Source organism: Natrix helvetica (assembly GCF_964273705.1).
Source record: "Natrix helvetica genome assembly, chromosome: 3".
Lineage (NCBI taxonomy): Eukaryota > Metazoa > Chordata > Lepidosauria > Squamata > Natricidae > Natrix > Natrix helvetica.
This window is the reverse complement of record NC_138549.1, coordinates 133,449,111-133,593,289: the sequence shown is the minus strand read 5'-3', so window position 1 is coordinate 133,593,289 and position 144,179 is coordinate 133,449,111. Positions and strand designations below refer to the sequence as shown.

Genomic DNA, 144,179 nt, shown 5'->3' with positions numbered 1-144,179 from the left:
CAACAGGGCAAGTATCCTTACTTTGCCATTGAGTTTCCTTGTGAGAAGCTTGTAGGAAGCATTGTATCCTTCCTTCCTCCCTCCCTCCCTTCCATTTTTTCCAGATTTACTTTTTAAAACCCCAATGGATTTAATGTTCCTTCCCTACAGCTGCCCCCTCACTGCCCCACTCCTCATTCTAGAGTGCTCTGTTGAGCACGTTTTCAGCTAATTGGATAATGCTGTTTTCAGCTGAGAGTTGATCTTTCTCCTTATGCAGATCTTCTAGAATTAGCCGGGGCTTTGCTCACGAGATACAGGTGTTATGTCTAACCACCTGTCTGATACAAATTACTCTGTCCTTGAACTTTCCCTGTCTTACTTCCAATGCTGTGCAAGTTATCTTTAATGTTAATGTTCACTTTTCAAGACAGAGAAAAGGAAATACGTTTTAAACATATACACTGACTAACCTTTGTGCCAAGTTGGAGGCCAAGATAAGAGATGTTGAAAAACACCTGTGAGTGGTCAGATTGGATAGTTCTTTTTTATTTATAAAATGTTCCCTGCAATGCTATCTAAGAACAAGGAAAAGCCACATAGACTTTTAAAGATTCCAATCTTTATGTTTGGATTAATTATTTGCACCAACTTGGGATTTGTCAAACATAAGCGGGGCAACAAACAATAAGCCATTCTATTTGTTTATATGTGTGATAATGTATCAGTCAAAAATTGTATATATTGCAACAACATAATTTAGTGTTTTATGTGTACACTATTAAAAATTCACTAGATAATCTGTGCCCTGTTTGATCATCATTTCCTTACCTAAAGAGAGACAGAGTGACTAAAGGCAGGCAAGGAGACAATGGAAGCAGGAGCGACTTTCAATTCTTTCCAGCTTCCCTATTGAGTTTCCTTGAGTATTACATATTTTCCTTCCCAGCATGCAGGTAAGTGACTGCTGAATGGGTGGCAGAGGGAGCAAAACAGTGGTGGGATACGACCGATACGCCCCTGTACGGGTGTACTGGTGCCTGCTGGGAGCACCAGGTACCATCTGGTACGGTGCTCCAGAGGGCCCACCCACCCGCCATCGTTACCTGTATTTGAGCCGATTGGGGCTTCCGCACACAGAGTGTATGGCACCTACGCAACACTCCGCCGAGCAGCTGGAGCCTCGCGGGCGGTAGGTACGCATGCGTGTGCTGCACGTGTGCTGCGTGCATGCATGTGGTGGATGCACAGCCTGTTGCACCGTACTGGTTGCAACAGGATCCAGAACCCATCACTGGAGCAAGGGATAGCAAAACTGGCTGAGAAACTGTAACTGAAAAAGACATTGAGACTCTAGAAAGTCAACAAATATAATTAGGAGACTGGAGACTAAAACATGTGAAGAACAGTTGCAGGAATTGGATATGTCTAATTTAAGGAAAATAAGGACTAAGGGTGAAATGATAGCAGTGTTACAATAACTAAAGGGCTGCCACAAAGAAGAGGGGGTCAATCTATTCTCCAGAAGGCAGGACAAGAAGCAATGGGATGGAAACTAATCAAGGATACCAACCTAGAAGTAAGAAGAAATTTTCTGACAGTTGGATTAATTAATCAAACAAATAACTTGCCTCCAGAAGTTGAGAGTGCTCCAACCCTGGGGGTGTTTAAGAAGACAAATCTATTTGTTTGAAATGTTATAGGGTTTCCTGCTTGAGTAGGGGGTTGGACTAGAAGACCTCCAAAGTCGTTTCCAACTCTGTTATTCTGTCATGGAACATAGAAAATGAAGATCACATGAAAGCAGCAGCAGTGGTCAATAGCACTCAAGTAACCACAATTTACCCAAATTTCATTTCCTTGGGAATATAGATTCTGGAATTTGAACACTTTCTGCAAGTTAGTTCATATGAGTTACCTTAGTTCAAAAATTGTTGCCATATGATGCATTTTTTCACTCATTTAAAGTTCATGACAGCTAGAGTTTTAATAGTATAGAAGATAGCAATTGGCTGATCCATTTTAATATAGGGTATGTCCTTAGGTGTTTGAAACCATAATAAGTATTAATCAGGTATGAATAGTGATTAATAGCGTCATATTACTAGATTAAAAGTATTATGCAACCATGTAATTTGGATTTTTTTCCCCATGAACCAACATATATGGATGTTATTAATGGCAATAGAAATGCCAAGGATTTTTATTTTTTAAATATTTGTATTCTAGAAATAAAGGATTCTCTGATTTAAATATTTCAGGAAATGCTCTTTATAGACATTATATAATAGTAAAATGCGATGTTATTTCTGTTTTTAAAATGAGTATGCCACTTTCTACATGTTTTGTCAAGGAATACTGCAATATATTTTCCATCATTCTTCCATATGCATTATTTTGGCCAGTTCTAAAAGTTAAAAACAAGCATAATATTTGGCTATATAGGCAAAAACAACTCTAAAATTAGAACCACAGGAATACAAATAATGTCTTTAAGAAATAATATACCTGACAAATTAATCCAGTTGGTGAAATCCTATGCCAGATGTCCATTATTATTCTTACTCATGCATTGTGAACCAAAATATTTTCTTTCAAAAAAGCTTCTTACAAATCTCCAATCCATACATAATGATGTAAAGTTAGAGGTCTAACTTTTGCAGGCACTTTTGGAATATTGAGAAAACAATATAATTCTGGTGCCATACATAGTGCCATAGTAGTCAGTCATAAAAATCCATTATTACAGAAACATGAAAGTAGAAATGGTAAAGTGAATGAAGTAAATTTCCTGAAAATTTAAAGGCAGAGCCAGAATTAAAAAAAATAAATCTTCTTTTGAACCATCAACCTTTTGCTCTAATCAAAATTTATTTTTTATTTTTATTTCTTGGATTTCTAGACCGCCCCCTCTCCCAGGAAGGGACTCGGGGCGGTGTACAGTCAGTGCAGATAAAAATACAATCATAAAACACTTAAATACATTTGGATGGAGGAGATAGGCTGTACAAGAAATAAATATATTCTAAAACCCTAAAAAACATCCCCAATTAAAAACCCAAACCCCATTAAAATAAATCCCCGGGAGATAAAACTAAGAGAGTGCCAGGCCAGCTGATTGAAATAGGTGAGTCTTTAACTTTTGACGGAAGGAACGGAGGTCGGTGGTAGTTCGAATGTCGGGGGGGAGGTCATTCCAGAGGGTTGGGCCCATCACAGAGAAGGACCTACTCCTAGGTGTCGCCCGCTGGCATTGCCTAGCGGACGGCACCAGGAGCAGTCCCTCCCTGTGTGAGCGGATAGGTCGCAGGGACGTGTGTGGTAGGATGCGATCCTGCAGATAACTAGGTCCTATGCCAATATAGTTCAGAGAAGGAACACTCTGTAATGAAGACAAATTACATACCCAGAGCTGTGTAGACATCCAAAACACAAACCTCTAGTTCTGTACCTTCAATTCTTTCTTATTCATACCAATTCTAAACCAATTCAACCTCATTGCACATCTCCAGCAAGACCTACTGTTAATCATTTCATTTTGACATTGACATGCAATCATTCCCCCAATTTACCCCTTACATCAACACAAACTTCCCTATTCCTGTTTCTGCTTTCAGGTTTGCCTATGGGCCTTCTTAATCCATCTCATTGTATTACCTTCTTTTTCCTACAGACCTTTCTAGTTTTATCTCTGCTCCTTCCTGTATTTCATTGTATTGTACTGCTACCTCATTCCAAGTCTGTTACCACTAATTATTTTCAAGATTATCTCTACCTCCCCTCCCAGTTATCCCTTGTTCAAAGCAGGCAATTTGTGTCAGTCCTCTTTTTTCTGGCAAGTATCCTGAGGAATAGTTGGAAGTGAAGTGCTTCACTCATTCTTCTTAAAAAAAAAAAAAACATCTGCTGCTCTCAAACCCTCAGAAGTATTCTTTATATCTGGTCAAATCTTTATTTTGAAAGGTTACTGGGTACCTGAGGAGAAAAAGAGAAGGTACTGGTCCTTATATACAGATGTGTGAAATTAATATACTTTTTCAGAGAAATGGTGGACAAGCTCTCTCTAAGAAAGTTCTTCTGTCCTTACTAAAACTCACTGGGGAACTCATGGTTTGACAGCCATGGAAGTGAAACTTTAACAAGAGTTCATACCATTTGTAAAATAGATTACTGGAAGTGATTCCCTTATACGTCGCTTAGTGAGTAATGCTCAGTTCTGGAATTTGTTCACTACAGAAAAAGCACATGGTTGTGAGGAAGTGAGAGCTTTTGCTATGTGTTCTTTTTGTTAGATAGGGTTTCGATGACTCATTCAGAATTTAGCAAGAATGGCAACAATTGCTTGAAATGATTTTCAATGGAAGACTGGTCTTCTCAAATTCCCAGTGTATAAGCATAAGATTAATTTGTGCAAAGTAACAGTGTTCTTTCTTCCCTATTCAAATAAATTTCTGTGAAATCCACAGAGAGAAGTAGACATATGCCTGTGTGTAAAGACCAATAATCTATAACTGCTTGCCATCTTTCTTCTGACAAAGGACATTCCATTTTGGTAATATATTTTAATTCAGAATTCAGTATCAGATGTATGTGAAGAATGAAAAACCATGGAAAGAGATTTGAAGAAAGAAAAATTATTGAAAAAATAAATGAAAAAGTTACAAAGTCAAGGAAAAAAGAATTAAAAAGTCTACAAAAATGACTTGATTTTCGTTGCATCAGTTAAAACATAATCATTACTGTTTCTACCCTCCCAAATTACATCTTATGGTTCCTTTCTTCCTATAATCAATAAATCCCAAAACCATCTATTCATTCTTGTCCATTTTCAGTAAAAAGGTCCACAAAATGTTTTCTGTCTTTTATAAAACTAATTATTTTCCTTCCCTAAGGAGGTAGATACTGTTTAATTAATTCAAAGCAGTGATGGGATTCAAATAATTTAAAAAACAGTTCTCTGTCCTAATGATTTCTTCCAACAAGTTCACCAAACTGCTCAGAAAGTTAACAACCAGTTCTCCCGAAGTGGTGCCAACTGGCTGAATCCCACCACTGATTCAAAGGAACTCAGAACAAAAGTAAAAAAACAACAACACATTGTTCCACTTATCTGTTTAAACACCTTTATTCTTAACCTCTTAATATGCTTTAAAATTATACATTTAAAAATCTTATAATTATTCCTTTTCCTTATCTGTTAATCATTCCACAGGCCATGGGAACATTCTCTTGGTGGTCCAGTTTAAATCTTGCTCTGAATATCTATTTTAGCTGTTAAAATAATTATAATCTGGAGTGATTTAGAAACTGGTTGCAGCTGGTACCTATTAACGGCTCCGTTGAGGCTGCAAATCTTATCTTCCTTCCTTGGTTGCTAGTGCTCTACTCCTGCGGTGTCTGCCAAGTCCTTCCAGGTCCCACAGGCTTCACTCGGAGCTACCAAGAGGCAACAGGAGATGGCTTGGTTGGCCACATGTAACACATTTATTGTGTGTTTTATAGGTGTGTATTGCAGCTACTTTTCAATACCAAAGTGGTTTGGATGGTTGAAGTCTCACAAAGAGACTTCCATTTCAGGTTTTGCTACAATATATTATGTTAACTCAGTAATTGTGGTTATAGTTTATCGGATTTTATAGAAACCAAGCTAGCTGAGATGTATTTTATTAACAATTTGCAAACCGTGTCAGAGAATAATAATGCTATTGGCTGTAAATTGATAGATGATATATGGTTGTAGCAGTGGTGGGTTCCTAGTGGTGTTACTACCAGTTCTCTGAGTATGTGCTTCATGTGCGCATTCACCCTTCATGCGCGCGCGCCAGAGACATATTGCGTGCATGTGCACAAATGAATGAAAATAACTCCGAAAAAAAGGAAAACAGCTGAGGAGTGGCAATTCAATCTTCCGCTCCAGTTGAATTGGACTTCAGAAGCAGAAATAAAGGTAAGGAGAACTGGTCCAAACTGGTAGGAACCCACCACTGGGTTGTACATATTTTTCCTGTTAACTCTTAGAAAGCTGTGGATTTATGTAAATGCAGAAAGAAAGAAAAATCCACCAAAGATTTGTAGTATCTGAGGACAACGTTCATTAGGAAAACATTGTTTTCAGTGCTGCATCACTGAGTTGTTGCAATTCTACCTTTCTTCATTTTAAAGTCAGTTGCATTGGTCATCCATAAGACTAAAATTCTCATTCTATGTACATTGACTTGAAGGTGAGTCCCACTGACGTCAGAACTTGCGTGTAAGTAAACATCATAGGATCATCCTGTTACTGAGGCTGTTATAGGACTATAAGTTTAGATAGCCAGTTCTTTAAGGTTTTAACATTACAATTCTGTATTCGCATCACATTGTATGAAGTAAGAACATTATGCCTTTCAGACACGCTGGGCTTCAGTCTGTAGAAACAAAAGACAGCAAGTTGGGAAAGTTTCACAAAGATTGTGAAGATCCACCTTCAAAAAAAAATCATGATGTATATTTGCATTTACCACTGCAAATATATTCTTCTGGAAAATAATAATGCTTCTTCATATTTCTAATTAATTTACATGTCCCTGTGAGCAATGACATACCAAGCAAAGCCAATTTTTTTGCAGTTTGGGGTACTCATGTATAATGTAATATACAGAACTTGTTCACATATCCCATAAGCTTCTATTCAACAGAAGGCCCTGCCTGGTTATTTACTATGACTGAAATCTCTGTCACCCATTGCTAAAAGCAAATTTCCAAAGAGCATTTACCTTTCCCCTACTCATGGATGAGGATAAATCACACATGTATTTATCAACTACCTTTGTAAAGAAAGACAGATTGTGGTGAAGAAAGTGTCCCCTACTTAATGTTTATAGCTGCAACAGGGTCTACAGCAACTCATGTCTGTAGGCACATCAGCGGAGAGCAACTACAATAGGTGATTGGAGATTTGCTGTTTCATTAAGGATTTCATGCTATAAAATTTTATGACCCAGCTGAGTTTCTTATTGATCTTTATTGTTTGTAAATATTCTGTGAACTGAAGCATAGTACTGGTGACTAATCCTGATTAAGTTGTCAGCAATCATAAAGGGACATCAGCAAGAGAACAAGACATATCACTTTTGTATCTGCACCTGTCATTGTAACATGCTACTCAGCTGTTATCCACAACATAGAATTCTTAGAGTGAAGTATTCAGGAAATAGCTAATGCCTAAGCCAACCTAAGTATTCAGAGAATAGCCAATGGCTAAGTCAATAACTTGAAATCCACACTTTTGAAGGGAATCCAATTTGGGGAAATCTAGCTTAGGCAGAGCTGCAGGGAAGGTGCAGGCAAACTGTATAGATGGAGGGATCAATTTTGGGAATTCTCAGTTTTTCCAGTCTTAAATTTGATGCTTTGGATTGCCAGCAGTTTGACTCATATTCTTAAATTGGCTAGAAATGAGGCTGGCTTAAGAAATCCCTTTCCAGATTTCAACTCTTTCCCCCACTTTTGTGACATGCTTATCATAGACCTTGATTAGTCAATCTGCCTGCTTCCTACCATCTCCACCAGGAAAGCAAGCACCTATCACTTTTTTTCCACAGTTCTGCAAGGTTTCCTGTCTAGCCCAAGTGGTAACCAGGGTACCTGGTTAAAAAAGGGAAGTTCACCTTTGTTGTAAAGGATTTTTTTTAAAGGTTCAGAGTAGATAGGTAGCACAGAAACTAAACTAAGTCAATGCAAACAGGTGAACTGGACAGCACCTCCTGATCAATACAAGGCTGAAAACACTATTTTTGATGTGTAGCAGGAAAAGATATGTAGAAGTACCGTACCTTTCCAGCTAACAAGTATGCTGGCAGGATGATACCATGATTTTTTTGCAAGAAAACAGTTGGTGGTCTATACTTACACTAGAAATATCTGGGCTGACATATCAGTCTTTAGCATGACCATTGTTTTTTAGGTTTAGGAAACATACTTTTGTATATTTCAAAAAAAATGCATTGGAAAAATATATTGGAATTGATTTTTAAAAAATGAAAATGACAAATATATCCGCAAATAATTAAAAGAAGACATCAAGGATGGGAGTGCAGAAGGATAGCAATAAATATATGGGATAATTTGTGAATGAAAACCTGTATAAAGTATAATGTTGGACTTTACTTAAGCATTTGGGTGGATAAGATGCTACTCCATCTAATGTCAGGACTATGCAAAGCTTTTGACAGAGGTGCTTCGCATTGTATGACAGTTTACAGAAAGCATTTGTTTTCAAGAGATTGAAATGGCAATATTTGCAAGCTTTGAATGGCTGTTTATCAAATGCTTCTGTGGTCTCTGGGGTGGCAGTGTATGTGCAATTACTTAGGAGCAATTTTTGAAGCAACCAGAACCTGAGGAAAAGTGGTCACTCTTTTACTGATTTAAAAAGATAAGTTTTGCATAGCCGCCATCACATTGCAAAGCAACTCTATTCAAGGACTTTATATTTTCATGATTGCTAAGATTTAGTGAGTGCAGGGGACAGGAGGAACAAAGTGAAAGGAGTATGTGTGTGTGAAAACATTTGGTGGTATGGCTAGGCAAATCTTGTCTGACCTGGAACACTAAAATGGCCTGTTTAGTTGGAGACCATATGTAGAGGTCCAGGCCAGAAGGTTAGACTGGGAATTCAAGAACATCCTGAGAGAAAGTAGTGGAAAATCAGTTTCCCATCATACCAAAAATAGGGCACAGCTATACTAATGTCACTAGGAGTCCGGTGATTTAACAATTGTCTGAGCAAGACAAAAATTGCTGTAGCATTTATCCATGTCGGACTTTCTTTGGGCCCAGAAGGCTAATAGATTTACACAAATACTATACATGGGAAAGATGCAATGTCAACATCTGACTGATCCCAACATTATTTCTAAACTTTCTAAGAGAATGATGTTTCAGTTATAATGGTTTTATATGGTGAAAATCCAGTTTTGTCTTCTGTCCTCAGTCTGTCAATCTGTTATCTTTTCTTATGGCATCATCTTAGTTAAATAACTCCTGTCTAAGAAAGGGTGAGAGGTGTGGGAAGAGGAGAATCTTTTGTTTATTTTATATTTCTTTGGCCATTTTTAAGGAGAACCATTAATAGCTGTAAATTAGCATTTTTCCTAACAAAGATTATTGAGATTGTCTTGGCAACGTTTCAGTGAGGTCTCACTCTCCATTTTCGGGCTGGTGTTTTGGGCTTAAAGCCTGAAGATGGTGAGTGAGACCTTGCTGAAACGTTGCCAAGACAATCTCAATCTTACATGGGAAAAGACCCGAATACAACAAGACCACCATACCTACAGCCGTGAAAATCTACGAAAACAAATATATATATTTACTTGCTAGATGTAAAATGCCACCAATATCAAGGTATACTGTAATACTACATATGGTCCTTTGCAATTCAAAGTTCTGGTCAAGGACAGTTCAAGCTATGAAAATGAACAGAAAATAGATTAAAGGAAATCTCAGGTATGGATCATTCTAAAAACTGTTCTCCTAGTTCATCATACTTAAAACCACCATGTTGGCCTTGTTGCTTCCTATTTTTTCATTTTTCATCTCATGGAATGCATATGAATTAGATTGCTTAAACTTGACCTTAATATAAAATTTCCCTTGCAGAAATTGGACTCCCTTGCAAATCTGAATGTATGTATAGGTTCAAGCGAAGAATTGTATCATCTGTTATATATCTGATCCATATATAGTTGTGCAGCTATTTCTTTGAAACCAAATGAATAAAATTGCTTTTAATTTAATTGGAAGTTGGCATGTATTTGAAATTTTAGAAAAAAACCAATTGCAATCTTTTCTGCTGCTAAGTTTCAAAATACTTCTATATTGGAGTTTCAAAAGTAATTGATGCTATTCTTCCCAATGTTACCAGAATTAGCATTAGCTATGCAGAAGAGCCTTGCTTTCTGCCAGACAGACAGCAATGCTTCCCAAATATTGCACAGTGTTATTTTTACCCTTGTACTGACAAGGCAGAAGAGACCATTGCCACATCGCCTGGTTCCACATGGTTTCAGTACGGGCAAAGGCCATCAGCATGCGGACTTTGGTTTTTAGAGGTAAATGGTCTGATGATTGTTGGCATGGATTTGAGATTACATAATAAAGGCAGCAGAATCCTGATCCAGTGCAATTGGGAGGAAATTGGGAAACAACAAGTTGTTATTATTATCATTATTATCATTATTATCATTATTATCATTATTATCATTATTATCATTATTATCATTATTATCATTATTATCATTATTATCATTATTATCATTATTATCATTATTATCATTATTATCATTATTATCATTATTAGATTGTATCACAGCGGCCAGTTGTTTCGCCGGATTTGGCATTAATTACTAGTCGGGCCCCACCCAGGGGCCTAGGACATTGTAACGTATTTTCGTAATATACATGCAGATCCAAGCAGTGCAGCTTTTTACATTTGACTGATGGTGATTTTGTCAAGTTTTAACTGTTTTAAATGTAATTCCAGTGCTTTTGGAATAGTACCCAGTGTGCCGATTACCACTGGAATTACCACTGCTGGTTTGTGCCATAATTGTTGAATTTCAATTTTTAAGTCCTGGTATTTCGTGACTTTTTTATGTTCCTTCTCCTCGACCCTGCTATCACCTGGTATTGCGATGTCTATGATTGTAACCTTATTTTTCTCAATCAGTGTGATATCTGGTGTGTTATGCGCTAGTATTTTGTCTGTTTGTATACGAAAATCCCACAGGATCTTGACCATCTGATTTTCGGTGACTTTTTCAGGCTTATGTTCCCACCAGTTTGTTGTTGTTTTAATATTATAATTTTTGCACAAATTCCAGTGGATCATTTGTACTACTGAATTGTGCTGCAATTTATAATCAGTCTGCATGATTTTTTTTTACAGCAGCTGAGTATGTGGTCAACAGTTTCATCAACTTCTTTGCAGAGTCTGCATTTGGCATCATCAGAGGATTTTTCGATTTTGGCCTTAATGGCATTTGTTCGGATAGCTTGTTCTTGCGCAGCCAGGATTAGTGACTCTGTTTCTTTCTTTAATGTACCTGTTGTTAACCATAACCAAGTTTTTTCACTGTCCACTTTATCTTTTATTTTTACCAGAAATTGACCATGTAATGCTTTGTTCTGCCAACTCTCCATTCTTGTTTTTATCACATCTTTTCTGTATTCTTGTTTCGTCTGTTGGGCCTTCAGTAGATTTTTGTTCTTTACTTCGATTAATAGATGTTCTTGACTTTCTTTTAAATAATCAGCCAGTGCATGTTTTTCTTCTTCAACTATTTGCTTCACTTGTAATAATCCTCTGCCACCTGATTTTCGGGGCAGGTATAGTCTATCAGTGTCACCGCGTGGATGTAAACTGTAGTGCATTGTCATTAGTTTCCTGGTTTTTCGGTCCAAAATGTCCAAATGTGTCCAGTTAACTATACCAGCTGTGTATCTTATAACTGGTATTGCCCAGGTATTTATGGCCTTGATTGTATTTCCACCATTCAATTTATATTTCAAAATTTTCCTAACTCTGTTGGTGTACTCTCTCCTGACAATACTTTTTAGTTCTCCATGTTTGATGTTATCCAACTGCAAAATGCCTAAGTATTTGTAGGCTTCATTTTCGTTGCATTTAATTAGTTGGCCATTGGGCATTTCAATTCCCTCACATGTAGTGATTTTGCCCCTTTTTATGGATACAGTGGCGCATTTTTCCATGCCAAACTGCATTGAAATATCGGTGCTGAATACTCGGACTGTCTTTGTGGATTTCTATTTCTGACTTTCCATAGAGTTTCAAATCATCCATATATAATAAATGTGAATTTTTTTCAGCTTCTTTGGCTGTTTGGTAGCCTAATTTCATTTTTTTAAAGATTACTGATAGTGGGATCATCGCGATGATGAAGAGAAGAGGTGAAAGTGAATCACCCTGGAAAATTCCTCGCTTGATATTGACCATTCCGTAGTTTTCATTCCCTATTGCCAACTCAGTTCTCCATTGTTTCATCGCCTTTTCAGTGAAGGATGTAATATTTTTATTAATGCTAGTTGTTTCTAAGCATTTTATGATCCAACTATGTGGCAATGAGTCAAATGCTTTTTTATAATCAATCCAGACCATATTCAAGTTCGTTTTTCTTTTCTTACAATTTTCTAATATCATTTTATCAATTAGGAACTGATCTTTTGTGCCCCTACTCCTTCTTTTGTTGCCTTTTTGCTCTACTGGCAAGATGTTGTTTGTTTCCAAATAATCCATAATGTTATCTGCAATAATGCCTGTGAGTAATTTAAAGGTTGTTGGCAAGCATGTTATTGGTCTGTAGTTTTCAGGTATTGTTCCTTTAGTTGCATCTTTCTGAATCAAGTATGTTTTTCCAGTTGTCAGCCATTAATCAGTTTGACCATTTTTGTAAAATTTCATTCAGTTGCCTGGCCAACATTGCAGGTAAACTGGTCAGATATTTGAGCCAGAAACCATGTAATTGGTCATTTCCAGGTGATGTCCAATTCTTTACTTTTTTTACTCGATTTTTGACCATCTCAGTTGTTATTTCTAATACTTGCATTTGTTTATTACCAATGCTTTCCTCAAAGTCATGTATCCACTTTGCTTCCTTATTGTAGTCCTTTGCATTTTTCCACAATTCTTTCCAGAATTCAGCTGTGGCCTGCTTTTCTGGTTTTTCACTTTTGGTGTCACCATTCAAATTAAGACTTTGATAAAAACGCCTGATCCAAAACGGTCTGATCGAAATTGTTGATTTTGTTTATATTGAATGATCCGTGCCTCATATCTCTCAATTTTTCTAGCTGTTGCTGTTATCTGCTGTTTTACAATCTCTACAGCTTCATTAATGTTTCTTGTATCCAATCTATATCTTCTGATTAGCTGATCTAGCGCAACAGTTCCCACGTCACTTGGAGGAAATTGATTATCTGGACCCGCGCCAGTCTGGCTTCCAGCCCGGTCATAGCCGGAGACTGCTTTGGTCGCGTTGGTGGATGATCTCTGGAGGGCCAGAGATGGGGGTTGTTCCTCCATCTTAGTCCTATTAGACCTCTCGGCGGCTTTTGATACCATCGACAATGGTATGCTATTGCATCGTCTGGAGGGTTGGGGGTGAGGGGCACCGTTTTGCGGTGGTTCTCCTCCTACCTCTCTGGCTGAGCGCAATGTGTGTTGACAGGGGGGCAGAGGTCAACCCTGAGGCCGCTCACCTGTGGGGTGCCGCAGGGGTCGGTCCTCTCGCCTCTCCTGTTCAACACATACATGAAGCCGCTGGGCGAGATCATTCGTGGGTTCGGGGTAGATTACCATCTGTACGCTGACGACACTCAGCTGTACATCTCTACCCCAAACCACCCCAACGATGCCGTCGAAGTGATGTCCCGGTGTCTGGAAGCTGTACAGATCTGGATGGGAAGTAACAGACTCAAGCTCAACCCGTCCAAGATGGAGTGGCTGTGGCTACCAGCACCCCGGTTCAACCAGTTGCTCCCATCACTGGCCATTGGGGGCGAACAGCTGGCCCCCGTGGATCAGGTATGCAATTTGGGCGTCCTCCTGGATGCCCGGCTGTCAATGGATGACCATGTGATGGCCGTGGCAAGGGGGGCGTTTCACCAGGTTCGCCTGGTGCGCCAATTGCGTCCCCTATTGGACCGGAACGCCCTCTGCACAGTCACCCATGCGCTTATGACGTCCCGACTGGACTACTGTAATGCTCTCTACATGGGGCTCCCCTTGAGATGCACCTGAAGGCTGCAGTTGGTTCAGAATGCGGCCGCGCGGACAATTGCGGGAGTCACTAGATATTCCCACGTAACACCTCTCCTGTGCGGGCTGCACTGGCTACCTGTGGCTTTTTGGGTGCGTTTCAAGGTGTTGGTTATCATCTTTAAAGCGCTCCATGGCACAGGACCTAGGTATGTGCGGGATCGTATCCTGCCCCATACATCCCTGCGGCCGATCCGCTCTCACAGAGAGGGACTCCTCCGGGTGCCGTTCACTAGGCAGTGCCAGCGGGCGACACCCAGGAGTAGGGCCTTCTCAGTGATGGGCCCGACCCTCTGGAATGACCTCCCCCCTGATATCAGAACCACCACCAATCTCCGCTCCTTCCGTAAGAAGCTTAAAACCCACCTGTTCAAGTTAGCTGGCCTGGCCTAATCCCAGTTTAGTCCCTCAAGTCTGCATTTTTAAATTTTTAGGGGTTAGTTTTAGGTTGATTTTTAACTTTTATTATCTTGTACAGCTGTTAGGTTTAATTCGATTTTAAGGGTATTTAAGGGTATTTATTTTTGTATCTGGTTTTTAATGAGATGCCTGTACACCGCCCCGAGTCCCTTCGGGGAGAGTGGGCGGTCTATAAATCTTGAAAATAAATAAAAATAAATAAATAAAATCTATGATTTTTCTGTTTTTAAGCCGTTGCTCATGCATGTTCTTTAAGTTGCTAGCATCTGCCCTTAATTTTTTGACTTTTTGTTCTAATCGGATTTTCCACTTTGGCTTTGATGCTTTTTCCATTATGTGATTAGGTGCTTTGATTTTAATGCCTAGTTCATTAGTGACTATTACTGCTGCACTGTACACTAACTGATTCGTTTCCAAGATGGATCCCGATCCAATTGTTGAAAGCACTGCATTAACCATTTTCATGATAGGACCCAAAATTTTCTTAGGGACAGTTTTTAATGATGGTAAACGTTGCCTTTCCTCCCTAGCCAGAAAATGCTCCATGATCTTGTCCTTCAGTTCATTTTGTTTTTGAGTTGCTTCATCAGTTGGTTCAATGGTAACTAGTTCTGGTGGTAGTGTTGTTATTTCCTCTTTGGCTGCTTCCTCTGGGAGTTCTCCTATGATTTCTTTAGTTGTGTCATGAGTATCAGTTATTTCCTCTTGTGATGTTGTTGTTGTTGTTTTTTTGCAATTTGCCTGAATTTCCTCAAGTTCAACTTCGTTAAACACTTTATTCCGTATAATAAATCGCCTTTGATCTGCTAGTCGTTGTTCACTAACATTTGAATCTGGATATTGTTGTTTCCATAAATCATAAATTTTCTTTAAATAGCTCCTTTTTTTTGGCTCTGAGTTGTAATAGCAGGCCATTATGGCACGATTTTCATCTGCACTATATTTCTGTCATTTTGTTGGCTGGTCCACTTGTAGCCCAACCTCAACATCCGCCGCGGCCCTTGTTAACCCGCGCGACAACCGATGCGCCATAGAATTTTTATTCATTTCTATCACCATATTGTATGGGTTGGCGAGTTTTTTTTATGGGGCCAGGTTGCCAACCTGACCCCAACCTTCCTCCTTTCTCATCCGGGCTTGGGACCAGCAACAGCGGAGTTATTACTATTATTACTATTATTACTATTATTACTATTATTACTATTATTACTATTATTACTATTATTACTATTATTACTATTATTACTATTATTACTATTATTACTATTATTACTATTATTACTATTATTACTATTATTACTATTATTACTATTTTACTATTATTACTATTATTACTATTATTACTATTATTACTATTATTACTATTATTACTATTATTACTATTATTACTATTATTACTATTATTACTATTATTACTATTATTACTATTATTACTATTACTATTATTATTATTATTATTATTATTATTATTATTATTTTAATATTTGGAGAGATTCCACAGCCTTTGGGGCTGGTTGGTAGCTCAACAGCTCAAGTCCTAACCAAGGACCTAGGAACTGTTAAGGTAACGTCGGAGGATATAAGTTGTTCCAAGTAGGGTGGTTTTTTGTAGAGTCAGAATGTTCAAGTCAGGTAAATTTAGAATTTCCAAATAGCGAGGTAGCCCTTTATGTATTGCTCCAAGGGCTCCAATTACAATTGGGACAACACTTGATTTCTTTTTCCACAGTCGCTGAACCTCAATTTGCAAGTCCTGGTATTTTGTGATTTTTTCTTGCTGCTTATCTTCAATTCGTGCATCACCAGGTATTGCAATGTCAATGAACCATACTGAGATTCACAGCCTTTGGGGCTGGTTGGTAGCTGAACCGCTCGAGTCCTAACCAAAGACCTTAAGGTAATGTCGGAGGATATAACCTGTTCCAAATAAGGTGGTTTTTTTGTAGAGTCAGAATGTTCAAGTCCGATAAATTTAGAATTTCGAAATAGCGATATAGCCCTTTAGGTATTGCTTCGAGGGCTCCATCATCATCATCATCATCATCATCATCATCATCATCATCATTCTGGAGCCATTTGGGTGATTGATGGAGGTTTACTTACTCTTATTCTTTCCTCATTTTTAAAATTAGTTTAAATAGCAAGTGTTGAATTTCTCTGAATCTGGTGGTGGTAAGAAATGTTTTAATGAGTGTAGTTTGAGAAATTTAATGAAAGATTTGACTGAGATGGAAATTATGCCATCCTCTTGATATTAGAAGCCATCACTGGATGACACCTTTTGGAGTTGGCTTGGATAGAAAGACAAAAGACTGGAAAAATAGTGGGAAACATTGTGAAAGGAAGGATATTAATTTCTTTCCCCCATCTCCTCCCTGACCCCGATTGCTACATTTATTCTTCAAAAATTCCTGGATATCTGACACCTTTAAAAAGAACCCACGGATGGAGAATGTGGAAAACATGGTTTCCCTTAATGTTTCCCATTTTCTTCTAGGCTTCATGTCTTTAGATAAGAGGCAATGTGGATAAAGATGATGGTGACCACTTCAAAACTTTATCAATATGTGGAGGTTGGTACACATGAGTCTACCCCATTCCCTGTGTGGGTTGACAACGAACCTAGAAGTGGCTAGAGAGAAAGTACTGGAAGGAGAGGAATCAAAACATACTGCAATTGAGTAGTTTTAAACAAACATAACCTTAGCATAGGACAGAACTGTAAATATCAAAAATGTACTTTGACATAATTCAATATTTATGTATTTGTTCCCCAAATTAGAAAATCCCCTTTATTCATTTTGTGCTGAAGCATCAGTGAGTTTTTCCCTCTCATCCTCTTACAGGTAACATTTCAGCAGAGAAGCAGGCAAGAGAGTGGGTAGATCAAACTTCCTCAAGCTGATGCCATGCAGGTATCTTTGAATTACAGCTTCATCCCATCAACCAGTGGTGAGTTCTGGGTCCCGTTGCAACTGGTACGGTGCAATGGGGCCCAACGTCCACCACATGAACGTGCACATCAAGCGCACATCGCGAGCATGCATACTTACCATCTGCAACGCTCTGCAACGCCTCTGCAATGCTCCAGCTGCTCGGCCAAAGCATCGCGCAGGTGCCGTATGCTCCGTGTGCATGCGCGGAAGCCCCAAAGAGCTCAAATACAGGTAAGGATGATGGGTAGGCAGGTGGGCCTCCGGAGCACCATACTGGAACGGTACCTGGTGCTCCCGGCAGGCACCGGTAAGTCCGTATTGGGGCGTATCGGTCATAACCCACCACTGCCATCAACCATCTCTAACTATGAGTGACAGCGATTGTAGGTTTTATATCTGGAATGCACCAATTCGAGAAGATCCTATTAGATGTTGGCTGCTTTTCCATTTCCATTGTTCCCTTTATAGTTCATAGCAGAAATGTAAGCAGAGGTTAATGAGGTTTAACTGTACAACCTGTCTGTTGAAGTTCAGCAGAGTTTGATTCTCAAAATATGTGAAACAACAAAGAAGGAAACCATTGGGCTCCTCTCAGCAGATTTTCGAGGGGAGCTTCAAGGATTAGGAAGAACAGTTTCTTTTTTGGTTTAAACCCAGTACTATTTCTTGCATTAACAGTTTGCCTTTCTTTTTTGGAAGCGGGCATCAACATCTCATGCAATACAGCAAAAAAGTATGCAGTCAAAAGATCTATGAGATACAAAAAAAGGAGATATCAGACTTTGTCCAACTCATATAATGCTCCTTTTTTATCAGGATTCTCTACTTTTAGGAGTTGTAGGACTCATAAGAACCCTTCTATTGTTCTTTCTGGCAAGGAAGAAGTGATAAGGTCATTATGTCAGTTTCTGAACTGATATGCCAAATGTGGAATTCATGGATGTGGAACTTTACTAGCACCAGAAAACTTGAAGGTAGGAGAATGAAGAAAATGTAGCTTGCTATCACTATGTAAGACAGTGCTTGATCCTGCTACTTGTCTGAGCAGAGATCATATAAGCCTTGACACTGTTTTGATCAATGGGTGCTATCTACATCAAACAATCAATTATTTTAACTTTAGCTGGGTGTCAGTTAGCATTTACCATTTCTGAGCCCCACAGGGCAAATTCTATGAAAAAAGATCTGATCTAGAACAGTTACTTCAATTTTCTAATGTTAAAAAATCCAGATATATCTGCAAATTAGGTAGGGTCAGGAAGAAACGTCTTTCCCTCTCCATTTTTCTTTCCTGCAAAATCTAGGGTCATATCTTACAATTGTAAATGATGGAAGGTATTCCTCTTATTGAAGACATAGCCTATCTTCTACTACAGACAGAGATAGTCAATGCTTACTGCTTATAGTTCAGTAGGCCTAAGTACATTACCTATCATGCAGACATTGTACTGTTTAACTTTAAAGTAATTGTCTACATTTTTTTTTAAAAAAAAAGCCTTATAGACTGAAACAGAGGGCCAGCTTTAGTGATTAAGGTGAGACTGTGAATTTTAGTTCCACTTTAGCACAAACCCAGCTGGGTGACTGGGCTAGTAACACACGCACACCCTCCCTCCCTCCCTCTCTCTCTCCATCCCCCTCCCTCTCTCTGCCTTAGAAAGTTAGCAATGACAAACCTTCAAAACCTCCAAAGAAAATTGTAGGCAACTGTGCAGGGAGTTTCCAGGAATCAGCACTAACGTGAAGGCACAACATAATAATAATGGACTTGAACATATAGTTCTGGAACATATAGTTTCTTTGCAGCTCTTGAACTCTATTTTGCATTATGAAAGAAACTGAAAATATATTTTCACACATTCTTTTCAGAGCTGTATTTCCTTTCTATTCTCCAACCTTGGATCATTTTTATATTTGGGCATTCTTTTTCATTAAAAGAAATGATGTCTAGGCAGAAGATGCTTGGATTCAAATAGCTACGTGCAGCTGTCAAATTGAATATTAGTCAATAATTCCAAACAGGAAACAGTTCTGTTTGCTAAGTTTGAAAAAAAAGCCACCACAGTGATGAGCTCAGAATGCTCCTCCCTTCTAGTCTGACTTAAGCAAGGGAGTAATAACCCTCATGAGTAGACTCATATTTCTACACCTTGGTCGGCTGACCTGCAATAGGCCAGACTGAGGTCAGCTGTCTGGGAAAGAGGATTATATTTTTTCAACACAGATAAGATACAACAGCAAGAATGATATTAGGAAGCTAAGAATGCACAGCAATGCTGCATGCTAGAAGTGCTAAGGGGCCTACAATGGATAATGTGACAGTGCAAAAGAGTAGATCAGAATTTATATTGCAATTTTTGTCCTGGAATTTGAATTGGAGCTAGCTTACGAGCAAAAATACTTTTAGAACAGAAGCATCCAATACAAACTGATAATTCACCAATGATGAAATATGTACTGTGAGGTGGCAATGGCTTTTTGTTTGTGTTCTGACATCAGATGCAAGCACATTTTAAAGGAAATTTACTATACAAAGAACTGATTGCTATTACAGTTTTTTTCCAATATGTTTCAAGTCAACACCCTTTCACAAATCAAGGAAGTTGTTGTAGATATTCTATGATTAAGTTTCAATTAAAGCCTGTAGACTTGTATGTATACTTTTCTCAACCTTGGAACTTTCATTCAGTTTCTAAATATCATGAGAACTCTTCTGGTATTATAATAAAAGCAGTTAAAAGAGATAAAGAGAGACAGAACACATATTTTGGTTCATATTTTGGGTGGAAGAGTGGCAGGAGCCAGAAAACCTTCTTTAGTTTGTCCTGAATTTCAAATTTTGTAGATATTTGAAGGCAAAAGGGTGCTGCCAAGGGCCCTCTCAGCTTTTCTTTATTCCACCATTAAACTTAACAAAAACAAACAAAACCCTTCTGTCCATTTGCCCAGTTCCCAATCAATTCAAGAACAGCAGAGCATGGAGATGGCTTGTGTATTCTTTTCAAGACCATCTTCACAGTAACTGTTTGAACTTCTTGGATATGAAATTAACAGCAGATTTGAAACTCTGCAAATAAAACAAAACAACCTGGGAACCAACAGTGATGAACCAAGTTGAAAGGATATTGGGAGTCCCCGTATAAATTAAATCAGAGCTCTGCTTTGGCATGGTCTTTCCAATTAGTCTTCAATTTATTTTCCATCATGCAGGAACAACAATGTTTTCCAGCTTTTCCATTTTTGGAGACCCAGAATGATCAATTCTTGTATTATTCCAAGAAGTCTACCTCCACTTTAGAAGCAGTTGGTGCAAACTCTTTCAAGCTCCATTCCAGAAGACTATAGGGCTTTATTATTATAGACTGGATTTGACATTTTAATCTACCCATCAAATCAAATCCTTGTCTTTACAAATTACATACATTTCCCCCATCATCTTTCTTGCCTTTTTGGTCCCAAGGATTACTTGGTTCTGCTCTTACTAGGACAAGTAAGAACTATGCTTCCCCTCCCCCTTATTCAAATAGAGCAAATATATATTTTGGAATTGTTAGCAGAGTAGACCTTTAAATGGTCTGCAATTTTACCAACAATAGACCAGAAGAACAACAAACACTTGATTGGAGCCAGAACAAATGTAATTTACAAATTTAATAATATTTAATTTAAGTCAAGTTTAATTTAATTAATTTGATATAATTTAAATTTAAACAAGGACCAGAGGGATTATATCCCAGAGTTCTGAAGGAACTGGCAGATGTGATCTCAGAATCATTGAACCATATATTTCAAAGATCCTGGAGTACTGGAGAACTACCAGAGGCCTGGAAAAGAACTGATGTGGTTCTAATCTTACAAAAAAAAAAAAGGGGGGGGGAGGCTCCAAGAAACTACAGACCAATCAGCCTGACATCAATTTCTGGGAAGATCCTGGAAAAGATAATCAAACAATAGATATGCGAATACCTAGAAGTTAGCAAAGTTATAACCAGCAACCAACTTAAGTTTGTCAAAAGCAGATGCCAAACAAATTTTATTTTATTCTTTATCAAAGTGACTCAATTAGTGGACCAACAAAATGCTGTGGACACAGTATACTTGGATTTCAATACCGAATTTGACAAAGTATATCACAATCTACTTAGTAAGTTGGAAAAATGTGTGATAGACAACATCACCATTAGATGGATTCATAATTGGATGACAAACCACACTTAATGTGTAATCCTTAATGGAACTACATCTACATGGAGGGAAGTAAGCAGTGGGATACCTCAAGCTTTTGTTTTAGGCCCAGTACATAAACAATTTAGATGAGGGTATAGAAGGGGAACTCATCAAATTTGCAGACCACACCAAGCTGGCAGGAATAACCACCATCCCAGATGATAGGCTCAAGATTCAGATGGATCTTGACCGACTTGACCACTGGACCCTACCTAACAAAATGAGATTCAATGGTGAGAAAAGTAAGGTTTTACATTTAGATAAGAAAAATTCACAGGTATAAAATAGGTGGAACTGTCTCAATAGCAGTAACTGCAAGATAGTTCTTGGAGTCCTAGTGGACAATCATCACACAGAGCCAGCAGTGTGCAGCCACCACAAAAAAAGCCAATGGCTAATGAATCCTAGGCTTCATTAACAGAGGAATATAATAATGGTGGGTTGCACTTACCGTCACTACCAGTTCGCTGATCGTGCACACGTGTGTTCCATTCATACCTGACTTGCGTTCTGCACATGTGTGCAGCCCACTGCTCCTGCGACAATCAGCTGATTGTTGGGGCTTATACAGGCGCGTGCACAATTTGTCCGTTTGCCATAAAAACAGGTTTAGAGCACGGGTATACTGGTTCACTCTCAACTGCAGTGGGCCACTACCGGTTTGGCTGAACCAGGCCAAACAGGCAGCAACCCACCTCTGGAATAGAATCAAGATCATGTTAACTGTTAGTACCATTTTATAATGCCTTGGTAAGACCTCACTTGGAATATTGCATCCAGTTTTTGCTGCCACAATTTAAAGAAGGGTGTTGAGACTCTGGAGAAAGTGCAAAGAAGAGCAACAAAACTGATTAGGGGGCTGAAGACTAAAACAGAAGAGTGGTTGCAGAAATTGGGTATTTCTAGTCTAGAAAAAAGAGACTAGGGGCTGATAGCAGTGTTCTAATATTTGAGGGTCTGTCACAAAGAAGAGAAGGATCAACCTATTTTGCTCAGAAGACAAGACAAGAGGCAATGGGTGGAAACTAATCAAGGAAAGAAGTCATCTAGAACAGCTTGCTTTCGGAAGTTGTGATGTTGCAACACTGGAAGTTTTAAAGAAGAGTTTGGACAGCCATTTCTCTGAAGCAGGGTCTCCTGCTTGATCAGGAGGTTGGATTAGAAGACCTCCAAGGTCCCTTTCAATGTCATTATTCTGTTATATTTTGTTATAAATAAAAATTATTAACTATGTACAGTTAATATTATAGGTATTCATACAAATAATCATCCTTCTAGTACATTAAAAATAATCATTTAATGGCAACCTAAGGCTTTTGTCTGTTGAATGTAAGCCTGAACCTCAGTGCTATTAGGTGGATTGTAGTATTACAATTCTCAGCAGTTCTTATTTGCTAACTGGACACTATAACACTTTAGCTCAAGTGGGCTCAAAGTAATAATAGACAATGATAGATAATGAGATGGTAGACTGAATGAGAGATGTTCAGTGATCAATCACAGGTATATTACCTGCATACTGCATGAGTCAAAAATAGGGCTGTGAAAATAACTACAGACCCCTGGACATAAAGTGTTTCAACTTCTATCCTCAAAATGATGCTATAGGGCACTGCACACCAGAACAACCAGACACAAGGATATGTTTTTCCTGAATGCCATCACTCTGCTAAACAACTAATTCCCACAACTCTGTCATATTACCTACTAAGACTGTATTACTATTATTCTTCTCTTCCTTCCTAGTACCTATCTCTTCCCACTTATGACTATAACCATATCTTTAAACGATTTATATTGTTTTATTTGTTTCCTAGTATAATTTGATTGCTTATGACGTTGTATCTTATGATTCTTGATGAATGTATTCTATTTTATTTTTCTTTATGTACACTGAGAGCATATGCACCAAAGACAAATTCTTTGTGTGTCCAATCACATTTGGCCAATAAAGATTTCTATTCTATTCTAAATAATCTGTCTGGTTGCTCTTTCCTTCCTATAGTTCTGTACGACAATTTAGAAAGAGGAAAGAAAATTTATTTGACTATACTATTTGGATTTATTCCTTTGTGGAATTATTTTTTAATGTAATGCTTTTTTGAGATGTCCTCATTATTTTGTATTTTGCTAGTTCTGTTAATCTTCTTTCGGCATGCTGAGAGCTGTTGCCTGCAAGGTGATTTGTTGAGTCAAGATTCCACAGAGAAAAAGTTGGCATCAAAGCATGAGTAATTGGAGTCTGAGCAAGCAGTACAAAAGCAGGCACACCCAAGATCTCTACCCATTTATCAAGCATTCTCGACACACCCAAGAATGGAGAAAATCCCCAGATAATCCTTCAGATTTTATATGCCTAAGGACACAAACTGATTTTTATGATTTCCCCCCAAGCAACTAAGGTATATATCTTCATTTTAAGAATTACAATCTTAATAAATGTGTAGCTGGTTCACCTGTACTAACCACTGTTTCTTTAACCAAGGATTCATGCAACATAATAAATCAAAAATCAAACAAATCATATTAGGACTCTTAGCATGTAGTGTGAATCCAATTGTCATAGCAATAGCATTTAGACATATACATACTGCTTCACAGTGCTTTACAGTCCTCTCTAAGAGGTTTTATAGAGTCAGCATATTGCCCCCAATTATCTGGGTCCAAATTATAGTTATCACTATAGCTAGTTATAGTTATAGTTCTATAGTCAGCAGCATAGTAGGAGATTCAAGGCAAGCAAAAAGGCGCTCACAGCATTGCCCTCTATGCCTCACTCCTGAGAATCCAAACTACATTTCCATCCCTTTGGACTCACCATTTCGAAACTAGTGCCCATTGCTGATGCTGTTTGAAATAGACATTAGCTGATTAGTTCTGCAACTCAATGCTGTTAAAAAATATTGAACTTCTACTTTGATTGCTGTTTAGACCAGTTCCCATAAAGGTCCATAGTGGTTAATGAACGTGGAAGTTAGTTCAAGTTCAGTTGGAAGACATCAATTTGATTAAAGCTTGTTATTTTTATTTTCTGTAAATAGTGTCTCTATCATCTCTCCAGTAATTTCTCTTATCAGTAGTGATATCTGTGAAAGCCATATATATGCAAACTTCAGTATGGGGGGTATTGTTTATGTCTATACTTATAGCTATTAGTGTATCTATAGCTATACCTAGTTCCTATCCTAAAGGATGTATGAGATTAAGCTATATAAATGTGCATGGAGTAGCAGTGTAATGGCTGCATTTTATTTTATTTGATCATATCTGTAGTTCTTTTGTTTGAAAACTGGTCATATGAATTAGAATTCTACTAATATATAAATGTATTGTATACACACACACACACACACACACACACACACAATACCCAGGAATAAAAACATATATATGTTTTTATTCCTGGGTATCTGAAAGGTGCCCAGGTTATGAATTGCTTTCTTTGAGTATATCCCTCTATGAAAAGATCACATTCTGTTTTTCCATTTCTTTCTGTTTCCTTTGCTTACCAATTTCACTCAGTGAAAAGATTTGTTTTGGTTATTGGCTTTCTTTGCTATATGCAATGAAACAATATCAAAACTGCTCTCACAGTGTTTGCAAAGTGATTGAAATGGGTTTTCTTGAATGTATAATCACAAAGATCTCTTCTTTCATATTGCAGTGAGCTATCACAAGTTCATTGTCTAGGCTCTATAATGAATTTTACAGCACATGGGTGTGTCTGTCTGAAAAGGTTCTTGAATCACTCCTTATATCATTATTACTACACCCACAGGAATTTACATCCCCAGGTAAGATGTGTTTAAAACGGAGAGTAAAAGACTACAGTTAAAGAAGACAGGCAACGGATTCGAGTTAACCCCTTCACAAAAGAGAAGGAAAAAGACAGGATAGAGCAGGTATGTTTTATATAGCACAATGTTGGTAACTGTAAGTAATTCTTTCTAGCAAGCATTGGGGGTAAAGTATCTCTGAATCTTAGCTGGAAGTTTGTTGATGAACATCTAGAAGGCTACTGATTCATGGTTATAAGGATTTGGCAACAACATTCATTGGTTTCATTGGTTTGGAATCTTTCATCTTAAAAGACTTTCAGCTTTTGAGAAAGATAAAGGAGATGCCATTACCCAGAGTGAAACAGATATTTTTTAAAAGAACTAAAAAGTATGAATTAAAGCACATGATCTGGGTAAAGTTTTAAAAAGCTTCCTGATTGCTTTAGAAAGTTACTTTTCAATGTGATCTGCTTGATCTTGTTCTTATACCAGGTGTTTCAAAGGTAGAAAAAAATATCTCTGAGTAATCACGTTTTTCAAAGTCTGATAGAAGTTTAGTACTGTTTGCTCCTTGGAAAGAATAGATTAAATCTTGATTACTGCTTAGTGCTTTGCAGTTGATTAATGCTTTGAAAATGGTGAATACTCTGAAGAAAGTGCTATGTTTGTAAGAATCCCCCCTCCATTTGAAATAAATGGGCAAAAGTTTAATGGAGAAAAAATGGTAAGAGGACACATATGAAAATAATGTTCTAGAATTGTTTTTTCCCCTCTTTGACTATGAAGACTGAAAGGCTATTTTTTTATGCCTTTGTGTCACTGTTGATTCCTGGCAACTTCATGGACTAGACTGTGTATATTTATGGGCTGGTTTTGTATGAGATGTACATAAAAATATCATCCAGGATAGCATGTGATTTTTCACTGGGCCATGAATTAGTCAACCATCAGTTTACATAAAAATGCAATGGATTATAGGACATTTATGCTTAGCTATATTCTTATCATTCTCTTGACATCTGTGCTGTTAGTAAAAAAAAAATCATTCCAGAATTTATCAAAGTTTTCAGAGTCACTGTTAAGCCAATGATACTTAAGTCTATTACTTTTGATGAAAATTCATGGCCAACCATAATAGAATGCCTCAGTATAGCCGTGTTTCATCTTCTATATGAACAAGAGAGAGCATATTGCGTCTCCACTGCTTATATTTCCCATTTAAATTATATATATATACATACATACATACATACATACATACATACATACATACATTCATACATACATACATACATACATACATACATACATACATACATACATACATACATACATATATATATATATATATATATATATATATATATATCCCCATATATCCCCATTTATTTCTAACAGGGCTCCCAGATTGTTGTTCTCGTTATACTCTTGGATTCCTCACCAATGATCAGCTGCCTGTTTATTGATGAATTAATGAATCATATTACTGTACATAGGATCTGGGGAGCAGGGTTGAAAGTGGTGACCATGGCTTTATTGTATATGCTTGGTTTTTTCCTTGTTTAGATTTGGTAGTTTATTTCTATTGCTCTGTTTGCCAAGTGCTCAACATGCAAGTCACCTGATCCCAGAGTGTGGGGGGTGGGGAAACATGACTGCCAGAATTTTGAATCCAGGTTGTACATCCCTTTTCTTGGATCTGTTGTAACTTTGGACAGTCACAAGTTAAGGTCTACTTATAATCCCTTTCGTCAATACTTTCTCTTCTTAGGACAGTTTGTAATTATATACAACAACAACATTACAAGCAATACTAAAGAAGGGCTGATAATTTGCCATATCCATGTTATCACTTTTGTCATTGAATATGTTTTATGTCCATTTAAGGTAACTCTTGAATGTTGTGAACGCCATCATGATGTGGATATTCCTTCTTCTAGGTAAGTGTTTTCTATGCATGCAAGTGAAAAATATTAGATGGATGATGAGGAAGATCCAGGCAATAGTTAATATCTCCTATTAATGCTGGTTGACCTCAAGAGACCTGCTTTGGATCTGTTTATACGAAATAATTAGCCTATATTCAACTTTTCTTTTGTGGAGAGCATAATGGGGTAATACAGAGAACCCCGGAAGAAGCAGATTATTTCAAGGTGTGATGGAATGTGCATCTGGAGAAGGAGTGTGTGTGTGTGTTTGTTTGTGTGTGTGTGTGTGTGTGTCCTGACCATGAGCACCATGGTTTCCCAGGGAAGAAATAGTACATTCCAAAGAGAAGCTCAAATTAAGAGACTTCACAGTCCTGAGTTGAATGGAGGGAAGGGAAGAAGAGATTCAGGATAGCCATACACATCCCAGAATCTCTCAGGGTATATCTAGTAGGTTGGAAGGGAAGTTTAGTTTGGCAAGATTTGTCCATTATGTGCAAGCAAAATTTTAAAGATATCAATATTGGATTTCATTGTGTTGTTTTTGGGCAGGGGCCTGACACAAGCTTTGTAGATGTGCACATGTTAAATAAAATAACTGGCTAACAACAACTGAAAAAATAAAAAAAATATTATTATTAAAATAATAATAAAAAGCTTTCAAGCTACCAAGAACAATCCCATCACGCCCCCCCCTTCCCTCCTGTGCAGCAACTGAGTCAGGACTTCAGGGCCTTCCAGACTGTAAGGAGCGTAGGGGTCCTCCCCATACCAGGAAGAAGCTGTTTTAGATGGTTGATCCAGCTACAGAAATGGTTGGCTTCCTAGGTCCCACTAGATGACAACATTTAAGAGTGGGGACCTGGAGTGAACCCACCTTATCCAATATAGTGGGCCCGGCATATTTCTTGACGGGAGTTGTGGTCACACAGATAACCTGTTTGCATGCCATATGTTTTTAGCAAATATGTATATTGCCACAATAAAGAACATTTTGTTAAATAATAGTTCTAGTTCACAGATTCAAATGATTTCTTTTATGCTTTCTAGATCTCTGTGTTTTTTGCACTATTTACTGAAAAGGGCATTTGGGAATTAACGAGATAACATTACATGTTGTTGGTATCTGTAATAGGAGAAAATGAAGTCATTTGTTGGATGGGTGAATAATATTTAGCAGATCTTTACTGCTTTTACAACTATTGCATTGTTTAGCATATATGGTTTCTCTAATCTTTATGACAGTGCTATAAGGTAAAGCCATAGAATTAGCCACACATTACAACTTAGCAAGTTGAGGCTAACAGTAGGAAGCTCCACAGGGTTCTTACTTCTAGGCTGATATACACAGAGGATTATGGTCTCAATGACTTTCTTATGGCCATTTAATAGCTAGTTTATTGGAGAAGTGAAATTACCAAAGTAGAAGTTCCTTAATTCTGTAGTCAGTCACTTAACTTGAAAGCTATTATTTTATTTTGCATTGCTTTTTTTAAGCTACTCAATATAGAAGCTTCACTTGTCACAAAAACGGGCAGTGTTTCACTCCTCTTTTCTCTTAATGAATGCTTTGTTAAAGTCAATTTCTGAATTTCTTTCTAGCTTCTTCACACCTCCTAGTTGCACAAAGAACCTGTCTACATGGGGCCTGCTACCCACCTATGCAGGATCTTCTTATAGGAAGAATCCATTATTTGAAGGCGTCCTCCACCTGTGGACTTACCCAACCTGAAACTTCCTGTACTCCATATGGAAAAGTATGTATGACCCAAATATTATTATTCATTCAGGAATGACTTTCATAACTTAGTGGCATTGGTTTTGTGGGACTAGGCGCTTGACTATATTTGATTCCTGGTGATTGCATAAATAGACTAGAATAGAATAGAATTCTTTATTGGCCAAGTGTGATTGGATACAAAAGGAATTTGTTTCTGGTGCATATGCTCTCAGTGTACATAAAAGAAAAGATATATTTGTCACAAATCATAAGGTACAACACTTAATGATAGTCATAGGGTACAAATCAGAGGTGGGTTGCAAATCCCAGCGCTACTGGTTTGCTCAGGCTCGTGTGCTCGCATGTGTGCCACTTCTGCACATGTGCAGAAGCTTCTGCGCATGTACAGAAGCATCCAGGCAGGTGGGTGGAGCTTCCCACCGAACTGGGCTGAACCGGGAGCAACCCACATCTGGTACAAATAAGCAATCAAATCATACTAGGAAACAATATAAATCGTAAGTATACAAGCAACAAAGTTACAGTCATACAATCATAAATGGGAGGAGATGGTGATAGGAATGATGAGAAGATTAATAGTAATAGTAATGCAGACTTAGTAAATAGTTATCTATTTGAATTTAAAGCCAGAATTTTAAAGTATGGTTATTATGTTCACTAACGAAACAAATTTGGGAGCCCACCTAACTTTAGTTAGAAATTTAATTCTATGTTTTGGGTGTTCTAACAGAAGTTATTTTGTCTGCCCTTAACACAGCCTGTATAAGAGTGACGTCTTTGGATAAGCAGTGATGTTTTACATATTTTCTTTTAAATAAACTCCCACAAGCCACAGTAACTAGAGAACAAATGAATTTCATGTCAACTATTTTCATAACTTTTTCATCTTGCGCTTGTTGATTGAAATCTAATTTCTTGTTTATTAATTTTTATTTTCATAGTTTTCCAAAAATCAAGAGTGTCTCGTAGCATGTTTTCAGACTAAGAAAAAGGTTAAAGCTTGTTTTTAAATAATTTTGGCTATTCTGAAAAGATGCTACCAGAGTCTTCTTGATTTTTGACCACCATAAATGAACATGGCCCTTCCACGAGGATGGCACATGTTTTAAGAAACAGAAGGAGGTCAAGCTATTCTTCCTCCCCTGCTATCCCATTTTAAAATCCCAAGTTAAGGCATTTCCCTTTAGCAAATTTCAGACTATATCTTCTTCATGCCAACATTCTGAATAAATGCTGGTGCAGCAGAAGCCTGTTGGGACTGTCACTGGCAGGTCACCCTACCTGGTGAAGGAGTAAAACTCTAATATCCAGAACAACTTTCATAAGCACATAATGTTTCACATAATGTGAAAGAAAGAAGCAGAAGCAGGCACAGAGAAGGATTCTTTAGAACGGGGGTAGAACTAGCAGTACTCTACCACCCACTGAAATATTGCTTCTCTCTGCATTGGTTATGTTGGCTGTAGTTGAAAAGAAGAACAGGATTAAAGCAGGCTAAGATTTGGATAGAAGGACCCCAGGAAGCAAGACTGAAAATACTGCAAAGAAGTCCCCTATTTTTGCCATATCCACTTGGGACTCAAGCTTGACCTACAGGAGGCTTTTATATTTTTAACTAATACTACTCTCAAGATAAAGGACATGGTGGCTCAGTGGCTAAGATGCTGAGTTTGTCGATCAGAAAGATAGGCAGTTCAGGAGTTCGAATCCCTAGCGCCGCATAATGGGGTGAGCTCCTGTTACTTGTCCCAGCTTCTGCCAACCTAGCAGTTCGAAAGCACATAAAAAATGCAAGTATAAAAATAGGAACCACCTTTGGTGGGAAGGTAACAATGCTCCATGCGCCTTTGGCATTTAATCATGCCAGTCACATGACCACGGAGAACGTTTTTGGACAACACTGACTCTTCGGCTTTGAAGCGGAAATGAACACCGCCTCCTAGAGTCAGAAATGATTAGCACATATGTGTGAAGGGAACCTTTACCTTTACTCTCAAGCTTTACATTTTTTTCTGCAAGAAATTTATTTTCTACTTTAAAATATTATTATCTTTCTGCAGGAAAAAAATGAAACTGTTGAATTTTCTCATATGAAGTATATTAAAAACACAGGAGCTGTGTTAGAAAAAAAACAAATAAAAATATCCCCTCCCCTCCAATTTTATAAATCTCTGTATAGCAGTTTAAAAGTGACACCCCCCCCCCCGAATGAATCCAAACTTTGGGTGTGTTCAAGTTTTAGTGTTTAAGTAGCCGTTCATTTTACAATAAATAGATGTTAAGTGGGTTGCACATATAGAGGAGGAATGCGACCAAGGAACATACTTTGAGATTGTATAAATTATCCCCTCTACTATGCACAGAACAATAAATGAGAATCTGTGTTTTCAGAAGTATTTGTGAGCCAAGATTACCTGTAGAATCTGTTCTAACATACATATACATTTTTATTATCATTGGATCACAGGAAAATGGGGAATTAAACAAAGATCTTTCGATTAACCTTCCCATTTCTCATTAAATACTAGGGTGAGGAAAGCAATTCTTCTGGGAAAATTGAGAGCCATAACTCCAGTCCAGTGAAAAATCTACTTATTCAAGGGCCATTTCTTTCTTTTGCACTGTTCCCTGTTTACCAAATATTCATAACACTGATTTCATTGAACAGGAACAGGTTCTAATTCAATCACTATATAAATTAGTTAGCTGCAGGACAGACATTGTGGCTGGTAATGCTATCTGTTTCTAGGTCCTGACTCATGAGATCTAAGCTGAAAGCCAATAAAAAGTGGAAGGCAGGATCACAGCATGTTTTAAGCAAGATTTAAGTCAATTGAGAGTTTGGTGGCCACTTCTAGATGTGTCTATGAATAGGAAGTCTTTTATGAAGCAGAACTCACATGAGTTTCAATGAGCACAATTAAAGGAAATGGTTGGTTTGGTGCTTAAAATTGTCCTTGAGAAAGGGAATAGCATATATGTCAGTGCTGCATCCATGTATCAACATACAACTCCTTTACAAATATGCCAAACTGGATTCTCTGATTGCCCATAAAGTATTTCAGAAAGTTGGACAAGTAGCCCTTCCCTTCATCTTTAATTGCTCTGACTAACAATAAGTAGGTTAAAGGGAACTTAATTTCTGCTACGGTTTCTGTAGTTCATCATCATCCTGGTATTTACTACTAAGAATGACTCATATTTCATGGTATAAGTGCTACTGATTAATGTTGTGGCCCACCAGCAGCCAGCAGAACTGGCAGCAGATTTGGACAGTGAGGAGGTTGGGGAGAAACATGGGCCAGTCCTGGAGTCTGGAGAAGGCTCAGACGAGGGCTCTGCATCGGAGGCAGAGAGGGGACCAAGCCATCTGGTAGTTATTTTCTGCCTCCGGAGCCTCCAGAGCCTCCGGAGTCTGACATCAGTGAGGCAGAAGAACAGCGGGAGCCTGTTCCCAGTGTGTGCATGCGCAGAACTGCCATAAGGCAAGAAAACAGGGTGGCCTTGGGAGTAAGGCTTGGAAATGATTGGCCCCTCCCATAAGACATAAAAGAGGAGCGAACGAGATATGAGCTTTTGCAGAAAGCAATTAGTTCATCTGGTCAGTTCAAGCTTTGAAAAGTTCTGTTTAACTCTGTGCTAAATTCGGCCTTGCTCTGCATTTGGCAATTAGGACTGTGATAGAGTTTCAAGGGAGATAAGGTGGGTATTTATCAACATTCCCCTGAAAGACTGTGGCACCTCGAGCAGACATCTGTTGGAACCTTCACAGACTGTTTGTGAAGACTTGCAGACTGTTAATGACCATAATTTACAGTCGTATAAATAAAAGAGGATTTTGGGGACTAAGATTGTGATTTGTGCTTTCACAGGACGCCTAGGTCAGAACAATTACAGGGTTTATTGATAGACATTGTAAGGTTTTTCCTGTCTTCCTTGAAGCATATGAATGTGCACTTCACAGAGAATGCTATTTAAAAGATGTTAATGCTAATGCAGCTCCATTTTAAGATTGTTTCATGTGCTAAGGTTTCATGACAATCTGTACTCATAAAAAAATAATAGGTTGCCATAATACTATAAGAGGAGATTAAGATAATTAGTTTAAATCAAATTATAGGAAATTATCATGGACAAGCACAAATATATTTTTGCTCTTTGGCTTTGATTGTCCCGTTATGATTGTCTCATCAAAATATCACAGTGGGCCAGAAGCTACAGTCCTTGTCGCCCTCTTCTAGGTCCCCAACAGTAGAAATAAAAAGTTTATTCTAAAAAAGAAGCACATATGGATTATGTTTCCAGTGGTCTTTGGTTCAATGCAATCCCAGTAGAAGGGACTTTTGGGTGTGCACATGCATGTTCAGACACTATTTTAATTTTAAAAACAAAAGCAAACAGTGTCACCACTCAAGAGGAAGAAAGCTGAACATGCCTATTCTGCTTCCTGTGATTAAGTGGCATTGTCATGCTTCTTAGAAAAAAGTAGATCCTAGTCATCATTTTCATAGTTCCTCTATCTCTCCAGATGTTTTTGCCTCTCTCTTTTCCTTCATAACATAGATGATATTTTGCTGTCATCTCTGCAAAGTTTCTAAATTCTCCTTCCTTTCTGATTTGTGAATAGCCTGGTTTCTTTTTCTTCCATCCATTGCTTATCCTTCTTTTAGGCTCTATATTTATATATTTTGCTCCAATTTATCCCTTTGTTTGCTTTCCCTTCAATTCCCTGTGTTGTAGGGCTTCAGGGTTAAATTAGATTAGACAACAAACTGTAGATAGTGCTTAGCAATAGCACTTAGACTTTTATTCCACTTTACAGTGCCTTACAGCTCTCTCTAAGCGGTTTAGACAGTCATCAGATTGCCCACAACAATTTGGGTGCTCATTTTACCCACCTCGAAAGGCTGAGTCAACCTTGAGCCTGGTGAGATTTGAACTGCCAAATTGCAGACAGACAGCAGGTAGCGGAAGTAGCATCAGTACTGCCCTCTAACCACTACGCCACTGTGATTAAGATCTGTGATTAAATGCTCAAGATCTATATTTTGCAAAAAAAAGAAAAAAGAGCAAGGCAGGAACCTTGAAACCAAAATACTGTTGGGTGACACTTTCCAGGACACCTTGTATTATATGCACAAAATTTTATAGACCACCCAAATCAGAATTTTCTGGCTGTTAAAAAGTAATTTTCTGATTTCACATTTTTAAATTCTAGCATTGCTTTAAGATTTGTGTAAAAAAAGAAATATAGTAGGGAAATGTTCACTTTCATGTTAACAGATTCACTTGCTACATCAAAAGTGCAAAAAGTGTGGCTCACAAGATGACATGTGGATATGCAATATGCCTTTTGCAGTCCTCAGGAAACCTTCAGAGTAAAAGTGGGACAGGTTTTGTTTTAGGAGGTTTGAGAGGTTTTAAAGGGCAAGCAAGTGACTTAATCCTTGAAGATGTTTAAGTTAGATACTTTCCTCCTTAAAATGGAAATTAAATCTCCAAATGGATCGTGATCTTGCTATCAAAATGCCATGCAAAGGAAGATGTGACCCATGCCTTGATAGAATCTTTGAAAGAAAGGGAAACCTCATTTCCCAATTCTTTTATTAGGATATTCTTATTCTCTCTCTGTCTCCCTTACTCTCCCTCCCTCCCTCCCTCCCTCCCTCCCTCCCTGTATCTCTCTGTGTCTCTCTGTATGTGTGAGTGTTTGTGTACGTCAGGGGTGTGTTCCTGCCAGTTCTAACCTCTTCTATAGAAGAGGTTCAACAAATCTACAGTGCCATTTAGAACCGGTTCCAGCTCCCTCCTCCCGCCCGTCCACACATCATCAAGATGAAGAGCGAGAGGAGGACTTCAGGGAGTTGAAGTCCACAAGTCTTAAAGCTGTCAAATTTGAACACCCCTGGGTTTTTTTTCTAAAGGGTTAGGGGTGCAAGGGTCTTGTAACTTGACAGCTTTAAGACTTGCGTGCTTCAAATGCCAGAGTTTCTGAGCCAACATTTTGGTTGCTAAGCAAGAGCATTGTTAAGTGAGTTTCACCAATTTTACAAGTTGGCCATGCCCACCCAGTCACATGGCTGGCAAGCCACTCCCCACCCAGTCACATAGTCAGCAAGCCACTCCCACAAAGTAGGCCACACCTACATAAGAGGTTCTAAATTTTTTTGAAACCCATCATTGGTGTACGTGCATGTGTGCCAGTGATGGGTTTCAAATTTTTTTAGAACCTCTTCTGTAGGTGTGGCCTGCTTTGTGGGAGTGGCTTGCCGGCCATGTGACAGGGTGGGAGTGGCTTGCCAACCATGTGACTAGGTGGGCGTGGCCAACTTGTAAAATGTGGTGAAACTCACTTAACAATGTCCTTGCTTAGCAACCAAAATGTTGGGTCAGAAATTCTAGCATTTGAAGCACGCAAGTCTTAAAGCTGTCAGGTTACAAGACCCTTGCACCCCTAGCCATAGCCCTTTAGAAAAAAACCCCCAGGGGTGTTCAAACATGACAGCTTTAAGACTTGTGGACTTCAACTCCCAGAATTCCTCCTCTCGTTCTTCATCTTGATGATGTGCAGGCGGGCGGGGGGAGGGAGCTGGAACTGGTTCTAAATGGCACTGTAGATTTGTTGAACCTCTTCTATAGAAGAGGTTAGAACTGGCAGGAACACAGCCCTGATGTGATTCTTACTGCCTAGACAAATCCCTACAGTTTTCTTACCAACATTTTTGGAAGTGGCTTTTCTTCCTTCTAAACTGAAAGCAACTGACTTAAAGTCATCCCAACTGTCTCATGCCTGAGAACTCACAGTCTCCTAGCTTCTAGCTTGGTGCTTTTAATCACTACACCAAACTGGCTCTCTTACTACAAATATAGCCAACTATATATATTCAATATTCATATTGAATTTCAAAGGAAATATTTCTAAAAAGGTTCATTGAAGGAATGAATTTAATGTCACTCATTATTGTTTAAGTGGAGTGTGTGTATTCCTTATTTTCTATGTATATGGATAATATTTCAATATTTAGGATGTGACCTGCACACTGCTTCTCTCTAAAATGTACATATACAAGCCAAAACCTGTGCAATAAAAGATGCTGGGAGCTGTATGGGCAAAGGACCACCAGTTACAAGCTTTTGCTTTGCAGCATGAGTAGAAAGGCAGTCTACAAGCCAGAGGTGGTATTCAGCAGGTTCTGACCAGTTCTGGAGAACCTGTAGAGGAAATTTTGAGTAGTTCAGAGAACCGGTAAGTACCACCTCTGACTGGCCCCGCCCCCATCTATTCTCTGCCTCCTGAATCCCAACTGATCAGAAAGAAATGGGGATTTTGTTTGTTTGTTTGTTTGTTTATTTGGATTTATATGCCACCCTTCTCCAAAAGGACTCAGGGCGGCATACAACATTAAAAAACATACATCCCAAAAGTTAAAAAAAAATTAAATCCATATCCCAAAACAAACCGAATTAAAAGACAATACATTTAAAATAAGTTCGAATTAACAGGCCAGGCCTGCAGTAACCTTCCCCTGCCACGCCCACCAAGCCATGCCATGTCCACAGAACTGGTAGTAAAAAAAATTGAATCCCACCACTGCTACAAGCCATGGGCAGTATGAGCCTGGTAATCTGCTTCATCTCTTCCGAATGAGCTTGACTGTGCCTTCAGCGAAGGACAGTAAAAAATTATGAGCTGCATAATTTAGGTATCTTTCCATTGCTCCTCACTGAACGTTTGTAATGGAAAACAGGAGTTGATACAGAGTAATTGCAAATAAATTGCATAATACTTTGAATGTAATTCTGGTCTCGGCCCCTGGTGTCCATTTCCACTCTTTATCCTACTTTGCCTTTTCTCTTTTACTGCTGAGTAGCTTTTAAGCAAATACTATAATTTTAATGTGGGACTTGTTTTATATTCTTTCATCTGTAAGGTAAAGTACTATATAAATTCCTATTTCTGCTATCACAAATAAATAGAGTAATCTTTCTTTTAGGTTGCTGGGTGGTTTTTTTTTTTTTTTTGCAACCTCTGCACAGGGTATGAGAGGAGGGAGCAGGCTTGCTTGCTTTCCTTCCATTTTGCCCTGTTGGCCACATGTGCTGTCTAAGTCTAGTGCCAATCTAAGAAGTGTCCCAAAGTGTATGTTTGCGTCCCAGAGTATTTTGCAATCCTGGTAAGTTTCCTGCTGATGGAAATATTCCAGTATTCTGCCTTAGATTTGGCTGCAATTCCTTTTAAACTTTATACTTTGTACTCCCACAGTGGAAGCTTGTTGAACTGGTCTAGTACATCGTATCTATCCTATATAATGCAATATATTAAAATTGGGCATTAGTTTGATGATTTATTGGGAAATGCTTTATTAAATCCCTGCTTGCTGGAAGATAAAGCCTGTTTTCCCTAAAGAATTATTACACCTTCCTGTGTTGAATACATTCATTTAAAATGGAGAATGTGGGTTTTTAGTAATTTTTTTAAAGGCAGACAACCTAAATTTGGGGGCCTTAACGTAGTAATTCAACAGAAGTCTTTCAAAGAAGACAATAATTTTTAAGCTACCAGAAACTGCAGTCTTGCACTGAAAAAGCTTATTCATGTATATTTCATTTACTGAAGTATATGTTCAGCTTTTCACCTGAGTTTTCCAAATTGCTAAAAACAGTGATTAAATTGCTCAATTGTTCTATTAAAACAGAGATCTGAAGATTATGCAGAATGGACTAAAAGAGAAAAAAACAAATTGACTGTGTCTATAAGGATAAAATCATTTGTGCTAAGGCAAATATTGCCGGAGAGAGCACTATATGGTTTTGTACAGTTTCTGAGCAAACAAAAGTCCCATCAAGTCCAAATTTCTGTTTTCTTGATAGACAGTCAAATGCCCATAAGAAGCTCACAAGCAATGCTGAGTGTAATTATACTGCCTCACATGTTTCTAGCAAATAGTATTTAGATCCCGTATATTCTGCTCCCAGAATTGTAGTTATATAGAGCTATCAAACTGGATAGTCATTGGAAGTAGTATCTTCTGTAAGTTTGTGTGCACCCTTTTTCAAGTTTGTAAGTTTGGTCTGATAACATGCTTAACTGGGCTTATAGTTTACTGAAAATTATGGGTTCTGAGTTGGGGGAAGTAGATGGGACAGAAGCATCTTTACTTTCTCTATGTTCTGCATAATTTTATGTACCCTTATTTAATACTTTTTTAAACTAAAAGGTTCCATCTTTTCATGGTTGAGTTCCAGCACTCATGGATTACCATTTTTTGTCTGCTTTCTGTTTTATATGATTTATAATATAATATGATTTTGTGACCAAAAGTATACAGCATGTAGAACATTCTTGTACAATCATTAGTGTTAGTCTTCCCACTCCCAAAGTACAGTAATTTGCCTTTTTCATGGGTGATGTATTGTGCTACTGTTTTCGGCCAACTAAAAAAATAAGAATATATATCTTTTCTGATTGATCAGTACAAACTCAGATATCATCCTGGTGTGAGGGGTTTCTCAGCACTCTAGTGATGAAGGAGATAACTTTGGAGACTAACTGATAAACTTAGTACCAGTGGTGAAATTCATTTTTTTTTTACTACCGGTTCTGTGGGCATGGCTTGGTCATGGCAGGGGAAGGATACTGCAAAATCTCCATTCCCACCCCACTCCAGGGAAGAGATACTGCAACATCCCTATTCCCTTTCCACTCCTGGGGGAAGGATATTGCAAAATCTCCATTCCCTCCCCACTCTGGGGCCAGCCAGAGGTGGTATTTGCCAGTTCTCCAAACTACTCAAAATTTCCACTACCAATTCTCCAGAACCTGTCAGAACCTGCTGAATTTCACCCCTGCTTAGTACTGTAACTTTCTCAGTTCTTATGGAATGAAAGGCCTTGAGTATTAAGACATTGTTTGCCTTAGGTCAAGGCTATTGGCTCTCCTGATTATCTTGCCTAAAAACCAGTTAGCACATGATAATCATAAAAGGTGAGAAGATGCTTTTATCATCTGAGATAAGATAAATGGGCACACTAATGAAAAAGTTTCAGATAGTATCTTGATACACTTCAGCCATTACTCGAATGACCTTTCCCCCTATTGAGTTAAATTTCTGACTTCCCGTCCTCAGCTGGCGGAAAATTGTTTGCACAAAATTTGTTGTCCCCATTTGTTGTCTTCCCTCTCTTGTAATGATCTTGTTCTGTGTCCTCCCTGTAAGCAATGTGATTGCTTTACTCCTTTACTACCCTGGCATTGCTGCTGACTCCAGCCAGCCAGGGAAACACACACTAATAAGGGCACTATAGCAGGAATGAGCTTGTCTGCAGAATTTTTCCCTCCTTCCATAACTGTCCAATTTAAAGTAATGGGATATGAAGAAACCCAAAGGAAGATTCTCAAGGAGTCTAGCCCCAAGAAAGAGAGGGGAGGGGGGAAATAGGACAGGACCTGCCATGATTGGGCAACTATCTAGGTCCTGCAAAGTAAGACAACTCAAACTGAGTAGCTGCTGGACAATCTCTTGCTTCCTTCCCAGGGAGATTAGGATGGGTAGGAAGTGACTTAAAGTAAGTGGCAACTTCGGGGAAGGTGACAAATAAGCACAACTGTAATTGGAAGTCAATTGAGGTTACCTGATCAGTATGAAAAAAATTCAGGAAATAAAGTACTAATGGAGAGGACAAACATTAGAAGATAAATGGCTCAGGTGGAGGCTAGCTAGTAACCAGTGAGGAAGACCCTGTTCTTCTGTCTCCCTCTTAAGCCTGTCTCACTCATGGTGGGGCCAAGACTAAGACAGTATTTTGGGAGCAAGGCAGACATTTGTGCAGTCAGGACACGATTTTGCTGTAGAATGAAGAGGAACATACATATTTAGAAGTATAAGACTGAGAAAGGATAGCATGTAATCATGAAATGTGGAGGTACTGTGTTTTAATTACGAAGCACTTTATATATATATATCTATACTTTCTTTGGCTTACTTTCTTAGAAAGGCACGTGATGCACTGGTAAATTATCAGTCGAGGTCTAGAAAGATAACATTTTCACTTGTAGTGATTTCGTGGACCTTGCACTTTTCTTGGTAATAATTCAGAAGTGGCTTCCCATTGCCTTGAGCTGGGATTTTCACTTCCCATTCCAGTGTAAATTCTTGAGATTCCCTGGTGATCCCCTATCAGAATGCTGACTAGTTTCAATCCTGTTTAATGTTTTTCAAGCCTAAATAAGGTCAGTGAAAAGCTGCTACCTATTAAACGTAAATTTAAATCCTTGCACAGCTATAAATCTATTGGAGCTGGTTGGAAAACAGCTTTCTGATGTCATTGCTGGCATATGAAGAACCATATACAGAAGCGAATCAGCAGGGGAAACTGGAATCCAGAGTGACTGAATAAAATTAAAAATTTAATGTAGCAGAACAAACTGATTTGATGTGATAGTTTTTAACCCTAACAAGCTTGAATGCTCACATTTAAAAACAATAGCAAGACATGAACATTTTTCAAATAGAAGGTAAGACTGTGTAACTACTGTACCTCCTGCTGGCAAATGACCCCTTCCCCCACATGTATCAGAAATCTCCAATAACTTGTCTATTAATATGTATTTTTCTACAGTGTACAATATGGTTTCTGACTGAGTAATAAATTCTGAAATATTAACCACTTTATCACAAAACAACGTCACAATGATCCTGGCTTGTAGATTATTATAATTTTCTTTGCTAGAGAACTGAGATCTGTACAGTGCAATTTTCTTAGTGCCACCAAACATATAGAAAATGTTGCCAATTGCTGTACTTAGAACACAGAATTAAGATGCCCATATTATCCTTGCAGCTGGGCATTTCTCGTCTGTATAGCTTTTGAAAATCACATGTTGTAACAGCAGAGCTCCATTTTCTGGTTACTTCATGTGTTGAAATTATTATCTGCTACAGAAGCATGTAATCAAATATATGTCATCGGGTAGATTTTTTGTTGTTGAGGCAACAAGAATGTTTAATGAATGCACCTTAAAGACAAGCACTAACATGTTTATAAAGAAGAGGTATGAAAACTGTTGCTTTAGCAAATTCAAGGGGCACCATTGATGTTGAACATTTTTAGTTATTCAATTATTTGTTCATAATGTAAAAGCAAGCACATGGACTTCCTTGAAGAACCGATGATTAATAAGCATTACAGTGTTAGTTAAGATGTAGAAAAAGGGATAGAAACAAAATAAATTTTAAGCAAGCAGAATAACTGTACAAAGGAAATGATGTCAGGAACAATTACAATGTTTGTAAAATATCATTCCCTAGCTGGCTTCGTTGAAGTATCTTGATGTGATGGAATACCATTTCCAGAATTCATTTGGATTGGGCTGTTCTTGCAACCAGAAAGCAGAAAATACGTATCCTAGCATACTAATTTCAAAATTCATCTGGACTGGCCCTATCATTGGGCAGAATGACATAGTTAGGGGATAGCTGGGAAACTGTTAGCAACTGAGATTGCTGCTTTCAGGTGTAGCAGAGACTTTCCTTGTCAATATTCCCAGTCAGTTTTTGTAAATAAAAAGTGAGAGGGCATTTCTTTGTCATCTGCCTCAAACATAAAAATATCTGAAATTGCCTCACCCCCAGAGTTCATGTTATTATGCTTGATAATCATGTGCAATATGAATCAAACTTCTTAGAAACACACGGTTTGTGTTTGCCCTTAGTAATATTCTGCTGTCTTCAAATGTTCCTTTCAAATTAGTGTTTCGTTCTAGGCATATGCTCTTAGCCTATTATGAGATAAAGTGTAAATATGTGTTTTAAGAAAGAAAAACAGTTCACTGACAGGTATCACGCTGAGTTAAACAGCAAAGTCCATGGCTCTTTCCTCTCTTTAAAATGTCAGCCTATACATCAGATAATTAATATGAATCCTGATGGAACTAATTTTTGCTGCAGTTTCTATGATTGTAATTATTGCTTACTGGCAGTTATTAATCCAATTCTCAACTGCAAAATGAAGTATTCATTATTTATTATTAATACTGTGTTGTTTGCTAATTCTGAAAAAGTCAGCTAAATGGCTCTACAGAATGTAAAATAGTGTTGGGGAATGATATTTTCAGATATCATTCATTTTCCAACTTTCTACAATTCTTTATTTTGAGTGATTTTTTTTTTGCCATCTCAGCATTTAATGAGACCTCAGAGGTTTTCTTCCCACTATTATTTGTTTGAGAATATTACAGAAATTCTTTTCAGACAATAACAAACTCACCAACTAAACCTGCTCCTCCTCCTGGGCCTATTACAAGGATGTGATACATAGAAATTTGTTCTGCTTTTCATAGCTCTGAACTAAATTTCACTTGCTAATTGCTGCTGGTAAAAGGGACAATTTGAACATTATTTCAAAATCTGAGAAAACTCACATTCCCCCCCTCCCTGCCAAAAACAAATATGAATAAAAATTCAAGATGCTTCAGTCACCTTTTTATATTGTTGAAAAGATCAGACTATTTTTTATAAACATATTTCATGCCAGGTTCTTTGTTGACCAAATTTATAGGAACAACTATTATCTTAACTAATATTCCTGAAATGAAACACTGCATATATGAAAGTTGATTTAAAATATTGCTGAGTATAAAGTGGTTTTATGGCTAGGGAACTTATTATGCAATTTGATCTCCATACAAGCAAAAATACTAATTCAATAATATTTAAAAGCTTACGCTTCAAAATGACATTGCACTCATAAATCAAGCAAAATGTTTTTTTCATGAAAATGCATTACCCGAGAGTATGAAAATGAAATTAGGTACAGATTTCTTTTGAAGACATGGACTCAACCCTTACAGACAGAATTCTTTCAAAGTGGCTTCAGAGACTAGGATAAAGATCCCCTCTGTCCCTACATACAGTGGCCAATTGTATATTGCCAGAAAAGGAACACATAACTGAAACAAATGAAAGGACATGGATATTTGCATTCATGTATAGAATTATGCAGCTAGACAACAACTTGCTGTGGGGGTTTTTGTGCAAATTAGGATGGTATAGTTATTTGCAATTAAAAAGCATGCACCTAAAGGATGGTGCTAAAGCATTCTTTTATTTCTAGTTTTTCTTGTTTCTTTCATGTAGGCATAGGTTATTCTTTCTATTTGTGATGAAAATATGGGTGTAAGAAGAAAAAACAATCCACAGGGAGTCCAGGGTGACAGGAACTATTACTCAATTAATGGCACTCTGATATTTTAGACCATGAAAGTGCTTACAAAATGGTTGCTATGAGGATGAGACACAACATACATGTTAGGTTAACTAATTCCCACCCACATAGAGGGAAATTAGTGTGGCCCAAAGGCATTTTGATTACTTTTTGTGAAATATAAATTGGTCATATAAAGCATATAAATTGCTTTGTGATTTGACGGCTTCCTAAGGAGATTCGTGTTGCTTACTCTTGTAGCTCTGTCCTGATAAAGATGAATTTGAGGTAAAATTATTTTCTATTTCTTTCAATAGAAAGAAAATTTAACTGTAAGTTGGTATACTCCATGGGAACATTCTAGTTTTCTTGATTGCACCTTAGTATTGAGGACTAAGTCTTTGATTACAAGAAAACAAAGTAAGATACATATATTTCTCCCAATTAGGAATCTCTTTGGGCCTCCATTTATTCTGGATCAATTCAACTGCTATAAGGAGACAGCTGTGTCTGATTCCATATTTTGAATGTTGTTTCTGTGTTGTTGGCTGAATAACATCCTTTCCTTAATCTAATATATAGTGTAGATTCTGTTTGAGTGATCTTTAGTATCATAACTCCATGAACCCTGCATGTACCTGCCTTCTTGATAACAGAAGTTGTGCTGTGTCCTTATTCCCAGAAAAAAGCATCATATACAGAGAAGGATCTGCACATTTCTCCCTAAAGCTAATGTCTAGATGGGAATATATCCAACATTCTTGGCAGGGAGAACATTGGAAAGAGCTCTTCTCAAGCTGCATTACCTTGAGAAGAGCCAAAAGAAAAGCTGGACAGAAATTTTGTCTGACCCAGGAAACTTTGAGACACACACCTCCTCTGGCAAACTTTAGTTTGGAAAGAGGGTTTTTTTTCCTCTTAAGCAATAAAATGTTACACAATTTATTCAGTACAGCAGTCAACCCTTACATTTGCATCCAGTGTTAATATTAGGTTTCCCAAATATTGAAAGAACAGCAGGATTTCAACACTGGAGTGCACTGTCTTGTGAAACGTTTGTTTCAGGCTTCAAATGTCCATGTATGTTGTATGTCAGGTCCAAACTCTGAGAAGTCCAAGCTCAGCAGGCAGATCATTTGTCAAGGCATGACCATATGAGCTGACGAGAGGTCCTTTTGGAAATACAGAAGACCTTTTATGCTAAAATGTGTTGTGCTAAAATGGATATTTATTTATTTATTTATTTATTTATTTATTTATTTATTTGTGCTTCTAGACCGCCCCCTCTCCCAGAAGGGACTCGGGGCGGTGTACAGTCCATAGAGAATATCACAAAAATACAATAAAAAATTAAATATTAAATATGTACAGTTTGGAGGAGGTTAAAATGCAATTAAAAGAACTGTACAAAGCTGAATAAATATAATTTTTTAAAATCCCTAAAACAGACACAACAGATTAAAAAACCCTAAAATAACCAGATAATAATACATTTGCCAGGAGGGACAGTTGTAATTATGCCAGGCCTGCTAATCGGAACAGGTGAGTCTTCAATTTTTGCCGGAAGGAGCGGAGGTCAGAAGTGGTTCTAATGTCGGGGGGGAGGTCATTCCAGAGGGTTGGGCCCATCACAGAGAAGGCCCTACTCCTTGGTGTCGCCCGTTGGCATTGCCTAGTGGACGGCACCAGGAGAAGTCCCTCCCTGTGTGAGCAAATTGGCCGCAGGGATGTATGTGGGAGGATGCGATCCCGCAAGTAACTAGGTCCCGTGCCATGGAGCGCTTTAAAGATGGTAATCAGCACCTTGAAACGCACCCGAAAAACCACAGGTAGCCAGTGCAGCTCGCGCAGGAGAGGTGTTACGTGGGAGTACCTCGTACTCCCCATCACAGCCCGCGCGGCTGCGTTCTGAACCAACTGCAGTCTCCGGGCGCGTCCCAAGGGCAGCCCCATGTAGAGAGCGTTGCAGTAATCCAGGCGGGACGTCACCAGCGCATGAGTGACCGTGCGTAGGGCATCCCGGTCCAGTAGGGGGCGCAATTGGCGCACCAGGCGAACCTGGTGGAACGCCCCCCTCGCCACGGCTGCCACATGGTCATCCATTGACAGCCGGGCATCAAGGAGGACGCCCAAATTGCGCGCCCGTTCCACAGGGGGCAATTGTTCGCCCCCTATGGCCAGCGATGGAATCAGCCGGCTGAACCGAGGTGCCGGTAGCCACAGCCACTCGGTCTTGGAGGGGTTGAGTTTAAGTCTGTTGTCCCCCATCCAGACCCCGACGGCTTCCAAGCACCGGGACATCACTTCAACAGCCTCGTTGGGGTGGTTTGGGGTTGAAATATACAGCTGAGTATCATCAGCGTAGAGGTGATACTCAACCCCAAAACCACGGATGATCTCACCCAGCGGCTTCACATATGTGTTGAACAGGAGAGGCGAGAGGACCGACCCCTGTGGCACTCCACAAGTGAGTGGCCTCGGGGTCGACCTCTGTCCCCCTGTCAACACACATTGCCTCCGGTCGGAGAGGTAGGAGCCGAACCACCGCAAAACGGTACCTCCGACTCCTATCCCCTCCAACCGGCGCAATAGGATACCATGGTCGATGGTATCAAAAGCCGCCGAGAGGTCTAATAGGACCAGGATAGAGGAACAACCTCTATCTCTGGCCCTCCAGAGATCATCGAGCAACGCGACCAAGGCTGTCTCTGTGCTGTGCCCGGGTCGGAAGCCGGACTGGCGTGAGTCTAGATACTCGGATTCGTCAAGGTGTTGTGGATAGAAAAGCTTATTCTTAATTTTTTAAATTATCACGTACTTGACAAAAATGCAGCCTACTCTGTGCTACTGTAATGTATCTGAAATTTATACTCATTTTACTATACAAGAAAATCTTTTAGGCTCAAGTATACCGAAGTGATAAACGCAACCTTTTCAGAATTTCACCTTATGGACTTTCACCTGAATCTAACACTGTAATACATTAATGCCATGTGTTTGCAGAATCTCTTTGTCCACCAATGTTCCAGTTTCTTCCAAATTACCACCTTCCAGATTCTGTCCAACCATATTCAGACTGGCAACATAAAATTTTTTTCCACCCTGCAACTATTTTTAATCATGTGATTGCTAACAGTAGTATGATTCCGTTTGTCAATGTATATTAATGTTCTAAGCAGACTCTTGTTCTGGTGGCATTTGGTCCGTTTTACACCATTCATTTCAACATGCCTGTCAGAATCAGTGGAACTAATGTAAAAGCCAGGATTTAGCTTAATCTGTCATCTTTTACTATTTGTTTGTCAAGTTTGGGCTGAAGTCTCTTTAAGCCTTTTGTGCACAAACCTTTTGAGATAGCCCAGTCTGACTTGCTCCTTGAATTACTCATTCAGGCTGAAGAGGATTGACTTTTCACCCACTAACCTTTCACTCACTAAAGCCACTTGGTTTCTGATGCTTTCCGAATCTAGGAAGTTGAGAGGGATTTAGGCTCAATCTATTTTGAGATTTAAATAATGAAATTTTGTTTGGCTAAAACCTTTTCTGGTGACATGGCAAAACTCTGCAAATATTGTCACCCTCAACATTTGGGTTTACTTGCATGTTATAAGCTGGAGTTACAGAATTCTTTAATGTTATAATAAACTAGAAGATACAATATGGTAAACCTGCCAGAAAGCATTCATTCTCCCTGGGTGCTTTAGTCAAATGTTAGCTGATGTGCATTTGAATAAACAAAAAATGTTCTTCTGTGAAATGGAAGACAAACAATTTCTAGGCTTCTTGTTTTAGGCTTTGAAAAAGGAATTGTACCAAGTCTATTCATTTTGCTCTGGCATGAATTTACCACAGAGAAGGAAAAAATCACAGAATGTAACTGTGATTACACAAAATGTAATGTTTGTCTATTTGAAGGAAAGATATATAATGTAGAGCAAAATTTGGAGAGCTTGGTTTCCAGTAAAAATTGGCAACATAATTTGTCACCCAAATTAATTTAATTTTTCAAGCTTTTAAATCATGTAACACTTTTGAAGTGTCAATCTTTCCTTTGGAAGATGAGATTTAGAATAGCTATAGCATCGCCAATTTTTAAGTAGTGAGCAGTCCTTACAAAGTAAACATTTTCCAAAGAAGAATTGGAAGAAGGTGCATGGAAATAACAGGGTTTAAGGCTCTTAAACCATTAGCCTGGCCTTGTGTTCTGATAAAAATGACAGCTTTTGTTTGGGTCAAGGGGATGTATCTAGGGAAGAAAAGGAAAGGAGATTATAAGTATTTTGAAATAAGGGACACAGTGGCTCAGTAGCTAAGACGCTGAGCTTGTTGATCAGAAGATAGGCAGTTCAGCTTTTTGAATCCCTAGCACCACGTAATGGAGTGAGCTCCTGTTACTTGTCCCAGGTTCTGCCAACCTAGCAGCTCAAAAGCTGTAAAAATGCAAGTAGAAAAATAGGGATCACTTTGGTGGGAAGGTAACAGCAGGCCCGTGCCCCTTCAGCATTTGTTGACCACATGACCATGGAGACATCTTTGGACAGTGCTGTCTCTTGGGCTTAGAAACAGAGATGAGCATTACCCCTACATGTGCAGAAGAACCTTTACCTATTTTGAAATACATTAATATAAGCATTTAGAAAGCCACATTTTTCTAAAGGATGTCATTTTGGGGGCCAGACAAATCCTGGGTGTGGGGCAAATATTTCAAAACGGAGGAGTAAGAAAGAGGAGGTACAACTCCATGGTTCCATGAGTTGACATTGTTTAATTGATCGAAACCAGAGCACATGCATCCTGTTGGTCTTGGGAGATAGATAGAGCTGTTGGAAAAATCTCCCTGTAAATAACCAGGAAAGTGAGAAGTGGAAAAACACAAGATCTCCATATACTTTTACACACATGGAGGGGTGTATAGAAGCCTAGTTTGAAAATACATATGCTTATTCATCCAACTGATTAAAATTCAAACTTTCAATCAAGGAATCCTTTCTCTAATGAAAAAATTCCATTAAACAGAATGCTAGTTTCTAAAAAAAAAAGGAAGTAACATTTAACACTATTTTGCATTATTAGGTCATTTGTGTTTTAGTTTTGTAGAACAGCACACTACTGAGATCCTAAATTTAATGGCATCTTTCATTCCTGTTTCAGTGGCAAATGAAATGCTGCTCGTGTGATTCCAGAACCCCTCATGCATACAACAGTCACCGGGTGGGAAATGTTCTCTCTTCTACAGGACACAAGCGGTGGTGGCAATCTCAGAATGGTAAGTCCCTGATTTAGAGTGGAGGAAAAGAAAGGAAAGAGGCTGATGTGGACATGCTGTAAAGTAGAACAATGATTTGAGAGGGACAAGGGTTGTGTGGATTTAGTAAATAGGGCTTGAGTTTTAATAGATTATCTGCAAAGAGGAAATGGATGATCTAGCTTTTAGAAAAAGCCCTTAGTTTCATAATCTTCATGGCCTACTGTTCTGATAATTGCTTTTTTTTGTCTCCTCAGATGTAAAACATGTTTCTCTCAAACTAGATTTAAACAATAAATTTCATCTTGATAATCTCCTGCTGGACTTCAGGGTATGTGCATAGTTCTTCTGTTTCTTCTTGGGGAAATAAATTTTGATTCAAATGGCCTTTGCAAGCCGGTGAGAGTTTTGATCGCAACTGTTAGCTTACCTGGGTTCTGTGGATCAATTACACAGATGAACTCCTCTCTCTCTCCTATTTCTTGCTAAGAGCAGAGAGCAAGACTACTGCATTCTGGTTATCTCTTCTTTCCTCTGTCTCTTAAGAGTCCTTTGCCAGGGGGCATGGTGATTGAGCGTTCTACTGATTTTGGAAAAACCTGGAAGATCTATCAGTACTTGGCCACAGACTGTTCTACTACTTTTCCCCGGATTCCCACAGGCTTACCTCAAAAGTGGCAGGATGTCCGTTGCCAGAACATACAGAGTCAACATAGAGAACCTCAGAATGGGGGAAAGGTATTGTAAATGCAGTACTTTTAGGGCTAAGATTACAGGGGATTTATTGATCTCCAAGTTACAGTTTCATATGTATGTGTGTATGTACTGTATAGGGACGTGGTGGTTCAGTGGCTAAGACGCTGAGCTTGTCAATCAGAAAGGTCGGCAGTTTGGCAGTTTGAATCCCTAGTGCCGCGTAACAGAGTGAGCTCCCGTTACTTGTCCCAGCTTCTGCCAACCTAGCAGTTCGAAAACATGTAAACATTGAAGTACAAAGATAGGAACCATCTTTGGTGGGTAGGTAGCAGCATTCAATGCGCCTTCGGCATTTACTCATGCCGGCCATATGACCACGGAGACGTCTTCAGACAGCTCTTCAGCTTTGAAACAGAGATGAGCACTGCTCCCTAGAGTCAGGAACGACTAGCACATATGTGCAAGGGGAACCTTTACATTTACCTTTTTATCTACTGTACACACACACCATGTGTGTGCTTCTATATAAATTGCATCACATTAGTTTACAATACTACATGCACTTATATACTGCTGCATCAAATTCCAGGCAGTTGAGAAGAACCATGCAATAAAAACTGGAACAAAACCACAAGGAATAACTGGTTCACAGTCTTGGGCAACCATGCAGAAGTACTGCCTCTAGGTTTTCAGTTAATTTATTCAGTTTGAAAACAGCCGTCAAGCAGGCCTCATTCTTGCCCTATGAAAGAAATCGCTTTTCCTTATCCAGGAGTGTAATTTTGTTGTTCTAGTCAGAGTGAGAAACAACCTAGAACTTAGGAGAAGTTTCCTAAGAGTGAGAGCAATAAACCTATGGAATAGCTTGCCTCCAGAAATTGTGGGTGCTCCATCACTTGAAGTTTTTATTTTTTTTAAAAAAAGACTGGACAGGCACTTGTCTGGAATGGTATAAGGTCTCCTACTTGAGCAGAGGGTTGGACTAGAAGATCTCCAAGTCCCTTCCAACTCTATCATTCTATGTTCTATGAGTCTTGCGACTGTTTGGAAGCCACTTTCTGCAAATCGCTTGTGCCATTCATTTTACAAGTCATGCAATTTGCAGAATGAGGCTTCTTATGATAATGAGAATCAGATGCTGGCCTGGAGAACAACGTGGGATGGCTTGGAGAATGGTGGTTGTTCCTGAGAATTGGGGGAAAAATGGCTGAAGGTGAATGGGACACAATTTTGCACTGTGCTAGTGGGCTGGACAGGCAGCTAAGATATCTCAGGCCATGCATTTTCTGCCACATTATTGGGCTGGATGGGCAGCTGAGTCTTCCAGAGGTGGCTTTGGTTTGTAGCAACATCCCAACTTGCAGGCAGCCTGTGCTGGGGCTTCCAGCACCTCACTCACCCCTATGAGGCACCTTAATACTCCTTACCTGGGATTCCATCCACGTAACAATGTGCAATTCTTCCTCAATGATCACAACTAGGAATGTCAGAATGTCAGGATTGTGACATCTCACTTAATGACTGTTTATTCAGCAACCAAGATTCCAGTCACAATTGTGATCATAACTACCTCTTAAGGAATAGAAACAAGGGTTTGTAAAGCTAAAATAATGAGTAAGTTAAAACTTCTTAGTTTGTTTAATGATAAGGGAGATCATCAAATAGGATTGATTGGATAACTAACATTAGCATATATGACCAATTGCAATCAGTTGCCATTGTTTAGAATTAGAGTTTATCGTGACTTGAAGCCATCTCATTGATACCTTTTATAAAAGCAGGATAGTGGAACTCTGCCTATAATTTTAATAATTTGTCTGTCTTTTTTTTTGTTATAAGATTAAGTTCCACCCTGTAGACCTTACATCAGGGATGACGGCATCTCAAAGCGAACGGATTAATAGTGAGTTTGTTTTTTTAAATGTTAGTTCGGTTTGATATCATGGCAAATGGTGGGTTTGAGATTTATTGGAATATTACAAGAAGCAGAACACTATGTTGTTGTGTTGAAATTGCTTATGCCTTAACTGTAGTACCTAAGACGAATACAATTTTTTCCCTACCTTCTTATGGTGGTATCACAGTATTAGGTGGTAAGGCATCACTTAATATGTATTGAAATAAATATTGTATATAATATTATTGCCTAAAATAGAGATTAGGTATGATAAAGTCTTTCCTATATTTTTTTAGAAATTAACATTTTTGGGGTAAAATTGTTATATTTTGTTTGCACATTTGGATAAAATAATTCTGATGAAGTTGTGATTGAAACATGGCAGTACCATGTTTTTAGTTTGGCTTTCTCGTATTTTTGTGTTTCCTGTCCCTCCAACAAATGAGCATTCACAATGACAGCCTGCAGAAATTTGTGCATTCCTCTGAGACTCTTATGAAGCCAATCAAGCATCCGAGGAAACACTTTCTTTTAATTTTATGGGTAAATAGATTGAATCTGAGTGTAGGAGAGTTAACTAGCTTTCCTTTAAGAAGATTTTTCCCTATTGGAAAACTGGGAAGAGGTATGATTGCTGACAACGTAAGATGGATCTAGATTGTGTTATCTGGTGAACATTTTTATTAGTTTGATAAACAATGTTTGTGGGTGAATCCCACAAATGGATTGAGGGGACTGAGCAATGTCCACATTTGTCTAAACAGAAAGAAAGGCCACTGTCAGTCTAAAAGAGAGAATGTTAGCTCTTCCCTTATTTCTAAATAGAGGTAATTAAGATTTGAGAGGTATAGATTCTAATGTCACAACTTGTAAACATTTTCAGTAAACAAAAACAAGTCTTTAAGATGTCTTCAAACACTGTGATTCAATGGCATGGGGGGTGCAGTTTGCCCCTAGTATATAGGAACAAGGGATGGGCTGCCAAAGACCCAAGATGGTTACCAACTGGTATGGAGTCGAATTGTTGTTGACTGTGTATCCAACGGCAGTTGGTGATCGGTGGTAGCACAGCAATGATGGATGAAAAAAAATACCTTCAAATTGCTTTTGGCTCCTTGTGATTGTTCCTTACAGTTTTCTTGGCAGCATTTTTAGAAGTGACTTGCCAGCTCCTTCTTCCTAAGGCTGAGAATAGTGGCTGGCCTAATATCACTCAGCTAGCAGGACTAGAAGTCTTAATCCCTACTCATTTTAGCACTGAATGAGGGTGGTGTTAAAAATAATCCACAGCTAGATACACTGCTGTTGTGATTACCATATTTTTCGGCATATAAGATGCACCAAGCTTTTGAAGAGGTAAATTAAAAAAAAAGTTTTTTCACTCTGCAGACCTCCCAAACCCTCTTCATGCATCATTTTTTGTGAAAAACAGGGCATGCAGAGAGTTTGAGAGGCCTGCAAAGTGCTCCTGAGGGGCTGGGGGGGGGCAAAAATGAGCAAAAAGAGTCCATTTTTCACTTGTTTTTGTCCTTCCTAGTCCCCAGGAGCATTTGCAGGCCTCCCAAACCCTCTGCATGTCGATTTTTGTGAAGGAGACGGGGTTTCAGGAGGCCAAAAATGCTGCATTCAGTGTATAAGACGGACCCAGATTTTCACCCTCTTTTTTTGGGAAAAAAGGTGTGTCTTATACTCCAAAAAATATGGTAATTTCTAAGCAGACAGAGGAATCAGGCTGTAGGCAAAAGAATTCAATCTTCAAGTTTTAAATTATAGTTATAAAACTATATTGTGAGAACCAAAAATGCTGCTTGATGTCTTAATAAAAGAGGAAAATGCATCAATATGTGGTGTTGCATTGTGTTTTGCATCACATTCTGTAAACACACAAAAACATCTGTGATATGCACCACCAGCTATTTCCTGCATAGCTGTGCATGGATTGGGCCTATTTAAGATAAGGAATGTTGGGCACACACAATATTATATACTATTATAAATATACCAACAGCTATTTTAAACTCACCTGAATACCCTTGAAAAAGCTTTTCTTCAAAGAAATATTGTACTGGAGCCCTGGGCGTTGTACCTGCTTGCTTGGACATACATGCATATGTGCCGTATTTATTTTTGTGTGTGAGATATATAGGCATACCACACTTGCGTATACATACATGCATGCGTACACTGCTGTTGAGATTCAAAAGTGATCCCATTCTTTCTCCCAAGAATTGTTCCACAAATAGCATTAACCTGGCTGTCCCTGTTCCTATGGTCATTGATGACACAGCTAAAGAACTTGGGTTTTATTTTGCTACTTGTGTGCCAGCATTCTATTTATTTCTCCCTTTTTCATCCAAAATAGATCTGGCTGAATTCACCAACCTGAGAATCAACTTCACACAGTTGACCCATTTTCCACATCAGGGATACCGCTTACCCAGTGCTTTCTATGCCTTAAATGAGATGCAGGTGCAAGGCAGTTGTTTCTGTCATGGACATGCAGATCGCTGTGCTACCCCTGATGTCTCTTCTGGAGAGCCCAGGGCTATGGTGAGAGAGAGAGAGAGAGAGGGAGGGAGGGAGAGGAAGGGAGGGAGGGAAAGAGGGAGGGAGGGAAACAGGGAGAGAGGGAGGGAGGGAGGAAGGGAGAGGGAGGGAGGGAGGGAGAGGGAGGGAGGGAGGGAGGGAAAGAGGGAGGGAAAGAGGGAGGGAGAGAGAGAGGGAGGGAGGGAGAGAGGGAGGGAGAGAGGGAAAGAGGGAGGGAAAGAGAGAGAGGGAGGGAGGAAGGGAGAGGGAGGGAGGGAGAGAGAGAGAGAAGGAGAGAGAGGGAGAGAGAGAGAGAGGGAGGGAGAGAGAGGGAGAGGGAGAGGGAGAGAGAGGGGGAGAGAGGGAGGGAGAGAGAGAGGGGGAGAGAGAGAGACAGAGAAGGCTTTGTTTTCTTGAAATAATTTTATGAAACTTATCACAGTATAAAATACAAATGAATATGAAAATAATGGGAAAATGGGAGGGAGCAGGGAAATGGGAAAGAGAGAAATGTATGGTGAAGGAGAAAACGAAAGAAAAGTATTGACTTCTAAGAGCTGAAGAAGCTTCTTGGATGAGAAGCGAAACGTCCTCAAAGAAAACCCAGAAAGTCCAGTTGCCTCTTGAAAAAAAGCCCCTTTGGGACATTGACTTTTTTAGTACAGTAGTATAAAATAATAACATTGTCTCAAGTTTTGACTTTTACATACTTAGTGTGTATTAGCCATTTGTATAACAACAAACTTAACTAAAAAGCAAAACCCAAAGTCAAAGTTTCATTCCCCCTCCCCCCCCCATCTAAAGCACAACATCCAGAAGTGGTTTCCAAGCAGAAACAAAAGGTATTCTTTTCTTTTATTAGAGCAGGCAATTTAGCCATCTCTGCTAATTCCATCAGTTTTTTCCAGTCATTCATCCATTGTGGGAAGAAACGTTGGTCTGTATAACTTTCTGGGTTCTCATTTCATTTTAGTGAGTTTGTGCTGCAATTTGATCTCTTTAGTGACAGATATGGTTCTACAAGTTTCTGCAGGTGTGCTAGAAATACGTTGTGTTTTTGAAAAGCAGAGAGAATTTCCTGCAAATTGTCAGAGGGGATAGTTTTTGCTGTCTATATGTTTTAAGATTGATTTCAAAAACAGTTTAGCCCAGTGCAGGAGTTAATCTGATTCAGAATGCATTTCTGACTGTCTTAAAGCTTTGTGCCCACCAGTTTATTTGGACTCCTGCCTTCACTTTCCTGGTGCCAGGGTTTAGACAAAAGTTCAAGTGCTTGTTTAAAATTTAATTTATTATATAGTTGAACACAGGCATCGAGAAAAGACAGGAAATCAGAAACTGGTACCTGCAGGGAAGAGACTTACCTGCTTTCTTTACCCTTCACTCAATAGCAGTTTCTTATACTCAGTGTTTATGGTTTGGGGCAGAAGAGATGAGGAGAATTCAATTTCCAGCCAGGTTGGAAATGTTCCAAAGAGCATCAAGGTGGGCAAATTTTAAGCTTACCAAAGTGTGTTAGTATTGTAAGGAAAAATTAAAGGGGGGGGGGTTTGAGACCACCCGTCTGGCCTGCCGGCTCCTTCTTACTGGTTTGCGTGGTTTGCAGCTGCTGCTGACATTCTGGCTTTTACACTGATTATAGTTTAGTCTTGCATCAAATTGGTAAAGGTCAGAAGTAGAAAAGAAAGTTGGAAGGGATCTGAGTAGTTGTAGATATCTGCAAAGGCTCCCCTACTAAAAGATCTCTATATAATTAGTGGTTATCTTGTTCATATGCTCCTTTTTCTTTCTTTCCACCATTTCACATTATGGTCAGAAGGACAGAAGGATCATTAGCTAGACAAGATGGTGGGCTTCTTACTGGAAGAGCCTCAACATTCCCCTTCATTTAGTAGCTTTTTGAACCTGCACTACTGAGGGGCGTGCACATTTTTTGTTTTCCTGGTCAGGTATGAACTAGGCTCGGTAACAATGCCTTCTAGGGCTAAATAGTTTGGCATTCAGAGTTAAATATGAACTGTGAGAAACAGCATCGGACTTTTACAAAAAGTTCTTTGTAATCGCATAGACAGAGCTGGAAAGTAATCTTGCAAACAAGCCAAAATGGAACTTGTTCTCTGCCAAATTAGGCTGAAAGAGACACAATGTAAGGAGAAAATGACTGGGAAACAACTACAGCAGCTGCCATTCTATTAAAACCAGGTTTTCTTTACATTCTAGGTCCATGGGCATTGTGCATGCCAACACAATACTGCTGGACCAAACTGCGATCACTGTGCATCTTTTTACAATGATCAGCCATGGAGACCTGCTCAAGATGATAATCCTAATGAATGTCGTAGTATGTATGCCTATCTGATTTCCCAGGAAGATACTTATTTAATAAAGCTTTCCAAAAATATAGATAGTATTCCTAAATATATTGGCATATGTTATAATTTCAGAAAACTTTGGAAGTGTCACTTGTATGACTTACAGAATCAGAAAAAGGGAAGATCGGGAAAAGATAACTGAACATAGACATAACCAACATTTAAAACTTTCAGAACGTGAGATATATTAGAAAAATATGTTCAGAAAACATATTAGAGTAGTTACATTAATTACAATATATATTTCCTCAGTGATTATGGAAAAGGAATGAATAGGTAAAAGTTAGAAATCAACAAAATGCACTTGTTAGTTCAGTAGAAAAATAAATTCAAGTTATGTGCCTAAAAAAAAATCACCAAAAATTGGTACCGAGGATTAAAGCTAATGTATGCGAATGTACGTAAAGTTATAGATATTTTATTAAATGTATTTATTGTAGGGTTATTATATTTAGGCTGCAACATTCTAGATAAGCATAAGATGGCAACAGAGATTTCTGTATATGGGCTTCAATCTTGTGTGATCCAGATATTTGCAGCCTAGATCTAATAACCTTGATACATAGATTTTTCTCTGATAGGTTTTTTTTTAAACTTCTATTATTAATAAAGAGACCAAAGTGCCATCTAGTGGTGAAATTGAAAAGTTAAAAACACCATTCTTTTTATTCAGCATTCCATGAGTTGTTACTTTCTTTTCTCTTTTAGTATGTAATTGTAATGGACATTCCCACAAATGCCATTTTGACCAAAGTGTATACCAAGCAAATGGGGGAAAGAGTGGGGGTGTATGCGAAGATTGCCAGCACAACACAGCAGGAAGGAACTGTGAATTGTGCAAAATAAACTTCTTTCGTAACCGGCGGTTTGATCTTGGCCATCCAGAGGTCTGTCTCCGTAAGTGGTGCTTAAGCCTTCTTTCAATTTCATAACACATTTCCCCAGAATATGTTTTGTTGATAAAAACTTCAAAAAAACCCACTTACTTTTTTGTTGTTTTAAAAGTTCTTATTTAATTTATTCAAAGCAAACAAGCAAAAGAATGGCAAAGGAAATAGAAAAATAAAATTCTAGGAAGTTCTTGGCAAAGTGATTTTTTTCTCTTAAGTAACCAATTCTGTAGAAACCTGAATACTGAAGGTTGCTGATAATACATTGAATTTGTGATGAGAACCCACTAATTGCTTCTTTCTGAAGACAGTTCTCAGATTTTCTGAAGCCTGAAAAATAAACACAGTTCAAGATTCCTTCTATATATTCCTGTTCCTCTTTCTTTCACCTCTCTTCTTTAGAACCAAGTTTAGGTTAGTTTATTTGTTGATGGGTTTTTTGGGAGGAAATTTTGATTTTATTTTTCACTTTTAGTATCCTGCTTTGGTGGTTGCATAACAGAAAAGTATTAGTTTCCTTTTGCTCCAATTCAGCTCATTGCTAAAAAAAATTATTTAGCAAAACAAAATGAATTCAAAAATACCCTGGCCTAATTTGAGAAATGAGGTGCACCGATTACAATAGAGGAGAGAAGAAACCAAATTTAGTTACTGGCCACTGACTAACTTGTGAATCCCATTTATTTATTTATTCATATGCTGTTTCCATGGGCTAATTTTAAATCACTATCAGATAGATCACTAATGGTTGTTCTTAACAGTAACTAAGAATAGTTGCAGAATCGAGTGGAAACACATCAGGCAAGAGAAGTGTGAATCACCAACATTCCTGCTAATTGGCTAATTCTCCCCAAAAAGGAAAATGTGTAATAAAATGTCTTTTCTGTTGCCAACCCAGCCCTGCTTTTCCTACAGATCTAGATGGGCTCAGGATCATAATCCATTTTGCCATTGCCCAACTGCCTACTTTGCTTCCTTTGCTAGTTTTTTTTTTTAAATTAAGATTAGAAGTTTTAAAGAAGAGATTAGATAACTATTTTCTGAAGTGGTTTAGGGTTTCCTGCCTAAGCAGGGGGTTGGACTAGAAGACCTCCAAGGTCCCTTCCAATTCTATTTTTTTTTATTCTAGAAGATTCATGATTAGGAACACTACTGCACTTTGCAATGCATATTATAATATCAGTAAGTCTTTATCAATGATAAGTGAAACATCTTTGGCTCTATTTCAACTCATTATTATTCTCTATGTTTTGGCCTGCAAAGCTTGAACATTAGGCCTTGTTCCATATCAGAGTTGGTTTTTTAAAAAATAATAATAATACAAGACTGTGCAGTCACATTTACATCTTAGAAGGGCAAGTAAAAGCAGTAAAGGGATAAATTAAGAGAAATTAAGAATAATAAATTCCCGTATAAAATTCCAAACCGTTCTTTAGTTTGATGTTGTTTCGATGATAGGGCTGCAATTTCTAAAAAAAAGTTATAGTTTTAACTTCTTTCTTTTCAGCTTGTGAGTGTGATCCAGATGGCACTGTTCCTGATTCTAGCTGTGATCGCATGAATGGTCGTTGCGTCTGTAAGGACAACGTGCAAGGAGACCGTTGTCATCTTTGCAAGCCTGGATTTACTCAGTTGACCAACTCTAACCCCAAAGGTTGCATAGGTAGGTTGAAGCCTGAGATAGATCAAGAGGATTTATTGCAATCGAAATGACTTGAATCATTTCATGGAGTGGCATTAGAAGACATGGCAAACCGATACGCCCGCATTGTGCCAAGATGCTGGTCTTATCCTCAGCATATGATATAAAAATAGTTTAATACTGATCACTTGTGTGTCACAAATGTACAGTATGTGGAGAAAGCTTTAAGACTTATAAATCTAAAAGAAGTTTGCATGGTTCAAATTTTAAGATGTAGTACCTCAGGAGATATCAGGAGGTATGTAAGGCTTAGGTTACCCTATGAATTACTGAGAAAAGGAAGTTGTTCAGTCTTCTATTTATTAATGTTAAAATCTAGGGTGACTTGGATTTGTTTCCAACGTTAGATAAAATACACACATATTCCTTATAAAATGTTCTGTATATTTTAAAAAGCACAGTTCTTCATTGGGCAGAAATTGACCATTTTGTTTTCCCTTTTCCATATGTTCAGTTATTTTTAGCTCATTGGCAGTTTATAAAGTTAAAATATGCGAGATTAGAAAATTAAATTTTGCTTATGAGATTGTGTGTACTCCCTTAATGAGTTTGCAATTATATGATAAATATAGAAGGTAGTGTGCCCACTGAAGCCCATTTCAAGAAAAGATGATCTATTTTTTCACATAACCAGTCCAAATGATTAAATTGGAACTTAACACTAAACTAGCATGCTTAATAAGGTTGTGAAAAGAAAAAGAAAGAGTGGAAAAGGCACAGATAGTTGTTATTGGTTAATAACTACAACTGCACCTTAGAAAACACACACACACACACGTATGTATGTATGTATGTATCAGTGGTGGGTTTCTACCGGATCGCACTGGATCGTGCGAACCGGTTGAAGAATGAACCCGGAAGTAATTTCCGGCCCCGCCCCCTTGGCGTTTTTTTTGCATCGGGGCTGACTCCCCGCCGCCACTGCTGTTCCTTGTCTTCTGGCCCGTTTCCCAACTGGCCTTTCCTCGCTTGGAGGGCTTTGGAGGGAAGCTTCTGCAGAAGCCCGGGTGAGTGACAACAAGTTCCCGCCGTTACGAAGTCTCGGAGGCTGTAATTTTCTGAGCTGTGCGCGCGCGCCTGTTTTCCACGGCGTGGAGCAGCAGCGAGGCTCTGCGAGCCCGGCAATGACTCAGGATGCCATCCGGGAAGACGAGGAACGCGAGGGGGGACCATTGACGGCCTCCGCAATCATCGCTCGCCTCGCAGAGCCTCGCTGCTGCTCCACGCCGTGGAAAACAGGCGCGCGCGCACAGCTCAGAAAATTACAGCCTCCGAGGCTCAGAACGCTTCGGAGGGAAGCTTCTGCATAAGCCCGGCCGAGTGACAACAAGTTCCCGCAGTTACGAAGTCTCGGAGGCTGTAATTTTCTGAGCTGTGCGCGCGCGCCTGTTTTCCACGGCGTGGAGCAGCAGCGAGGCTCTGCGAGGCGAGCGATGATTGCGGAGGCCGTCAACGGTCCCCCCTCACGTTCCTCGTCTTCCCGGATGGCATTTGGAGTGATTGCCGGCCACACAAACCTCGCTGCTGCTCCACGCCGTGGAAAACAGGCGGGCGCGCACAGCTCAGAAAATTACAGCCTCCGAGGCTTCGTAACGGTGGGAACTTGTTGTCACTCGGCCGGGCTTATGCAGAAGCTTCCCTCCGAAGCCCTCCAAGCGAGGAAAGGCCAGTTGGAAAAGGGGCTTTGCTCCTGCTCCGGGCTGGAGGCTTCCCTCCGAAGTCTTAGGATGTTCTGAGGAGCCCCCCAAGGAAAAACGCCGCTGCCAGGTAGTTAAAAGTACCTCTCTGATTCTGTCAGACTCTGTCAGTCTCTCTCTGATTCCCTCTCTCACTCCCTCTCTGTTCCTCTCTCTCTCTGTCTGTCTGTCTCACTCACACACACACACACACTGTGGTCACCTTGTTGAGTGTTCCAATCACATTTGAAACACTCAACAACTGGCCTGCATTTATGGTATTTTGCAGCATTCTGCAGTCATAGGACCAAAATATATGGTTAAAAGCATATATTTTGGTCCTATGACTGCAGAATGCTGCAAAATACCATAAATGCAAGCCAGTTGTTGAGTGTTTCAAATGTGATTGGAACACTCAACAAGGTGACCACAGTGTGTGTGTGTGAGTGAGACAGACAGACAGACAGAGAGAGGGAGTGAGGGAGGGAATCAGAGAGACTGACAGACACACACACACACACACACACACAGAGACAGAGAGGGGGAGGGAGGGAGAGAAAGATAGAGAGACACATACAGAGTGAGTGATTAAGTGAATGAGTGAGAGACAGACACACCCACATACACAGAGTGACAGAGAGAGAGGAAGGGAGGGGAGAGAGACAGAGGGAGAGACAGAGACAGACACACACACACACACACACAGAGTGAGTGAGAGACAGACAGACACACACACACAGAGTGACAGAGATGGGGGAAGGAGGAGAGAGAGACAGAGATACAGAGAGAGAGACAGACAGATAGACACCCAGAGAAAATGACAGAGGGAGACAGAGAGGGAGAGAGGGAGAGAGAGAGAAAGAGCCAGAGAGAGAGAGAAAAAGAAAAAGAAAAAAAGAAAGTGGGAGAGAGAGATGAAAGAAAGAAAGAAAAAGAACTTATGACCACAATTGAGCCCAAAATTTTGGTTGCTAAGCAAGAGCATCGTTAAGTGAGTTTCACCACATTTTCCAAGTTAGCCATGCCCACCTGGTCACATGACTGCCAAGCCACTCCCACTAGGTCACATGGCCGGCAAGCCACTCCCACAAAGGAGGCCACACCCACAGAGTAGGTTCCAAAAAAATTTGAAACCCACCACTGGTATGTATGTATGTATGTATGTATGTATGTATGTATGTATGTATGTATGTATGTATGTAAAGAGGGAGGAGTGAGCTCCCTCCCATATTTGGGCATACCAGGGGTTGTAACACAAATACATACCCATTTCTCTGGCTTAGCTGATAAAAGGAGAAGAGCCTGTGGTGTAGTGGCTAACAAATCTGCCTAATATGTAACACATCCCAGGTTCAAATCCCAGTAAGGGTATGGCTAGCTAAATAGCTTGAAATGGATCCATACTAGTCTCCCTTTATTTATTTATCAGCACAAATACAACACAAATATATATATACCAGGGCATACCAGGGGTTGTAACACAAACACACACACACACACACACACACACACACACACACATGAGAGAAGCAGGCAAACAAACAAAAGTCATCCAACAAAAAGGGAGAAAAGTGGAACCAACCTTCCAATCATCTTTGCAAGTGGCTGGGAGGACTGTAAATACCTGGAGGAAGTCAGATCAACATCTCCAGTAGAACCTGCCAATGCATGGAGTTGAGATAAGTAGACAGAAAGGAGGAATGCCTTGCTCAGCTTTGTTGTGCATAGATGGCTAATATAAATTCCTTGTTTGTAAATAATGTCCCAAAGGTCCTTTTCAAAAGGGGCAACTGGACTTTCTTGGTTTTTTCACTCCTAATCCAAAGAGACGTTCAATCAGAACTGAAGAAGCTTCCTTGGATGAGAAGTGAAATATTTTCAAGGAAAAAAACCAAGAAAGTCCTGCTGCCTTTTGAAAAGCACTTTTTGGACAGCCATGACCTGTATGCTTGAGAATTTTCACAGACATTTGTAAATAATGGTTTGTAGCTTTCTATGTTATATGAACTCAAACAATTGTAACTTAATTAATAAGCAACTCATGAAGAAGTGTGTGAATCAGGCCATAGCTTCACCACCTTAGATTTGCAATAGACGTTAAATCTAACCTTGAAGTGGTTTCGTCTTTTAAAAGTTAAAAATTGCCAATTTTATTTACATTCATATTTGCAGATCCAGGTGTTTCTTTGCCAGGTTTCAATAGTGAGAACTTGAATATGTTTTAAGATAAGCTTCAACTTGCTAAACTAATCTCACTTCTTACATGCAAATTTTAGAATGACTCTCATTCAAGCAGCATCAATCTCTTGTGCAAATGTTGTTTTGATTTGAACTTCAGTCAAGTCACAAGCAATAGCCATATGTGAGCAATAATGCCATTCTTCAGTTACTCCCCAAGAGATGGCAGTAAGCAACTGTTAAATTGAATAAGGCAAACAAATAACATAAAATCCCAGAATTTTTTTTCGTCCTAAAAGCCTGGCTTCCTATCTACCTTATTAGTCTAAGGAAAAGGAAAAAAAAATAGAATTTATACTACGTTTCTGTCTAAATGTCACAATACAGTAACTGGTTAGTAGAGCATGCACACAAACATCCTACATACTCTTAGTTTGACACTATACTCCAGATACCAACATTTATAATTCTTGGATTGGAGATTTCAGTATTTGTGTTTTATAATGGTTGTCTTCAACCTGCAGTGAAGGTTAACGCCCCCCTCAGATTAAAGCTCCAGAAGTAGATGTAACTATTCTGGGTATTCCTTCTGCTCAACTCCATATTTTTTAGGAAAGCTGAAACAAGAAATAATGTAGCTGGGGAAAAGGGGATCCTGGAATCAATGTTCCTAATTTATTTCCTGGAAGAACTGCACAGCATTTTATTCCTCCATCAAACTGTTCTAATCCCTTTCCAAAAGGCATCTAAACTCATAGAAATAACTATGGTGTGGCAATGAATTTCACAAATTCAGTGCATGGAGCAATCGAGTAGGGGAAGGCAGCCTGAAAACTGGCTCTTTTGCCACCTTTGACTGCTGTACTCTAGAATTTTGTCTCCTCAGTCTGATGCTATGGGGTGTCAAAAAGCTTTGATACTTCCCCTTCTTCCTTCCAGCAGTTCTGACAAGGCAGCTGGCTCTATTTTGTTTTTCAGAGTGTGCCTGCAACATGTTGGGCAGTCGCAGAAATGTGCCCTGTGATGATGAAACTGGACGCTGTTTCTGCCTTCCTAATGTGGCGGGAGAGAAGTGTGATGAGTGTGCTGTGAATCACTGGAAAATTGCAAGTGGGGAGGGCTGCTGGCCTTGCAACTGCCACCCTCAGAATTCACTCAGCCTTCAGTGCAACAAGGTGGGCACCGCAAAGAAGAACGAGAGCAACTGCTTTCAATTCGTGAGGGTGGGAAGGCAGAGGAATATGAAACCATCGCAATTCACAGCTCCAAAAGCTGGGCACTCAACAGTCTGTTCCTGAGAGGAAGACCGTTTTGTTCTTCTGCTACAGAAGCTTCTAGATGATGCTGAATCCTTCAGTCTCATCCACATAAAATTCACAGGAAGAAATTTTTTGAAAGGAGCACTCCTTTGAGGTTTTCCCATACTATCTTTCATTCTTTCTCTTTAGCACAGTGATTCCATTGAGGGGTGGGAAATAGAATAGCTTCCCAACTAGAAGCCTGACATCTTAGAACATCTTTTCTTAAACTTTATTGTTTATGAGAGAGTGATGGAATGTCTAACAACCTTGGGACCATAAAGAAAGGAGGAAAACACTACAGAGACAAGTCCTCAGTTCTGGGGAATGAAAAGTGTGCGAAAGAACCTAAGAACGCTAGGTATGAGTAGATCTGGAGAACTGTTTTGACAGGCCTTCAAGATTCTGTGTCTCCTCAATCTGATACGATTACTAGAATAAAGATCATTGAGAAATCAAAGTGTTTCTTATTTCCTGCCAGTCTCGGAGGCTTGATAGGTTCCTAGAAGCATTCAAATGAGATTGCTTCTGCTTTTTTTTCCTCCTTGAAAAAAACCATGGAAGAACTGCTGGTGCCATCTGCAGCTCTGTACCTCAAATGGCAGCTTTGATTTAGGTTATGTTACTGACGTTCCTAGCTGGAAGAATTGTGCCTGAATAGGCTTTGAATAAAGCACACGGAACTTGGGAGTCATTTAAAGCTTAGAAGCCATTTAACATTTAGACTCTTCTCCTGCCTTTCAAGTGTAGTGGAATTGTAATTCTCAGGAAGACTGGCTTCCAAAGGCTGGACTGACTAATTCTTAAAGCAGCAATCCTACTTCAATATCCAGTTGACAAAATCTACATTAATCGGAAAGATCTAGATTGTTGTGATGATTGAACTTTAAAACTAAGCAAGGATTCAGCTGTAGATGCCTCTTGTTCCAAAGCCAACACTAGGCTTGGAACAAGACTTTACCCACCAGAAGAGCCTACTTTCTTCTGTGTCACAGCTTGATCTCTACCCTTCAAGCCCCCTGTGGACTGCTCTGTTCTCCAGATTATTGGACAAAGCTTTGTAGTTCTGTGTTGATGTCCTTTCCTCAGTGACATTTCTGTTTTTCTTTGTAGTTTACAGGGCAATGTCCATGCAGGGAAGGCTATGGTGGACTGACATGCTCTACTGTTGAAGTACAGGAATGTCCACACCAGACATTTGGAAATGTTAGGACAGGATGTAGAGGTATGGAAAGTTGGGCATATCTGCTTGGAGACTTCTATGTATCTCATTGCTAATCATCTGTCCTCAACATCAGGATTTTTCTGTTGACATCTGTTTCTGCTCTAATTCTTACCTGGGATTTGTAACCATTTACTTTCCTTTTGACTTCCTCCTACTTGTTTAGCTTATTTATTATTTTCATAGTATTCAATAGGATGGAAATTTAGCAAACATTTAATAACAAGCTTATCTATTCTAGTTTGGATATGAAACGAGAACCCCCCCCTTAAAAATATCATGTATAGGGGAGAATTATGTATTTTTATCCAGTCAGTCCTATTATTTTAAATTGTGTAAATTTTTAAAGTACTGTAAGCTGTCGAGAGAGGATTTTTTTAAGTTGGTCAACTTGAAAACCTACACACACACACACACACACACACACACACACACAGACGTAGTATTTTTGCCTTCTGCTTCCTTTCTTCTTGTTTAGAAGGATTTCCTTCTCTGTAATGTGAATTTAACTGTAAAGTGAATTTAACACTTAGAAAGATAAATATGTTACATATCTTATAGATAATACATTTTAGCATTTAGTCTCCTTTTCTGCATAATCCCTATTTTTGGAATGGACAATATAATACTTATAGGTATGAAATATGCCTGTAGTTACTTCCTTTATTGGATTCTAGTTCTCTATCCAATTCAATTCAGTTCAAACCTTTATTGTCAGAGTACAACATGTGTACAATGAAATTGGCTGAGCCTCCCTTTGTGCAACCCCTCAACACAATACAACTCACAGTGAAAGACAAAAAATCCCTAGCCCAGTGAATCCTACTAACAAACACCCTGTCCTATTGCACCATGTAAACGTATTGCACATCACATTGCCCTACAAGTCAATTGTACTATGTTGTTATAGGGTTATTTTTCATTCAGGAGTTTGACAGCCCACAGATAAAAACTATCCCACCTAACTTAATTTCTTACATCTTTAATCATATCATATATCATAATGTAAATAATGCACTTATTATACACTTATAATACAGTAAATAATACACTTATTATATAGTACCACCTCCAGTATCGTTTTAATTTTTAATAATAGCCGCCTAGCCATTCCAAGGGGAAAAACTGAAGGTTCATTTTAAACATTTCACAGTGTTCAAAAAGTATGGCCTGCAAAAAAAAAAAGGGGGGGGGAAGACCCAATCTGATAGGGAGCAATCTGGAGGCTACATGGGTGCGTAGAAACATCCCAGTAAAGTAGACTAGAAACTGACTAGAACTCTGTTTTATTAAGATAGGCTATAGCAACAAAATCTTGAAAGCGGTTGTGGTTTTCTTTCTCTCCCTCACATATCCCAGGGAGTTAGGAAGGAAGGAATAGCCTGATTCTCTTCTCAATAATATTTCTCTTTCCAGAGCTTCAAGAATGCTTTCCCCCCTTTTGTTTATGTTTCTGAATATTTGTTTGGCTGAATATTTCCATAGCACTTTGTAGATAGATAATAATGTCATCGGTTTGTCTCCTGATAAAACGATGTTTTTGTGGATTAGCTTGCTCTCAGCTTGCTCCTACAAAATGCTTTCAGATGTTAAATGACCTGTCGGCTTAGATGGTGATGATGTTAATGATAATGATGAATGAATCTACTGAAGGTTGAAGGCAATATATGAGAACAAACCTCTAAGTAATTGTTGGTTGTTTTTTGGGGGGGCTGTTTTTATAGATTGTGACTGCAATTTCCAAGGCACAGAGGTAATGGGCTGTAACAAACTGACTGGTAGCTGCCTTTGCCGCTCTGGGTTCGCAGGACCCCAGTGTAACCAGTGCCAACGGGGCTACTGTGGCAACTATCACCAGTGTGACGCCTGCCATCCTTGTTTTCAAGCCTATGATGATGATATTCAAAGGTTTGGCTTACTTCAGGCCTCCTTGAAAAGTTCAACACAGCACTTGCAAGGAGGGACAATGACCTCTGGCTACAGTACCCGCCTTTTAGAAATGGAAAGAAAAATGCAGCACATTCAACAGATGTTGGACAATCCCCTCATTACTGAGCAGGGACTGGACCAGGTGGCCAATACCATTGCTACAATAAGGTAAGCTTGCTTTTTCTTTAGATTTACCAGCACCAAAAAAGGAGTGATGACAACACCCCCCAAATGTACAGAAAATAATGTTTCAACATTTGGTTGTTAAAAGGAGTTTACTTGATTCCATTCCAACAAAAATCACAAGCACTGTCTATGTTATGGTTAGGGAAACTGTGTTGTGGTCCTCCGATGAAAAATGAAAATACAAATCACATAACACTCATTTGTTTCAGAGTTTATGAACTGTAAAACACTGCTTCTTAAGTGCTCTCTAAATGAGTGTAATTCTGAACAAAATGCTTCTTTATTCTCTGCCAACTTTAGCCTTTGTCTATTGACATGCAAAAGCTTTCGAACACCAATTTTGTTGCTTCCTATGTTTACATCTTTTCCCAGCTTAAAATGCAAGAAAGACATGGTCTCTCTAATCTGTCAGACCAATCAAGGACTCCATGACTGTGTGATAGGTCCCTCCTCATGTTGCTTAGCAACTGCCTTTGGTTTTGGAGATAATATATGGCTATTATGACTGATAAACAATGAGAGTCATATCCTTTCAGGATTTATCTACTCCTGCTATCTGAATTGATGGCTGTTACTATAGCTTGTGGGAATGAGTTCCAGCTACAGATTGTATGACAAAATGATTACTTTTATCTGCCCATGTTATTCTAAGCTATCAGAGTAGTCTATCACTTCACCTTTCTTAAGCCCCCAGAGCAGAGAGGTAAAGATGTTACATGATGCCCTGCCCTCATAAATGTTATTTTACATGCCTTTCAGAAAGATATTGCTGCCTTTGCTGTGACTAGATTGTCCTAATATTTGAGGAAAGCAATCAGAGAGGAGAGGTAATAATACAGAAAAAATGTGTATATAAATATTATATTTCTTGTATTAATTCCAGGCAGACCATTGAAGGTTTAAGCTCTGAAATACTTCTTGTGGATGAAATCTCTTCCCTGTCCATAGATATGGATGCTCTTGATAAAAGCCTGTATCTAATCACCGAACAATACCAAAATAAGAAGGCCCAGTTTGAAGCCAGTCGCAGCATAGATCTCTCAGGTATAACCCTCAAGTTTCAATTGCCAATGACTTTGCTATCTGATTAACTATCTTTCCTATTGCAAATGCAGAGGACATCTAGTTGAGAATGTCTCCCTTCAAATTGTTGTTGGCTTGCCAGAAAGAGTGAGAAAAGTCTTAGAAATTCATCTTCTGATATTAAATTAAAATATCACAAGTTTCTTGGGGGGGGGGAGGGAGTCAGCTGTGAAAGTACATCTCAACAATTGAAGGCCTAAGAATTAATAACTTATACCTACAATTACCATATTTTCTTGAAAAAAAAAACACCTCCCAAAAGGTCCATAATGTAAAAATGGTTTTTAATAAGTTTGTTTTACAAAAATTCATGAGCAAAACCAAGAAAATAAATAATTAAGTTAAACAAATCTAATGGCTAGCTTTCTGAAATAAAAGATTTCCTGTATAATAAAGGACATATAGTAACTCTACTTATACCAGATAAATGTGCCCTTTTTACATTGTACACATTTTCTGCTTGTCTTTTGAATAAAGTTACTGCCATATTCTGATTCAATAACAATATTGTTTTTAGTTTTAGATATGATAGAAAGCAGGCATCACTGTTAATTACATTTTCATTCATCCTACTATTTCCACAGGATATAATTTTTCTGGGTTATATAGGACTTCAGTAGTCTAAATATATTGACTATGGATGATAGTAGGACAAATAATTAAATTCTTCCCCAATTGCTGGCCCTATTGATAAAGCCTGAAGTAGCCACTACAGGAATAGTAGTGCCTTAAGTGTTTGTTTATACTGCATTCTTAATTGGTCTTCTGTATGTAAAATGGTATGACTCCTTGGTATAAACTGATGGAAATAAAATCAGTTTAAGAAAGCTCTTTCTATGTTTTAGCTTCTGCCTTTGCTTTAGTCATGGTGATGGATTAATATCACAGTACATCCAAAATGTACTTCCCACAATTCCTGATTTGTGAATCCCCCTTACCCTTTACCCCTTCCATCCATTCTGGAAAACAAGCACAATTTCTTTCTTTTTCATGCCTGCCTCTTTGGAGACATGTGGTTTCTATGGATCAGGGGTGAAATGCTACCGGTTCGGGCCAGTTTGCACAAACCGGTAGTAAAATAATGCTAAAAAAGTAAAAAAAGTTCCAATGATCATCTGTGCAACAATCAACTGTGTTGTCAGAACTTTTTTTTACCTTTTTTTAGCATTTTTTTTACTACCTATTCACCGAAACTGGTAGTAAAAAATGCTTAAAAAGGTTAAAAAAATCAGCTGTGCGACAATCAGCTGTGACTGATTCCTCCTTGTTTCAGGGGCCATTTTGTGTGAACTCCAGCAGCTTTTACGTTGTGTATGAGTCAGTTGTGCAGCCATGCCCACCTGGTCACATGACCACCAAGCCATGACCATCTGGTCACATGACCACCAAGCCACACCCACCAAGCCATGCCCACCAAGCCATGCCCATAAAAGCGGTAGAGAAAATTTTGAATTTTATCATTGCTGTGGACTCTAAAACTAACCCTAACCCTAATCTTATGTATCAATCCCACTCACATTTAACTCCTTCCGATATGATGCATCCACTGATGGATCAGTAAAAAAAAGAAGAAGTAATGCACTACCATTTGATCATTTGTTTTCCTGTCACATGAATAGGAAAAGAAGTTGGCAGAACTTGGTAAGGAAGGATGAAAGGTCTACTGTTTCACTCTTTCATCTGTGGGAGGGAGGGAGGAAGAAAGGAAAACATGAAGGAAAGGAAAGAAGGAAGGATTATAAGGGAAAACTGATAGAACTCTTGTCAATTTAATCTGGTTAAAGATACTGTTTACTCTTTAATCAGTGAAGTTCTTAAAAAAAATCTTTTTTTTTAAAAAAAGCCAAACCATTCATTGTCTACTTGTAAACTGGTTAAAGAAGGAAGGTGCAGAATTTCCCCAGTATGGAAACCCAGATTAGAAGAAAGCAACTAGTAGTGGTAGACAGTAGGGAGTTTCAGCCACAATTAACAGTTGTCAGTTGGAATGGACGCATGTATCTATCATGAAATAAAGCACAACAGGTGAACTTCACATCATCACGTATCCCAGCATAAATTGAAGAAAATAGTTTTGATGCATTGAAATCAATGACATATATAGACTGCTTTCCCAGTAAGCTGGTGGTGGGTAGACAAAAATATTGTGTTTCCCTGTCCTCAAGAAACATTTAGTAGTGCATACTCATGGTATGTTACTCTGGTTATGTATTATTAAAACCTGGTCACCAGATTGTCTAGTTCATGTGGTATATCATCTCATCACAACAACAAGTTGGACAGTTGCTTATATATCCCAAGAACAAGTTGCTAATTGTGCCATATTCACTTTAAAAAAATGTCATATATCTTAGAATAGTTTAAAGAAAACTAATGTATAAAACAGCATAGTTTGCACATCCCCTCCCTACTCCCTGTAATCTGAAAGTCAGAGTTCTGCTGCCTTGAATTCACATTTGAATTCATTTATGGCATGATAGAAGCCCAGAGGTGCCTTTAGGATCATACATGAACATACTGTATGATACTAGGGAAGTAAAAGTAACATTTTAATTCTATATGCCTTGTTGCTATGGCTTTTCCTGAAGTGTCTGTGGGATAAAGCTGAGAAAAACAGTGCTGCCACTTCACGATACATGCCTTTTATGGATATGGTGACTCAACAGCCATAGAAAAATATTTTCGTTTCTACTGAAGGTTTTTTTCTGCACAGCAATCTCAAGTTCTTTGACACATATTCCTAAACAACCAGAAATGAATCTGGCTTAAGGAATCCTTTTCTGGATATCAGCCCTTTCTTTTCCTGACTGAGTTTATCACAACTTAATATTTACTCTGTAGTTGGTACGAAGATGCAGAATTGATGTCCTAGCAGTTACAGAGCACTATTCCTTTTCAAACTTCTGCATACTTGGGTTTGCTGAAGAAGCATTTTATTACAAATTTAATTAACTTTGTTCTTATAAGGCATTTCTGTTTTCTGGAGATTTTACCCTTCAGAAGTGGTTGAATGAATACTTTTACAATTATCTTGTGTTACATTTTAGAGGAGAAAAGCAATCCTAAATTCAGAAGGCTAATTCCTGTTAAGTCTCTTTTTTTCTAGTTTCTATGGGAGACATATTTGCTTGGCTATTATGACAATGCTTGTGAGAGACAAATCCTTTGTTTTCATCTAGTTAATCAGTATTTCAAGGTTTTTACAGTTCTGTTCTAAAAAGGACTCGGGGCATTCTTCTGTTTTTGTTTCTTTTTGTGAAGACTGATAGGATTCCGAAGAAAATGGGTAACATTTTCTTTGGCTTGGAGAAGATATAATGAAGAAAATATCTTCTTGGATTTTTATAGCTCTGTTGTTGTGAAAGCCCCCTTGAAAAGTGGTAATTCTTCCTTAGAATTTTTGTCAAGAGCAAGATTATTCAACTAGGTAACTGGTCAGTTCAGGTTTATGAAGCTGTTTTGCTTCCTTTCTTCTGTAATGTGACTTTTAAAAGTAAAATTTAGTACTCAATGTTTGAAGGCGGGGAAAAAGGATTTTGATTTGCCATCAATTCCCACTACATTTCCCTTTATTCCCACAGGGGCATTCAAGGCTATCAGGTCTGCACACGTCACATCCTCCAATGCCAGTGCACGCATAGCTGGTTCTTCTGGACTGCTTGCTGAGTCTCTGGAAAACAGGAGAAATGCCGAGGAGCTCGAAAGTCATCTTCTAGACCCTGATTCAGGATTTGAAGTACTGCAGAATAAAATGGCTGTCGCACCCAACTTGACTCCAGTCATTAATAAGGTAAAGCTAATGCTGTAAAGTAGATCTATTTGTACAAATGACAAAACTGAGACCAATTTATAGATTCTGTTTAAACCCATTTACCTGCATTTATACTCATACCTACATGTTAAATATAAATATAAATAAATATAAATATTTACATTTATAAATTTATAAAATATAAATATACAAACACACACATGTGTATACACATACACACACGTATGCACAGTGGCTCAGTGCCTAAGATGCTGAGGTTGTCGATCAGAAGGTTGGCAGTCAGTGGTTTGAATCCCTAGTGCCGTATAATGGAGTGAGCTCCTGTTACTTGTCCCAGCTTCTGCCAACCTAGCAGTTCTAAAGCAAGTAAAAAATGCAAGTAGAAAAATAGGAACCACCTTTGGTAGGAAGGTAGCAGCGCTTCCTGTGCCTCCGGGATTGAGTCATGCTGGCCACATGACCATGGAGACGTCTTTGGACAGCGCTGGCTCTTTGGCTTTGAAATGGAGATGAGCACTGTCCCTAGAGCCAGAAATGCCTTGTACGCATGTGCGGGGAAACCTTTACCTTTACCTTATACATGTTATAAGATTGGTTGTAATTGATTAGAAGCAATGCTAGTGTAGAAGAAGAAAGATTCATGAATTAGTTTTTATGTTTTCTCAGACCCAGTGAATATGTTTGTACAGTTAAACCAAGGCTTACATTTTAAAAATAAAGAGGCATTTGTTCTCCAAGGACACTTGTTCTTCCAGAAGTATGCAATCTGTAATTACTTTATACCTCGAGGGAAAAAAGTAGAAAGTCCAAAGTACCATAATAAATAAGGGATATTAACAGTGGAAACCAGTTTTAAATTTACAGATTCCATCTCTCCCTTTCTCTCTCTCTCTTTCTCTCTCCCTCTCCCTCCCTCCCTCCCTCTCCCTCCCTCTCTTCCCATCTCACACACAAACCCCAATACAGATGTGTTGTAATTACAGGAATATGAATGCATATAGAAAGAAGCCCAATGCTGCAATATTACATTGTCCTTTAAGACATATCAAACTTGCATCATGAATACTGGTTATGAATGAAGAATCAGAATAACATGTTGATGTTGGTATCATCCAGCCACCAACACTCAAATATCTTTTCTAAGACACATCCTTGCTGCTTTGAATTTGTTCTGCACTGGAAATCTGTGGAGAAAAAGCATTACTTAGATTCTGTATACATTTTGCAGTACATTCAAGCCATTTAGTAACATGGTTGTGGAAGACTACATTTTATTTGCAGCATAGTCACACTCCTTCAATAGACAGCAGTAGTATGGAATTTTATTTGTCCCCCCTGACCCTTGTCATGATTCTGCTGGAGAGGATGAAGTGTAAGTCACATATGCAGTCCTCAGAAACAACTTGATTCTGAATGGATTCTGAAGCATTTTTAGGTTAGAATTGAACTTCTTGGTTGCCATGACGTTGGCAGGTACCCAAGCATATGTATTTGTGCCTTCAAGCCACATTTTGACTCCTGTTGACCATCTGGAGAAGTTTCTCCAGTGTCTGCAGTTTTCTTGGCAAGATTTTTGAGAAGTGGTTTGCCATTGGTTCCTTCCTAGAGCTGAGAGAGAGTGACTAGTCAAAAGTCACCCAGCTGGGGTTGGGTCTATAGTGACACTACAACCCACAGTCTCCCAGTTTCTTGCCTGATGCCTTAATCATTACACCAAACAGGTTCTGAGCATATCTTCACTGATTCTAGCCATATTTATTTTGGATTATTGAACTCTATGTGTGTGTTGAAATGTATGAAATTTCCAGGTGAAATCAAACTTATTTCCACATAGATCCAATAAATATGAGTTATTTAATTTCAGTGCTTCTTTATATGATAGCTGCCAATGAGAGTAACTTTAAAAAGATATTGGACAAATTTACCTATTAGCAAAAAGTCATAGTGATCATACATCATTTCTTGTTTCAGAGTTGCATGTTTCTGAATATCAGCTCCTGCATAGTTTGGCCAAAAAAGAATGCATCTTTTTTTTAAAAAAAATCTTGAACTGTAAGAGACAATGCTCAACAAGATAAGTCTGTTGACTGATCCAATTGGGATCTTATGCTTTTGAACTGTTAAATCTTGAACTGTAAAAGACAATGCTCAACAAGATATGTCTGTTGACTGATCCAATTGGGATCTTATGTTTTTGAATTCAGATCTGCTTTTAGTTATAGTTTTACCTAAAGGCAGGAGGGTTGAATTGGAAGGCAACTAATAAGTGGCAAGTTAGAAACAATACACATGAAGAAACAAACAAAATAAGTTCACTGAATTGTATTAGAAATATTTGTACTGTAATTGACAAATCTTCATTGATCATGTGACGTTTTCTGCTAGGTTTGCAGTGTTGTGAGATCAGAAGTTTGCACTCCTGGTGAATGTATCGGGTATTTGTGTTCCCATCAAAATGCAAATGAATGTGGTCCAGGTATGAGCTGCAGAGGAATCTTTGCACTTTCCGGCAGTTCCATCCAAACTGCCAGGAAAACCGCCCAGGAATTCCGCAATTTTAACAGTCAGCTCCAGGAGACTGAACAAATGGTATGTATTTAGAATGGAGAAAGCAAAAGGGAAGGGAAGGAATATTTATTTCAAAAGGTGATCTTCTTTAATAGGCTTGATTAAAATAATGTTTGGGTATTTTCACTTTGGGTGTGTGTATTTATTGTTGTTACTTTTCCCCCTGAGCTTGTGAATGATTATCAGGACATGCAACTTGGAAAAAAATATTTTAAACTCTAGTCCTATTTATGTGACTTGTCAATTGAAATAATCATCTACCTAGAAATGTTGAAATGTTTTGTTTGCCCTTGTGAAAAGGAGCACAAGTAGTCCTTGAAGTATAACTGTTTATTTACTAACTATTCAAAGCTACAACAGTACCAAGAAAAGTGACTTAAAATAGGTCTTCACACTTGACAACCATTGCAACACCTCCACAGTCACATAATCAAAGTTCGGGTACCTGGCAATTAGCATATCTTTACAATGGTTGCAGTGTCCTGGGTGATGTGATTGTCATTTGTGACCTTTCCCAGCATGCTTTCAACAAGCACAGCTAATGTTAACTGGATTTGCTTAACAACCATGTTTCACTTAATAGCTGCATTAATTCTCTTAAAAAGGTAAAGAAGATCATAAAATCATGTGTAACTCGCATAAAAATCATCTTGCTGTGCAATGGAAACTGATGCCCGTAATGTTCCTGTAATCTTAAATTTTTTTAAAGTTTTAAAGCTATTTTTATATACAATTTTTATTGCTTTCAAAATCATAACAAAAAAATATAAGAAGCAAGAAAAACAAGTCGGAAAAATACATGCATTATAAAAACATAACAAGTGCTTAAACAACGCCATTCATTTTCTATTTGAACATTAAAATTTTCCATGCATTATTTTTAACCAGAAACTTGCATCTCAAATACTAGAAATGAATGGGGTAAATAATACCCGGGCGGGGGGGGGGGGGAATGAATATTACTGCTTGTGAACCCATCTGGAATAATGTTGAAACATTTAGGAGTTATATTAAATACCATACGGAAATGGAATCTGTCTCACCTATTAATAGATCAGAGCTGCTGAAATAGCTTCCAGCAAGATTCAGACAAATGCCCAAAACCTGAGAAATCAAATGAGCACCATCAGGACACAGATAGAGGCAGATATTCAGCGCACTCAGCAGTTCATCCGTCAAGTTCGCAATTTCCTATCAGGTAAAAATCAGAAGTTCCAATATTTTAACAAGCCATACCTTGTCTCTAGTCAATCTCTTTGCTCTATGTAATTAACTTTCTTGTTGCACCTGCTGTTACTCAGAAGCCAAATTCAATGGCGGCTTTCCTACAGGGAATCTTTCATGAAGTATCTCTTCCCATTAATAGAGAATGTATTCTCATCTGCCCAACCCTTGACTAGCAGTTGGAACTCTTAAGGGGGACGTCCTTCCCTCCTAGGGTATTCAAGAATCCATATATACATATACATCGTGTTTGTGTGTGTGTGTGTGTGTGTGTGTGTGTGTGTGTGTGTACACCTCCTGCCTCTAATTATGAACATTTTTGGAGCATTTACTTAAATCTTTTGAACCAACATACAGAACCATGAACTGGATACTGACTGATACAATTCTAAGCTATTGACTGAGTAGTCCAGAAAACTAACAATTCTACTCCACTGCCAAAATGTACTCTGTTTCTGTTTTCTATAGATAGTTGCTTGGGTCAGGATTTCAATCCATTTAACTCCTCTCTCTATCTTCTACTATCTTTTAGCTCATGGATTAGATCTCCCAATTGCTTCTCAGATACTATAGTGAATTTTCCAGCTTTTTTCCCCATACTGATTCAGCTGCCAATGGTGGCTTATGCCTTTTCTTATTTGCTGCTTGCTCATGGATAGCTTTTCTGACAGCAGACTCTTCCTTTCTTTCCTACTATTCTTGGACTTTTAAATCTATTTCTGAGCCAGTCATCTTTCTTACCCCTTCCAAATTAGCTTTCTTTCCACCATGTAGTCACCTATCCCTTTTCCATGACCTTTTGCATCTGGATCTGGAGTCTACCACCTTGATGTCTTTTGACTGACTGCATCTGTCATGACCTTTATGAGACAGATGGGTACAGGGAGATAATTGATACCGAACATGTTTGTCCCCAACAATCTAAAACTAATAGGATTGTCAGTGCTTCTAACAAAGATGTGTGTGCAGTTAAGAATATTAAGGTTGCGGTTAGCAAAAATCAAGCTTTTGAATGTGTGTGCCATACTATGTGCACTAATCAAACAGGTGATAAGGGTGAAGGAGAACTCAGACGCAAAACATGAGGTCAATCTAAAAGGAGTAAAATGCCTATACACTAATGCACAAAGAATATGGAATAAATGAATCTAAGTACATTAAGGTAAATGTGATATTGTTGCCATTACAGAAACTTTGTAGGATGAAACCCATGAATGGAATATATAGCTACAGAGATCTAAATTGTGTTTTTTAAAAAAATCTTGAATAAAAGAGGAGGTTGAGTTCTGTTATATATATGAAATAATTATATCTGTTTAGAAATACAGCAGAACAATGATTAAAAACCATCTTGAATGCATTTGAGTCAATATAAAAGGGGAAAAAGAATGACTTTGCCATAGATGTATACTAAAGGCCAACCAACCAGAGAAAATAGATAAACTTTTTGCTAGTCAGTCAACCAGATATATAGGATGTACACCACAATAGTAATAGGGAACTTTAACTACCCTGATATAAAGTGGGATACAAACGCTGCACCTAGTGGAAGATCAGATTTCTGACAAACTTAGCAGACAATTTTGTCTACCACAAGGTAGAAAAAGGAACTAGAAAGTCAGCCATACTGGACTTAATTCTCACTAACAGAAAAGAAATGGTAGAAGGTGTTGAAGTTACAAGTACCTTGGAGGTAGAGAGAAATAGCCGTACAATTTTGGAATTAAATGTTGTGCAAGGACAAGCAATAGAACAAAGTCAAACTATGATCTTGCACTTCAAGACAGCTGATTTCAATAAACTTAGAGAGAGCTTGAGAAGGATTACATGGATAAGAATCTTCAAGGGAAAAACAACCAAGAAGCCTGGGAAACTTTGTAACGTGAAATTATAAAATCCCAGTCTAACAATGAAGAAGAAAAATAGGAGATATCAAAAGAAACCACAAAGAATACTTGGATAAACTAAAAGATAAAAAAGGACAAGGATAAAAAGTGAAAAGAGAGGCGCATATATAAAGCAGAATATCAGCAAATAGCCTCAACCTGCAAAGATGAAGTCAAGAAAGCTAAGGCTCAAAATGAACTAAGGCTTGCAACAAAAGTCAAAACCAAGCTTCTTCCAACATGTAAAAAACAACAAAAAAGTCAAGGAAATGATTGGTCCATTAATGGAAGAAAATGATAAGAAAAATGAGCAGTACTCTAATATTTGAGGGGCTGCTACAAAGAAGAGGTGGTCATCCTATTCTCCAACACACCTGAAGACAGGACAAGAAGCAATGGATAGAAACTTATCAAGGGCAAAACTAACTAGAACTAAGGAGACAATTAACCAGTGGAACTACTTGCCTCCAGAACTTGTAGGTGTTCCAACAGTGGAGGTTTTTATGAAGAGATTTTCAAACCATTTGTTTGAAATGGCATAGGCTTTCTTGCTGATGCAGTGAGTTGGACTAGAACAGAGTTCCCCAACCTTTCTGGCTTTGCAGACTGGTGGAGGGAGGGGAGAGGGTTCTCATGAATGATGAACATATGCGTATGTGTGCAGCTCCATTTGCATGAGTGGTGGGCATATGTGCCTGCGCTTGCGCAAACGGAATGTGTGCACACACACTCGCCTGCTGGTCATTCAAGTGGGGATATGCTTGAATGCACTCACCCGTCACTTCTGCAGCCCGATTCTGAATGACTCAAGGCCTGACAATGGGCTGTGGGCTGGGGATTGGGAACCCCTGGACTAGAAGACTTTTAAGGACCTTTGCAACTCTGTTATTCTGAGAGTATCCATAACATGCTCTCAGCATTTCAATATATCTTTTAATACAATATGAATAAGGACCCATTACCCTTCCCTACAGAGGTTATTTGGTTTTAGGTTACCGTATATACTTGAGTATAAGCCGAATTTTTCAGCCCACTTTTTGGGCTGAAAAATCCACTTCGGCTTATACTCCAGTGAACAAAAAAAAAATGTGGCTCTTTAAACATTTTAATGCGGCTCTTCTGTGTGCCGGGTGCCCGCTTCCCTCCCTCCTCTCGGGCTTCGGAGGGAAGCTTCTGCATAACCCCGGCGAGTGACAAGTCTCCCAGGCTGTAATTTGCCGAGCTGTACGCGCGCGCCTGTTTTCCACGGCGTGGAGCAGCGGCGAGATTCTGCGCGGCGAGCGATGATTCCAGGGGCCATCCGGAATTCTTTTCCCTTAGAATCAGAATGTTTGACCCTAGCTTCATCTGTATTAATATTTAGGGGAAAAGGAGAACCTTATCAAACCGTAAATCTCCTATACTGCATTAGAATGAAATGGAATGGAATGGAATAGGATAGGATAGGATAGGATAGGATAGGATAGGATAGGATAGGATAGGATAGGATAGGATAGAATAGAATAGAATAGAATAGAACAGAACAGAATTCTTTATTGGCCAAGTGTGATTGGACACACAAGGAATTTGTGTACATAAGGAAAAATAAAATAGAATACATTCATAAAGAATCATAAGATAAAACGCTTAGTGATAGTCCAAGTTACTAATAAACAATTAAATTATACTAGGAAACAAATAAATAACAATATAAATTCTAAAGACACAAGCAAGATGGTTATAGTGATAAGTAGAAAGAAATACTGTAGGTACTATTCAGTACTATGTGTGTGCCGGGGAACTGCTTTTCCAGTTTTTAGTGCTCCCTCATCCCCACACGCACGCTCCCGCTCCCGGCGAGCGATGATTCCGGGGGCCATCAGTGGGGGGGGCAGGGTCCCCCCTCGCGTTCCTCATCTTCCCGGATGGCCCCTGGAATCATCGCTCGCCGCGCAGAATCTCGCCACTGCTCCACGCCGTGGAAAACAGGCGCGTGCGCACAGCTCGGCAAATTAAAGCCTGGGAGACTTGTTGTCACTCGCCTTTGCAGAAGCTTCCCTCCGAAGCGTTCCGAGGGAGGCCTGTAAACTTCCCTCCGAAGTCTTGGGATGTTCTGAGGAGCCCCCCAAGGCAAAACGCCGCTGCCAGGTAGTTAAAAGTACGTCTCTGATTCGTCTCTGTCAGTCTCTCTCTCATTCCCTCTCTCTCTCCCTCTCTCTGTTCCTCTGTCTGTCTGTCTCACTCACACACACACACACTTTTAGCAATTTTATTGTTATCTACCTGTATTTTTATTTTTGAAATTTTTTTGAAATTTACCATGAGCTGCTGCATTTCCCAGCCTCGGCTTATACTCGAGTCAATAACTTTTTCTAGTTTTGGGGGGTAAAATTAGGGGTCTCGGCTTATACTCAAGTCGGCTTATACTCAAGTATATACGGTACTTTAAGTTATGGATGTGCAAAACTCACTTTTTGGGGATGGAATGTTCTAAAATTCTATGGAAGATTTCATTCCTGAAACAGTGAATTGTGTACATGTTTTAGGATCATATAAAACTTCCATGCTATCCTAAGAGTGGTTCAGACATTTCCAGGAACAAGTTTCAAAAACAATTTCCCCAAATTAATGAGTTAACACATGCTTATTTCAAGTCCTTTGGAACTGAGCAAATGAAAAACATGGAACATGTTTTCATCTAGTCAAAGACATTTTATAAAGTTCTTTCCACTCTAGCAAACAGCAATGAATCACAATGCCTCTGACCCCAATTTTTTAAGCGCTAATATATGCCATCAATTTTCTCTTTTCTATATTTGACAGAATTAAAATAGAATTCTTTTTGCATAATAACTGAAAGTTACAGAATATTATCCAAAAGGTTATGAGGTGGATTTCATTCCATACTATACTTAAAATCTGTGGGAGCTCTATTTAGAGTCAAGGCAAATCATATTGTGAGTAAAGATTGAATAGAAATGTCTATGTGTCATGCTGGAATTATTTATAAAACTTTAGTGTTATTATATCTTTTACCATACCAGGTTGGTGTTGGTTGTATTAATAAGAGTATCCTGACATTCTGGTTTCATCTGACAGGCTTGTTGAAAAATGCAAATCTTGTCACTTGAACTCAAAACATTTTCTCCAGGGCCCTGTATCAGAGGTCGGTTGCTCCCGGTTCAGCCAAACTGGTAGTGGCGGCGGCAAGAGGCTCCGCCCACCTGCCCGGACGCTTCTGTGCATGCGCAGAAGCGTCACACGAACGAGAGAGCATGCATGCACAACAGAGCGTGCATGCACAAGCGAACCGGTAGTAAAACCAGTACAAACCCACCACTGCTCTGTATAGTATTGTTCAACTGGTTCATGTGATGAAAAACATGAAGACTTTCTGCAGCCACTCCTCATCTTCAAAGCATTCACCAAAATCTGGCCTGCCATTTTCTTGAAAGTGTACTTGTAATATGTCTTTCCGCTCAAACCCTCTATTGAAACTCTTCCTCTGCTAAGTCACCACATTTCTGTACATAGCAGGTGATTATCTGTCCTGGACAATGAGAAAAATATAATTTGTATGTGCTCTCAAGGTTCCATATGTTAGCGATACAGTTGGTGTGTTAATGTTTTTTTTTTCTTTTAATTCAGAAAATTGTACACATGTACATAATGAAAGCATCATCTGTATAAAAACCATAGCCTTCATTCTAGCTTTCTCTTTAAAGGCAATGAGACTGCTGTTTGAGCCTTACTCTCCTTTTTTTACAAATCCACTGAACCTTTGTGGATATATTGATAAGTGTTTTCTTTCCAGCTGATGCTAATAGATATTTCACACTAATTGGATTTTGGAAGTCCTTTGCTACTTGTATTTTGACATGCTTTTGGAATATTTGTGTCTAGCAAAGTTTGTTTTGTTTAATTGGATCAGCTGCTCACCTCACTATTCCTTATGATATAATATTTGTTTTATTTGGCTTGCTTTAAAACCCTAATTTTCTTTATAGCCTAAAAGCTTATTTATGGCACTGCAAAGACTGATCATGTATTTAAATATCCATGCCGTGGGGATCTAGGAATATCACAAATATTTTATTGATTGAATTAGTGCATCTTGCAGTTCATCTTGGTTAGATTATTTACTGTATTTTTTTTCAGATCCAGATGCTGATGCTACCACAATTCAGCAAGTGAGCAATTACATCCTGTCCCTTAATCTTCCAATTGACACTGCCACAATTCTCAGGAAAATCACTGAAATTCAGAATTTGATTGCTAAGCTGCAATGTCCTGACAGCATCATTGCCCAAACTGCTGGAGACATAGCTAAGGCCAAACAGCTTCAGCAGGAGGCTGAAGAAGCCAGGTAATATTCATTTCTTTTTCAGTTAAATTTATATTCTGCTTTCCATTCAGGAGATTAAATTAGAATGCATAGTATTTCATTCTCCAATTTAAGACCAAGAGTTTGATAGCTTTGGAGTAGAGGAAAATAGATCCATTAAAGTAATATTTGACATAAGCTTATTTATAGTATCATTTAAAAGTTCTTTCTGAAAAGTATATAATTTTAAACTTTTGGGAATTCCTATGTACAAAAAATGTCTTCTGGAACTTTCATTAAGAAATTGTTCCTGTCTATTTCGGGAGGTAGTTTAATATGAAACCATAAGTTCCTTTAACTGGATCATTTATCCTTCTTGATTATGTATTATACTAATTAAATTGAAACATATAGTATGTTGTTGTTAGTTGCGAAGTCATGTCTGACTCATTGTGACCCCATGGACAATGTTCCCCCAGGCCTTCCTGTCCTCTACCATCCTCTGGAGTCCATTTAAGCTCACACCTATTGCTTCAGGGACTCCATCCAGCCACCTCATTCTCTGTCGTCCCTTTCTTCTTTTGCCCTCAGTCTTTCCCAGAATTAGGTTCTTTTCCAGTGAGTCCTTCCTTCTCATTTGCTGGCCAAAGTCTTTAAGTGTCATCTTCAGGATCTGGCCTTCTAAAGAGCAGTCAGGGTTGATTTCCTCTTAAAACTAACTGGTTTGATCGCCTTGTAGTCCAAGAGACTCACAGGAGTCTTCTCCAGCGCCATAGTTCAAAGGCCTCAATTCTTTGACACTCAGCCTTTCTTAGTGGTAAATCTTACTTTCAGATTACATCTTTTCCTGACTTCTGCCTAGGTTTTGTAGATTGCAAAAAATATCTATTAATACTATTTTAATGATCCTAAAACTTTTATCTCTACTTTTTGGGAAGCTGTAATGTTATGCTACTTTTTAATTGCATGTGTTCATATTCTGTTCAATAGGTCATCATTATATATTACTTATAGAATGACATTTTTTTGAAAAGAAAATAACACTTCTTTATTTCTTTACCATAATATTTTCTTAGGAACCAGGCCAGTACTATTGAGGGCAATGTGGACGATGTGCTGCAGAAATTGAAACAAGGAGAAATAGCGCTTCAAGAAGCTGAACTTACCATTCATGACTCTGCTTTCCCCCTCCAGCGTATTCAAAGTCGCCTTGAAGAAGTAAGTGATTTGTGCTTAGATTCTGACATTGAACATCTAAGTTGTCCACTCTAAACCAGCCTGCTCTCCTTTCATATTGATCAACCTCCATTGTTTCCTGGAATAGTGGTCCCCATAGCTGATTACTTTATTACCTTAATAGAATATTCCTTGTTTATGTACCCAGTATTTTTTTTCAGGGATTCTTATAAAATTTCTAAAAAAAGTTTTATCTTTGGAATGTTCAGATCCAGACTATCCTTACTCCAGCTCAGGAGAATGTGCGGGACATCACCAATCAACTGGATAGCTTCACTGAGACGCTTGTCCAGTTACAGCACAAGGCAAGCCAGAATCAGTTATTGGCTGAAGATGCCCAGCAACAAGCAACAGAAGCCCATGCGCAAGCAAAAACCACTCAGCAGGTATAGAAATAGGAAATTACTTTAGTGGGTTGCATGCTTTAAGCTACAGTATTGCTCAGCCAGCCTTTGGGAAAAATACTTGGTAAATGTTCTGATCTCCTGTCCCAGTTTAGCCATGAGACTTGTCAATGACATTGGCTATTCACTCTAATACAAAAGTCCCCAAACTTCTTAGGCCAATAGTCCCTTTTACATTTTTTAGAATATACCCTGTACACGCCAAGAAAATGGCCATCACAGAGTCACATGACCAATCATGTCATACCCATTCAGCCAAGGACAAACTCTGAAATTACTTCTTGCTATCTGTCTCACACTTCATTTTATTTGTTCTTCAGTACAATGACAATCTGCCTTGCCAAGATTTGTTTAATTATAGGATTAAACAATTGATATTGAAGAACAAACAGAATTACAATTTAACGTGATTCTCTAACATGACACCCTTGGATAACAATGTGCCACCAAGTCTTCTTCTTTTTTGCTTGCTAGATTCCATGTCCTACCCAAAATTATTTTAATTACAAAAGAAGGAAAGATAGCATGCGGCAAGGGAAATTAAAAGTCTTTGGCTTCTCATTATTTCCAGAGAATATCATAGGTCCCAGATGCATTATTTGCAAATAAAAATGATTAATGACAAGGGTATTTGCCTTATCAAACTTTGTTTGATTATATTCAATAAAACAATTGATTATTGAAGAACAAACAAAACTTGTTCAATGTAGTTGTCATCTTTATATAAAAATGGCATGAATTTGACTTGGTAATAGGAGGGAAAAAGAAAACTCTTCAAAGTGGACAAACTGGAAAATATCACAGTGAAAAGAAGGCGCGTTCTGTGCAGCCAGGAGAAATCAGAAATCTGTTGTGAAAAAGAATTGCCACTTTTTGAAGAAAAAAAGAATAGGCAAGAGGGAAAAGCGGTGTTTAGTAATCTGACACTCTTATAAATGGAACACTGATTAAGTAGAACACTATCTAACATCATGTGGTGTCAGGTTTGGAGATTTGGAGTTGGGAAGTCTGATGTTATCTACTCAATATATCCATTGGAAGTTTGACTAGTTCTCATTTCCCTCTCCCCTCCCCTCCCCCCAGGTATTTGAACAATTGAATGGGAAATACATGGACCTGAAGAGGCGAATGGGACAAGGGTCAAATTTAGGCATCCAAGGTGACAGAATTCAAAGTGCCCATACAGAGGCCAACACATTGTTGAATGAAGCATGGAATATGATGGCCAAAATATCTGGTAAGGATTACCTGCATGGCAACTCTCCAAATCAGAAATGACCTCACAACTCTTATCTTCATTGCCTTGGCATTCCATACAGGATTGCAGATTTTAAAAATAATATCAAGGTTCTTCACTGATAAATTAACCATTGAAATTCATTAATTTCATATGTAATATTGCAGAATTTCATGCATAATAATTTCATGTAATCAATTCCATTCCAAGTATAAGCTAAACATGGATGTACTTTTCACATTTAAATCTGGATACATCATTTCTAGGCTACTGTAAGTAAGCCACAGGATTTTATAGAGAAACAGAGATGAAAAGCTTTTATGGCCCTGTGAGGCATTTCAGCTTGCCCTTTTAATGGGATGGTCATTCAGGAAGAATATAAATACTGTGTTATACAGCCAGTCACAGATTTGTTCCATAATAATGGCTTGCCAAGTCAGTCTTTTGACGCTCTATTTGGATACTTCAGTTTAAAGCTTTCAGTTCTAATAACTTTGCTCCATATGTTTTGGAAAGCAGCCAGGGTGTAGACAAAATTCTCTGACTCCTGTGGCAGGTGTAGTATGAATAATTAAGTGGCTCAAACCCAGAGATATTATTTTTTAAAAGAAGCGCTACTGTTTCCATTGATAAAGCTGTACCTCTAATGAATGTCTTTCATTGAAGGTGCCTCTCAGAACCAGAGATTTAGCAGCTGGCTGATGAGAGGCAGTTACTATTGCTCACAGTTGGCTGAATGCAGTGAAGAATGTTGATATTACTAAATAGGCCACCAGACAATTTCTCATGCAAAACATGATGAGAATACATTAACCATTGCTGGCTGACGTCAATGTCCACATTCATTTGGTCCTACCAGAAGGAGATGAGGCTTTTTCAGACAGAAAGGCAAAACTGATTTTGGATGCTATGTGACAGACAGCAGTTCCTTAATGTTGGGTCATGTTCTGCCAATCATTTAGGGAAGCTGAATGAATTTCTTTATAGTTATTGTTATGGGCAAGGATATATGGTATCTAGATGGAAATAGAGCTAGGGATAATTGTTTTGCTTCATAAAACAAGAGATAATGCTATGTAGAGGATTTACTATATAAATACTTACAATAAATTGGTTGAGTAATCTGAGTTTATCTAGATGTTAATGGTAAGATTAATACTAGACTAGCAATCAAGAAGTAAACAATATCCCAATCAAGGAACTACCAACTCAGACAAATAAGCTAATGATAAATAACAGCCTAATCAAGGAACCACACTCCCATGAACACAAGGCAAGCCAGTAGTATATAAAAAGAGAGCAGATCCTACTCCTTTCTTGCACTGATGGCGTTACCTAGTTTGGTAATGAAATGTCTACAAGAAAACAACCAAGTTCAGCGAAGCCCAAGGACCCCACAGTTCAACCCTGAGTTGCAAATATTCTGTTCTGTGATGCTCTTCTTTTGCTCATTTGAGTTTGACCAATTCTACTGATATTTGCTTGAACAAAATTCATCCAAATCAGAAAACTAAGCAGGGTATCCTATTCATAGAATTTTACCATCTTTCAAACCAATATCAGTAGAATTGTTCTCATTTAACATTCAATACAGGATAGTTAGGGACCAGTGACGTGCAGTCAGGGGAGGCAGGGGAGGCGGAGCCTCACCGCTCTCATCATGAAAATAAAAAAAATTACTCCAGGAAGCCGTGAAAGTGGCTGGGAGAGGCGCGCGGCTTGGTTTAGCCTCCCTGGACATCTCAGCAGCAGCCCCAAGTGTGCCGATCTTGCCATTTTTTGCATCGGGCAAGCCTGGGATCCTTGCAAGGGGAATGGGACCACGTGTGCAGGAGGCTCCTCAGCTCCAGCCTCAATCAGCACAGCCGTGGTCCCCTTCATGTTGGCTCAGGAAGGAGGGGAATGGGACCACGTGTGCAGGGGAAGGGGATCGCGGCTGTGCTAATCTGAGGCTGTGCGCTGCTGAGGAGCCGCCTGCACACGTGGTCCCATTCCCCTTGCAAGGATCCCGGGCTTGCCCGATGCAAAAAATGCCTAGGTAACATCATCAGTGCTAGAAGGGGGGTGGGGGGAAGGAGGAGAAAGGAGAAGTTTCTCTTCTCAGAAATGTCTTCTCAGTGGAGCTGTGGCAGGCTGCCTGCCCCTTTCTGACATTTCTGAGAAGAGAAACTTCTCCGTTTGGCTGCGCCCGTGCGATCGGAGCAACCACGTGGTTTGATGACGTCACCAGCCTCACCAGTCATAAACCTCACCGCACGTTACTGTTAGGGACTGAGGTGGTGCAACAGATCTATAAAGAATAAGAGGGAGAAGCAAACATGTGCAGCCCATAGTTTTTGCATATGGGGTGCCTTATTGGATTGAACAGGCATTGCATGAAAATAATGCATGTTAAAAGATGTAGAAAAACAGAACCAGCTGAATGGGTCACCTATATAGTGTTGTAATGAATTAAAGAGGGAAAGTAGTTTCTTTGCATCAACTTATTTCTGTTTCATTCCTCAGCTTTAGAAACAGAACTACAGGAGAGTAACAGTGCTTTCATCCTCAAGTCAGCCAAGCTGGAAGGCCTGGAAAAAAAAGTGGAAACAATTCGTGATCATATCAGTCAACGAGTTGCATATTATTCCAGTTGCACAGATTAGAACAGTTTCTTTTCCTTTCCTGATGAATCCTTTCCTCTGCCTAATTTATCAAGATTGCTTTCTTCATATGTGCAAAAAGACCCCAAACCATTTCCATCTTTTATTTTAAAAAACTAGCTTTGAAATATTGCTATTGCTATAGGTTAAGCTTTAGGGGGGGGGAACCCAGAAATAGGTGTACTAATTTATTTTCTGTAGCATTCCAAGACAGTTTTATATTTAAAATTAATCTCTTGAATTCAAATGTTGCTGATAGCATTTTTTTTAAAAAAAATTGGAAGATGTACTTTTGCATGAGTTCTATCCAAGCAGAATCTGGATTTAAGCAAGATTAAGAAAGCAATATAAATGAACAATGGTGTCTGTTTCTTAGATTTCACAGCCCATTATAAGACTTTTTATCTTTTTTATCCACCACTAGTTATTTTTACGAATACAAAACAGCTTTTTTGCAGATAAACCACTAGACTTAGAACAGTTCATTTAATGACTGTTCAAACTTACAATGGCACTGAAAACAATGATTTATGACAGTTTTTCACAGTTACGACCTTTGCAGCAGTCCCATGGTCATGTGATCAAAATTTAAATACTTGGCAACTGGTTCATGTTTATGACCGTTGCAGTGTCCTGGGATTAAGTCATCTCCTTGTGGGACCTTCTGAAATGCAAAGTCAATGGGGAAGCCAGATTCACTTAACAACCGGGTTACTAAATGTACTAACTGCAGTGATTCACTTAACATCTGGGGCAAGAAAGGTCATAAAATGGGGCAAAACCTGCTTAACAAATGACTCACTTAACAACAGAAATTTTGTGCTCCATTGTGTAAATTGGGGAACTACTTGTACGGCCAGAAACAAATCTGACACTGAGAGATTGGTGACCTACATTAGTCCATCAATAAATAACTATCAGGCATTTAAGAACCGACAAACTTTATTGAACAATGTATATTACATGTGCAATTCCAGAACTGACAAGCAGAAATTAATAAACGAAGTAGAGATGGTACCCACTTCCTTCCTGTGGAATCAACTCATGCAAGCAGTGCTGGAAGAAATAGCAGTGTCAACAAGCATTCTTAGCAAATTGCTTCTGTATCATGAATTAAAGGGCCACAAGCAAGCCAGCATGGGATATTTTCTGCTTCAACCAACTGGTCTAATGGACTCAACACAAAAACAACATTGCACCCCTTGCAACTGCTCTTTAGTCTACTGAACAAGCACAGATGTACAAACATGTATCCCCACCCTCCTGATAAAGGAAAAAGAAAGAGTTTGATCATGTTTACCCACTGATTACAGAACCTTTCTTTTAAGAATTGCTTCCCAGTTTATATGAAACAACCCTCTAATATTTCAAGATAGTTGAACCATATGGACTCTTCAGTTCTATGGATGTGCTTTATAGAAAATATCGGCTGTGGGCATCTAGGAACACAGTCCTCAATGGCATTGTTCAAGGCAGGCCTTCCCTTTCTGCATGGTTGATATTTGATGGTCAGTTTTCAATAGGAGTATCAAGCAGCCCTTCTGAAAGACAGGAGAAAAAGAGAACTCATGTGTTGTGCATTTTATTGGAAAAAAAGTTTTCCAGGAAATCTTGGTTTCTTTTGAAAAAAAAACTGTTGACATTTGTTGTTCTTACCTAACAGATACTGAATTGTTGTGAAGAAAGTAACTTGGCAAAAATTACTATATAGTTTTATGCATAATATAATAATTTCCAACCGACAATTGTTTTCTGTCTGTTTTCATTTTCTTATTAAACTAAATTAATTATCAGAATTGCTATACTTATTTATACTGTTATTAAAATGATAACTATAAAGTCTCATAAAAATCAGTTTCTTTTTTTAACCTGTATTTATTTTATTGGGTTATAGAAGAGCATACAATAACATCAATAAAAATTACTATTGTTTCAATGAAATCTATAAAAAGATATCTAAATCTAGTGTTGCTATTACAATATATTGAAATTGTAATATCTATATATAAACAATCTTAATATTGAGACTATAAACTATGTGATGAAAACAATATAAAATATAAAATATAATCATATAATGGAAAATTTAACAATTTGTTAGTTCACGGTAGCTAACTGGAACAAGGCACATCCTAGATAATTTTATGGTCAGTGATGGAATGTAGCAAGCTGGATTTCAAGAAGGGAAGGAGTGTATTCCAGAGAAACAAGAGACAATTCAATCCAGATATTTTGTGTGAGAGAAAGAAGGTGAAGACTACTATTCCCTAACAGTTCTCAGAGTATACGACAGTAATGCAGACAGTAGTGTTTAGTCTGGTAAGATTCTGTCTATAGTTGTGGAAACAATAAAGAACTCAGCTTGGAAGAAATATATACAGTACACATTTTTGAAAAAAGATACATAATCTCAGGTAGTGGTGGGTGCCGGCAGAGACTACTGCCGGTTTGCTCAGGGGCGCACCACATGTGCGCATGTGCAGTACAACTAAAATTGCACTGTGCATGTTCAGAAGCAAAAAACAAGATGGCGCCTATAGCACTGCCGGGACAACTGGTTTAGAGGTGTGGCAGGCCTAGGTTGTTGCCGGTTCCAGCGACCCAGGATGCCAAGCTACTACCAGTTTGGCCGAACTGGGCCAAACTGGTAGGAACCCACCATTGGCCTCAGGGTATCTGTAAAACAAGCTGCTCGTTGAAGTTTGTTTTTTTGTGCCTCCCTACTCGGCCAGCTTGGGCAAAGTAGTCCTGGCATTTCCATAGTGAAGGCTGGAGTACACACTTTTCCATGAACAAAACTGACGACATGATAGTAAAGACATTTCCTTGCTCTGCACTCAGCATAATTGGGAGATCATTAAATGATAGCAATATTTAAATGCTTCACTATTCTTCGCTAGAAAAGTGAATGTGAATTGTACACATATACTTACCTGTAAAGGTATATGTTTTATATATATGGTAGGTTTTTTTCAATCACATTACCAAGCAAACACCAGTTTGGCCACTGCCAAAATAGGTGTGATTAGTGGCTTTTACTGGAACAAGGACTTCTGAGTTGAAGTGACTGAGTTTGAAAGAGAAAGAGAAAATTGAAAGGAAGCAAAAACTGTTGTTTGCAATTAGTGCAAGATACATTACACACACACACTATACTGCAACCTATATATTGTACAATGGCTTGGAAAGGTGATGTAAACTGCCATCGACTTCGTAAGATGCATATCTGTTCTGCTCAGTGGAATTCAACAGGATTAATGCAGTACAAATGGAGTTACTCATCTATCTGACTTTCTATTCTGAATCTTCTTCCACTATGCATGCAGTGATACTATAGGTGCACTGCAAAGGCTTCACATTATGGAGGAAGATGACAATGTATATTCAGACCATGCTTTTTCCACCTGAACTTTTCATGTAGAGAGATAAAATCATAATACAACTGTCATTGAATTGGTGAATGCAATCATAGAGCTTCACATACTTATAGTTATGAGATATGCCGATCAGCATAGTTCATTTTATACTATGCTTTCAGATTCAATTGATCAGTTACCTCCCATAAACTCTAGCTAGTATTTAATGGCCAGAGATTTTCAGTCTAAAAATAATTGGACCATAATGATGTTCCTTATTTTTCATTGTTAAACATTGTATTGTTATACAAGATTATTATTATTCATTTATTTACAACAACAGTTGTTTCTGTTATTGTTATATCACGAGTTCACTTCGTTGAACAAGTAGAATAAAGGAAATTTATGCATTTCAAAATAAGTGAAATAGAAATTGCTGCGTTCCCAAATCCACATTTATTTATTTATTTATTGCCCATCTTCCTCAAAGAGGGATTTTTGATTTTCATCTTCACTTTTCCTGATGCCACATTACTTACACCAACTTTCTCAGTTGTTCACCAAATGTTCAAATATGCTGACACCCCAATTACTACACTATCTAGATAGTGAAGCCACCAATTAGAAATAGCAGATTGGGAAAGCTATTGAAATCTCTACTTGGCAATTAGAAACTTAGTTTGATCGTCCAAAAGGACACTTACTGTGTCTTCGCATCTCTTTTTATGAGTACTGCTTCTGAGCAAAAAGTCGCCTTCACTTTGTCCCGTGTCCCACCTTCTGGAGTACAGCTAACTGAAGGTCTGCTTGGATGGCTCTGGCTTTCTATTGTAGTTACAGAAGTCATATGGACTGATGTGCTCCCCGGGTTATCTAAATATTTGCTTTCTGTCTTCTTGGCATGTAGGTCACGAAGATCTGAAGTATTCTGGTAGGATATTACAGGGATCAAATTTTTGGTGTCTTGACTTGATTGTTCCTTATAAGTAATGGCTGATGTATTAGGCCTTGATGTAATTTGGACTTTCACTTGGCTTTTGACATTGTCCTCTGCATGATGACCATTCATGTGCAGTTTCTTCATATGATGGACCACAGCTGCAGCATTGAAGGCTTGCTAGTAAAGGAGAAGATGACCAGATTTATGAGAATTATATACCTGAAGTTCTCTACAAAACCAGACTAAAGAATGCTATGTTCATAAGCTCCTGCTGAAAATTTACCTAGGGAGATTTACCTGGAAACAGACCTCAAGTTCTTGTGATCTCCCTAGTGCTCCATTCACTATAGGTAAAAAGTAACAAGGAAACTTAGCTGTTACTATATTTATAAGAATATGGTATGAATGCTTGAGAATGGTGTACAATAAAACAAAAGTAGACAAACCATAGAACACAAACTATAAGCAGCTCTATACTTATTTTAGAGACTTTTGAAATTTGACCAATGTAATTCAGGTCTATATTTTATTCTTGTTACACCTCTTGTGGAAGAGTGTCTTAACAGGAATTTGAAATCTACTCTAACATGGCACAGCTAAAAACAGATTTTCCATTATTCTCAAGATGAAAAAATGGTCTTAAAAGTATTCTATGGGATCTGTTCATGTCATCATGACATCAAAATGCTCCCTGATGGCAATTAAAATAAATTTTTACAAACTTGTAACTTAGTTACAAAATATTTTTGTCTGCCCCTGCAACAAAAATTTACAAAAGCGCTTGGAATACAATTTTATGCAAGATTGTCTGAGATCAAATGATCCTATCTTCAAGTTACTTCCTAGTAAGTGCATCTAAAACTTTCTTACCTTATTTTTTGGAGTATAAGATGCACCGGAGTATAAGACACACCAAGATTTTGAAGAGGCAAATTAAAAAAAAGGTTTTGCATTCTGCAAACCTCCCAAAAATGGCCTGTTTTTTTGTGAAAATGGGCTCATTTGTTAATAAAAAAGGGCATAAATAGCCTTTAGGAGGCTTGTAGAATGCTCCTGGGGGGAGGCAAAAACAAGCAAAAAATGGCCCATTTTTGTCAAAAAAGAGCATGCATAGCCTTTAGGAGGCTTATAGAGTGCTCCTGAGCAGTGGTGGGCAAAAACGAGCAAAAACAGCCAATATTTTGCTCATTTTTGCCCTGTCCAGCCCCCCAGGAGTACTCTGGAAGCCTCCTAAGGGCTATGCACGGCCATTTTTGCAAAGGGGGCAGGGTTTCAAGAGGCCAAAAATGCTGTATTCAGTGTATAAGATGCATCCAGATTTTCACCCTCTTTTTTTAGAGAAAAAGGTGAGTCTTATACTCTGAAAAATACGGTATATCTCTTATCTCTATCAATCATCAAATCCAAATGACTCTGGGTAAGTCACAATACATTAAAAGAAATAATATGTAATAAGAACCCTCTCCCCCCCAAAATTACCTTAAAAAGGAGAAAAGGAACAAGCACTCAATGGTCTCCCAGCCACCCATTATGCAGTTAAGATGTCATAATTTTTTCAAGAGCGAGATGGATCTTTTGCAATTGATGGCAGACTTTTCTATTTGTTACCCTTTATATAAAAGGTAAAGGTCCGGTCATGTCCAACTCTAGGGGGCGGTGCTCATCTTTATTTCTTGGCAGAAGAAGCCAGCATTGTCTGAAGAGTTTCTGTGGTCATGTGGCCAGCATGACCCTATGTCAAAGGTGCACAGAATGTTGTTATCTTCTCACCAAAGTGATACCTATTAGCCTACTCACATTTGCATGCTTTTGAACAGCTACTTTAGTAGAAGCTGGAGCAAGGAACAGGAGCTCACCCTATTGCGCAGTGCTTGGGCCTTGAACTTGGGATGCCAGCTTTCCAGCTGACAAGCTGAGCATCTGTAACCACTGAGCCATTGTGCCCCCACCCTTTATATAATCTTTTACATAACAACCCCTTATACAACCCTTCATACAACCCTTTATATAACAAATTGCTAAATATTTCCGTCTCCACTAAGGAAATTCATTTTATACTTTGAACCATATGACACACCCAAAATTGTATTCAATGCTTAGCTACCTGAGCAATATTATTTTATGGGACTTTTCGAGTGAGAGGTCTAATGGAAATTTTATCTCCATGCTCCATGATAGAAGAACACCAGTGCATAAAATTCTCAGGACAACAACATCAAGTTACTTACCTTCCACTTGCTTTTTGCAAAGTTTTTTTGGATCTGTACACTGACAGATGGATAGATGTCACAGTAGAGAGCTGTGTTTCCATCAATCCTGAAAATGAAGTAAGAGGAGAACGGGCATGTAGACAGATGGTGTTTGTGAGTGATACATATTGCATTCTTGTAACTTCTAGCTAGCCATCTTTCTATGTATGAGTGGTTTGGGTTTGTCTCAAAAAGGTACTTTAGCATAGGCAACATAATTTTGCAGAGATGTATTGTACTTGATAAGGTGACTTGTATCACCTTGAAGCCTTCACCTGCGTTTCCTGGAATCAGCAGAGATTTTTGCATGCACTATTGGAAGGTAGGGAAAGCTCAAGAGTAAGGCAAAGTAAAATAAGTGGGTATTTTGATGTTATAGTAGACTGTTCTACTTTGTAAAACTGCATCATTCAAAGCATTGCTAAAGTGACCACCCCTTTGAAGCTTTGAACAGTTCCAAAGACAGTTACTATGCCAGATGCAAGGTTTTCCCCCCAAGGTTTTTGATTTTGTATAGGCTGACTCTTCCAGAACTGTTTAATAGAATAGAATAGAGCTAGCTGGAAGGGACATTGAAGGTCTTAGTCCAGCCACCTGCTCAAACAGGATAACCTATACCATTTCAGACAAGTGTCTGTCTAGCCTCTTCTTAAAAACCTCCAGTGGTGGAGCACTCACAATTTCTGGTCCACTGGTTAATTGTCCTCACTATTAGTAAGTTTCTGCTTAATTCCAGATTGCTTCTCTCTTTGATTGGTTTAAGCCAAGATCCTGAAGAAAATTATACTTACATGTATCGTAAGATTATAAAGGGGTATTAACATTTTATGTGATCTTGATTCTATCCCTCTATTGATGCAGTCTAGGATTGCATTGGCTTTTTTGGTGGCTGCAGCATACTGCTGTCTCATATTTAAGTTATTGTCCAGTAGGATTCCTAGATCCCTTTAACAGTTACTGCTGTTGAGCCAGATATTCTATATCTGTGCATTTGGTTTTTCTTACTTAAGTGTAAAACCATTTTTTCACCATTGAATTTAATTTTGTTAGCTAGAACCCAATGTTCAAGCCAAGATCCTTTTGGATCTTGAGCCTGTCTTCTGGTGTGTTAACTATTTCTGCCAACTTGGTATTGTCTGCAAATTTGATGAGTTCCCCTTCTAACCCCTAATCTAAATCATTTATGAGGATTTTGAAGAGTGCTGTGGCTAAGACAGAACCTTGGGATATGCCACCACATACTTCCCTCCATGTAAATGTAGCTCCATTGAGGATTACATGTTTAGTGCAGTTTGTCAGCCTGTTATAAATCCATCTCGTAGCGATGTCTATCCGACATTTTTCTAACTTACCAAGATGCATGCTGTGATCTACTTTGCCAAATACCTTATTGAAATCTAAATATGCTTTGTCCATGGCATTTTGCTGCTCCACTAATTTAGTTACTTTGTCAAAGGATACAGTAAGATTTGTTTGGCATGTTCCCTGTTTGACAAATCTATGTTGGCGTCTGGTTATGACTTCTAGATGTTGCTTGATTATGTTTTCCAGGATCTTCCCAGGTATAGATGTCAGGCTGATTCGTCTATGGTTTCCTGGACCCCCACCCCCTTGAAGATAGGAACCACGTTAGCTCTTTTCCACTGGTAGTTCTCCATTGCTTCAGGATTTTTGTTCCAAGATCATGTCTGCCAGCTCCTTCAGAACTCTGGGGTGGAAATCATCTTGTCCTAGTGATTTGAACTTGTCTAGGATGAACAGGCATTGTCTTACCATTTTCTTACCTAATTTAATTTGAATTCCTAGTGTGTCTTTTATGGTTCTGCTTTTGGTAGATGGACTATTTTTTCCCCTTTGGTGAAGACAGTTGCAAAGAATCAATTAAGTAGTTCTGCTTTCTCCCTGCTGCCCATCACTCCTTTGCTATCTTCTCCCATTAGTGGATTGTTTCCTTGACCTTTTCCTTGTTTTTTACATTTTGAAAAAAACATTATATTTATTTTTTGCAAGCCTTAGTTCATTAGCAACCATGCTGGTTTCTGCTTAGATTTCTTAATTGTCTTTTCCCATGATATTGTGCTGGACTGGGCTTTTATAATAACATTTTTTAGAGTTCACATAGCTTCTTGAATTATTTTGCCCTTTAAGATTTTCATCCATGGAATCCTTCCAGAGCTCTCATTAAGTTTGTTGAAATCAGCTCTTTTGAAGTCTAAGACACCTAAAGTCTAAAGCACATAATAGCATCCTGTGCACATTGTCCTCTATACTAATTAATTCAAACAAAAATATCAGAGAAGTCAATTATATTTTATGATCCACTGCTAATTCCATGTGAATACAATTACAAAATTTCTCACTTTATCACAGAATTGCACTTTTTAAAATAAAAAAATGCAATAACAATCATCTTACCAGGAATGCCTGAGGGCTTTCTCACAGGTAAATCTCTTATTTGGATCCTTCTCGAGTAAATGAGAAATGAAATCTTTGGCTGTTTAAAAGGAATAAAAAGAGACGGAAACAGAGAAAGAGGCTTTAGCACAAAAGCCAGAAGCCAAAACCAATCTGCCAGAGCATTAGGTTTGAGTAATAGGGATGAAACTGATGACATGCACCTCTAACCAATAGAAAAAGATGGCAATGAGTTCCAAAACATGTGTATATAATTAGAATCTTATTTACCAAATTGTTTCTTCTAAAAAAAGCGTATGCTTAAGATTCATCATATCAATTTATTTTCAATTATTAAAGCAAAATCTAGTAGAAACAAGCAGACATCGGATAATAATCAACATGATTAATTTTGCTGCAGATTCTGAAAGAACATCTGCACCTTCAAATGCTTCAGTGGGATACAGCATCACAGAACATCTTGCACATACTTGCAACAGCTTTTGTCCCCTGCTCAGCCACGCACAGACACATCTATCAAAACCATGGTAGAGCAGTTCCAGGAATCAGAGCAGTTTCCCCAAATCATTAAACACATACTTTAAAAAAGCCCTTGACTACTCAATAGTTGCCTAATTACGGTATATACTCATCTATAGACACAATTCTAGCAGATTTTTTCCCCAGGCTTAAAAATACCTGATTCAGAGATATCATCCCAAAATGGAGAGTCAAATTCGAAGTATCCTTCTCTGATCTTCTCAAACAATTTTGACTCAGTTTCTTCATAGAAAGGAGGGTATCCACACAGGCTAAATTAAATTGGAAAAGAGAGAGAAAAGACACAAGATGTTTATATTCATTTTCTGTGCAAATTCAAAAAGATTGATCAGTAGAGAGATATTTAATATACGGCAATTGTGAACTACACATAGCTCATTGTAGCTATAGTCCAAAATGATAAAAGAGGATGAGAGGTTCCAGGAGCTCATACTGGATGTCAGTTGCGAATAGAACAGGCACGTTTCTACCCAAACATAATTATGCTCCAGAAAAGAAAGAACATTGTCTTTTGAATAACATCTATAAAGCCTGTATAGATGGCATCTTATTATTAAGCCAGATTCATTGTTCATCATAAATTAGAGTATGTCCTTGGAACAGATATCTTCAAATTAATGCCTTCACATTTTATTGGGTTATTCTCATCTAGGCAGAATTGATGGAAGTACAGTTTACAGAGTCAGCCTATTGCCTCCAACAATCTGGTTCCTCATTTACCCACCTCGTAAGGATGGAAGGCTGAGTGAACCTTGAGCCTGGTGAGATTTGAACTGTCAAATTGCAGTCAGTCAGCAGTCAGCAGAAGTAGCCTGCAGTACTGCACTCTAACCACTGTCCCACCGTGGCTAATGTGTGTGAAAACTCTCAGCCAGGGAAAGTTGACATTCTTGTGAAAGAAGAAAGAGAGAGAGAGAGAGGGAGATAGATAGCTAGATAGCGAGAGAGAGAGAGAGAGAGAGAGAGAGAGAGAGAGAGAGAGAGAGAGAAAGAAAGAAAGGAAGGAAGGAAGGAAGGAAGAAAGAAAGAAAGAAAGAAAGAAAGAAAGAAAGAAAGAAAGAAAGAAAGAAAGCCCAGCCAGTGTTCTTGAACCTTCCTTCCTGGCCCTTTCTGTTCATATTTGATCTTGGTGTAATTGCTATAGTTCATCAAATTAACAAAGTTTACCACACACATCCCTGATGCATTGTCTGCTGACAGTTTCTTAGATTGCATAATTCTCTGCCAAGGTTATTTGAGTGCTGTCACTATGCAGACATAAATAAAACAAAGAAATAAATAGGCCAAGGAGAGATTAGTCTGTCTGTTTGTCTGTCTCTCCCCCACACATTCACCTATAAATATTTGTAATATATTGGATTATAAATGGAAGAACGAGTTTCATGTAGTGGTTAAGATATCAGCCTGGAAACCAGGGGACCTGGAGTTCTAATCCAGCCTTAGGCATGAAAGCCAACTTGGGAGAGTTTGGGCCAGCCACTTCCCTCAACCCATAATGCCAGGCTCAGCAACCAAGCTAGTTATTCAATTCCTGTTGTTACTAATGGATCTACAATTGTTTGAGTCAGAAAATAGCAGACCTTACACAAAAATGCTAGGAAGGAAAAATGAATTGTAAATAGAATATAAACAGGTTCATCTAGTTTATAGTGAAGGAGCAATTTATAATAAAACTTTTTTTTATAGAAGGAAACCTTCCAAAATTCCTATATTTGGAACCAGTTTTTTTTTAAAAATCATCATAGAAAAATTATGACATATAGGAACCACAACAACACAGTATTAACCAAAGACCTGAACATGTATAGTAGATAGGTCTTCAGTTTGTATTGAAAATGTACAGAGCTAAACAATGAACTTGGGGAAATGGGGGTTGGATGAGGAATTCCATTGTTGTAATACATATGCCAAGAATACATTCTGTCAGGTTGCAGTAGCAACACTACAAAGACATCACATAAGGCAGAAAATGCCCTATTAGAAATCCAGCTTCTAAACATTATTTAAAAATTATGGTAGATTATGGCTTGATATAGAAACAACCACTGTTGGTCTCAACATTTAGTAACCAGCATTTTGCAGCAGGCACAGATTTAAGAATAGACCTAATAAGACTAACTTATAATAATTTCAGCCTTGAGATTACCAGCACATAGATTGCTCTGCCTGGACAATTTCCAATCCAGAAATAGCCATAATTGGTGAGTCAATGGTAGTGGAAAAGGTGTTTCTCACACCCTAAGATATCATAAACTTTATAAAACTTGTTACAAAAACATGCAACCAAGTAGAAGATACTAAAGTGCAGCGAAGAATAATTATTTTCTTTTTACTCTTAATAGGCCACTATGGGTTAATGCTTCTTTTCTACTTTTTATCTGGGTTTAGCATATTGTTAATATATATTTTCTAGGGACTACATAAGGCTTTTGAAGGACATTAGCAAGTTTGCTGTAATTCACAGATTATCTTACAGGATGTAGGTAATAACTCCAATTGACCAGCAATCCACAGCTTTACTGTATGGCTTTTGTTCTAACACTTCTGGAGCTGCAGTGAACAAACAACAAAACTCAAATTACCAGTGATGTGACCAACTGATCTTTGAAAAATTAATCAATTCTATATTATCTCAAAAATTCTTTTGGTGTAGCAAAAACAAAGAAAAATAGCATGCTTGACACAAGCAATGACACACATTATTTATTCTGGAAGGCTGAGGAGTATAATATAGGATACACACATATATATCACAGGCTAGCTGAATAGAATGTAGGACAATATTATATGTGTTCAAATTGTAATATATTGACATAGCCCTACATAGTATATATTCTTCATATCTCTTATAGCTCCTGAGAAAGTTTTGTTTTAATCAGTACACCATAGCATAGCTTCAATTCTATGGATAAATACTGAGACTGATTTAAAAGTGGACACAGGAAAAGGCTTTTTATTACAAAAACCTGATTGATGTGTAAATAATAAAAAAGGATATACAAATAAATTCTAGAGCATTATTTAAAGAGATTAAAGATCATGGCTGTTTAAAGTAAAAGGAAGGAACAGAAAATTGATTTATTTGATCAAGGTTAAAATAGATCTTGTTATTTCTTGTAACCCTTAATGGGCTTTTGCTGACATCAGGAATGAAATGATGGGACTTTATTCATTTATTCATAGATAAGAGATGAGATATTAAAAGAAAATATCATTTGTTGTATTATTAAAAAAGGTGATATTTAATAAAATTGTTCAAACTTGTGATGAAGACGGGAGTCCTTAATGTATTTATTTTCTTTTTCTTGACTATATTATTTTTTCTTTTCTACTTTTCTTTCTAACTTCTTTTTTCTGCACTTTCTATTTTTTTCTTTTTTTCCTTTCTTTTTTAGTTTTAGTTTTTATTGTTGTGAATTGTAATTTTTAATAAAACTTCAATTTAAAAATTATTTCCATTTTCTTATTTACCAACATATCCTGGAGTTCCACATGCTGTAGCCATGATGCCATTCTGTTCCATTTTAGACAAACCAAAATCTGTTATCATAATTTTGGAGTCCTCTTCTGGAGTTAAGTAGAGTAAATTTTCAGGCTATGGATAAGAAGGTGAAAATTAATTATCTGAATACAGGTGGTCCCCAACCTACAACCATTAGTTTAGGGACTGTTCAAAGTAATGGCACTGCAAAAAAGCGATTTATGGCCATTTTCCACATGCATGACAGCTGCAGCATTCCCATGGTCATGGGATCAAAATTTGAATGCTTGGTACCTAACATGTATTTATGATGGTTGCAGTGGTCCAGGGTCATGTGATCACGTTTTGCGACCTTCCGACAAGCAAAGTCAATAGGGAATCCAGATTCATTTAACAACTGTGTCACTAACTCTGATTCACTTAATAATTGTGGCAAGAAAGGTCATAAAATGGGGCAAAACTCACCTAACAATGGAAATGTTGGACTCAATTGTGGTCATAAATTGAGGACTACCTATAATCTTGCTTGGTAGGTAAGATTGCTGTAATGAATCTAGATAGGGATGTCAAAGTTGCATTATCACATTGTCATCCTGTGACATATCGTGTCTTTCCTCCACTTTGCTAAAACGGGGGTGGGCGTGGTCAGTGCATGATGCATCTAGTCCACGGGTCACAAATTTGACACCCTTGATCTAGATGTACCAAGAGCAGAATACACAATTTTAATTTGTTGTGCATATAGTTGGTTTGAAGTTGGGGAATAAAAAGTGCAATAAATGTATTTTGTTTAGAAAAGAATAATATAAGACACAATATTCTCATGCCCATATTCTTCCCAACTCTGAATATTAGGAGCAGGTGGGATTTAAAAAGCCATTGCAAATTAATGGATACTTGCATGATTCGTACGGTAGGTAAAATACATTGATATCTGAATATACATCATTAAAGAAAATACCTTTAGATCTCGATGTACTATCCCATTTTCATGAAGGTAATGTACTGCTTCCAGGACTTGCTGAATTACAATACTAGCATCCTTTTCAGTGTAAACTCCTCGTTCTAAAATACGGTCAAATAATTCTCCTCCAGACACACTGTGCAAGAAAATTTAGTTTGGATTACATGTTGATGTAGAGAGAATCTTATTGGTTTCACTTCTCTATGATCCATTTCCTATGTTAATTTAATTTTTCTAACTTACATATGAAGTCATAACATAAATAAGCACATTAAATTTTAATGCTCAGCTTCACCACTAAACATTTTGAGGCCTCAGTTAGAAATAAACTGTGAGTGCTGCCCTTTGGATCTGCAAAGAAAAATGGATTGCTTATAATACAGGACAAGACATATTAAACACAGTTAAGCCTTAGACCAGGCAATTCTTGTGCCTGTCTCCAAATGCGTAGGATCTGTTTTCATTGAATATTGCATATAAAGAAGTTCCTTCTTGCCTGATGTAATTTACTAGCATATAATTAGCAGGAAATATCTTCATTAGATGAATTTACTTCCAATTGATCATTGAATGCAGTGTCTGGTTTATTGCTGATAAGGAAACCTATTTTCCCTTTTAAATGCTCAGCATACAAAAGTTAAATATTTTCTCATTAATTCCTTCCCCTTCTGAATGTGAGTGAAATGGTACTTTTGTTTAGGATCCTAATGTCATGCTACTTTTGTTTAGGATCCATCTGTCTGCTCTGTAGAAATCCTCCCACTCACGGATGTTATGTTGCATAATTCTTAACATGCACTATTGGCCATCCTTTTTACTAATTAGATACCACGTTCTTCTCATTTTTCTTCTAAATCTTGATGGGACTTGTAGGAGGTTGGGTGTGGCTGGGAATGACACAAGAAATAAGGTTCAGCTGTAATGGGAGGAAAGAGGCAGAGAGGGATACACACAGACATTCCCACTAACTTCCCAAACCATAACATATAAAAAAATGAGGTACTTTCTGATTATTTCCCATTCAAGCAGCTGCCTGGTTCAAAGCTCAAAGCTCCCTTTACCAGCTTTTCCAAGTGGGTAGAATCTGAGAGCAGCACCCCCAGACAAAAAAGTCTGGTGCCATTTGGGTGAAGTCTTACCTGGGCTAGGTCAACTGGCCAGGTTAGTCTCAGACTCCTGGCTAGGTTGCCAAATTGTTATAAGTATTTGAGGTCCCAATCCAAGTCGGGGTTGTGCAAGAACAAATCAGAATAAAATGCAGACATGCTACTTGAAAAGGAAAATTTTCATTTGAGACGTAAACCCTTGAAGGTAAAGTATAAGATTGGGGTACAGAAACTGGAAATATTTATATGAGACATATAAGACATAGTATTTTATTGTGTGTATATGTGTGTGTGAGTGTGTGCCTTCTGTAATATTTATACTTTGCTGAATGTGTAGATCTGTTCCCCTTTAATATGTGCCTATGTGTTGACTTTGGTACTATACTGTGTAAAGGTTTTGTCTATATGCTATTATTTGCTCAGATTAATTAGTTTAGCCTGGTAAGTAATTATAAGAGAAAGAAGTTGATTAGTGATTTTAGCAACATGATTTTCTAGTTTTGGTTACCTGTGGGTCATGAAAATGATAAAAAAGCGGGTCAGAGACAGTGTAGGGATAATGTAATTTTGATATAAAAATACTGTTCATACTGTTATTAACAGTATTTTCTTCATTCTTTACAACACCTAAACAAACTATTATAAAAAGAAGAATCTGCTCACATGGCTTTATATATTTGGGGCAATACATTTTAGAACCATCCCAGCCAGGAAAATATTGTTTATTTACCACAAGGCAAGATTGGTTAGACTGCAACTAGATTGCAAAAAGCTTGAATATATTATGAAATTCCAAGATTTCCCTTGAATTCATTTTGGAAGAACAGTTTGAACCACTTGGGTGGAAAAGATAAAGAGGGAGAGAATCTTCAACTGCTTGAGTTTTTCTGGTGCTTTAAAGTCAAGCGTAGGAAGAACAAGCAGTAAGTATAAAATAAAAAATTGAATTAATAAACAATAAATAAAATAAAGCCATTAAAAAGAATCCCAAGAAAGAAAAAGAAAAATCAGAACCCCTCTTAGATCTTTTATCTGTTAGACTAATGATAGAACCTAAGAAATTAAGGGCAAAAATAATCAGATCAACATAAATAGTCTAATTCATTAGAAACCTTTTATTTTAAATTGCTATAATAGTATTTTACATTTTTTGCAGCTTTATCTTACACAATTGATGTTATATTTAAGTATTGTACAGTATTGGCTGTTTAATGACACTTTCTCCAACAAGTGTGACTCAGATGTGTTCAGCTATGATTCTCAAAAGCTACTGACTCTTCTCTGGGAGAATTGTGCAACATTTGTTTCTTACATAATGTATATGTTGATACTTACAGTTGCATTACCAGATAATAGTGAGTTGTGCTTTCATAAATGTCTTCAAGTGTTACTATGTTGTCATGCTTTATTCTGCAACCAAAAACAGAATGCAACATGGATCTGATGGAATAAGAGGTCATTAAAAAGCAAGGTAACATTCACTCCCCTTTTGTGCCAGATGTTTTTCATTCAGATTGAACTCTGGTACTTTCATTTAAGGAACAAACATGTATTTCAGCTTCTAATAACAAGAGATCCATTTTCCCCACTACTGTTTGCCATACACTCATGGAAAGAAAAGAAGAAGAACATAAGTACCCTTTCTACAAGAATGTGGCTGGACTTTTTCTTGTGTTCCATACACTATTCTGAAGGAGGCAAGATTTAAAAATTTCTTTCTAGTATAGCTTTCTTAAAATATTTTATTCTAAAAACGAATTGTCACATTTTCTTTCATCTGCATTCATAATAATGTAAACATACTTGAAGGATCAAACTGAAGATGTACCTAAATAACAATTTTCAATCATAAACTTAAAATTTACAAAATGAATCCTACCCTTGATGTTTTTGTCTGTCCCATTAGCTTTAGCAGAGTGGACATACTCTGGGTATTATCAGTGAAGCAGTGTCACCAAATTCTAGAACACATACTTTCTCTACTATGGACCTGTTTGGGGAATAGTCTCACTAAAATACTAAAATACTGTGAAGCCTTCAGCCAGAATGAGACAGTCTTTAGTTTACTGCCTTCCCAATTGCTCTAAAATAAGTAACTTGTAGCCTTTTTTTTGGGGGGGGGGGAGAAGTTTGAAAGAAACATTGAACTCTGTCATGCATTCCCAACTATACTTACTTCTTCAGCACAGCTATTTCATTCTCCAGATTGCTCTCTTGGGTGACTGGTGACTTTTTAATGCACTTCAAAGCAAAAAGCTTGCCAGTGATTCTGTGCTTCACCAGGAAAACTTCCGAAAAGGCCCCTCTGTAAGGAAAATAAAAACGAAAGGCTGGACATTGTACTGCCGTAGTTGACTGAATTGCTAAGATATAAAACCCTGTCACATTATATAGCCTTAAAGGAAGATGGTAATACATTAACACTACTTTCAGAAGCAGATGGCACTACTAATTAGATCCAGGGATTTGGCTGCAAATTCAAGGGTATTAATTGGATAAATTCCCTGTGAGATTTGAGTTCTATTTATTGTGCAATGGCACAATAAATAGAGAGGAAACCATGGCATAGAAATAAGGTAGGCTTATGAGCTAGAATTGTATAACATAGAATAACTGATCATTATGTTAATTGTCAAGTTATAATCTATAAAGAATAAGTAGGATTCTACATATCTTTGCACAATAGTGATAATATTCATTGTCAAGTGATTTTTCCATTCTGGCACTAGAATTACCAGAACCCAAGGAAATCTCTATTCACTACAATGCCAATAGAGACTTCTCTGCTTTCTGGGTATAATAGAGCCTGTTCTTCATTGTGTGGAACAGAACCCTAACATCTTTTGTAATTATAAATCCTAATGTAAAGGGAAAGGTGGCCACGCACATGCGTGCTAGTTGTTTCAGTCTATAGGGGTGGTGCTCATCTCCGTTTCAAAGCCAAAGAGCCAGCGCTGTCCGAAGATGTCTCATTGTCATGTGGCTGGCATGACTAAATTCCAAAGGCACACAGAGCTCTGTTACCTTCCCACCAAAGTGGTTCCTATTTTTCTATTTGCATTTTTAACATGCTTTTGAACTGCTAGGTTGGCAGAAGCTGGGACAAATAATGGGAGGTCACTCCATTACACGACACTAGGGATTCAAACCACTGAACTGCCGAACTTCTGATCGACAAGTTCAGCATCTTAGCCACTGAGCCACTTATTCTCTGTCATGGGCCTGTTTGGGGAATAGTCTCGCTAAAATACTAAAATACTGTGGAGTTTTCAGCCAGATGAGACAGCCTTTAGTCTTTAGCCCCTTATTATAAACTCTACTGTATGATAATTGTGAAATCAATCCACAGGAAGTTTTGAACTGTAAATTATTTGTAAGTCTGGTTGTGTTTTATTGCCCCCTCCCAACACCCAAATCACTTCTTCCTATATCCTACTGAATGAAGAAGGCATTTGCTTTTCCTGGATATTACCTTGCTTACCAGGACTTGAAAAACATTTCATTCTTCTTTGCCTAAGTAACAGTTTTTCCATGTTTCTATCAAAGTCACTTACTTTGTTCTCTGCAGCAATAAAGCAGAAGATTCTAGGAAACACTTTGATTTCTTACAGGGACAAATTCTTTTGATTTTGTATAACCAAAATTACAACTACCACAAAATCCCAAAATGGCTCTATTCAGACTCCCAAATAAGAGACTTCAACAGAATGCCAGTCAGGAAAGTAAATTGAAATAAAAAGACATTACAAATATTGTTTACAACATTCTGTCATAACAGTCCCCATCCCAGATAGATAGAAAGGACACTTCTCAAATTAGGCAACCTTGTTTTTCTGGTGAAAAGTAAAGAGAACAAAATTATGTAATGAAAGATAATTGAGGAACAAAGTGTTCCAGCTTTTAACAGCATTTCCCAGCAAACTATGGTAAGAAAGAAAAGGATGAAATTTAAGCTGTGGCTGTTAATATTTTAGAGTATTTATAGTTTTCATTTTGTTAGGCAAAATCTAGAATTATTCATAATTAGCAAAACCTTACTCAAATCAGTAAATTAGTAAATTTACAGTAAGTCAGTTTCTGTGGTAAGAAAGGTCTGTTCTACATTTCATCAACTCTGAAATGAACTGTAACTTGAAACTACAATTACATCTATATTATAAACCTGCGTAGATTATGAAGAGGGCTTGATAGTTCAGGGTTAAAGATGATGAGCTTGTCAGCTGGAAAGTGGACAGCGTGGATTTGAGGTCCGAGTGCCGCTCAATAGGGTGAGCTCCTGTCATTTGCCCCAGCTCCTGTCTACTTAGCAGTTTGGAAGTATGCAAATGGAAGTAGATAAATAGGTACCACTTCAATGGGAAGGTAAGTGTTCTGTGCACCTCTGAGTATAGTCATGCTGGCCACATGACCACAGAAACATTTTCGGACCATGCTGGTTCCCTCAGTTAAGAAAATCTTAGCACTGTCCCTAGAGTCAGAGACAACTGGACAAGGGAAATGTCTATGGAGATTCTCAGTCTAAACAAAGAAGCTTCTTGGATGTGAAGCGAAACATCTTCAAAGAAAAACCAGAAAGTCCAGTTACCTCTTGAAAAAGCATGTTTGAACAAGGGAAACCTTTACCTTTCTACAGTATGATGATCAAGGTCCTTATGCTTTCATCATAGGAGTTGGCTACTGTTTATTATGACATGAGAACATCCTAAAATTTTCTGTCTAGTCTTTCTAACTAGTCTTCTGTCAATATAGGATTTAAAAGAAATATTTGTTTATTTATAAATCAAATGTATGAAGCTATCCAATTTAGAATTGTAATTATTTATTAGTTTTACAGTTTAATAATGAGATCACTTCCCAGTTTATGCAGTAAACAAAATTGTCACCTGGTGTTTTCAGAACCAAACAGAGAAAGTAAAGAAAACATTGTGCAATATTTATTAAACATTTTATTCATTAAAATGTTTTATCAATGCCAAGTTTATATTATATTTGTAAATTGCTTTTAGACCTTTTGGCTATAATACAATTGATGGAAGAAAACATTTATGTACCATTGATTCCTATCTGAGAATTGTGACTATTCTTTCTGCATTGCTGTACAAAATAATATGTAAAGAGAAGCAAAATGAAGAATACAATATCATGTATGAAAATTGGGTTTACAAAATATGATGTTGCTGTGATCATGTCATCTTGAATGGTCTGTGACAGTTTCTCAGCCATTCTTGCAATCAGTTTCTCCCTTTTTCACCCTGTAGCAGCTACTTACTTGGGGGTAAGTCACTTGGGAGAAGGGAAGAGGGAAAAAAGGAGGAAGGAAGGGAGAGATGGAGAAAAATGAAGGACAGCAGGGAAGGAAGGAACAGGGAGGAATGAACCACTCTTCCTGGCCTCTGCTGCCCACTTCCCATCCCCACAACTCATGTCCTCCACACTTTCCCCAAGTCAAAGGACATTTATTATGCACTCTCATGCACTTTCCTGAACTATGGAGGGAGGGAGGGAGAAAGAAGATAAGTTCAGAATGAAGGGGAGGAAGAAAGGGGGTGGGAAGGGCAGAGAAAGGAGGGAGGAAAAGAAGGGAGGAGGGAACGAGGAAGGAACAGGGAAGAAGGAAGGAATGAAGGAAGCAAGGGAGAAAGGGAGAAAGGAAGAAAGATTTCTGATGCTCCAAGCCAGCTTCTTAAGGAAATATCTCTGAAACAATGACTCAGTAAAGGATGGACTGTCTAGCATCAATTTTAGATTTAAATATAAACACAATTTCCAGGATTAAAGTAGTGACTATGGTTTATAAACTGCAAATTGTTTTATATTGTATGGTTAGTAGACTTAGACATGACTGGACAGGAGAAGTGGTGGGTTCCGGATCCTGTGGCAACCGGTATGCTGCGATGGAGCTGGACATTCTTGGCAGACACATGCGCTAAGCACGCATGCGCATGCTACCACCCAGCGACACTCAGATGTTCAGCAGAGGTTGCACAGGCATCGCACGCTATGCACGCATGCACAATTGGCCCATTTCCCTCAAAAAGTGGTAAGGAACGCGTGCGGGTTGATGGGCCTAACGGCTCACCATTCTGGTGAGCCATTGCTCCTAGCTACCACCGGTATGCCCATACCGAGCTGTACCACCCAGACCCACCACTGCTTTAGTAGCTATGTCTTATCAAAATCTTTCACAAGTAGGGATGGGATTCTACTGGTTCGGACCAGTTCGGGTGAACCAGTAACTCTGACGATAAGATGGGCCCACCTGCCCACCGTGCTATTTTCCTACCTTTATCTTCTCAGCTGATTAGTGCGGCAGAGCGGATTGCCATGTGAACCAGCTGTGTTACTCCTTTGAAGAAATTTGAAAGTGAAGTTTTCTCAAAATTGTGCACACGTGTGCAGCATGCAAACCGCGTGATCACCAAACCGGTCGTTAAACTGAGATGATCCCATCACTGTTCACAAGGTAATGAATAGAAAATGTCCACTTAATCTATCCAGAATAGAATTTTTGTTTTAGATTTCCTACGTTAGGTAACCCAATCCAGGTCAATACATATAATTAAAATGTTAATATCAGGAGAACTAACAGAAATAGATTGAAAATTGGAAAGGAAGACTAAAAATGTAGTTAGAGAAAAAAACAAAATGAGGGAACTGTCATTAGCCCACATAATCGGCAGCAAATGTACAAAGAGCAAAGAACAGTGGAAAATGAGATTTACTGTACATACTTTTATTACGTCTAAAACAATGAAGATCTGATACTTGAAGATCAATTGTCCTTCATTCAAGGCAGAAAGTCACTTGTAACTGTTTTAAGTTATGATTCAATGCTTTAAGTAGAGTGCACTGTGCACAGAGCTCATTGAAATGTATTTCTCTGCTTTATCAGGTCACTGAAAATTCATTCTCAGCACCTGAGGAGTTGAACTACAGAGATGGTACAATGGGGACTGACGACAAAGTTTAGCAATCCTGAGCAAGTTATATCACAAGTTTATTCAACTGGGGGCAATAAACATTATAGAATGTTACAAATTCATGCTATTCTCCAGGGGAGTGGAAGCAACAGTTTCTCCAAGGCATATTTATTTTATGTTAATAGCAAGCTATGTTCCATTTGTAGACCTTATTCAAAGTGCTTAGAGATACTGCATGTAAGCTGTATTTAACCAGGATGTTATTTCATTTGTTATCTTTTCCTCCATCTCATTTCATATTTATTTCACCTGTTTCTTGTTCATTTCCACTTGAATCATAAATATCTAGAAGTAAAATATCTAGTTTAAGTAAGTAAAGACTTTAAAAAATTGAGACCATTGCTTCTGTTTTTCTTGATTGTAAATACATATTTTTGAATTTTTCTCATACATTCTTTATTCATTTCATTTACACACAAGAATCATATGTGTAATGTATGCTTGGAGGGGACTTAAATAAGACTAGAGTTCATGAAGTTCTAAATTAAATTATGTTGATTATATGGGGATATTTTGTAATTGGATTTCTGAATGTTACCAGCAATGTGTGAAAAATTGGCATTGTATATAAGGCTTAGGAAATCTATAGAATGTGGGAGCAATTCTAGGCAAAGTATGAAATGTCCGTATTATTTTAATATGCTTTATACCCATGTTGCTGAACCTTTTCGGCACCAAGTGCCAAAATGAGAGAGCGCATGTGTGTGTGAGCATTGGAAACTGGAAGAGCAGTTCCTCGGCACACATGTGCACACTGGGAAGCTGAGCTTCCAGTTTCCGGTGTGCCCATGCATGCCAGTCACCTGGTCTTTCGTTGCTCCCACATGCACAGACCAGCTGTCTGGCATGCGCACCGGAACCCGGGAGAGCAATGGGTGATGGCTGGCATATCCAGAGAGATGGCTTTGTGTGCCACTTCCAGCACCCGTGCCATAGATTCACCATCACAGCTATATTCTTTCCCTAGGCATTGTATATAATATCTAGGCATTATGCAGAATAACAAGAACTGTTTAGGCAAAGTATGAAAGTATGAAAAGAGAGTCATGAAAAGGGCTATGGTTACCTAACCCTAACCCTAACCCTAACCCTAATCCTTTATTGAAAAAAAACATATGAAAATGAAATAAGAAATGCAAAATAAAGTATAAGACTTTCTTATTTTTAAAAAAAGAGAGAGAAAAAGACCAGCATTGACTTACTTGTTGCAACTAGGATGGCTAGAATGGCATTTTATATTTTGCTGGATTGCCTTTTGGCATTGCCTAGAATACCTAGGAAATGCAGGTACCATTAAGTGTTTCATATTTTGACAGCCCATTTTTGGCATTCTATAGATTTCTGGGCATTCTATAAAATGCCAAATTTCACACATGGATGGTAACATATACCAACAACTTACGGAATAATTTTAGTAATAATTGTTCAATGAGCCATAGAAACCTGATTCATATATCGGCTAATCTAGAATGCAATACAATCAACAAAAAACAATGCATATTTAGCATAATACTGTCAACATGTTAATACTGTTTCATTTTTTTTAATTCTCTGGTTTTTACTTTAAGTTCTTTTTTTCTGTACTTTATAGTTATACTTCTTTCTATAAAATTCCTATTGAATTGGGGACTAAATAACAATTTGTAGTAATCCCTATATTCACAATTGAAGATAGTAGGAAATCTTCATCCCACATATCAGATGCACTGGCATCTGTTTCATGTTTCATTCCTAAACAGTTTATGATAATTACAGCCCACATTTAAGACCACTTGAATCAACAAGCTGGTGCAAAGGAAACAAAAGCTTCTGTAGGGTTTTTTTCCCCTACATGAAATACAAGGATACTGGCTCTGGATAACCATTCTAATCCAAAAGGCTGACTAACCATGAATTCATCAGAGACTGAGAACATTTGCACTTGGACTCATGAGGGAAGCAGAATGACAGTAGAACAGACATGTTTTCTTAAGTGTTTGAAAGAACAAATGTTCCAATATCCTTGACAACTCCAGATTCATTTATATTAATAACAAAAGTCTGCCAAATGAAATGGCAGGTTTGAATTGTGGGATTTTTCCAGCTTTACCATATACGAACCTGGAGGATATTTTACTCAAAGCACTGTGTGCACAATTTATTTATTTATGTATTAGTTTATTTATCCTCCTTTTTTCTATCTATTGTAACATACACTCTCCCTTTCAAGCCGCAAAGGTGTAGTTTTGATGGACTTATGCAAGGAATTAGTAATGGGATTAAAGCAATGTTTGCCACAGTAGCAGTGTCTTCCACTAAGAATAGACTAAAAATAAAACAAGTAAGTAAAACATTAATCTATCCACATGACTCTTTGCCTGAATTCACACAGTAAGCCAGGCTAAAAATGTTATTGGCTAATGTCCAATATATGATGTAAACACAGCCATAGGGATATCCTGTATACATTGAAATTGGAAATTTATGAACGGCTAGCCCAAAATCTTTTCTGAAACCTGATAATCTAACATGCAATAAAAAACTAGGTATTTCAGATTGTGTATCCATTTCGTGATAAATATAGCAAAATTACAGTTGTTTCTCACTCTAATTGGAAATAAAAAGGCATAATTTAGTCAAATATAGCTTAGGAGTAGATTCCCCTATTTTTTATCCCTCTTACACCCAATTAATTTTGGGGAGGATTTATGTACCTTCAACTAGATCTTTAAGCATCTTTATTCATAATGTTGTTTCCCAGATTTTAAAAAGGTCTGTTCTTGAATAAACATATACACAATGAGAGCCTGTTTTGATCAGATTCCAATTAAGAGTTTGGAAGTAGGGCCAATATATTTTCTATTTCATTAGATGGCTTCTCTTATCCTGTGTTTCATATCTAGACTTAGGGAAATAATAATCCTCCATTTGGTTCTCTTGAGGGGAAATTTTTCAAATGCATCCCAAATCAATATTTTTATTGTTGTAGCATTCTTCCCATGCAGAATGGCCAATAATCTGTCAATAACTCACATCTGGCTTGAGTTTAGCTCATGGGAAGTGACTTAATAAATGGAAAAAAATAACTCTACTACTGAAGCCTGGATCAACCACGGTGCCATCAAATTTAGTACCTCTTTGAAAGCTAATAGTTCAGTTTTTATCATGTCAAAATACAGTAGGAATGGAATGGAAAGGAAAGGCACCATGAAATGGTAAAAATGAAAGAGCACTGTGAATACATGAGACAATGTGATTCCTCCATACTACCTTGTGCTACTAACAGCTAGTTCTAGAGATGGACTATGGTGCCTAATGTTTCTTCACTAGTTATAGTGGAGCTTCTAGTCTCACAGCACCTGGACACCACAAAATAGTTGGCGAGAACTCCCAGCTGCCACAACTCATCTTTAGACCTTCTCTCTGAATGTTCAGATCTACATATTAGAGAAGGAAATGAATTCAGATTGCACCGTCTGAAAATATGAACCAGACTAGATCTTTGATTTAGTTTTGACAATTTTAGAATGAATATAAACTATAAGACAGATCAAGTAGTTGAATCTTTTCAAATTACAATCCCAATTGTTCCTGATATTTATTTTATTTTAGAATATTTTGGATCCATTTCAAATATCTTGGAACCAAAGGTGTTATACATACCCCTTCTTCTCTTGCTTTCTCCCCATAAGAACAACCTTGTGAGGTAAGTTGGCGGAGAGAAAATGACTCTTGTCCAGTTACTCAGGAAACTTCTAATAACTGAGGATGGACTAAGACCTGGGTTTTCTTAGTGCTCTTCTAGCACCCAAATTAATATACCATACTACATTCTTCCAAGGCAATTCCCAACATTTCAGAAATGTGTTCTGATTAGAGCTGTAGAATAACTGCAGAATTGCAGTAAAGTTGAAGCATTTTGACAAGCATTTTGAGTCATTCTTTAGATATTTGGAGTGTTTATAAAAAGAAACTTTGTTAAATCACACAGTGAATTGAATGCTTTTAAAAGTCCATTATGATCAAATGAGAGTTGGTGAAAAAAGCTAATTGATAGGATGCTCAGACCCCTTGTTGGCTTCAGGGAGGAGGAAAATGACATTTATGATACAATATTGAAGTCACTTCAATGTCAAGAGAGAAATAAAGTGGATGCAAAGTGTGAAGGAGAATCTTTTGACCATTCAGCTATGTAATCAAGAGACCCACTGCAGAGCCAATGGAGTATTTTTTTAAAAAAAGAAAGCATACAAGATGATTGTTTTGATGAACAAGATGAATTTCAGAAATAAAACAGTTCTGGGGGAGAAAAATTAATCTCTCAGCCACACATGCTTAAGAGCTGGCATTGTTATTCCTAAAGGATGCATAAGAGTAAGCAACCTAATAACCATGGATACTAATGTGCTCGAAAACTATTAATAAAGAAAGATATTATGACATTTTAAAGGTTAATGCATTTACTCTTGCATAACCTGCCACAGATCACCATATATTTCAATGGATGTCTCTGAAGCATACCATGCTTATGCAATGATAAATATGTTCATTTTAAAATACGATAAGACTACTTCATTTTCTGATGGAAATGAGTTAGAAGAGAGGGAAATGGTGACAGGGTGCTGTTTATTGTAGCATGAAGCATTGTGGACCCTCTTTCTCCAAGTTTCTGCCTTCTTACACTTTTGGACTGGATGCAATTTTAATTGATATCAGGCCAGGCTGATAGGGTCTAACACTAATTGGAAGCGGGCAAGATCTGAAAAGCTTCTTTTATAGTCTTTCCTGCCCTATCTATTTTTTCACATGAAACCAACTTTATCTCACATTCCTCATATTGGTTTCCTAACCCTATATGAATACCATGTGAGGTAAAGTATCTGAGTTGGAGAACTTTCTGTGAAGAAGAATCTTCCCCAAAGGGTCCAAAGCAGAGGTAGGTTGCTCCTGATTCAGCCTGGACCGGGTGAACTAGTAGTGGCGGTGGTGGGAGGCTCTGCCTACCCACTCAGACACTTCTGCGCATGCGCAGAAGCATAGCGTGCATGAGAGAACCAGTAGTAAAAAAATTGGAAACCTACCACTGGTCCAAAGCTCCTTCATTCTTCGCTTTTTAGCAGCTTCTGAAAGGAGCCTGGAACTTTGGAATAGCTAGAAATGAAACAGTGTTAATAATAAAAATAAAAAGGAACAACAAACACTTACGATCCAAGTACTTCCATGAAAACAAATGTTTTTCTGATGTTGGCAGTCGGTTTCTTCCAGGAAGTGCCATCATCCTCTTGTTTGCAACCCAACTTCTCCAGAGTTAAAGCTGAAATTTCTGAAAGGATATAATAATGGTTGAAGAACCATTATTCTAAACAGTTGTTAATGACAACACATTAGTAAATTCTCACATTTTTCTGTGTCAGATTTCTGGCATCTTTAGCAGATGCCAGCAGACTGCACAACCTGTAGTCCAGCAGAAAAGAATCTGCCTAAAATATTAGAATGTGCAGAAATGAATAGATTACCACTTGCAATTAAAGGGAAAGAACAAACAGGTCATTACGCAATATGTGAAACATTTTATCGATGGTTAGAAGATAAATATAAAAATTAGATGCAAAAGCAGATGAGTAAAATATAGAAAATAGTTAACAGGGTTAATAGAATTAAGCAAACTAAGAACAGGATGTAAAGTATCAGCTATTTAATGTACTGGTATTAAGCTAAGAATAGATTAAATAATGAATATGATTGTAAATTTTAACTGTTATTGCACAAACATTTGTACTCAGATGACACACTGTTTAATGGAAGATGGATTATTTGTACTAAAATAAAATTGAAAAAATTGAAAAAAAAGAGAAAAAAATCCGCATATGTAATTGTTTACAGTGGTAATTGTACTTCTGATAGTAACAATCACTGATAATTGTTTACCACTGGTTACTTTTTAATTTCTACAATTTGATTTTCTAATTACTTTCCATGCTCTGGAATTCTTCTCTAAACTACAAAACTGAGTACAGATAAAACAATGCTGATGCTGTCATCATCTATCCAATTTTTCTTTGAGAACTACTCTCTTGTGTTAATGGGCAGCATTTCCTAACACTTGTAAGCCCCAGGAGGGTTTTCAGCACCATGAAGCTTTAAATTGTCAAAAGACTTGTCATCTGAGCTTCTAACTTTTACTGAGAGGGTCAGAAATGTTCCTCTGAGTATTCCGTATATGTCAGCCTCTGTTTCGTGTCTTGCTTTCGGCTGCCATGGAAACGGGGAGGGAGGGCATGGTATTTGGGATGGGAATAATTGGTGATGTTATAGTCACTATAACAGGAGTGATAGTTAAAAAGGGAGTTTTGTTCTCACCATTTTCTACGCATGCTGATGGCCAATGTTTGGAGTTGGTCAAGGCCAACCATCCTGCATACCAATCTGATGATGCTTCTTGGAGATGCACCCACATGACACCTAAGGGATTTGCAGATTGGGCAATGGGATGGAGGTTGTTGGGGGAGGGGTTGGGCAAATGCTTGATATGTATGATTTCACGCGTTTCTGCCTCAGACCTTGCTTTACTTCGCTGCTATCTTTTCATAACCAGTAAAAGTACTCTTAATTCTACAAATGGAGTTAAGTGGTTTTTTTCTTGGTTGCTGAAGGAGGCGTGCTTGACAGTATTCAGAATATGAAAATTTAGATCTGGTGATTCAGAGGCATTAGAAAATACAATGTTGATCTGAAAATTTCAAAGTAGGATTATTTTAGGGTGATGATGAAATAATTGCTGCTATTATTCTAGATGGCTGGTTCTTGTTATTCATTGTGACAAAGCGTTTGGACTATCATCATAAAATACATTAGACTAATGTACTTAGCACCAGCATTAATGTACATAGTAAAGCTAGTTTGGAAATCACATAGAAAATCTAAATTCCATTCCTTTTAATTGCAATAAAATGTGCCATAATAATTAGGCTGCTATTTTTATTAGGATCGACCCAAATTTTGTGCCAAATGTAAAACTCAGGGATATTAGATGCTAAGACACTCATTAGGTAGTAATGATTGTAGTTTATAGTTGTTTCTAAAAATTGTGTAATCTTATTGCTCATCAAAGTTAATAGTCTACCATTAGAATTCAGAGCTAACACATACGGAAACAGATTATATAATTGCAAATTGAATAGAATCTACAGACCAGATTCATTGTGAAAAAAGAATGGGCAAAGTCAGATAATAACAACACAGAATAAACCTTCCTTCAAACAGTAATTAAATTAAAGCATTTTACATATACACACTCAAATAGGAGGCTTAGGGCAAAACTACACGATAATTAAAACATATTTTGTTCTACCTATTTCTTTTCTTTTCCTGGTTGTAATGCATGAAGGTGATGGGAGAGGAGGGGAGTAAAGCTCTTATTTCAATCATGATTATTGGTATGAGAAGAAAGGTTGATTTTTTTTCTCCAAAGTAACATCATTTATAAGAAAGGTCTTCTTCATATCAAGTTATTTTTAAAATAAATATTTTAAAAAATATATATAAATATGCATCTGCATGTGTCTTTTTCTAAACACAAATCCTAAGTAGGTAAGATGGTGGAATAGCTTTTTGTTCTTTTGTATATGGCGCTTCCAGTCCAGAATAAGTCATCATCTATTTTCACTAGAGCAAATAGAAAATGCAGACAAAGCTACACAGATTCTGATTTTTATAGCCAGTTAACTGTTAAGAGTATAAATCCTAATGCTGGAGTAATCTGAAAGAAAGATAAACCCAAGTGTTACTTTGATATAAATTGAATGGTAGTTATATCCATAGCATTAAACATTTGTCTTTTAAAGAGTGCTTGCAAGAATTGGATAAACTGGAATTTTCAATGCTTAGGTTTGGATCTCACTATGCATCACAAAAGTCAATGGAACATAAAGAATTTTGATTGATAAAAGTGTTAATTTTTTTTCTATCCAGGTTCTTTTTAAAATGGTTGCTGTTTAAGAATGGAGACTGAATCTCATAGGTTGTTGCCAGGTACTTGTTTTTGCATCATACTTTTAATATAAAACTAGTTGTGGCTTCATTAAATATCAGTAGAATAGTATTTAAATGTGAACAGTCAAAGGTGAAACTGTTTGATTCATCCTTTGACAGGAAAAGTCCAAAGAAGCTGCTGGCACCACCCAGAAGGCAAAGTTTATGCTGCTTCACTGATCAGCAGACTGGCAGGTAAGTTGTGAGGATCAGCGCCTGATTTTCTGCATTTATTGGGAGTTTACTTCCAAACTATAAAGCATAAGATTGCAACGTTAAGAACCTTCAAGAAATTGACACACCATCTATAGAAGGAAAGGCTACACAATGCTGTATTGTTTGTGTGTGCTTGGAGACTGGCATTTTGTGGTGTTCAGTATTAAATAAATCATTGAATAGAGTAGTAGAAATATGGATAGGCAGGAACAAGGCTGCACTCTATTAGTTGCTACCCCTTGCCTTATTAGCAAAGTATAAATGTGTTGAGGAAGTTTACAAAGTTGCTCTGCTTTGATCTGATAATTAAATAGAAATTAAATGAAAACAACAGATGCTGCATGTTCTCCAGCCTAGGCATATCAAGATGTTGACTAATTTTAATCCTTTTCTTCTGCAAAACAGTCCAGAGAAATATTATATTGTCCCACCACTATTAGCTATCGATCTTTCAGGCTGAATTCAGATTATCTCAGTAGCTCCATTTATCATCATGGCTACATTTGGCTTATACAGATAGAAGCCCTTTATGGGACAAAATGTACACATACGTATCAGGAGTTTTTTTTTCCCCCCAACTATACTTAACAATAATTTCTGCAATTAAAGAGAGTTCTGAAAGCAATTCTAAACGGAAGCCCAGGAAATACCCTGTTGTGAGCAAACACACAATTGGAAGATGGAGATGGGTTCAAAGTCCAACATTGCTCAAAGGCTGAAACACCATCACTCTTCCTACACCTTCTCCCTTTTCAGGAATAGCAAAAGTGCTTTTACACATGACTGCATTTGCCATTGGCCAAATAGAGTCTTTTGTTAAAAAGAGGAACATTTTGAACAAAGGGAATCACTACTGCACAGGGAAAAAAAGAGCAAGAAAAAATACATTTTTGTGGCAAGTAGTTATGACTTTCATTTCCCACTGAAATAGTATTTGCCACCTATAATGACCAGGGTTATACAATTTCCGAGTGCCCCAGAATCAGACATCAAAAATTAATTCAAGCATGGTCAAAGAAAAATGGACTCAGCTGCTAAAGAATGACATTTTCAGTCTTTTAAACCCTTTAATACAGGGGTGTCTAAACTTGGGAACTTTAAGACTTGTGGACTTCAGCTCCCAGAATTCTCCAGCCAGCTATGCTGGCTGGGGAATTCTGGGAGTTGAAGTCCACAAGTCTTAAAGTTCCCAAGTTTGGACACCCCTGCTTTAAGAGCTAATATGTTTGAAACTGTGCTGGATCTCTAGTTAACTATTAGATTCCAAATCTTGATATGTATTGCCTTTCTTTATATATTTTATATATTTCTTTTGATAGACAAATTTAGCAGAACGTAAGAATGTAAAAAGGAAGTAGTTTATTGACAATATTTTAAAATTTGTTTATAGAGATTCTCAGTCATCCAGGTCCTGGTTGCCCCAAAAGTGCTTTTCAGGAGGCAACTGACTTTGTTTTTCTTTGAAGACATTTTGCTTCTTATCCCAAGAAGCTTTCTCAGGTCTGACTGGATGGTGGGAAATGGAAGAGCTGAAGAAGTTTCTTGGATGAGAAGCGAAACATCTTCAAAAAAAGAAAAAAAAAGAAAGTCCAGTTGTCTGCTCAGGTGACCTTGATGACACAAATATATCTCCAAGAATGCAAATGACCAGCTATCTGCAAGGAATACAAATCCTTCCATTCCCCTCCATCCAGTCAGAGCTGAAAAAGCTTCTTGGATGAGAAGCGAACCATCTTCAAAGGAAAAAAAAAGCAAGAAAGTCCATTTGCCTCCTGAAAAAGCCCTTTTGGGGCTACCAAGTTTGTTTCTTTGTTTGTTTTCCTAGCAGAGCAGCCTTCTGCAACCTGGTCTCCTGTAGTTGGACTGTAATTATTATCATTCCCAATAAGCATGGCTGTAACCTGGAAAAGGTAACTATAACATAAGTTTAATTAGCAGATTGAAGAAATCTGCATAGGACTATAATAATAAACAATATGATTTTGTGAGGTCTAGGCACATTGCTGTAAATAAATATGATATTCCAGAAGCTGCTACTGTGCCACATATACACTTAAACACACACACACAGGCAGAGCTTTGATCACACCAGTTTGGCTTCCATTTTAACATTTCCCTCCTACTTGCAGCCATATCTATGGCTATCATTGTGGTTATGGCATTTGCCTTGAAGTTGTATCATTGGCTGTAGCAGCAATTACTTCATTAGTTTCCTCCCAGGATGTTCTCTTATAAATCCAGGATAAACTAGTTTATAGGGCAGTGCAGGGGGAAAAAGATGCTTTAAATGGCATTAGAACCAGCGTGCAATTTCTTAGGACAGGTATTTCTTTTCCCACCTGCAGATGACACTGGGGAAAGATGCAGCTGATTGAAGAAATTGCAGGTACTGAGGAGGGTAAAATCTGTTAAGCTTGATTATACTCCTTATCTTGAAGAGAAGTCAGATGGTTGGTAGAGAGCGGGAAGAAAGGAAATAGAAGCTAGGAATCAAATGGGAACCACACATTTTATGCTAGTAGAACTTTCTGTCGGTACAAGGGTAGGTGGATAGCAGCATGATTTGGTGGTAGGGAAAGACCTCTCCTTGATGAGATTCAATAGAACATAGAAATCTCTAGCTGTCTTTCCGCAAAACAGCCATACTTTTGGTGACCTTTATGTGCCTGGTCAAGCCATTGCACATAAATATGAGACAATAGATGGACCAAAATGCAGTGATAAACTGCAAAGGTGGGAATGTAACTTTTACATTCTATTTTACCTGTCAACCCTAGCAGAGATTAGGACATGATGGAACAAATTCTATGCTAACTTTCTCCTTACAGAGATTTTTTTTTTTAATTTTAAAAAGGAAGGGATATTGAAATATAAAATTGTACCCAAAGTGTTTGCCTTCTATATCACTTTTTCTGTTTTCATTCTGATTTTTGTGAAGATAGGATGGCCACATATATATTGCCAAATATATATATGAAATATATAAATCTATAAAATAAAATACATCACTAGAACAGAATGAGCATTCCAATTTACTTTGCATACTAATAATATTTGGATTTAACTAAGGGTTTAAAATAATTATTCTAGATCAGGGGTGTCAAACTCAATTTCATTGAGGATTGGATCAGGGTTGTGTTGGACCTTGGAGGGCTGGAGTGAGCATAGTGAGGGTGGGCGTGGCAAGCTCAATGTTACTCGTGTTGGGGGTGCCTTTGGTGGCCTAAGCATTCTGCCAGCAAAAAATGTGCTCTCAAGCTCTGTTTTCACCTGCAATGGCCTCCTGCAACCTTCTGCCTGCAAAAATGGAGCTTAGGTGGGCTGCACAAGGCCTTCATGAGCTCTATTTTCATTGGCAAGAGGGACTGTGTTTTGTAGGAGGAGGAGGAGCTTCCGGAGGGAATGGAGGACTGCCTCTGAGCTCCGCTTAATGCGGAGGGCTCTTTGACGGGCGGGATGCTGCCGACCCTCATTTCCAGCTCGAGGGTCGGGATTTCTGGCGCCGAACATACTGGCCCCTGCCCGGCTCCAGGCTGGCCCGTCAGGTCGGTCGGGCAGCTGGGCAGGAGGAGGATAGTGCGCCGGTTGGCGCGGCATGGTGGCTGGCGTTTTTGAGCCGGCATGGCGGCTGGCGTTTTTGAGTCGGAGCGGCGGAGCGGGGACGTGGTAAAGGCGGTAAAGGCCTGAGCAGAGGGGGCGGAGGAGGCTGGAGGAGGTTGGAGGACGGCGGCGGTGGTCTGTTTGACTGAAAGCATTGAAAGCATTGAAAGCATTACAGAGAGATGGTGGCGACCCAGGGGAGCCGAGCGGCCCGAATTGCGATCCAGGGGACGCTGAGCTCCAAACTGGCCGGCGATTGTGAGTCTAGACCGGTGAGAGGGCCGCGGGAAGGAGAGCGAGGCCCGAGGGAGGCCCGAGAGACCCGAGGCGCCGGAGGGAAGAAGGGAAGGAGAGTGAGGCCTGAGGCGCCGGAGGAAGTGGAAAGTGGAAAGATCGGCAGAAGGGCTGCAGGGAGGCCGCAGGGAGGCCGATGCAGCCCCCCCGGGCCCCCCCGGGCCCAATAACAACGACTGTGGGTGGCCAAATGGACGGAGGACTATTTATAATAAAGGCAGGCCATGGAACAGAGGCTTTGGAACATCAGAGGCCCATGTAGGAGGTCTGACCCTGTACTTTGCTGTGCTCACTACTACCCGCCCCCCCCACTCATTTACCACCTACTTATTATGGGCTACCCGCCCTACCGCCCATTACGAACTACCCCTTAGCTGCAGCCTTTTATTCACCAGCTGGCTATTTTATTTCCATCAGCCCATCATTTCCATCTAGATGTGGACTATCTCCATCTGCCTTTCCCCTTTCCAGGACTATCCCCTTGCCAGGATTATCCCCTTAGTGGGAATTGCGGCTGCTAACGCATATTAACATCGACAGCTCCCACTTGATGAACTTGGCCCTGTCCAATATGTTATATACGAGGCTAGACCTGCTGCAGCTACGAGAGTCCCCCCTCTCGCAGTTATGGCCTCCTGCCCTTTCAAGGGCCCACCTTGAGGACGGGTTTATTAACCCACAGAGGTGGAGGAAGCACACACTGAGGGGTTTTTTAATTAATTGTCTTTTAAAAATTGTAAGGGGTTCCAGGGATGGGGGGGGGACCAGGTCAGGAGTGACGGTAGAGCCAGGCATCTAGGTGTGGTCGAAGGAGGAGGGAGCGGAGTGGGGGAGGAGAGGGAAGATAGCATTCCAGTGCAGGGCTCTTTGATACCAACGGTCGTGGGGAGGGGCAGGTGCGAGGACAGATCAAGAGCGCGTAGTCGGTTGGGAGACCGGGGTTTTTGGTCATACCCGGTCGTTTGTACCAACCCCTGTATACTAGGTGGTCAGGATCTACAGACCCAAGGCCTGAGACTGTTGTTATGCAATGCGAGGTCCGTTGTCAATAAGGCCCCCCTCATCCACGATCTAATTTTGGAGGGGGAGCCGGACCTCGCAGGAATAACTGAGACCTGGTTGGGCCACGAGGGAGGCCTACCCCTCGTGGAAATGTGCCCGCCAGGTTATCGAGCATTTCACCAGCCTCGGGCCCAGGGAAGGGGCGGTGGGGTAGCAGTGATTATCCGGGAAGACTTGGAGCCGAGAGAGTTCACTGTGCCGCAGACATCCGGGTGTGAGTCCCTTGTCGTGAGATGGGGCCCAGGGAGGCAATTGGGCCTGCTGATAGTATACCTGGCTCCTCGCTATACATCAGCGGCCCTGCCTGAACTCCTCGAGCTGATCTCATCGGTGGCGGTTGAGACCCCCAAACTTTTAGTGATGGGGGATTTTAACCTGCCGTCGATGGGAGAAGCGTCTGAGGGGGTTCGGGAGTTCATGGCTTCCATGACAGCCATGGACCTGACCCAATTAATTCAGGGCCCTACTCATGAGGGAGGCCACACGCTGGACCTTGCCTTTGTCTCTGGCCAGTGGACGAGTGATCTGGGAATAGGGGATTCAACTATTATTCCCCTGTCATGGTCAGATCACTCACTTCTCCGACTTAACTTCCCTGGTGCTACACCCCGCTGCGGGGAGGCGGAACCGGAAGGTATTAGATGGTTCCGCCCCAAGCGCCTGATGGAACCAGATAAGTTCCAGACGGAGCTTGGGCCACCTCCTGTAGACCTGACCCGCCCCCGGGTGGAGGACCTGGTAGACGCATGGAATAGTGCGACTGCCGGGGCCCTAGACCGAGTGGCGCCTTTGCGGCCTCTCCTGCAGCGACGAACCACCCTGGCCCCTTGGTTCACCGAGGAGCTAAGGGTGATGAAATGCCACAAGAGACGCCTAGAGAGTCGTTGGAGATCCTCCCGTTCCGAATTTGACCGAGCACAGGCACGAGCCTATTTGAGGACGTACCTTGTGGCATTAAGAGCGGCCAAACGTCAACATTGTGCCGCTCTTATTGCGTCCGCAGATAACCGCCCTGCCGCCCTGTTTTGGGTGACACGCTCCCTCTTGTTTGAGAGGCCGCGGGAAGCCCCTTTACAGGGCAGAGCAGAGGAGTTTGGGAAATATCTACAGGACAAAGTCGCTCAAATCCGGATGGGATGGGCCCCTTTCAGTGGTCCAGTGGAGGCGCCCGAGGCGAGTCTTGAGGGACCATTCTGGGAGGAGTTTGACTCAGTTGCCATCGAGGATTTGGACAGGTTGCGTGGACGTCTGCGACCTACCACATGTTTATTGGACCCGTGTCCCTCCTGGCTTGTACTGGCATCCTGGGAGGTTACACGCGACTGGCTCCTGGGCCTAGTGAACGCCTCGTTGGGCGAGGGGTTTCTGCCGGCCACCTTGAAAGAGGCGGTTGTGAGGCCCCTGCTCAAGAGGCCTTCCCTGGACCCAACGGAGCTAGTCAATTATCGTCCAGTCTCCAACCTTCCCTTTTTAGCGAAGGTTGTAGAGAGTGTGGTGGCACAACAGTTTCCACGTCACCTGGAGGAGAATGATTATCTAGACCCGCGCTAGTCCGGCTTCCGACCCGGGCACAGCACGGAGACGGCCTTGGTCGCGTTGGTTGATGATCTCTGGAGGGCCAGAGATAGGGGTTGTTCCTCTATCCTGGTCCTATTAGATCTCTCGGCGGCGTTCGATACCATCGACCATGGTATCCTGTTGCACCGGCTAGAGGGGCTGGGAGTCAGGGGCACCGTTTACGGTGGTTTGGCTCCTACCTCTCTGGCCGGACGCAACATGTGTTGGCAGGGGAGCAGAGATCGACCCTGAGCCCCCTCACATGTGGGGTGCCACAGGGGTCGGTGCTCTCGCCTCTCCTGTTCAACACATACATGAAACCGCTGGGCGAGATCATCCGTGGTTTTGGGGTGGGATATCATCTGTATGCTGATGATACTCAGCTATACATTTCCACCCCGATCCACCCCAACGAGGCCGTTGAAATGATGTCCCGGTGTTTGGAGGCCGTATGGGTCTGGATGGATGGCAACCGACTAAAACTCAACCCCTCCAAGACGGAGTGGCTGTGGCTTCCGGCCCCCCGGTTCAACCAGTTGCTTCCATCTCTGGCCATTGGGGGCGAGCAACTGGCCCCCGTGGAACGGGTGCGCAATTTGGGCGTCCTCCTGGATGCCCGGCTGTCCATGGATGACCATGTAACAGCCGTGGCAAGGGGGGCGTTCCATCAGGTTCGCCTGATGCGCCAATTGCGCCCCTTATTGGACCGGGATGACCTACGCACAGTCACCCATGCGCTGGTGACGTCTCGCCTGGACTACTGCAATGCTCTCTACATGGGGCTTCCCTTGAGATGCACTCGGAGACTGCAGTTGGTCCAGAATGCGGCCGCGCGGGTGATTATGGGGAGGACTAGATACTCCCCTGTAACACCTCTCCTGCGCGAGCTGCACTGGCTTCCTGTAGTCTACCGAGTGCGTTTCAAGGTTTTGATTACGATCTTTAAAGCGCTTCATGGCACAGGACCTAGTTACATGCGGGATCGCATCCTGCCCCATACATCCCTACGACCAATCCGCTCACACAGAGAGGGACTTCTTCGGGTGCCGTCCACTAAACAGTGTCGGGGGGCGACACCCAGGAGCAGAGCCTTCTCTGTGATGGGCCCAGCCCTGTGGAATGACCTCCCCCGTGACATCAGGATTACTTCCGATCTCCGCTCCTTCCGTGTACAGCTGAAGACCCACCTCTTTCAATTATCTGGCCTGGCTCAACCGTAATTTTTTCTTATTCCTCCTGACAGTCCTTTTGAATTTTAAATTGTGTTATTATTAATGGGGTATTTTAATGGCTGATTTTTAACATTCCTAATGTGATGTAATTTGTTACCTCCTCCGTGCATGTATGTCTTTGTATATGTGTGTATTTGGATGTTTATGTGTTTGCACATATGTTTTTATGTTTTATATGTTTTATTGTACGCCGCCCCGAGTCCTGTGTGGAGAGGGAGCGGCTAATAAATTCAAATTTTTTATTATTATTATTATTATTATTATTATTATTATTATTATTATTATTATTATTGTAGTCTCAGTTAACACATCAATCACTGAAGAGACAGCTGCATTCAATAACTATTTATTAATGATAACCATTAGAACAGAACAGAACAAGCCCCGTCTGACAGCTATTTATACGAGAGCTGTCAGACGGGGAACTAATGAGAAGGCTGCATTTGTCCCGCCAGCCGGCAGGCATGTCTAGACCAATCAGGGCTACTCCTGTGTCCTCGTGCCTCTGAAGGACACAACACCCCTTCCCCCCGGATTGCGCACGCGTAGTATTGTAGATAATTAGGTCGTCGGTGCGTGTGCACAGATCGTCTTAAAACAGGTGTGTCCATCGACCGAGGAGGAGTGGCGAGCTGTTGAGGTGGGCGAATAGGAACCACAGCGAGGACAGGAAGACCAGCCCCACTGCAGGAGCGGCGGTGAATGGTAAGTCAGCCGTCGAGATCGCAACAGGTGACACTGGTTGGGCTGTCGGTATTTTTGTAACTGTTTGCTGGCAGGCGGCATCCGGGTTGCCAACAGGAGATGGTGTGGACAGCAGGATAGGGGCCTTCTCTGCTTCGCGACAGCGCAGTTGATTTATAAGGTGGCACCATAGTCTCCCATCAGCGAGTTGGCCCCTGTAAGAACAGGGCCCAGTTATCTCTGCAATGCAGCCTGGCAGCCATTTGGGGTCGCCTGCAAAGTGCTGGGCAAATGCCCCCTCACCACAAAAAAAAAGACCTGGGGGGGGGCAAGGTGGAAATCATCAGGGTGGTACTCAGGGTGGAGACGGTCCAAGGTGGTCCTGAGCCTGCGGCCCATTAAAATCTTAGCAGGGCTCGTGCCAGTCATGGGGCAGGGCGTGGAGTGCTGAGTGTGAAGGTACGTGGTGATTTTGGTGACCAAGGAAGTTATCCCATGCGCTTGAGGGCTTCCTTAGCCGAGCGCACAGCTCGTTCGGCCAAGCCATTTCCCGCAGGGTGAAATGGAGCAACCTGAGCGTGATGAATGCCAAGGCCTGCCAAGTAGGTTTGGAAGGTTTCGGACATAAATTGAGGGCCATTATGGGAGACTAGGATGTCTGGCAGACTGTAGGTTGTGAATAGGTTGTCCAAAATTTGAATGGTGGACCCTGAGGTGGTACTTCGCATGGGGAAAAGTTCGAGCCATTTTGACAGGGCATCTACAACAATAAGGAAAGTGTGGCCCTCGATGAGACCCATGCAGTCAATGTGAATATGACTCCAGGGCACTATGGGGAGTTCCCAGTCCCTGTGTGGAGCAGCAGGAGGCACCGCGTGCACACACTGACAAGAAGGGCATTGTTGCACCCATTTCGAGATGTCGCCGTCCATGGAGGGCCACCAGACATAGCCACGGCCAAGGGATTTCATCCGCACAATGCCCGGGTGGCCCTCATAAAGGCGGGTTAAAATAGATAGGTAGAGGGTGGTGGGAACTACAACACAGGAGCCCCAGAGGAGGCAACCCTGCATAATGGAGAGTTCATCCCTTTGGTGAAAATAAGGAAGGAAATCAGGGTCCTTGAGACCTGGCGGCCAACCCCTGTGCACAGCGTCCAGCACCTTGGAAAGGACAGGGTCCTTCAAGGAGAACTGGGTTATGTTGGTGGCAGACAAGAGGAGGTGTAAGTCCTCAATGAGGCAGATAGACGTAGATAGGGCAGGGTCAGAGACTAACACAGGCAGTGGGCAGCGGCTCAAGGCATCCGCATGCCCCATGTGTTTGCCTGGCCTATGTGCCAAAGTGTAGGAATAGACGGCCAAGAACTCTGCCCAGCATGACATGCATGGAGAGAGAATGGGAGGGGTAGGTTGATTTCCTGCGAGGATGCCTAAAAGGGGTTAATGGTCAGTCAGGAGTTGAAAGGGATGACCATACAAGTAATGATGAAAATGTTTTACACCCGCAACAGCAGCCATAGCTTCTTTATCCAATTGACTATAATTACGTCCAGGCTTAGATAAAGTGCTGGAGTAAAACGCAATAGCGGCCTCCGACCCGTTGGGGTATGAGTGGCTCAAAACAGCCCCAACCCCAAAAGGGGAGGCGTCACAAGCAAGAATGAGGAGCAAGGTCTGATTGTATTGAACCAAGACGGGGGCGGAAGTTAGCAATTTCTTGACAGCCGCGAGAGCATGCACCTCGTGGCTTGTCCAGATCCACTGAGCGGAGCTCTCCAGCAACCGATGGAGCGGCTCTGCTACAGAAGCCTTATGGGGGATGAAGGAGGAATAGAAATTTAAGAGACCCAAAAAGGCTTGTAATTTGGTCTTATTGGAGGGTGTAGGAACCGAGGTGATGGTGTCGATTTTAGATGGCGTAGGGTGGATGCCATGTTGGTCGATTTGAAATCCCAGGAATGCACCCCTAATTGGCATTTGGAACGCTTCAAATGGAGGCCGGAAGCACGGAAATGGCTTAAAACGGCCCGTAGTTTGTCGACGAGTCCTGGTCGGTCAAAATACGGGACGACCCCAGGAATGCCATGGAGCAACCACTCCATCAAACTTTGGAAAATGCTGGGTGCAACGCTAATGCCAAATTGTAGGTGGCAGCATTTAAAAGCACCGCGATGTGTGACTATAGTCTGTGTAGCCGCGGTGGCATCGTCAACAGGGAGTTGCTGGCACACCTGCACTAGATCTAGCTTGGCAAACACCTTTCCCTGGCCCAGAGAGTGCCAGTTGTGCAAAACAGGTTGGGTAAGGGTGAGCCTGCAGCACCTTATTCACGGTAGATTTAAAGTCAGCGCAGATCCGTATGGATCCATCAGGCTTAAGGGGGATTACAATAGGCGTCTCCCACTTGGAGTGGTCAACTGGCTCTAAAACCCCTTGGGCCAGGAGCTTATCAATCTCTGCATCGACCTTTCCTTTTAATGTGAGTGGAACCTGGCGAGCCTTAAGGCATATGTATGCCACCTGAGGGTCCAGATTCAGGGAAATAGGATTGCCTTTATAAGTGCCCAAGGAAGGGTGGAACACATAAGTGAATTCTTTAATTAAGGACTCGAATCCATCCCCCAGGAGGGTTGAATGGATGCCAGTGATAGAGAGCCCTAAAGCCTGGAACCAATTCAGCCAATTCACAAGGAAACGGCCGTAGCCCATGATAGGGATTGGTTTCCCTGATAGTCCTTTAAACGGCAGTGGAAGGCAGCAACTGGTGGGACTGGAAGTGAGGGAGGAGGCTGCATAATGTGTCCCAAGAGATGATAGACTTCGCAGAACCCGTGTCCAGTTCCATGGAGCAGGGCTGGCCTTCTAAGGAAATCTAGAGGTGTAGCTTACCACGACCACCCAAGGAAGTGGATGCAGAGTCAATGGCCTACTCGGAATGGGCATCTTCTGTGTCATCAATGGCAAAACAATTTTGGTGCCGTATTGTTGATGAGATGGAACCACGGTGGGTGGATGAAGAGTCATCCCCGGAATGGTGGTGGGGGGCGGTGGAGCAGCTGGCCGCCGCAATGTGCCCTTTCTTTCCGCACCTGAGGGGGTTCGGGAGTTCATGGCTTCCATGACAGCCATGGACCTGACTCAATTGATTCAGGGCCTGACACACGAGGGAGGCCACACCTTGGACCTTGTTTTTGTCTCTGGCCAGTGGTTGAGTGATCTGGGAGGAGGGAATTTAACCATCACTCCCCTGTCATGGTCAGATCACTCACTCCTCCGACTTGACTTCCCTGGTGCTACCCCCCGCTGCGGGGAGGCGGAACCGGAAAACACTAGATGGTTCCACCCCAGGCGCCTGATGGAACCAGATAGGTTCCAGATGGAGCTTGGGCCACCTCCTGTAGCCCTGACCCGCCCCCGGGTAGAGGGCCTGGTGGTCGCGTGGAATAATGCGACTACCGGGGCCTTGAACCGGGTGGCGCCTTTGCGGCCTCTCCAGCGGCAATGATCCACCCTGGCCCCTTGGTTTACTGAGGAGCTAAGGGTGATGAAGCGCCGCAAGAGATGCCTAGAGAGTCGTTGGAGATCCTCCCGTTCCGAATTTGACCGAACACAGGTACGAACCCATTTAAGGACGTACCTTGTGGCATTGAGAGCGGCCAAACGTCAATATTGTGCCGCTCTCATTGCATCCGCAGAGAACTGCCCTGCTGCCCTGTTTCGGGTGTCTCGCTCCCTCTTGTTTCAGAGGCCGCGGGAGGCCCCTTTACAGGGTAGGGCAGAGGAATTTGGGAAATATCTGCAGGATAAAATCGCTCAAATCCGGAAAGATTGGGTCCCTTTCAGTGGTCTGGTGGAGATGTCCGCGGCGAGTCTTGAGAGACCAGTCTGGAAGGAGTTTGACTTGGTTGCCATCGAGGATTTGGACAGAATGCGTGGACGACTGAGACCTACCACATGTTTACTGGACCCGTGCCCCTCCTGGCTTGTACTGGCATCCTGGGAGGTTACACGTGACTGGCTCCTGGGCCTAGTGAACGCTTCGTTGGGTGAGGGGTCTCTTCCGGCCGCCTTGAAAGAGGCGGTGGTGAGACCCTTGCTCAAGAAGCCTTCCCTGGACCCTACTGAGCTGGCCAATTATCGTCCTGTCTCCAACCTTCCCTTTTTGGCGAACGTTGTAGAGAGTGTGGTGGCTTATCAGTTTCCATGACATCTGGAGGAAAATGATTATCTAGACCCGCGCCAGTCTGGCTTTCGCCCCGGGCACAGCACAGAGACGGCCTTGGTCGCGTTGGTGGATGATCTCTGGAGGGCCAGAGATAGGGGTTGTTCCTCTATCCTGGTCCTATTAGATCTCTCGGCGGCTTTTGATACCATCGACCATGAGAGCTCAGAGCGGGCAAGGATTCGTCGTTGTAATCTTAAGTCCTTGAGTCCATAAATGAATTGCTCAAGGAGTGACTCATCCAAGCCGCCGAACTCACAGTGGATGGCGGCGGCTCTGAGGGAGGCAATGTAGTGGCTGATGGATTCTCCCTCAGACTGGACACTTTTCAAAACTGCTGCCGCCGGGTGAAATGGGATGGGGTAGGATCATAGTGGGACTGGAGCCTTGTAAGGAGCATATCCCAAGGAACGGTGTGTACCGGGGTCAGTGCGGCAAGAGCCCGAGCCGTAGCGAACATGTCAGGGCCACAGTAGTTGAGGAAAACTCCACGCTTTCACTCCAGGGGAAGCCCAATGAGATCGTGAGCCTGGAGAAAACATTCGAAGTGCTCAAGGAAAGTGTCCCAAGATTCTGCCTCAGGGCGATAGGCAGCAAACACAGTAGTAGTGGCCATAGTATATAAGTGCAGCAGTTCTGTGGAAGTCACCAGTTTTGTAGTCTCAGTTAACGCATCAATAACTGAGGAGACAGCTGCATTCAATAACTATTTATTAACGGAACAGAACAAGCCCCGCCTGACAGCTATTTATACGGGAGCTGTCAGACGGGGAACCAATGAGAGGGCTGCATTTGTCCCGCCAGCCAGCAGGCGCATCTGGACCAATCAGGGCTACTCCTGTGTCCTCCTGCCTCCGAAGGACACAACACCGTGGGCTGGTACTTCACTATTTCCATGGCAACCCTGCGGGCCAGATCTAAACACCCCATGGGACAGATCCAGCCCCTGGGCCTTGAGTTTGACAGCCCTGTCAATAGAAATGCTACCAAATAGAAAATAAAAATACTACAATTTCATTAACACAGCTTGTCTCACATTATTTTCTTCTCTTAGAGATAGCTCTGGTTTCAGAAACAGTCCCTTTCCTGACTTATTTGGAGCCATTAATCTTAAAGACAGTGGATACAATAGGAAGTTATGCCAAACTGTGGTTTCTTGGCCTGTTTACTTACTCTCATTAAAAAAAAAGGCTTAAGTGAAAATGAGGGGACAAGTCTGCTATAATAGCAGCACACAGGCGCCAACCAATTCTTACTTTTGAAAACAAATGGCTCCCAGTCTTTTTTGATGATGACAGGAGAAATAAATGTGGGATGTTGTAGATTTTCCAGTAGTCTGTTTACTAATGACTTTTCATTAAAAGTAGTGGTATCAACAAAAATAGCATTTTCTGAGAGCGGTATACTTAAACTAGTACTGCTATGAATAAAGCCTGACAACCTAGTCTAAATACAAATTTATGCCATTTATTTCATAGTGAGCTATTGGTGAGTGTTCATCTTATAAAAATCTAGGATAATTTGATGTGGTGGCTTAATTCTCATGATAATTGTCAACTTATGTTCAAGAATAACCCATTTAAGAAAAAAAGATGCCAACTCAGTTAAAGTTGGCAGTTTTTAGAAGGTAGCTGTTTCACAACTGTTTATTTCATTAGTTTAATTTAGAAATACATTTGTAATGATAAGTTCTGTCCACAATATATAGAACAAGCATAGGTAAAGAGAAATTGTCGCCAGTCTAGGTACTATCACTGAAATGCAGAAATCCAGATGTCCATTAAGTGGCAGCAAAGGGAAACAGAACAAGCTTAGATCTCAGTGGGCTTTCTGTGGTCCAGTTTTGGTAGCCTTAGGCTAGTCAGCCTGTGGCCTGTTAATCACCAGGGGGTTAAATAAGGCTAAGTTCTAACAGTTATTTTGATTAAGCTTCTGAAATGAACAGCAAAAAAGATGAGCAACCAAAAAGTCAACATGATCATCAGGCATGAATAAAGGAAGCTGTGAGAGAAGCAGATTGTGTAGAAATATAATTACTGGGCTAGTTAGCTGTATGCCATCTGACATTGATATCTTGATGATTCCTAAACATGTGGAATTAACATGTGAGAGAAGATATGGTATAAGAAGGCATTTGGGAGGAAGCAGGGTTTCCATTTTGTCTTTTTTTTCCGTCACCCATTTTGCAAATATGCATGATGTTCATTTACATTTTTGAATGTGTTACTTTTTTGAATAAAACCAGAAAAGATTTTTAAACATGTAATATAATATATTGAACCCATCCACATTTTTCTATTTCACTGTTGTTTGATTGGCACTAAAACAAGCTATAGCTAATGATACCTCATAAAGAGATGGCCCAACCAGGAAAGAAACTGAGGAAAAATATAGAACCAGGAAATAAATTATGCCATTTATTTCATAGTATATAATATTTGATATTATATTATTTCACATAATATGTTCATTAAATTATAGAGAGAAGAGATTTAAGAGACACACAGAAAGAGAAATGAATTGCAAAATATTCCTGCCAAGGCCAATGTGTCAGTCTAAGACACAATTTTGTACCTTCATAGCCCTAATAAATCAAATGACCATGAAGTGGTACAAAGAGTCTACCAAACTTTATTCTAAAACAAATGATCCTTAGAGCCTTATATAGAGGTAAAAATCTCACAATACATTAATGTGCCTATGGAAATTCTCAGTCATCTATGTCACGGTTATACAATACAATACAATACAATACAATACAATAGTAGAGTTGGAAGGGACCTTGGAGGTCTTCTAGTCCAACCCCCTGCCTAGGCAGGAAACCCTATACCGTTTCAGACAAATAGCTATCCAACATCTTCTTAAAGACTTCCAGTGTTGGGGCATTCACAACTTCTGGAGGCAAGCTGTTCCACTGATTAATTGTTCTAACTGTCAGGAAATTTCTCCTCAGTCCTAAGTTGCTTCACTCCTTGATTAGTTTCCACCCATTGCCTCAGGTGCCTTGGAGAATAGTTTGACTCCCTCTTCTTTGTGGCAACCCCTGAGATATTGGAACAATGCTATCATGTCTCCCCTAGTCTTTCTTTCTATTAAACTAGACATACCCAGTTCCTGCAACCATTCTTCATATGTTTTAGTCTCCAGTCCCCTAATCATCTTTGTTGCTCTTCTCTGAACTCTTTCTGCACCGACAATCTTCGGTTGTCCCAAAGATGCTTTTCTAAAGGTAACTGGACTTTCTTTGTTTTTTCCTTGAAGAAGTTTCACTTCTTATTCAAGAATCTGCTTCAGTTCTTCAGAACTTCAGAACTGAAAAAAGCTTCTTGTATGCGAAGAAAAACATTTTCAAGTAACAAAAAAAGACAGTCCAGTTACCTTTTGAAAAAGCATTTTTGGGACCATCCATTAATGTATTTTACTACTTATCAAGAATACATAGGAATTCAAACTGTTCCCTCTGGGTCTCAGTCTGGATGGATATATTTTGCATAAAGAGATAACAGAAGCTTAACTACCTACTTCTACCTCTCCAGCTAAAGTAGTATAACAGGACTTGCTTTATTCGGTTTGATATAGAGACTAATGTGTCACGCAATACAATCTAATAACATGGATAAATATTTCACTGATAAAAATTGTTCAGCATTCATATCCCATAGCACAAGCAGTGAGGCATATGCTGCTGAAATAATATATTAATAAAACTACAGAAACACAGCAATTAACTCACTCAAAGTTGAAATGGGGAGGAAAGCAAAATAAAGCTTTTGTGATTTCTCCTCCCTCCTTTTGTGACTCTTAATATATTACCCCAAAGAGAGTGGAGGTAAAGCAAATCATTTGCATTGTAAAACATAATAATTCATCTAAAATTCAATGCATCATTAACACAGCCTTTTGTTCCATCATACTAATTACTAATAAAAGTGCAGTCTCCAATATATATCTCCAACTGATTACATGCTAATCCATATAGTAAACAAGAAGAGACCACGCTATTGCTGCCAAAGGAATGCATTTTGCTAGAGGTCATTGAAAAAGGAACTCAAATTACTTCTGATATTAATGTTGAAATTGTTACAAGCATTTGCAAAGATTTATTAGCCCCGTGATCCACCTCGTTCTACAGTTTATTCAACCATAAGCAAAAGGACAGAGTAAAGTATTATGCTGGGATACAAAATCAGCAAAGCAGTCTGTTAATGATGAAAACAGCAAACACACTCTGAAACAGACTGAACAGAATGCACATCATAGTTTTGACAAAACAGACACAGAACATAAATGGTTGTCAAGGAAAAAGGATCGACTTACCCTCAGACCAAAACGAAGGAACTTCTCTTCTCTGACTTGCCTGTTCAGCTCCTACAGGTCTAGAGGGATTAATGCTAACAATAAACCAAGATTAAAGGGGAGGAAAGCAGGAGGCTCCTTTCATGAGATCACAGCTAAGCAAGCTCTTACGGGGTGATGACTTAGCAGTAGCATGCACTTCTTGGTGGGTGTTTCTGTAACAATAATAAAAGTGGCATTTTTACACTTGTCCTTAACACACTCCAAGCCCTTTTATATGTGGAGTTGAAGGGTGCTTTTGAATAGTAAAAACAGCATTTGATACATATCCCTTTTTCTTGCTTGCTAGGATTATAATACACCCCCCCCCCCCCGATGGCACATATTTCTGCCAATGCAAATTTCTGGAGGCTGAAAGGCAATCCATGGTGCTGAAATCAAATTCCAGTCTAAAAACAAAAGGATCAAGGAACTAAACACAGAATCTGTTTTCATTGCATAACTTGAACAGAAACTAGGTATCCAAACATACCCACATGAACAAATACACAATATTCTATCCTGTCAAATCTATGCCATTCAAATTAAAAGATGCCACCAATAATGACAAAAGATGGAAAAAAAAATAAGCAATATGGCTATTGTACAATGGTATATTATTTTAGATCCAGTGTGGAGATTATATTCATTTTTGAAATGCACAGATTTAATTTCAGAAGAAAGGAAGGTTTATCATTGACAAATGGTTAGGTAATAGTGAATGAAATGTACATTAAAAAGATTCAGAGATAATATTATTTCACACAACCAAATTCTAATAAAATTTTGGGATTATAGCCAGACCTAGTCTAATTTCATAATTCATGCCAAACCATAATCTAAATTATGACCTTTAATGTCTGGATACCTACATCATGCTGGGCTAGAACCAAACAAGCAACATTGTAGTTTAATATAATATATAAATCATAGATACATTTAAGTGGTCATAGTTTCGAGACTTGAATCTGGCAAAAAGGATTGGATTCTTCCCACATGCAATTCATCCACTGATTTACTGGATGATGACAAACGATAAATCTTTAGAAACTCTGTCTACCTCCATTCATTTGGAAACCTAGAGCAATGAACAGAAGTTTGGAAGAAGAGGCAGGAAGAAACTTGGTTCAACATATTATTAGCCTATGAACCTCAGGTCAAGAGAACTTCAGTTCCATTGAAATCAGTCAGACTTCAATTAATCATAACTCAGGTTGCATGAACTTCAGTGAATCATTTGTAAGCATGACTAAATCCAGATTCACGACTACATTTAGCTTTACATTATACTTAGCATTATTATTCCTTCGTCAACTCTGTAGGGAAGAGGGTATTTTTCTTCAACAGAAATCAGTATACACATTTTAGAGCAGATGTTCTCTGTTTGTACAGTCATACTTCATATTAATGATAAGAAAAGGACTTTACAACTAATATAACCTTTTTTAAACAACTTCACTGGCTGTCATTTAAATGTAATTGAGGGCAAAGGGATAATATTAATCACTCTCCATACTATTACATTCCTATATCTGAGAGCTAACATTAAGAAATATGATATTTATTATTTAAATTATGGTTATATTTTTTCCTAATGTGTGATCAAACATTGCCCTCTAGGGGTGAGTGCTGGGCAGATTTCAAAGCTCAACGTTTCATGATTTTAGCCATACTGTTTGATAAAAACAATGTACCGGTAATTTAATTTTTCTAGCTTTCTTCTAGCTTGTGTCTTATATAAAGAGAATTAAGAAAGTACATTTATCTAACTGAATTAATATTAGCTCTGAGTTTGTGTACATGTCATGGATTTTAATTAGAAATAGTACAGGAGAAAGACATTAAGCCTTTATTCTTCATCATTAAAGGTAAAGGTTCCCCTCGCACATATGTGCTAGTCGTTCCCAACTCTAGGTGGTCCTCATCTCTGTTTCAAAGCTGAAGAGCCAGTGCTGTCCAAAGATGTCCCTGCAGTCATGTGACTGGTATGATTAAACACCGAAGGCACACGGACGGACCACACTAAAGGTTGTCCCTATTTTTCTACTTGCATTTTTACATGCTTTCAAACTGCTAGGTTGGCTATTACTTCTCAATAAAACCAGTAGCTCTTCCGACTTCTCTAAACTAATAATATTAGAAGAATCTCTAATTTAAATCTATATAGAAAAGGGGGGGATATTGTCATTAAAACTCCTGCCATTGCTATGTGATGCAATTTAATAGGACAGTCTTGATTGTTACAGAAGCCATAAATAACGTTTAAATGGTATTAAGTTAGTAGAAAATGATAATGAAGCAGATTGCCGACTGCTGAATTCAAATTGCTACAAAGTAAAGAAAAAATATTCTGGGAAATCTTGTTGTTCAAGACTTCTTGTAAAAACTTCCTTCACTTTTAACTTCTCCCTGAAGCCATTATGGAAAAGTTACCACTAGGAAGTCCCTTAAAATAAAATTCGATTTTGTTTTTATTTACTTCTCTAAGCTCTTTTAAAGCAGTTTATTTAAGAAAGTTCAAACCAAGCCAAGAGTCTCAATATTTCATTAATCCCTGGGTTGTTCCTTTAATTCCAAATTCCAACAAACCTGGAACCTGTTTTTCAAGAAGAGGATCAGTGAAATGAAAAGGAAAAGGAAGGAAAGAACAAGTGAGATATTAATTAGATTAGTGAAAGCATCTTCATTTTCCCACAAGTATTCAGCACAATGTGTAGGAATTGGAGGGCACAGACTGGGACCTAGCAATGAAAATAAACAAGATGTAATACTGTGGCTATCATTGTCACCAACCCTCCCCTCCCTGCAATTTTCATTGGAAGGGGAAAAAAATCCCTGCTTCACAGAAGACCTATTTTTACAATGCAATTTGTAAGACTACATGGCTGATCCCCAAAGTGGATCACAGCACAGGGTAATAGATTAAATCCACACTAGCCCCAGGAGAGTCTTCATATCGCCTTTCTATTGTCAGTTGTTTTTGAAGAGAAAAATAAAAGCCTGTAGCATTCAAGGACTAATGATATGATTAATGCCACCTCACATTAGGATGGCCCTGAAAATGTTGCAATTTAATGGTGATGGTTCTCCAAGGACTTAGCAGGGAATCATTTCAATCAGTCAGCTGAAGTTACTTATCAGCTCAGATCTCAGAAAACCCACTATCAATGAGAACAAGTATTTTCTTTTCTTTTTTCTTTATTCCTGTGCTTTATGGAGAGTGTTGGAATAAAGAGATTTATGGAGGAAAGGCTTCAGATTGTTTGGACCATGATATACTTGTATTTGAAATTTAAAGGTACAGTATTTCCACAGTATTTAAGTCCAATAAAAGGCGTAAAGCTAATTTGGAGCCAGTCATATTTCCTTCTACCCCTACCAAGTAGATGTGGTATATTTTTTTCCCATTAAAAAGTCAAATCAATTGTCTGTAACAGAGGTGGCATTTTAAACTAAAATCTGTTTAGAGGAGTAAAAAGAACCTTAGACTCTAGACCAATGATGGTAGGGTACAGAGAGAAAGTCTATGGAAATTCTCAATTATCCAGGTCATGATTGACCCAAAGGTACATTTTCCAAAAGTCAATTGGATTTTTTTTCCCCCTTTGAAAAATGTCGCTTATCATCCAAGAAGTTCTAATTGACTGGAGACAACAGAAGGATTTACATTCTTTCCTGTCATCTGGTTGCTAGCTCTCTGAGAGTTATTGAGGGTACTCAGTATTCTTGGAGTTACCAGAATCAGAGAACAAATGCGTTTGAAATCTTATTGGCACTGCTGAAAATTGTAAAGAGGAGATAGGTTAGTGATGGCACCAAGTGTCCAAACTGCACACATGCATGCCCAAACTGAAAGACATGTGCAAATGTGCACATGCACAGTAGACCAGCTGGCCGGTGGGAAGTGGGACATCCCAACACCTGCAGTGTGGCAAGAGGTAGATCTTTTTCTTTTGTGAGCTTCTGTTCCATCATTTTCAGGGAAACAGAAGCTCATGAAAGAAACGCCACTGAGATATGACCTGAGCCGACGGTGTGCACGCCAACAGAGCATGCCATAGGTTTGCCATCATGGAGATAGGTGGTGTTTTATACCTCCTCCCCCACTGAAAGAGAGCTGTTCAATTTTAACACACATGACCTGTTTGACTCCTCATTCAAACCAGTGATCCTCTCTGTGCAAACTTTGAACTTTGCTGTCTTCAAAAGAGTGTGTTTTAAATGCAGATGGATTGCTGAATCCTGTCCTGATGAGTTTGAGAGAAAGCACAAACAATTTTTGATAAAAGGTTATAAACTGTAAGGTAGATGCTATCTCTGATTATAATAATAGGCTTCCTAATACATCTATATGAATGCAATACTGGATTAGATAAGGCACTAATCTGAGCTAGCAGAGCAGATTTTTTTTTACTGTCCTACATCTCTGAATTTCAAATTAAAGTCTTAGGAGAATTTTAGTCAGAGTAAGCAATATTTATGATTAAAAGATGCAAGTTAGCCTCTTGTCCTGCTGCAAAGCTACAGAAGGCCACTGTGCAATCGGGTGACATTATTGGAAGGCATGGGAACACTTATTTTAATTGTTTTTCCTCCCCACTTTTAAAAATTGTTTTAAAGAACAAAGGCAAAAAGTCTAAATGTTTTCCATTCCATCTCCAAATCCCATCTCCAAACACTGAAAAATGATCCAAAATGTAAATGCTGATTTATACTAAATGAATGTTTCTGGAACAGATAATTGAATATCAGCACTGAGAACATGGCAAATTCAGCTGTTCTAATTAATTGTTATGGAAGTTATACTTTTTTTTAAATGATATAACAAGCACTCTTGTTCCACAAAGCAGAGGAAAATAGAGGTGGGCCCAAAGTGAACTGGATTACCCATCCAGTGATTAGGCTTATTTATGTTGCTTCTTCTACTAGCTAAAGAAAAGAGAAAAACGGATATGAGAAAAGTCATAATGACATCCATCCACTCACTCAACCCACATAATGCCAGTGCGCTTTCAGCTGCCAGAGCTGCATTACGAAAGAGCAGGAAACCAGAAGCCGTGCCAAGCATAAACAGGTTGGCATGCCAGAAAATGAAATGCAGGAAGGAGCAGAAGCCAAAATAATGGTCTAGTTGGAGTTAGCGCTTAGGACCAAAGCAAGTCAAGATCAAAGAGCTTGTGCAATAAAGTAAGTTTCTACATTATAGTGAACCAGACTCTAAGTCACAGGTTGCACGAAGGCCTCCAGGCAATGTGTACGACCTGAGGCTCATACTCAGAAAAGTAATGGCTGAAAGTAAGGCAGCAACTTGCTGAATTTTGTCAGATCCTATGAATCACTCCTTCGGCTATGAGAAAGGCATGACTACAATGCTGGCCTGGGCAAGCCACATTTCTAGCCCTACCTTCAGTGGCTGCCTGCTGCCTGGTCAGACTGATTCAGGTGAACTGGTAATTGTGAACACTGGCTGGACCTGCCCACCCGCCGTGCGCTATCCTACCCAACTTTCTGGCTCGTTCCCCCCACCCACACGCCGTGCCTGCTATACTCATTAAATCTGCCTGGGTTGATTAGCTGCATGTTTGAAGCTCCGTTTCTGCTCCAAAGAGGCACGCACGAGCAAACTGGTTGTTAAGGTCAGTGCAGCCCACCTCTGCCTACCTTGTTTTGTCACAACGCAGACTGGTTAATTTGGAGGTATGGTGGTTGGAGAAAACAACCTCATTTGTTTGCTATCTTCTCCTTTGTACTCCCATTTAGTTGATGCGCTCCACTTTTCCAGCTAGAGAGAGGGGATATTAAGAAAGGTAAGGTGAAGACAGCATTGCTCATGTCTCCTTAGCCCTGCAACTATTAGGGCATGGGAGAAGGGGATGAGAAGCAAAAGCAGCACTCTCTCTGCAAATCCTAATGAACCTGGCCAAGAGGGGGACAGAAAGTCTCCTCATCTGAAATGGAAGGAGCAAGAAGGAGGTACTCCAGTGCACTCTGTTCCTTTGAGCCGAAGAGAGGATGCTATTACTCCAGGACAAAGCAATTTCTTGCCCATCTCCAGGAGTATGCCTGATGGGTTCCCCTAACAAACTGATCTCTCCTATTCTTGTGACTAATTTCACAAGATCACTTCATGCATCCCCAAAGGGACAGGTCTGGCTTCTCTTTCTGATTGATAATTTCCATCCATTCAGACAGGATCAAATCTTAAATTTGTTTCAAACCATACCTTTTACGCTGAGTTATATCTGGAAAACGCCTAATAGCACTTTCCTCTACCACACATTGTAATTTAACCATTTTTAATCTTCTTTCCATTAAAAGAAATCTGAAATTAAGCAACACTTGCAGAAATCCTACCCTCTTATGAGAGGATGACACCCAATAAAACATGGTATTTTAAAAACATAATTGCCTCTTCTGAGAAGACAAATCCTGCCAGGGTTCAAATGATTAGATTTAATTATTTACTTATTCTTAGTCTCAGATTTAGAGACTGCTGGTTCACAGAGAGACTTGGGTGATGTGTAAGGTTCATGAGTTTTGTAGGAATTCAACAACAATGAAACCAAAATGGGGTGCTTTGGTTGTCAGATGTGGCCAATACAAACTGCTGGAAAAAAATCACAATAATTACTTTTTGAACAATAAATGCATATTTGTTAACCTTTTTCTTCATTTTTTTACTTACTGAAAACCTTGATATTAAGATAAAGGAAAGTTTATTTGTGCTAACCTTTGCACTAACAAATTAGCTCTGTGGACCTGAGTTTGAGAACTACACTAAATCATAATTTGGATTGCTTCTTTGTGACTGAGTATGTGTGAACCTAGGCACTGTTTTATGAACCATATGACACATTATATGGTATTCAAACCTTTCCATTTGCAATTCATCCAGAAATCCCTAATTAAGCAATCCATGTTTTCCTACAATGCGTTGAACCAAATTGTCATCGTTATTTATCAGGAGTCAGATCCAAAGGACAATCTGAGAAAGAGCTGAAAATATATTTTAGCAGATATGAGTTCTATTGTTATACACAATAGACAGCCGAGGGGGTGAAGTGGCTACAGTGCAGTAATACACTTCTGCTGCCTACCTGCCTGCCTGCAATTTGGCAGTTCAAATCTCACCAGGCTCAAGGTTGATTCAACTTTCCATCCTTCTGAGGTGGGTAAAATGAGGACCCAGACTTTTGGGGACAATATGCTATCTGTAAACCGCTTGGAGAGGGCTGTAAAAGCACTATGAGGCAGTATATAAGTCTGAGTGCTATTGCTAATAACTGAAACAGTTTTTATAACCCTCTCTTTCTAGGAGGGTCCAGTGGCCAACAAAGGATAGCTACATGTTGTGGCCCAGCAGGAGCCGTTGCAGCTGCCACCAGACTCCAAAAGTGAGGGTCCCTATGAGTCGGCTTAGGAGGATGTGGAGGATCCTGGACACAGAGTCTGGTCGGCCACCAGGAGGCGCCTGAGGCATGGAGCAGCGGTGAGAGCCAGAGGAGAGGGGCTCCTGATGTCATGCCTTGGAGCAGTGGGGAGGAGTCACAAGACAGTGAATCAGAGATCAGCAGGGAGTTCTTGGACACCCGTTATTGCCGCGCCCATAGACGCAAGGAGCGTGGGTGCAATTATCGGTGGTAAGGGCTCTCAGCTGCTGATCAGTAGACTCCTCTTCAGGCTATAAAAGGGTTGACTGAGCATACGCCCTTTTGCAGCAGTCAACAAAGAACTCCTGCAAGAAGTTTTGGTCTGGAAAACATAGCAAGCTGGATAGCTGCTTTCGTGTCTTGTCTTTGTGAGCTTTGTCATGGTGGTTTACTGCCATGGAACTTTCTGTCTGTCTGTGAAATAAACCCTGTTAATTCGTATTGTTCTGGAGCGTGTTCTGTGTGGGCGAAGGAGGAAGGGGGTCAGAACAGCTACAGATGTGGAGGAATTGCCAGCTAGTATGGAGAGAGGGCACAAGTGAGAGCTGAGCTTAAAGTCCTTGCTGTATTGCTATAAATCACATAAACATGAACTCCCCCAAGTGCCATGAAGCTTTATTTAGTCGTTCTCAGGGGAACACAAGCAATCCGGTAAGAGTCTTATAACATATAACAATAAAGTTTCAGCCTGAGGCTTTCATCTAATGGTTCTAGTTACTTGTGCCTAACATACATAAATACAGCTGCATAGACTTGGGCCAAGAATATAAACTGGGCTAAAGTGTGTGAACAATGTTACTCCTACCATAATACAATCTATTCAGTCTGTATTTCCAATGGAGGGTAACTTCTTCTGTAACAATCTCACCAAAGGCCAACTGCTTTCTGAAGGATGCTGGAAGGAATGACTCTGATGAGAAACAAGCCTCTCCAGTTCTCAAAGCAAAGGTGACAAGCAACCACATGCAAATTAATTAATTACATACTTAGATTGTCAATTGTATCCAAGGATCATGGCAGTTTCCAGCTCAACACTAAAGTAATTGTAATACAAGTAATCAAAACATAGACAATAAACAAATTAATTACAATAAGTAAAAAAATAAACATAATTGCTAAATATTGTAAAATATTAGCACACCAACAACCATAACAATCCAACAGCAATGATAGTAAAATAATCCACCAAATGCTCTCCTGAATAGCTATCATCTTCTGGAATGACACAATATCACCATGAGGAAGAGTCTGCTTGCTCTGCATTATTTTTTTTAGTAAGTGGCTGTACTCAAGCAATGGTAATGGTAATTGCTAAACCAATATTTTCTGGACTGATAGAGTTGGTTAATAAAGTTCCTATCTGGAATGTAGACTCCTTTCTTACCACTGGAGGGCATTCTAGCTTAGGAAAAAAGCACACCATGGGGACTGGAGTATATAAAATGAGAAATCAGTAAGATAAAATATTTTTCTTTTCTTTTCTTACATCACTGAGGAGATAGAAAATAACCCAGCCTTATCTCCTATGAAGGATTAAACCCGGTTCTTTAAGGATGACCTGAGTGGATAATTCTTTTGTGAAACAGTTTAGCTAGCATCACTATAAAAAAATCTGAAACATGTCATTTTAATCCATGCATTTTTCTAGCTGAATTTCCATTTGTTGGTTCCTACTGCAATTTGTTGTTTTATCAAGGATATTGTTCCATGAATATTCTTGGTGATGCAGATTACATGGAGAGAAGCATTTTCAAGAGTTTCTAAACAGTTCTGAATCCCTCATCATTTACCAGGCTGTTTGGATATCTGGAAGACGACACACTCGCCATCCAAATAAATCCCAGTCAAAATAGATATTACTGTCTTGCAGATCCAGCACATGGTAAAATGAATCAGAAAATCCTAACATGCTTTATTGTAATGTATCCCAAGGCTGCTTGAGGATAATTTAATATTAGCAATAGAACGCACAACTATCTAACATGGATATATGCATTTAAAACAGGGAGGAACATAGCACTAACCATGTTTTTGCTTCCTTAGACATTATAGTAGTCAAAAAATTAGGAGGAGTCTGGTAGCTCATGATTTTTAATAAAAAAAAATGTTCCTCCCAATATTTCTATCTCTTTAGAACAGGAATGTCAAACGGGCGGCCCGCAGGCAGGATGTGCCAGGTGGAGGCCACACCCTTTTCCCACAAAGGGGAAAAACATTGTGGTGAGTTTGACACCCCTGCTTTAGAACAACGTTGTTTAAATTTGGAAACTTTAAGATGTGTGAACTTCAACTCCCAGCATGCTG

General features: G+C 39.3%; 2 protein-coding genes across 2 annotated transcripts; one reads left to right on the top strand and one right to left on the bottom strand.

Annotated features, from left to right (window-relative positions):
- Positions 1-25,154: 25,154 nt before the first annotated feature.
- Positions 25,155-87,281, top strand: LAMB3 (laminin subunit beta 3). The gene is made up of 23 exons (XM_081948050.1): positions 25,155-25,280; positions 27,045-27,097; positions 28,688-28,842; positions 48,180-48,294; positions 48,531-48,604; positions 48,820-49,011; positions 50,809-50,872; positions 53,229-53,416; positions 55,613-55,733; positions 56,473-56,661; positions 58,162-58,317; positions 63,189-63,385; positions 64,622-64,733; positions 66,455-66,827; positions 67,729-67,889; positions 71,510-71,718; positions 74,086-74,289; positions 75,322-75,466; positions 81,516-81,723; positions 82,758-82,899; positions 83,127-83,303; positions 84,405-84,558; positions 87,064-87,281. The coding sequence occupies exons 2-23, from the start codon at positions 27,073-27,075 to the stop codon at positions 87,201-87,203; spliced, it is 3,501 nt and encodes a 1,166-aa protein (XP_081804176.1). The 5' UTR covers positions 25,155-25,280; positions 27,045-27,072; the 3' UTR covers positions 87,204-87,281.
- Positions 87,282-87,474: 193 nt separating this feature from the next.
- Positions 87,475-134,571, bottom strand: CAMK1G (calcium/calmodulin dependent protein kinase IG). The gene is made up of 13 exons (XM_081948054.1): positions 134,428-134,571; positions 114,416-114,533; positions 104,428-104,556; positions 103,587-103,661; positions 101,143-101,281; positions 100,172-100,295; positions 99,175-99,250; positions 96,839-96,951; positions 96,161-96,239; positions 93,725-93,812; positions 91,261-91,673; positions 90,134-90,267; positions 87,475-88,741 (listed from the first exon to the last, which is right to left on the bottom strand). The coding sequence occupies exons 2-12, from the start codon at positions 114,430-114,432 to the stop codon at positions 90,177-90,179; spliced, it is 1,344 nt and encodes a 447-aa protein (XP_081804180.1). The 5' UTR covers positions 114,433-114,533; positions 134,428-134,571; the 3' UTR covers positions 87,475-88,741; positions 90,134-90,176.
- Positions 134,572-144,179: the final 9,608 nt, after the last annotated feature.

Bases quoted from the DNA above. Each gene is read 5' to 3' on its own strand.
- CAMK1G (XM_081948054.1), bottom strand. The intron at 103,662-104,427 runs GTAAGTATAGTT...TTTTGGTTGCAG, and splicing joins GAAATAGCTGTGCTGAAGAA to AATAAAGCATGACAACATAG. The intron at 96,240-96,838 runs GTATTTTTAAGC...CCTTTTAAACAG, and splicing joins GGATGATATCTCTGAATCAG to CCAAAGATTTCATTTCTCAT.
- LAMB3 (XM_081948050.1), top strand. From the start codon at position 27,073: ATGATGTGGATATTCCTTCTTCTAG. The intron at 63,386-64,621 runs GTGGGCACCGCA...TTTTCTTTGTAG, and splicing joins TCAGCCTTCAGTGCAACAAG to TTTACAGGGCAATGTCCATG. The intron at 81,724-82,757 runs GTAATATTCATT...ATATTTTCTTAG, and splicing joins CAGGAGGCTGAAGAAGCCAG to GAACCAGGCCAGTACTATTG.